The sequence below is a fragment of the Podarcis bocagei genome (genome assembly GCF_964188305.1).
Source record: "Podarcis bocagei genome assembly, chromosome: 4".
NCBI lineage: Eukaryota > Metazoa > Chordata > Lepidosauria > Squamata > Lacertidae > Podarcis > Podarcis bocagei.
Window position 1 is genome coordinate 71,987,393 of NC_138128.1, and position 135,747 is coordinate 72,123,139.

At 44.0% G+C, this 135,747-nt stretch overlaps 2 protein-coding genes and 1 pseudogene across 8 annotated transcripts; 2 read left to right on the forward strand and 1 right to left on the reverse strand.

The window, feature by feature from the left end:
• Positions 1 to 11,260: 11,260 nt before the first annotated feature.
• Positions 11,261 to 34,890, reverse strand: ANAPC16 (anaphase promoting complex subunit 16). Of its 5 annotated transcripts, none has more exons than XM_081189851.1 (4): positions 34,800 to 34,890; positions 25,993 to 26,150; positions 13,206 to 13,280; positions 11,261 to 12,072 (listed from the first exon to the last, which is right to left on the reverse strand). In XM_081189851.1, the coding sequence occupies exons 2-4, from the start codon at positions 26,132 to 26,134 to the stop codon at positions 11,957 to 11,959; spliced, it is 333 nt and encodes a 110-aa protein (XP_081045977.1). In that variant the 5' UTR covers positions 26,135 to 26,150; positions 34,800 to 34,890; the 3' UTR covers positions 11,261 to 11,956. The 5 variants fall into 5 exon arrangements, with proteins under 5 accessions (XP_081045977.1, XP_081045976.1, XP_081045978.1 ...); XM_081189850.1 differs by having other exon boundaries at positions 34,754 to 34,872; XM_081189852.1 differs by having other exon boundaries at positions 34,763 to 34,831.
• Positions 34,559 to 90,515, forward strand: ASCC1 (activating signal cointegrator 1 complex subunit 1). 2 transcript variants are annotated; one of them, XM_081189787.1, is made up of 10 exons: positions 34,559 to 34,710; positions 36,540 to 36,671; positions 39,962 to 40,061; positions 40,376 to 40,473; positions 45,562 to 45,740; positions 57,493 to 57,629; positions 59,848 to 59,967; positions 67,825 to 67,949; positions 69,561 to 69,637; positions 89,001 to 90,515. In XM_081189787.1, exons 2-10 carry the CDS (start codon positions 36,563 to 36,565, stop codon positions 89,115 to 89,117), a joined length of 1,062 nt encoding a protein of 353 aa, XP_081045913.1. In that variant the 5' UTR covers positions 34,559 to 34,710; positions 36,540 to 36,562; the 3' UTR covers positions 89,118 to 90,515. The 2 variants fall into 2 exon arrangements, with proteins under 2 accessions (XP_081045913.1, XP_081045914.1); XM_081189788.1 differs by lacking the exon at positions 34,559 to 34,710 and adding an exon at positions 35,027 to 35,431.
• A 9,678-nt stretch (positions 90,516 to 100,193) lies between these two features.
• Positions 100,194 to 100,852, forward strand: LOC308584655 (testican-2 pseudogene; annotated as a pseudogene). The gene has a single exon. The product of its transcript is annotated as a testican-2 pseudogene (transcript).
• The last annotated feature ends 34,895 nt before the right edge of the window (positions 100,853 to 135,747 follow it).

Below are 135,747 nucleotides of genomic sequence, written 5' to 3' on the forward strand. Positions count from 1 at the left end.
GAGGGAAGGGAGTTTGTTGTTGTCTGCCTTGAGAGACAATGGAGTGAACCACTCAGGGTGAAGTGGAACTGCTGAATGTTAACAGCTCCTGCTGTGGCTGCAGAGACGGGTAGCTCATAACTGCTACCTCCCCTGCATTGCTTTTGCTGTGTTAGCAGCACCAAAGTGACCTCTCTGGGGAACAAGCCTGGACAGTGTGTACGGGGGTCCAGGGCTGCCCAGACGACAATATCCCCCTCTTGGCCTTGCTGAGGTGGTCCACAGGAAAGCAGAGCAAGACGTTTGTCACCAGCTTGGCTGCAGGAGTCGCCGGAAGGAGGCCTACAAGCCACCATCCAACCATCTCAGGGACTCCAGATTTGTGTAGGGTTCACTGATGAGAAAATACACATGGGTTGCAGATGGCTCCCAGGGCTAGGTTTAGGGGCAGACAACCCAGCTAACTGCCTGAAGCATTAGGCCGAGAGGATGCCAGGCTTGGGGTGCCAAGCAGCTGAGCTTGGTAGTGCAGACATGTCACCTATGGCTGGGGGGGGGGGAGGCTTTGCATCCTCAAATATTCTTGCCTGGCTGGAGTATGTTCTTGAACTCTGATTATGTCTTTTGCTGGTCTGGGTGGATGCTAGAGAGGGATGTGCTAGTGTGTGGAGAAACTAGCCTCCTGTACAAATGGTACATTCCAAAGCCTTCACCAGCTTGTTGCTTCCCTTGTAGTTGAACAACTCCTTAGACATGTAAAGAGGATGCTTAACAAGAGCAGTTCCTTCTGTTACAGACTCCAACCTTACAGATACGAAACCTCCCTGCAGGTGACCCAAAGAAATCATCCAAATCAACCCCCACAACCATATATAGTGTAACGATTCTAATAAAGGTAAAGGTAAAGGTACCCCTGCCCGTACGGGCCAGTCGTGACCGACTCTGGGGTTGCGTGCTCATCTCACTTAAGAGGCCGGGAGCCAGCGCTGTCCGAAGACACTTCCGGGTCACATGGCCAGCGTGATGAAGCTGCTCTGGCGAGCCAGCCCCAGTGCAGTGCACGGAAATGCCGTTTACCTTCCCGCTATAAAGCGGTACCTATTTATCTATTCGCACTTAGGGGTGCTTTCGAACTGCTAGGTGGGCAGGAGCTGGGACCGAAAGACGGGAGCTCACCCCACCGCGGGGATTCGAACCTCTGACCATACGATCAGCAAGTCCTAGGCACTGAGGTTTTACCCACAGCGCCACCCGCGTCCCTTTTAACGATTCTAATACAGCATAATAAAAGCATGATAATGAACAAAATCAATACAATAACCATTATACAAACACACCCTAAAGCCCAGGTTGCATTCCTGCATCATTCATAGAATTAAATATGCCTATATGCCTGGGAGAATATGTCTTGTCTGACTGGCACCATCAGTAAAGGACACTGGAGCCGAAGTCTGAGGCCCCACTCAGCAGAATGAATTGGAGAGCTCCCCAATGTGGCAGGGCTGGTCTGCCACACTTTGAAGGAATGCAAAATAATGCACATTGCCATCTATAAAGAGGATGCTGTGCATAAGACCAGTAAGCCCCGAATTGAGCCTGTATCTCAGGTCAGAGTCCATGCATAGCAGGGCCACAAGGGAGGCAGAAATTGTTTCACCACTTCTTTGGGCACCCAAGGGCCACAACCAGTTTTTAGGGGACATAGAGATGGCTGTACCTTCTGTGCATGCCAAAATAAGGAGGTCCCAGGGAGATTCTTCTGGTGTTTGGATTTTGCTTCCTGACTCCAGAGCAATCCTCAATAGCTCAAGGGATTGAGAGGAAATCTAAAGCTGGGCTTCTTGCCAGAAGTAGCTGGTCTAGACAGAGATGGTCTCCATTTCCCCGCCCCCCTTCGCCTCCCCTCCTAGCTGCCAAACCGGTCTCCATGAATGCTAATTCTTCATGCACCCGGTCGGCTAGCTTCATAAAACAGCATCCAGACAGCCAAGCACGAAGGGCAAAGGGCATTTCTCTGCTGGATTCATTTCTACGCTATTCCCGGTGTTGTCTAAATTGGGGGCCTTTTTTGTTGTTGGTGGTGCATAGCTGCACTTATGCGTGCCATCTCATCGTCTGGGCGGTCACATTGCTGGAGCGTGAGGGTGCTGGATCATGTATCGCCTCCCAGAGAACGGAGGACAAACTGGGAAATGGAGATTAGAGACGGGGAAGGAGTTCTAAACATCCTCTGCAGCAGCCGCCTTTCCCAACCGGCAGGGCTGGGCTGGGAATTGTGGGCCGGCACATCTTGAGGTCACCGGGTTGGGAAAGAGCTGCTCTGCACTGTCAGCTCCCTCTGTGCACTTGCAAAGCCGGGATGAGAGATGCCATCAGATTAGCTCAGGCCTGCACAACCTGCAATCCATCACACCCAACACAGCCCACAACTCTGCAAGGCAGGCACACCAGGAGGGGGCTTGATAAATCTCCTGCCTGGAACTGTACAAACAAAGGGGTCGTGCAGCCTCTGGCAGACCGCATGACCGATGGGCTGCCTCTGGCTCTGTGGGGCACATTTTGTGCAGGATTGTGCTCCGATTAGGTTGGACAGGGATTGGCTGTCTCCTCCTCTTGCTTCAGAGTGGATCCGTGATTCTGATCCTGGCTGGGGACCCCAAGTGAAAATAATAAAGAGGATCCCGAAAAGCCAGAGGAGTTAAAAATAAGAGGGAGGAAAGACTGCTGCAGATGCAACTTGCTTTTAAAACCGAAAAGCGTCTTGCCTTTTCAGCAGAGCAGTGGATGGATACTTTGAAGAACGCCTCCTCTGTGCTTCAGGATGGGCACAGAGGATGCATTGCAATTTGGAAATGTTTCAATGACACCTCCCACAGTGTGGCTGTAATATTTTACTTTCAGTGCTGTGATCACCTATGAAGAACAAGAAAACCAGATTAGCGATCCTCACCTTGGCATAACAAGAGTTTAAGAGCTGAATGCTACAGTATGTACACAATAGTGTCTACTCTGTCTCCATCAGACTCCCACTGCTGGTTTTTGAAGCCGGGCACATGTGATGTTAGCCACAATCCATCTGAATCCTGTTGTAACTGAAGTGCAAAGTAGGCTCTCAAGAGATACTGCTAATGCACCCTCAAACCAGCTTCCATCCAATATGAAAACGCAAGCCAGTTAAGCTGAAGTGTGGACAGTTCTGACAGCCTTTTTTGCACATGCCCAGATGACAGCATGTGCTTAGATGACATCATCTTTGAACAGAAGTTGGAGGGGGTTGCAGGCATGGGGAAATAAATCAGGTAATGAGGGAAGACATTCCTACCCCACCCCCCTCTGGTTTGTACAGTAACATTAAAATGTGACTTGAAGCGTGATGGGGTGGGGTGGGGGACGATCTTGCAGCATTTTAAGTTGCTAATTATGTACATAGCCTTACTATTTTACCAGGTACTAAAATAGGCTGTTGGCCGGGACACGGGTGGCACTGTGGGTTAAACCACAGAGCCTAGGACTTGCTGATCAGAAGGTTGGTGGTTCGAATCCCCGCCACGGGGTGAGCTCCCGTTGCTCAGTCCCTGCTCCTGCCAACCTAGCAGTTCGAAAGCACGGCAAAGTGCAAGTAGATAAATAGGTACTGCTCCGGCGGGAAGATAAACGATGTTTCCGTGCGCTGCTCTGGTTCGCCAGAAATGGCTTAGTCATGCTGGCCACATGACCCAGAAGTTGTCTGCAGACAAACGCCAGCTCCCTCAGCCTATAGAGCGAGATGAGCGCTGCAGCCCCAGAGTCGGTCACGACTGGACCTAATGGTCAGGGGTCCCTTTACCTTTAAAATAGGCTGTTGCAGGATTTTGTCATGGGGCTATTTGCCAGATGATCGGTGGGATAGTGAGCAGGTAGGCTCAAACACCTGCTCATCCACGATGCTCATTGGGACTATCATTTTTTTACTTGCCCACAAGTGATCTGGAGTTAGAGGGGAGCACTGAAATGGCCAGGTTTGCTGACAAACACCAAGGTAGTAAAAAAAAACAAGCCCCAAACGGATGTTCCAATGGGATGGACAATAAAATGAGAAATGCAGTTCAATGTAAGCAAGTACACGCCCCAATGTGTGTTTTTCATTTATATTGCCCCCTGGTATGAAGTCCATCAAGCTGGTTGGCTGAGTCTCTCCCTCTGCATGTAGCAGAATCTCAGCCAGTCTGCCCAGACGCTCTAGAACCTTGGAAGTTTCCTGCGCTGTGGTGACCAGTGGCAAGCGACAACGTGAAGACCCTGTTAGTTAAGAGCCCGTTTCAGGGAGCTGCTCTTTCAATTCCTTTGCGTCTAGTACAACCAGTTCCAAAGTAGCAGCAACAAACAAGGGGCCTCTGGTTTTGCTCTTGTTCCAAGGCAATCAAAACCCTCCCACTGGTGGCTTATGTGGGAGACTAAGAACTCCTTAAGAACCTTTTTCACAACTTAAGAGAGCAGCTGAAAGGAAACCCACAAAACTGCTAAGGCTGTTTCCCTTTCAGACCTGCTTTTACCAGATAGCAGATTTTAGAGCTACTGTTCCGCACCAGATAAGCAGGGGGTTTTTTTTGGTCTGTTTGTATACCTAAGAGGTTTTTGGTTTATTTAAGGTGCACATTTAAAAATATAAAGAGTGGGCGAGACAAGCACTTAAAAAACACGTGTTCTTTCTTCGGTGTGGTTTATTTCAAGATTACATGTATTACATAATCAACAATATAAAGTGCCTGCTAAGACAGATAAGCACCTTATCTATCTTATCTTTCTATAGACATAAAAATGTAAGGTTGTCATCACACTGTAGTTGGCTTGGCTGCTGATAGTCGGCCATGTCAACTGCAATGTGACGAATGGCAGCCAGGTGAGTGGGGAAGCAGTGCAGGCGGCAGACATCCCAGAACAGCTATTTAATGGAAGGGGACAGTTTAGAAAGCTATTGTGTGTAGTGCCTCCTCCCCTCCATTAAACATAGCTGCACTGAGGTTTAAGGGAGGTGCTTCACACAGTGGTTTAACAAACTGTTCTTTGAAATGCCTGCCTGTCCTTTAAAGGAGAGGGTGCAAGGGGAAGGGAGTGGGGCTTGGGGCAAGCTTTGGGGGGGGTAAATGAGGGGATGGGTGAGGTGTAAAAGGGGGTGGTCAGATGTGGGGGAAGGGCAATTGGCAAGAGTAGGTAGCCCCTAGTATTTGTGTTTGTGTGTATAGACACACACACACACACACACAGAGGTTGGGAGGAAGAAAAGTCTCTCTGTAGCCATCACAGCAATTGAAGAGGAGAAATTGAAGCTGAAAAGGAGGGTCGCACTCAGCTGGGATTCCCTATTTTTGGTTTAATCAGTGTGGAATGCATGCGCTAGAATAAGTCCAAGCATGCTATGCACATGTGGTCCACCTCCCCTCTCCTGCACATCAAAATGCAGACCCTTCAAGTATCCCTATTTTCCAGGGATGTTCCTGATTTTGAGAAGCCATCCTGGTTTCTGTTTTGATCCCAGAATGTCCCGCTTTTCCTTAGGATGTCCCTAGATTCATTTGAAAAACGCTGGAGGGTATGGAGTTAGCCAACCCCCCAGCAGTCTGAAGGCAATCTTGTACAGTGGTACCTTGGGTTAAGTACTTAATTTGTTCCGGAGGTCCGTTAACTTGAAACTGTTCTTAACCTGAAGCACCACTTTCGCTAATGGGGCCTCCCGCTGCTGCTGCCGGAGCACAATTTCTGTTCTCATCCTGAAGCAAAGTTCTTAACCCGAGGTAATATTTCTGGGTTAGCGGAGTCTGTAACCTGAAGTGTATGTAACCTGAAGCGTATGTAACCTGAGGTACCACTGGATAAGGAAATGTTTTTTTTATTTTTTAAAATGTTTTCTTTTGTTTTATATATGTGTTGGAAGCTGCCCAGAGTGTTAGGGCAACCCAATAAGGTGTGTGTGTGTGGGGGGGTATAAATAGCACATTTATCATTATGGAATGGGACGTCCCTATTTTCATCGCAGAAATGTTGGAGGGTATGCAAATGGAAGCATTTAGTTTTGCTTTCCCTGAATCTTGGCTCGCTGTATCATCCGCACCAAGGATCGGCATTTATAAGAAGCTCCAGTCAAACCATGGTTGCTGAAGCTGATTTGTTAAACCAACCAGTGTTTGGTATTTACTTATTATTAATTTTATAACCCACTCTTCCTCCCAAGGAGGCTCAGCGTCATCCTTGGCCCAGAAGTGCAAGATTCAGGGAAAGCTAAATGCTGGTTCAGTTTGATGTTTAAATGCAGCCAGTGAGACTTACACCTGTCCATCTTCCCTCGGAGAAACCAGGGGGCGAAAAGAGGACAAACTCTGGCAAACTCAGTTACTAATAAGGCAAGTAAGGAGAAAATAGGGAAGGACAACCAGCTAAAGGCATAAAAATTCCACAAGCAAGGCAATGCCTACATCACAATGTGTCACAGCACGGACATTCCCCCAGATTTCCTAATGGATGCTAAGACTTCAGGTTACTCCACAATAGATTTAGCTAAATCAGGGCCTTGTGTTTAGAGTATGAGCAATGCCAGCTGCCGGAGAAACTCATGAAGCAACAGGATCAGTTATTTTCCTATGAGTATCATTTCTGTGTTCAGTTCTCTTACTGTGTTGATGCAAAAACAGTAAAAAGAAACATTAGCGTGAGTGTGGAATTCTCTCTCCCTGCCCAACACCCCCGGTGGAAATTTTCTGCTTGGACCAGAGAGCGTTAATGATAGGTTATATTTAATGTCCAGGGCATGTCACTTCCTGGAAATTAACAACTGTGCTGAAGATTCAGAAAGCATTATGGGATTCAGTTATGAAGTTAAGCAAACATCCGATTTCCTTATTCCAGGGCAGTGCAATGGAAATCTCCACAGCCCAGTGAGTGGCATGTTCTGTGCTTACATAACACTCAAGGTTCAACCTCAGGCACCTCCAGATAGAGGGCAGATCTTGAAGAGCCTTTGGCAATCAGAATATGCCATACAATAGCAGACTAAGTGGACCAATGGTACGGCCCACTATAAGAACTAAGAGACAGATGGATGTCAACAACAATGCATTCAAGAGAAGATGATCAGATAGCTTGGGAATGGACTTTGAAATGATATATCCTCACAGACTGATCAGATAGCCTGCGAACAGACTTTGAAATGATGGATCAAAGCCAAGTTATTTCTCCTTATCTTCTCAGAGGATGTCAGATTGCAAGTTGCATTGTTGTCCTATACAGTGGTACCTCGGGTTACATACGCTTCAGGTTACATACGCTTCAGGTTATAGACTCCGCTAACCCAGAAATAGTACCTCGGGTTAAGAACGTTGCTTCAGGATGAGAACAGAAATCGTGCTCTGGCGGTGCGGCGGCAGCAGGAGGCCCCATTAGCTAAAGTGGTGCTTCAGGTTAAGAACAGTTTCAGGTTAAGAACAGACCTCTAGAACGAATTAAGTTCTTAACCCCAGGTACCACATTATTCATTGGGGATGGCCATTCCCAACGAGATGCTACCTATATCCTCAGGCAGTTGCAGAGTCTGATGATGCTTAATACCCGATGAGAATAAAGCATATGCAGAGTGCAACTCTCTGTTGACACTGGCATAGGAAATCGTTTCGCTCTCTGACTGATGTTTGCTGTCATTACAAATGTTCTAACAAGCGCTTTGTTCCATGCTGCCTCCTATAAATGCGTTTTCAAAATAAGAGAATTGTCTTAGTACTCCTTAAACAAACTCCAGGAATCGTTCCAGGACACAGAGTACTGAGAAATTTAAAAAAAAACAAAGACACCTAGGGCTGAAAGGGAATGTGCAATCACCTGGTGTAATCTTCCTTAGGTCTGTTTACTAATTGATAACCTATACAGGCAACACTAACCAACTCCACACACACACCCCACCGGCCCCATTGGTATGCATTTGTGAACATGTGTGACATGCAGAAATTAAGCGGCTGAAGGCTTCCCTATCATCACACCCTTCTTGTTTCATCTCTCCAATTCCTGTACAATGGACAGTTGGTAAAGCCATAGAACATCAAATTGGGGTCTTCTATTGCAGCTTCATGATCGAACCATTTCGTGATGTGGAGGGTGTCCCCACCCTGCCACGTTAATGCAAAGACCTATTGTAGGAGCCAAGGCTGCCTATATAAGAAAAGCCTTCTGGATCAGGCCCATCTAGGCCAGCATCCTGTTCTCAAGAGTGGCCAGCCTATGGGGAAACCGGAAACATGAGCACTCTCCACTCCAGTGGCTTCCACCAACTGCTATTCAGAAGTATTGCTGGAAGCATCTTGTCTATTATTCCCTTTCCATTAATGTTGCTGTTAACTACCACATGGCAAGCACGAATTCAGCAGGTGAAGCTATCCCCATCACTTCATCAGTTGATCTGCTCATGGGTTACCGGTGCCCTTCAAGGAGAAACAAAACAAAGTTGTTCAGAAGGGTGTGCTGCTCCTTTAGCACGGACAATGGAGCAAGTGGCCCCATTCCAGGATGTAGGAGTCCAGCACAAGACATAGATGCGTGACTGAAGCCACATGATGGGGAACATGTCAGAAAATGTGCTAGTTTCAGCTCTGCAAGCATACACAACAGCGCAGCAAGCCAGGTCAGAAGTACTGGTTTGCTGTACGGCTTCCTTTTGGCTCGGATCGGTAATATTTGCTGTGCCGTTTGCTCCAAGTTATTTAAGAAGCCTCCCTTCTGCTGTCTGAATCTGGAGATGTTGGCTGGAGATTTGTTTGTACATAATTAGAGTTCATGTACAGATTGTAGCACTTTGGGAGGGAAGAGCTGCAGAAAAGGCTTGAGTCAGTACAAAATGTTCCTCTGGCATCTCCTGGAAACCCTGAGAACATCACTGCACAAGGCCTTTTGTTGTATTCTCTCTGCTTGTAAACTATTTTTACGGCATGTTTGGCGTTCCACAATCCTCCCACTTCTAAGAAAGGACGATGCACTTGAGATGGTGACCTCCATCGCGAGGATTGGGATGGGTCAAAGATCCAAACGTTAAATGGAAAGCATTGATCAAAATTACTTCGCAATAATCTTCCCCTTCCCTCCGTTTCTCAGAATGAAAACATGTCAAGAACCACCTCTTTTTTCTTTTTTTAAAAGGGTCAAAATGTTAATGTTAATGAAGATGTTGCAGATTTCTTTTTAGAAAACCAACATGGGTAAAAAAATTATTTTATGGCCAAACTGTGCCCCTATTAGGATAAGGACAGCCTAACAACTGTTGTCTATGCTCTGGTAACCTCCATGTTAGTTTGCTACTGCAACACATTATACGTAGGGCTGCCTCTGAAGACAGTTCAGAAACTTCAGCCGATGCAGAATTTGGCAGCCAGATTGCTCACTGGAGCAAGATGGTGTGAGCATATTGCATTCTGGCCTGACTGCACTGGCAGACAATTAGTTTCCAGGCCCAATTCAAAGTGCTGTTTTTGACCTACAAAGCCTTAAACGCATCAGGACCGTATTATCTCAAGAACCACCTCCCTCCATATGAACTGACCTGGACCCCGAGATCAAAGAGTTTTAATGGGATAGATAATTTCACAAAACTTTTCCCCTGCTTAATAACAAGTTTGCTATATAATCTGCTCTACAATAAAAATTGTGGAATGCAGATTGCTAACAAATTTCAGTATGTGCATGCTTAAAAGAATTATGTATTGTGCAGTTTGAGAAGTTCTAGTTGGACTATACCTTGGATTAAGAATGCTTTGCCTCAAATGATCACCCACTTTCTATGAAATAATTTGAGATGTGGCTTTGTGTAAAGGATATGAGACTTTTCCGTATAGCCATTGCATGTGACACATTTCTGGACAGTTGACAATGGAGAGAGAAATGGACAGCTTGATCAGTTATGAGAAGATGGAAATGATTCACTAGTTGTCAACTTGTTAGATATTTCAGCTGTTTGCAATTTAATATCCTTCGTTTACCTTTTATTATGAATGCAGATGTGGAGCAGCAGTAGGCTAGCATGCTACATCAACTCCATAGTATTTGTAATGTAAAATTATGACCCTCAAACTATGACGAATTTGAATAATCTGTAACAAAAATTAAACACACGAACTGGAAGTCCAGTCCTAATGGTCAGCCTGCAGTTGTAGCTAAAGAGATGCTCTTCAGCATTTCAAGTTGGTTAAAGATCATGCCTGTGTGTCCCATTGTCTGTCTGTTGAGCTGAGGTCCTGCTTGCAGGCTTCTATGGACATCTGGTTGGCTATCATGAGAACAAGATTTTGGACTAGATGGGCCTTTGGCCTGTCCCAGTAGCAAGGCTGTTATTCTTTGTCACTGAAGATCTGGAGTTTCTCCTCAACCTGAAAGCAACAGGGCATGCATAAACTTGCATAATGCTGGGATGTTACTATAAAAAAGGAGTGCAGAGACCATAGGGACTTCTTCGCTCCTGCAGCTATCCCAGTATCAGAAGACCTGGATTCCTTGCAACTCCACGTAAGCCCTGGTACATAGCAACTGTCCATACAGAGCACAAAAGGCGAGAAAGCGCAGTTTGCTGAGCCTCAGCATAATTTACTTAAAAGGAAGCTCCACAGAAATCTAGGTAACTTAGGTTAGGCTTAGGCTGAGAGTTGACAAATTTCATGGACTTGAACTTTTATATACGTTTGAAAACATTCCAACTCTTCATGAGAGCTAAAAACAAAGAAGGGAAACTGAAATGTTTTAGTACCCTTTAAGGCTGCACAGAAGTTGTACAGGAGCTGTGTTTTTCTTACCAATCTTAAACTGATTGTATTAAAGCCACAGCAGACTTGTGATAAAATCTGGTGCAAAATTGAAGCAGCAACATTTTGGTTTTGAGCACCCACTGCTTGCAAAGTTGTGGCTGCAGTATTACAGCAGTTCCTGCCTCCCACACTACACTGCCTGTGTAGGTGGAGCACTGCTAAAATACACAACAACATTCCTGAATGTAATATATGACTCTGTCCTTAAAATTTGATAGAAACCAGGATACACAAAACCCATCCGTAAAACGTCTTCTACAAGCAAATAAGTGCTTAAGATGAGATGCTGCTCTTGTGCTTTGGCAGATACAGCAGCAGAACTCATCCACTCGACTCATAATCATCCTTATGGAGTAGATTTTAAAAAAAGATTTAAATATGGACAGCTGCTTTACAGAAGCTTGTGTTGGCACCAGTTGATTCCCTTTTTCCCGACTCCAGAGCCCTTGAAAAGAATACAGGAGCAGACACCATAGCAGTAGAAATAATTTAATTGCCAAACAGACGGTTCAAGTGAATTGGAACAAAGGAGAGGACAGCCAACGCTGCTTTTCAGAGGCTTGCTCTGCATTTAACAGCAGTCATCTTCTGCCAATATTTCCACAGTCAGTTAAGAGAGAAACAGCTGACAAAATGCAGACTCAGCAAAAACCAAGGAATCTAAATACAGGAAACAGTTAATGTTCTTCTGCCCTTCAAGTGATTCTATCCTATTGTTTTATCACATCCATCTTCAAAGGGACAGCTTAAGGCCAAAGCCTGTTGCCTTTTGACTCTGCCCTCCAGGAGTTTAACTTGAACAGTAACAAGGGTCCAATTACCCAGCCAACTTTCAGCACACATGCTCCAAGGTCAGCATAAAGGGTTGTAAGTTTAAATAGCCACCCCTTCCCTTTTGAGCAAACAGGTTCTTCTTCAAAAACTGATTGTATCTCCTTAGTTACAGCAATCACACCCTCCTGAAACATGCTCCTGAGTGAGGCTGCTGGAAAACAGAATATTTTTTTTTCTTTAATAAAACCTTGTGTGTCTGCAGTTTACTGGCTCTGGTAAGAGGCAGCCCAGTTATGGACCGTTCTTTACTACACTGCAGTCCAAGCAATGGAAAACAGCCAAGTGTTTTAAAAGGGAACTGTGCAAGTGATTTATCTTTCCACATCAACAAACTTTCAACCCGATGAAGGAGTGAACCCCAGCAACTGTTCTATGGGTTTATACCGCCATTCGTCTGCCTCCAGCTCTTCAACTAAACCAGCAAGTTTTTCCATCCGAGCAACTTGCTGATCTGCAACAGAAAATTTGACTGTGGTTAGCAATAAACTTTCAATTAAGCTTTTCAAATGAAACACATTAACAGCCATGAATAGTCTCTTGCCGCAGACAATTCTTTCATTGGTTACAGAAAAGTTATCCCTGCCCCGCCCCCCACTTCAGCAAGTTGGTTTCAATCTGCAACAAAATTTAAGTTTTGTTTTTACTTATATATGCATTCTAGATGTACATTCACCTGTGCCTGAAAAAAGCAGGATGAAAGGTGTGAATAAGGCCCCCTTCCTTTAGTTGTGGGAGACTCAACTCCCCAGGGGGTGCAGGAAAACTCTTAATGTCTTCAAAGAGGAAAACCCTTTGCACTACTGAGCTACAGATTACAATTACAATAGCTTTCAATAAATGTAAAGAAAGGTTGTTTATATAACCAGAATCTACTCCCCGGAAAAAGACACCAGTAGAACTGCTTTTGCACATTAAACATGAAGATCTGAAAGGAAATCTGACTTCAGAACAGTCATCTAACTTTTAGTCCACTTGGATTGATTATTGCAACTGAAGGATTCTTGTCCAATCTGCTGGGCCACAGAATATGGCTGGAACAGTACATTATCTAGTTTCGTACACAAAAAGTTAATCTAACCAGATAACACTTTGAACATTTTTCACAGAACTGCAGTACAAAAAAAATATATGTATCCGATAGAGATCTCTTGCATCTTGATGGCACTTCAGAAATACCAACTGATCTCCAATATACCATGTGAGCCAGGAAGGAGGAGAGGAGGTCATATTCAAACCAACTGACCCGTGGGGCAGAGAGTGTTTTATTAACAGCAGAATTGCATCTCACAAGACTACCTAGTATGAATGCAGCATTCATACTACTCCTCTTATGCATACAACGCAGGAGTAAGTAATAGAGGTTTCAAGAAATAGACTGTATTGCTTTTGCAATTCTATTATCTGAGATAACAGTGTGTCATCAGGTTCACAAGAAATCAACTAGATTAAGATATATTTGTTTTAAAAAAAACCACTTGCAAAAAGGGTCCCTTCTAACTCTACAATTCTATGATTCTATGATTATGGAACTTTTACTATCGATATATCCATTGACGATTCTTATATAAGTTGGAGAGTACTTACCATGTTTCACTTGCTTTAATGTGGATGCAACCTGGTAGCTGAAAACGGATTCACATAGGAATCGCTCTGAGCCATCTGTAAATAGAAGGGGAAGATAATTTAGTCTATGCGGGTGGTGCTGTGGTCTAAACCACTGAGCCTCTTCGGCTTGCCAATCAGAAGGTTGGCGGTTCAAATCCCCACAATGGGGGTGAGCTCCTGTTGCTCGGTCCCAGCTCCTGCCAACCTAGCAGTTCAAAAGCATGTCAAAGTGCAAGTAGATGAATAGATACCGCTCCAGCACAAAGGTAAACTCTGTTTCCATGCGCTGCTCTGGTTCACCAGAAGCGGCTTAATCATGCTGGCCACATGACCCAGAAAAACTGTCTGCAGACAAAACACCAGCTCCCTCGGCCTGGAAAGTGAGATGAGCACCGCAACCCCAGAGTCGTCTGCAACTGGACTTAACGGTCAGGGGTCCCGTTACTTTTTTAATGCCTCCCTATGTCCATCTAACGGTGCCACTGGAAACAACAACCATTTCTTTTTGGACCAAGGATTCAAGCCAACCTGGGTTTGGACTCATGGAGTACTGAGATAGAAAATGGTTTTTGGTTTTGTTATCATTAATAGAAAAAAGGGGGCGGGGAGTGACAATTAAACAACCGCCTGCAAGACTTCACAAAAACTCTGCCGGATAGCATCTCCAGGGAACACTGGGGAAATCTCCTGCCTGAAACCGTGGAAAGCCACTGCCAGGCAATTACACCAGAGAGAAGGAATCTATGGCCCTTCAGATGTTGTTGGGCTCTGGATCCCATTAGCGCCAACCACCACAGCTGGGTCAGGGATAGTGGGAGTTGGAGTCCAGCAGCAACTGGATGACCACTTTCCCCAGACAATACTGAGCGAAACTGACCACAGGCCTAATTCTTTATAAGGCACTTTCCTATGCTACTGCACCCACGTTAAACAGAGACACTGGAATGCAAAATTTGAATCGGGGTGTGTTGTACAAACTGAGCAAGCCCCTCGCGAAGTTTTTCTCGCGAACGGCCTTTGCTAGCTGTTAGGGACAAAAGGCCTTCTACAAATATAGCAAATAAATATTGCCTAGAAACTTGGACATTCCATTAACCATCACATAGATTTAGCTCAGTCAGTACAGCATGAAAACCTTAATCTCATGAGTTCATGAGGTCATGAGTTCGAGCCCCACATTGGGCAAGATTCCTGTATTGCAGGGGGTTGGACTAGATGGCCCTCGTGGTCCCTTCCAGCTCTAGGATTCTATGATACACCATGGTTAAATAGCTGCTGATGGATCTACCCTCCACAGATTTGCCTTTCCAAGCCATCACTACATCTCAGGGAAGCAAATCCTGCAAGTTACCGTATTTTTCGCTCTATAAGATGCTCCAGACCACAAGACGCACCTAGTTTTTGGAGGAGGAAAACAAGAAAAAAATATTCTGAATTTCAGAAGCCAGAACAGCAACAGGGATCACTGCGCAGTGAAAGCAGCAATCCCTCTTGCTGTTCTGGCTTCTGAGATAGCTGCGCAGCCTGCATTCGCTCCATAAGACGCACACACATTTCCCCTTACTTTTTTGGAGGGAAAAAGTGAGTCTTATAGTGCAAAAAATACGGTAAGTTTTTGTGTTGTGTGAAGGAGTATGCTTTTGTCTGCCCCAAGTATAATAATGCCAATCATCTCCTTGGGTGACCCAGAGCTATGAGAGGGGAGGCAGGGACTTCTCTCTGTTCATAGGTTTTGTAACCCCTCTTTAGTTCTTTAGGGAGAAAAATGACTAAAGAGTGTTTTGAAGATGCTTCAGCTTTTTTATATCAGAACGATGCTCCCAATACCTTGATCAATTTGGTTGTTGTTTTTCTGCCCTTTTCTCAGCTCTACCATATCCTTTCTGAGATAGGGCACAATCAGGGTTCCTAATGCAGCCACACCAAACTTTATATGAAGGAATTATGACCTTGGCCAGTCTATTTTCAATCCCCTTCCCAATTATCCCTAGCACAAAATTTGCTCCTTTCACTTATCACAGCACCCTGAGGTGATGCTCCCAGTAGCAAGGCTACCCATGTGAAAAAAGAAGAAGAATTAGCGTCTTAAGTGATATCTGGACTGAAAAACAGATCAGAAAAACTGAAGCAGACACCTCCTCCTAACATCTAAGGAATTGAAGTGCAGAAAACCTGTTCTTGACTAGCCGGTGTTACTATTGTTCATTCTTTCTTTCTTTCTTTCAAAAAGGCAAATGAACTCAATTGCCTTAAAATACAAAGAGGAGGACTTTCACCCTTCAAAGAAAACAATTCTTTGGTTTTCTGGAAGTGTCACAAAGATAGTGGGATTTCAGTTAAGATTCAATAGCTCTTCAAAGCAGCTACAAGACAGAGCACCATGTCAGTGCCCAAAAGCAACTGTAGGTGATTCTCAACCCAAGGCTTTAGGGAGGTTGGGGGGGGGGAGCCTATTCTCCCCAGGAATTGCTAATCTCAGGAGACTATAGGTGACTCATCCATAATGGCAACACACACCTTGCCTACCTGAGAGCAATGCAAAAGCATACGACAATACATGTTTGAGCATCTCAAGGTGCAATCTTAGCAGTGAATGGAAACAGTGGCAAAAGCAGCTGTTTTTTAGCTGGCAGCTCATGCTCACATTGCAGAATGTTAATCAATATGAGCACGGGTACTTGTCAAGTACAGGCAATCCAACATCGGAAATAGGCCACTGTGCAAATCCCTGGGACAAAACCTCTAAGATGTACCATGGCCACATCACTCATTGAAGAGAGTGCATTAGCATCTCCCACCTTATGAGAACAATCTTCAGAGAGTAGTTAGCACTGGATTCCTCTAACTTGGAATTGCACAAGACCACCACCTTCCCTGCTCAGAAAGAAAATCCACTCATCCCAGCAAACAGGGTTAGGAATGGGTTGTCAGTCATACAGAAGAGAAAAGAGGAGACACTATTTTGACTCCCCATGACCATCATGTAGACTTCAGAGAGTCTACTATAGAGCTTCAAGGGAGGAAAATGTATTAAACATGCCTTTGATTGTTTGGTGGGGGCAGGAGGGGAAATGACTGCACTCTATATACACTGAAGGCAGTTAGAGTTATGACAGAATGGAGCTAGCGGAGCAAATGGCTATAAAGAAAGGTTTCAGCTACCAGAAGTGTGAAGTTTTGCACACAGTTTCCTCAGGAAGAGACTTCTTCCCTGTGGAAATGGACAGGTGTTTGGGAAGGGGTAGAGCAAGTGAGATTAGGTTTGCCAGACAGAGGAGGTTCCCCAAGCCCATCTTAAACAGCGGTAGCCACAGAGAATCATAGATTAGAGTTGGAAGGCACTGCAAGGGTCGTCTAGTCCAAACCCTGCAATGCCCCACATGAGGCTCAAATTCACAACCCTGAAATTAAGAGTCTCGTGCTATTAGGCAAGGGTTCCAGATGAAGTTGGCGATTTTGAAAACTAAAACTGAAATCAGTTACTGCACACTGTACACTTTTAGTGTACACTTTGAAATTAACATGCATCCGCAATCTGCACTTATAGGGACTTTGGACATAAATAAAACAGTCTTGTGCTTCGGTTGTGCCCAACTACAGTTTGGAATATTTTGCCTCACCATAGACATTTGTGTTTTCTCCCCTCTTCCTTGGAGGCACTCACAACTAGAACAAAGCAGGGATGTGTGGTACTTTGCCCCAAATAATTTACTGATGGGGGTACAGTTACTGGAAGGGTTTTTGCTTCATACTGGTGACCTGCTCAAACAGAGCAGTCAAGGCTTGGAGGAAATTTACACTTAGACAACACTGGTCAGTGACTGTGTGTGTAGACTGCTTCCAAAGGAGCCACCTCTGCACTCTTGGTTCTGTGGGCACTCAGTGGCCTTATACACCTGGCTCACCCCCACCCTGCAATTGCGGGATCTGAGAAATAATTTAGTACAGGGATTAATTACCTTAGTCTAACTCATGCAAGAGCTGGTTGTTTTAACTGGAGGAACTTCAGGTCTGTTTTGAATCCTATACATCTCTTTATTCTGCTGACAATTACCCGAAGAGTTTGCCTTGTAGTTTCATGAATACTTGCAAAGCATGCAAAGGAGTTTCTGAGACTTAATATTTAACATGCTACCAACATAGCCCCATCTGATGTGTCTGAATAGGAGGTGTGAAGGTATCTGCTTTTCTCAAAGAAGACTACAAGCAGAGGGCCTGGGGAAGCAACCAACTGCAGGAGGTGCCTGGAGAGGTCCGGGAGGGCCTTGGAATAAAGGGCCTGGTCACAACATAGCATGCACAACAGTTGTCTGGTGGAGGAGAGGAAAGTTGTACTGGTTCTGTGGGGCAGCCTTCCACGATGCTCTGTACCTTGGAGAGGCAGAGAGCAAAGCTGCACCTCCCACATTTGATTTTGCAGATGTATTTTTGTGGGGTACATCCTTCCCCATAGTGTGAGAATTGTAAGTGAAAGTGAACTATCCAAATGATTGTTCTAAGAGATGACAGCTCTCACATACAGCTGACCTCCAGCACACAGCCCAAAGGAACTCAGCAACACCATATTATGGTCAGTGTCTGAGCTGAGATAGATGATGCACTTAAGGCTGCAAAATGCACAGTCCGGCCAAAAGGACAAAAAGCCCTTTGAAGGACAAACATCTTGCTTCTGCCAGACTGTACTTCTATAACTCATCTGAGTAAAGCTGCACAGGCATTAAAGTTTAGTGATGTATTATTAGCCACCTAGGTCATTGCTGAGCACAGTCCAAGCACAGTTAAGCACCTTTAAGTCTAATTGTTTTTGTGGGACCAGAACGTGCTTAAGTTCTGCTGGATCACACCCACTATCTTTTATTTGTGCTGTCATTTCTAATACAGTGGTACCTCGGTTAACAAACTCAATCCGTTCCGGAAGTCCATTCTTAAACCAAAGTGTTCTTAAGCCAAGGCGTGCTTTTCCTATGCAAGTGTGGCACTCAAAATGGAAGTGCACCCCTGGAGTACGTTCGGATTCCAAAAAAAGTTCGCTAACCAGAACACCTTCTTCCGGTTTTGAAGTGTTTGTGTTCCAAATAGTTCGTGAACTAGGCTGTTCGTAGACTGAGGTACCACTGTATAGAAGTTTAAAGGTGTCAGTTAAGTGCAACTGACAAAGGCAGTACATGTTATCAGGCCAAAAAAAGCATTTTAACTCGTTAAGCCAAGAGAACCACTTGGCTGGAAAAAACAGCCAGTTTTAGTCGATCTTCTAAGATTCCTTTTCTTCTTTGAACATATTGCTTCCTGAACACTACAAACCATTTTGCAATCTATGGCATTTATGTCCGTGCAGAGTGATCTGTAATGAAACTCTCTTAAAAGCTAGATTTCTCCAGATAGGAAACAACGTGGAATTTTCCACATAATGTCTAGCAGCCACAATCTGTAATCCTTCAGCCAGAACTGAACAGAAAATTATACTTTTCAAAGAAGTAAAATTTATTATTTTAAAACTGGACATATATACTAACTTGAAGGAGACATGAGACGTTTGATGCAATATGCAGCCGCCATGGCTCAGAGGTATGTCACTGACAAAGGTGGACAAATGATGTTTATGTGTTGGAGCCTATAAACTTCTGAAGTGGTTTAGAGTCAGGGTCCAAAGAACTGGGTAGCTAGTTCTGCTTTTCTAAAGGAGTGCTCTCAACTTGTGCATCCCAAACAGCAGTTTTCCCAGTGGTTTCCAGAAACGAAGGGGAGTAGGGTGGCCAGGTGAAAAAAGATATTTGGGGCCCTGCATCTTTAATATTTAATATTGCATAGAACTGAGAATTGCAGCTGGTGTAGCCAAGCTGAAAATGTCCTCCTTTGTGCAATTACTAAAGGCGCAGGAGCCTCTTTTCCCCCTGACTACCCTGCTGCAGGTTCTGCCTCCCATAAGCTTACACCACACATAATAATAATAATAATAATAATAATAATAATAATAATAATAATAACAACAATAATCACAATACATTTATTGTCATTGTACAACCGGTGTACAATGAAATTAAATGAGCCCCCCTCCAACACACTGAGGAGCACAGACATGGTCACTGATAAACAGCAAGTACTTCGCTCATTGGTACTGCTAGCCAATACAATGCATTCTTCCTCACAGGCTCAGATCCAGGGCACATCAAGCAGAACACACAGTAACCAGAGAGATAATTCCAATGCAACTTCCTGCATGGGGTGAATATTATCTCCATAAGTGCATGTTCTCCCGAAACTGGTGAACCTCAAAACAGTGCTATCAGCAGCAAGCCTACGAATGGGAAAGATGGTGCCTGCAAAAAATCGAACAGGACCTCTGTGGCCAACACCCTCTTTAAACTACTCACTCAACAACTCCTAATGAGCACCTAGCTGCAGCTTCTACCCATTATTTAAAGCTATTTATGCCCCACCCTTCAAAGAAACTTTCCCAGGGCAGCTATAAAAGTGCAAAACAAAAGAGAGAGAGAGAAATTATATATAACAAAAGCAATGAAAATATATGCAATAAAAGCAACAGCAATAAAATCGAAATGAGCAGATGGCTCATTTGGAAGATCTGAAAGGTGTTTTCCTGGTACCAAAATGACACTGCACTAGAGGCCAGGCAAGCTTCCTTAAGCATTCTACTGGACCACTGATCAAGGAGGTGGAGCCCCCAAAACTCAGTGCTCTCCTGTCTCTCCCACCCCTAGATAACAACGGTGTGATAATAAACCAAGCAGTGTTGTTGCTACGTGGTGGAGCCAAAATGATCAACCTTTTTTAAAAAAGGTGATAGAACAGACTGTGGAAACTATCAAGGCATCTCTTTATTAGCTGCGGCCGGCAAAATTCCTGCAAGGATCTTAGTAAACCGTCTCCTGACTATATCTGAGGCTACCCTTCCTCAGTCTCAAAATGGGTTTCAACCTTATAGGGGGACAGTGGACATAATTTTCACTTGACAGCTTCAAGAAAAATGCAGAGAGCAAAATCAACCGCTGTATATGGCGTTTATTGACCTGACTAAAGCCTTCAACACTAAATTGTAATGGCCTGTGGACTGTCCTTCTGAAAATTGGCTGCCCAGATAAATTTCTGAACATCCTTCAGCTCCTCCATGATAATATGACAGCAACAATCACAGGTAACAGTGGTTCTCAAAGTGAACCATTCACAGTGGGATCAGGTATTAAACAGGATTGTATTATCGCCCCAACTCTATTTATTATTTTCATTGCCATGATCCTATACATTGTCAAAGGGAAACCCTTCACTGGGGTAAAAATCATATCTTGAACAGCAGTTCTCCCAGTGGTTTCCAGAAGCAAAGGGGAGTAGGGTGGCCAGGTGAAAAAAGATAACCAGGGCCCTGCATCTTTAATATTTAATACTGCATAGAAGAGAGAGAATTGCAGCTGGTGTAGCCAAGCTGAAAATGTCCTCCTTTGTGCAATTACTAAAGGTGCAGGAGCCCTGCCCTTTTCCCCCCACAACTACCCTGCTACTGATGGAAAGCTCTTTAACTTGAGTTGGCTGAAAGCAAAGAGTACAGTTACTACAACTTCCGTCATAGAGCTTCAATATGCTGATGACAACGTGGTGTGTGCACACTCAGAGGGTGACCTCCAAACCATCCTAAATAGCTTCACAGAAGCTTACAAAAAGCTTGGCCTATTGCTCAACATCCCAAAAACCAAAGTGCTGCACCAACAAGCACAAAACAACCCCTCTGCAGTGCCACAAATCCAACTCAATGGTGCAACGTCAGAAAATGTTGATCACTTCTCCTACCTGAGCAGTTATCTTTCCACAAGGGCCGACACTGACACTGAAATCCAGCATTGCCTGAGCTCTGCAAGTGCAACTTTCTCCTGATTGAAGTACAGAGTGTTTGAGGACCGGGACATTCACAAGGAAACCAAAATGCTTGTTTACAAAGCTACTGTACTACCAACCTTACTGTATGCTTGTGAAACATGGACCACTTATAAACGTCATCTCCAACTCCTTGAAAGATTCCATCAATGGTGTCTCCGAAAATTTTTACACATCACCTGGGAAGACAGGCAAACTAATGCCAGTGTACTGGAAGAAGCAAAGATCACCAGTGTCGAAGCAATGATTCCTCAACATCAACTTTGTTGGACTGGTCATGTTGTTCGGATGCCTGATTATCAACTTCCAAAGCAACTACTCTATTCCAAACTTAAAAATGGAAAGTGTGATGCTGATGTCCAACAAAAGAGGTTTAAAGACTCTCTCAAGGCAAATCTAAGAAAAATGTAGTATAAACACTGCCAACTGGGAAACACTGGCCTATGAGCGCTCCAGTTGGAGAACAGCCTTCACCAAAGGTGTCAAGGTGTCTAAGTCAGGACAAAAGGGAGAAACGTGCTAAGGGGAAGGCACGTTTGGCAAACCCTCACCATGATCAACTCCCACCCAGAAACCTACGTCCCCACTGTGGAAGGATGTGTGGATCCAGCCACTTCCGGACTCACTATTAAGACTGTGCTCATTGAAGACAATCTTACTCGGCCAAGAGTGATCACCAAAGAAGGAGAAGGAGCAGAGAAAATCAGCCAGGAGGCCTGCTGGAGAAATAACCAGCAGGTGCCGGCAAAGATCCAACTAAACATGGGGATCATTGTCTTGGGGTATGTCTGCATCGGACACCTATCTGCATGATGGACCCTACTGTCTGTGCCCGTCACTCATTAGTGGAACAGTGACTTCAATTCTCCTAAGAATCCATAAGCAGAGATTCCACATGCAATCCTTTGTATGGGCTTGCTGTTGCAATTCAAGCGAGACGTCTTCCTTCTCTGCCCATTTCCCTAACAAAATTGGATCTTTTGTGGGCTGCAGGTGGCTATATCTGGATTCCCAGGGGATTATAACTTCTGTTTGGGTGCTTGGTGGAGCCCTGGAACTTGCACCTGAAGGTGTCAGTTGCTGTCTCCCTAACCTGTGAACCATGGAGTCCTCTGTGTACAAGGAAGGCACTGCAGGCTCTTTCAAGCAGCAGGTTTGTGCAGAGTGGGTGGGGGTGTCTACTATGTTCCATGGTAGAAGCGTGCTAACGCTGCCAGGCTAGATGACTGCAATGCGTTATACATGGGGCTGCCTCTGAAGATGGTTTGGAAACTTCAGCTGGTGCAGAATTCAGTGCCCAGGTTGCTCGCCAGGGCAAGATGCTTTGAGCATATTACACTGATCCTGGCCCAACTGCACTGGCTGCCAATTAAGTTTCCGGGCCCAATTCAAAGTGCTGGTTTTGACCTATAAAGCCTTAAATGGCTCAGGACTGCAATACCTCAAGGACTGCCTCTCCCCATATGAACTGACCCAGACCCTTTGATTGTTTTATTTTATTTTATACCACCCATCTGATCATCATCTAAGGTCCTTCTTCATTTGCCTCTTCCACAAGAGGTCCGGAAGGTGGCAACACAAGAATGGTCCTTTTCTGTGGTGGCTTCCTGTTTGTGCATGTTCTCTCCCAGGGAGGCTCGCCTGGCACCTTTGTTACATATCCTTAGGACCAGGTAAAAGCATTCCTTTCGTCCCAGCCCTTTGGCTAATTAAACAACTAATGGCCTTTTAAACTGGGGGGGGGGTGTAGGTCTGCAAATAGTTGATTATTTCAACCAAATGCCTGATGGAGAGGTAGAAAACACTACCGAGAGACAAAAATTGAATCTTTGATGGGGGGGGGGGATGATAAGATACTCTGATCCATGTGAATGATCAAAAGGCTAGAAATGCATATTAAAATTCATGAAAGATGATGCATAACACTATGGTTCTTTTGGCATTTCACCAACTTGCAGCTAATCTTACTGTATGCTCTTTGAAGAATCAAAATTCAGTTTCTGGTCTATTATCCCCTCAAAAAAGTATATTACAACCTGAGACCCTTGCTTTAGGGCATGATGAGGCAGTGGTAAGAAACCTGTGGCCCTCCAAATGCTGTTGGACTCCAACTCCCATCAGCCTCAGCCGGTATGGTCAATGGTCAGGGATGAGGAGAGTTGTAGTCCATCAACATCTGGAGGGCCAGAAGCTCCACGTCTTTGCTCAACAGGCTGCCAGACTTGACAAATGGCAAGAACTGGCCCACCCGAATAAGGAAGCCCTGTAAGCAATTCTAGGCAAGGCTGATTTATCATTATGCTATCAGAAAAATACTATTAAATTATCAGAAATCTCTCCCCCAGCTACGATAATCTTTACTGTTGTAGTCATGAGACAAGGCAGGGGGTGGTGGAGGCAATTGCTTTGGAGATATTAAGCGTAGCTAACTGTGGTGGAGCCATACATTCCCCCTCCTCATATGAGCAATCCATTTAGTATAAGTCTCACCAACTATCACCCCCCCAACACTTTCCCAGTACTATTTGCAACAAAGTGGGGGAAGGATAATGGGTGATTTTCAGTGTAGGGAGTTTTTTTGGGTTTTTTTAATTTCTCTTAAATATATGTGGCAGCTGAGGAGTCTTATTTCTTCTTTTGGGAACAAAAAGCCTCACCAGACATTCTCTCCTGGGCACATGCCCAGTAACACAAAAATACTTCAATATTTTAATTGGTTCTAGAGGCTCATTAAGTTTGAGGACAAGCATTTAATCTTAATTAATCCAACAGTTTGGCATACAGATGCTAATATGTATACATATTAATTAGGGTTGTGACACAGTATATAATTAGTGCAACATGGCAAGTATTCATGCAAAGTGATGGCATGATCTACAGAGTACAATGCTCTTCCCTCCCCACACCGAACTCTGCATATAAAACTCTAATGAAAAGCAACTACCTCTCAAGAAAGGAAACAGCAACTATACCCACCCATCCTGCCATGTTTTATAAAGGAAGAGTTCCATCCCAACTTTCTGTTTTTTTAAAAAATAAATGCCTACCATTCTTGGATGGAGAAGCTACACTATGTGATGGCAAGTGCTTCCAAAGCTATTTTTTTTGGCGATGGGCAAGTCCCCATGCCCATGCCTTGTGTTGTTTCAATATGTTAGTTTTTAGTCTTGAAATGCCTATGGAGAAGAGATTCATTCTTTCAGCAAAAAGACCTAGGATGAGTGAGTCTGGAAACGCCAATTGCAAACCTTAAGGACACATCAGATCCAAGTCCCACAGCTGAACGGTGCATCCTATTCCTGATATCGGTAAGACTTGTGAGCCACCTGTTATAGGGAAGGCAACTTCTAAAAGCTCACCATGCCATACCCAGATATGGCAATTGGATAAATATAATTTGTTCTTGCTATGCGTGGGACTAATTGTACAATTCAGTTCCATTCCTACTCCTAAAACGTAAATGTAAAGAGGATCCATCCTTTCTTGCTGTCATACTGTTAACTGTCCTGAGCTGTTAGGGGAAATGGCCAACTCTATCCTAATAAATATAATCTATACTGAAACTTTACATATACTAGCAATCGATTGCTTTCAAGGATTAAGAGACATACAGGTCAGTATAAAGCTACCTAGAATTCAATATCTTGCTCCAGCAGTAGAACCCAGGGCAGCTTTATTCTGACTGATATGTATTTTCATTGCTAAGTAGTAGCTACTGCCTCAGATCTTAATGAACAGGCTATCATCCATCAAGCCTGGGCAATTGTACTGACAGCATAGCATACTGGCCAAGAAATCTAAGCCACTGAAATAAAGCCTGAGTTTCAGTCAAAAGGCAAAGTGCCCTTACAAGAGTCTAAAGTCTACTTGGGACTCTGTAAAGGCGGGGGAATGAAATGCTTTTGCTGCTTCCTGCTTGAACTCAAGGTTTAAGCAGGGAGAAGATGGGTAAGTGTAAGCAAGAGGAGGAGAAAAATCCAAGAACTGCCAAGGCAAAATAGGAACATATGGGGAGAGTGCTGATGCACTCCAGTCTAGCTTGTAGGCTTCCTGTAAGGTATCTGGCTGGCCACTGTAAGAATAGGAAGCTGGACTAAATGGGCCTTTGACCAGATTCAGCTGTGCTCTTATGATGTCCTTAAGTGTGCCTGGAGATCTATTACTGATAGGATTGCCAGATGCTAACCTAAAAACTTTGCTTGTCTGTTTAAGTGCTTGGAGATGCTGCAGCCTCTGACTTTACCCCTTTGGCTTACCTTGCCTGCTGCAGAACACAACCAGTCCTGCTTGATGCAGAAGGCAGGACAGAAAGATGGGTCAAGCATTAACTGAGTAGAAGGTGCTGTGGTTGCATGCTCTCCTTTATGAGCCCAGAGGCTCTGAGACAGGCAGTCTCCTGGCTAATACCGGGCAGCTCCTAAGTATCCAAACGGGCTCTATAATTATCTGCAGCGAATCCTGAAACAAGGGTGCAAATCATACATCGCCGACATTCCAAAGCCCAATAAATCAGATCAGCAATGCAACATCAGCCGAGTGGTGCCTGGAATCAATGTAGCTTACTGGGCGAACGACTCCATCCAACTATGCAAGTTGAACAGATGCAAAGGGATAACAAAAGTAGCACAAGCTCCACTAGAGCAGGTTTACTCTGAAGTAAAGTCCCCCCCCCCAGGTTCATTGGGGCTCACTCCCTGGAAAGCAGTGTAAGTTGAGAGCCCATATGCCACACACAAAACTGTTTTACCGCTACTACCACCTGGCTCTTAACCACTCTCGCCTGCACCAAGAGAAAACCACTTTACTGCAAAGACCTACGGATGTTTAGCAGTGTCCTTTTTACTCCCTTGAGCCAAAAGGAGGAGATATGCAGAGCAGTTACCTTCTAACATTTCGCCAGCTCCTTTGGGGTATGTAAAGAGAGCTTTTCTTGGTGTGGCAAGGTCTGAGACGCTGAACCCAGACCCAGTTACGGAACTTCCACTAACTCCACCAGCTGAAGACGATGACGAAGAGGCAGCCATTTTGCTCAATCTGAACCTAAAGGCAAGAGAAAGGAAGACATGAAAACCAAGTGCTTCAAGTGTATGTACCATCTTGATTGCTTTCTTCTTGTGCTGTTGTTTACATTATGTGAGGCTATCAGTGGAGGGAGTGTAGCAGCACACTGCTGAGTTAACTGGGGGAAAACAGCATTTTGGGGAATATATTCAAATTAATGGGGGACTTGGTTTGAGGTAATCTTCTGTTTGTCTTAGCAAGGGAAGAGTGTAACTCAAGTGGCCAGTCTAGTACCAGCTTCTGGTCAAAAGGTTTAGCCCTGCTTCCTAGGCTGGAAGGAAGGTCAACGTATTTATTCCAGACCCATGTCTCAAATTAAATTGCAAACCTGCTTCCAAGCAAACCCACAAAATCTATGTGCCTGTGATTATGAGAACAGTGACAGAAAAACCAATTTCAGAGACTGCCATCCCAACCTAAAACAAATCTTCTTAAACATATCTGAAGTGTGAATGCACATGAAAGCTTATACCCAGATCAAACTTAGTTGGTCTCTATGGTGCTACTAGACTATTTTTTAATTTTTTTTATTTCAACTGCGTCAGACCAACACAGCTATCTACCTGAATCTAGAATCATGGAAGGCACCACACTGAGCTGCAGGAAATGGAAGTCCATCGGTATCTGAAGAAGTGTGCATGCACACGAAAGCTTTTACCCAGAACAAACTTAGCTGGTCTCTAAGGTGCTACTGGACTATTTATTATTATTTTATTTCTTCTTAAACACAGTAATCTCTAACATTATCGATGGGGCCTGCTTCTAAGTCTGTGTATTTAGGATTGCAAGCTGAGAAAACAGATCACACAACCACAATATAGCTGTGTGCCTTTGAGCTAGAATTGGCAACTTTTTAATTCCCCCACCAGACCATACTATTGAAACACATCAAGATTCAAAGGGAGCGCAGTGTAAATCCGCCTCCCACAATTTAGCTAGTTTACATAACTCAATAGATCAAAGCTGGAGGCTGTGCTACACATCTTCTGTGACCCAGCACAAAGTCTGAGCTAAGACAGCAATATGATTTGAAAAGGATTAACTTGCTGAAAGCTTAATTTATACTAATTATACTCAACATAGTTAATGCCGATTGTTAAATATAAATGATAACAGAGAGGCATGGCAGCTTACATATCAGCTGCATGAATTCACGCTATTTCAGACACCACAGAGACCTTTGTACCAGGAAAGGTTTTAACCAAAGTTATGTCCCTGATAGCCAGATTCCATGTAGCTTAGGTAGTGATGCAAATTCCTTCCAATCTGATGGGACACCATGCCGACAGAAATGATTATTCTCTGCAGTGCAGGCTGTGGCCTAACATCCCAAGGATGAGACACTGAGAACAGGTTAAAGCATCATTCATTCAAATAAATAGTAGTTTTATTGAAGTGCTGCAGGGCTTTCAAACCCAGACAGTTCTCATCAAGTCAGGTACTCAGAGCAAAACATGATTGCATGTTCCACACCATCCATCTCCACCCAGCAACTCTGAATGACCCACATACTGTGGCTCCGGGGAGAAGTGCAACTGCTGGATCTCTCGACAGAAGATGTGGGCAAGCCTGCCATCAAAGAAAATGCTGGACATGTTGCAGTGTGCTTGGCACTATGTACACTTAACCAAAGGCTGGCAAGGAGAAAATGGCTCAATTATATGTGTGTGTGTGTGTGTGTGTGTGTGTGTGAGAGAGAGAGAGAGAGAGAGAGAGAGAGAGAGAGAGAAATGGGATTGCTGTAGAATTTTAAAAATCAAAATAGATTTGACTTTCAAACACAGTCAAGTAGAAAAATATGCAGCTGGATATTCTGCTTTTCTTTTTCTAAGAAAAAAAGAGAGTCTACAGAAATCAAACAGTTTAACCTTGGGAGCCAGGTTTCTTTAAACCCATTAGGAATTAAGAGGTAGAAGATGAATATATAAAACTTGAATCTGCATCTGTAGGACAAACAAACAAAAGCTACAGGTGCTCTTGTTCTCAGCAATGCATAAGAATATTTGGACCACAAGCAGCCACAGCACCATCCCCAACTTTCAAGTCTTGACTCTTCTTCACCTTTTGCCACAATATGTATGTGTACCCTACTGCTCCATTTGCTCGCAACATGTTTGCTCTTAGAAACAAAATGCAATAAAAACTTTCACCACTGGGTGGCAGCCAGAATGCAGAAACCCAAACATTGGAGTTCTGTGGCACCTCAAAGGCCAAGGTCAATGTCATACATTTCATTATATTATTTGCATTTATTTATTGAATAAAATGCATACACTGCTCGAATGTAGAAAAAACCTCAAAGCAGTTTACAAAGCCCAGAGAAGTTTCCATGAATCTCCCAGGGGTCCAGGACGCATTAGGTTCACATGCTCTTAACTTCACTGTTAGAAGATTAGGTGCTCCTAGACAGGAACTTGGTATTGTGATCAAGAACAGATTGAAATCATTATAAAAGGTCACAAATAATGAGCTTTAACGTGCAAAACACACCTGAGCCAAGTGCTCACAGCTTTTCCAGCTGCCACTTGGGTGTGTTTTGCAGGCAAAAAGCTGTGCATTATATAGGTGGGTGCGATTTTTAGAGATGCCATGCACATTTATTTTGCATTCCAGATACCAGTTCTCAAGTGCAGAAAGTAACAAAAGAATTGGCCCAAGATGCCACAGGATTCTTTTCACCATCAGAGGCTAACAAAGATGGGTAATGTTCTGAATTGGTTACCAAACACCTTGTGGAATCAGATAGCAGGAAGAGGCACTGGATATGACAAGTTAAATGCCATGCAGTGGACTTATCCCACTGCTTCGTTCCTTTTGGGTCATCCACCTATTCAAGGACAGAAGCAATGATAAGGACACCATCTCACCTCCAGAATGAATATTATTAGAATATGCAAAAGGAAAACCAGAAAAGAGCCATTTTTACTTATAATGGGGAAAGCCCAGTCAACACAAACTCTTCATACAGCTTAGAAATACAGCAAGTGTAAAACCCAATCTAAGCATTGCTCGTGAATAAATGAAACATTTTTTTCAGCCCCCTCCCCCTAACAAAAACACCATTAGATCTACAATGCCACCTCCTCACATTTCCTGTATTAACATGGGCTGGAGAGGCCTTAAAGCTGTTTCAATTACCGTACCTTCCCCAGTTGAAGTCCTTATTGTTATATAAAATCTTTTAAAAGTAAGATACAAAACCTTTAGGTTGTTTTGTGGAGCCGGCTATCTTACAGTATTAACTACTCCCACAACCTAAAGAAAATGCTCTTTTAAGCTGTTAATGTAGATTTTTTTAAAAAAAACAAAACCCTACAACGCACATAACACAGTTAAAGCAATTGCTGTCTGTTTAGTCACTGAATACCTACTGTTTTTATTATCCATTCCAGATCTACCACAATTATGTACAGCATCTTCCTTCCTCTTTTATGAGCCATGCAGCCCATTTCACATTTGTAAATCGCCATACTCCAATGACTACCTGATCAATGGCTCAGCATGGTACCCAAGCATTTGCGGGAGGAAATACATCTTCCAAAAGCTGGCCACAGTGGGAGCAGTAAATTAATCCAATCAAGGATAGCTTTTTGTGAGCTTGTATTTCCTTGTGTTGTCCTAGCTAGTATAAGCCAACAAAGCTATCAATTCTGAGGTACACAGGAGTCACTGGATGGCCTATAAGCCAGACAGGGGTTTTATAGCCTTCTTTTTAAAAGACTTCAGTGTCTTCTCTGCAACAGGATAGAGAATATTGGGAAAACCGGTTCACTGATTTTGAAATAAACAAAGGAAAGAAATCAAGTACAACTAGAATCTCTCTAAGTAGTTAAGCATGAAGATTCAAGTAGCTGTGCTTTGGACTGTAAATGTAGGCTCTCTCTCTCTGAAAGGTCCTGGGCATTTCAAGTACCGTATTTTGCGCCCCATAAGACGCTCCGGCCCATAAGACGCACCTAGTTTTTTGGGGGGGAAATAAAGGGAAAAAATTATTTTCCCCCCCAGGCGCGGGGCTGGGGCAGCCCGAGCTTCCCCTGACCCCAGCCCCCAAACAGGCAGCTCTCTGCAAGCCGTGGGAGCCCAGCGGTGGTTCCCGCTGCTTGAGGAGAGATCCACAAAGCCTGGACGCGCTGGGATCAGCACGCGCAGGCTTCGGGATGCCGGCAACTCTCCCCAAGCAGTGGGAACGTTCCCGCTGCTTGGGGAGAGATCCGCGAAGCCTGCGCGTGCTGGGATCAGCGCTTGCAGGCTTCGGGATGCCTGCAACTCTCCCCAAGCAGTGGGAACGTTCCCGCTGCTTGGGGAGAGATCCGCGAAGCCTGCGCGTGCTGGGATCAGCGCTTGCAGGCTTCGGGATGCCTGCAACTCTCCCCAAGCAGTGGGAACGTTCCCGCTGCTTGGGGAGAGATCCGCGAAGCCTGCACGTGCTGGGATCAGCGCGCGCAGGCTTCGGGATGCCTGCAACTCTCCCCAAGCAGTGGGAACATTCCCGCTGCTTGAGGAGAGGTCCGCGAAGCCTGGAGAGCGAGAGGGGTCGGTGCGCACCTACCGCTCTCGCTCTCCAGGCTTCAGCGAAAGCCTGCATTCGCCCCATAAGACGCACCCACATTTCCCCTTCATTTTTGGAGGGGAAAAAGTGCGTCTTATAGGGCGAAAAATACGGTATTCCTCTGCTGCTATGCAAACCCATCAACATACCCCAAACCTCTTTCTATCCCATATGGTCACAGACATAGGTTAATAACCTGAAATGTGCTTGCATCAATTAAGTTCCGGTTAGAATCACAGCTACTGCAGATTCAAAAAAGGCACTTTTGGGGGTCTTTATGAAAGCAAGTTCAAAAAGAGTAGCAATGTAGTGTTAGTCTGTTGTGACAAAAGAAAAACCACACACCTCAAGGTGTTTTGCAACACCTTAAAGACTAACGAATGTATTGTGACACAAACAATGCAAACCTATGCACATCTGCTAGAAAGCAATTCCAATTTAAATCATCAGGACTTACTTCCAATTAATGATGCACAGAATTGTACTGTTAATCTCCTTACCTCTGTAAGGCAACAAGTGGCTTCATGCAATTTGCAGTCAGAGAAATCCCACAAAATACAAGAGGATATGTAATATAATAATGTAATGAAGGCATGCACAGCAAGTCCTGAACTTGGGGTGGAAACTCAGTTCATGGGCGCCACTGCCACACTCTGAGCAAACAAAGGAACTGCAGGGAAACCAACCAGGAAGCCACAAGTGCACCCAAGTGAATCATGCGGCACTTCACAACCTATAAAAATGCCCCAGTCAGACTTGCTGTCTCACCTAAGCCACTAGAAGACGCTTGCTGTTGCTCTCTGTCCTTCAAGAAATCATGGTCAGAAGGAAATCAAATAATCTACAGCAGACAGATATTAGAACCTGAACAAATGCAAAAGAATCAATAGGTTAAAAATAGATGTGACATTGTACATGCCTTTAGCCTTGTGTGGGGGTGTATGGGGTGTTAGGGGAGGGGTAATACCTCTGGTGGGGGACACAATGTGCTCCTGCTGGGGCAGTATGTCCTCCTTGGTCCCTACCCTGCACTCAGCTCTCGTCTCTGGCTCCTAGAAGCTGTCAGCATGCGACAGCGGCCACACCCCCATCTAGCTCTTCCTCACATTGACTATTTTTTTAAAAACCAACCAGCCATGTCAGGGCTAAAAACATGAAAAATGTCGCATCTAGTTTGGCCCTTTGAGTGATATACCACTGCTTATATGAGATATGAAATAAATGGCTGTAACACGAGGCATTTCCCAGAAACAGAACCAACATCGGAATAGTTGGAGGGGTGTGTCCCCACAAATATCTTGCTAAAGTTCTCAGACTGCCAGCTACCTTCATACTGTACCTCTTCAGTCTTTGAGCAAACCTCCTCATAGCCTCAACGGGGGCTTCAGTGTCCACCAGAGATAGCATAACATGTCTGAAGCTAGTAGGGCTGGCCATCAGTGTTTCCCCATATCACTGAGTCAGGCATAGATATATGGGCCCCTTTGTGGGGTCACAATTGGGAGAGGACCACTCATCATGCTAGGTAGTTGTAGGCCAGTGAGCAAGACCCATTACTAGGTTGGTTCATTCCACTGTGTAGTAACTACTTTGTTAGTAGATGTAGGTAGCAAATAGCCTCACAAATTTTGAGCTAGGTGTCAGCAGGTTTAAAGAAAAGATTTAAAGACACAAACCTAACCAATTTCTGCATCCTATTGTTAAAAAAGAGATTGCTTCTCCCGCCCCAGCCCCACAACACACTTTCCCCTTACTTTGCAGCCAAGGGCTCAAACTCCTGGAAGAGATCAACGATGGCTTGGCTTACATGTTATCAAACTATGGCCTAGTGGGACCGCACAGGGCTCAGGGAGAGGACCCTACAGCCACTCTGCTCATCCTTGGTCTTCGGTTACAGCTTGTGGTTTAAGAGAGCTTAAATATGAGCCCCAGTCTGGATGTGAGCAAAATGGCTTTCCAAGAGCCCATACACCTGTTTCCTCTAAGCCATAGTTTGGCACAAAATGATGTGCAAATCAGGTCAGTTTAATGAAGTAATGAGGCAGGGTACCATCTAAAAGAGGCAAGAAGGGAGTTAGGCAGAACGAAATCTGTATCTTTAAATTGTGTCCTGACATGGAACTGCAGGACATTTTGCAGAGAACTTTTAACTTAACGTTAGTGGCTACTGTGGGGAAAGAAGTTTTCAGATAGTGAAACAAGAATCACTTTAGCTCTGTTTAGGTGTCCAGCTATACAAAATATGTAGAGGTCACTAGGCCACCCCCAACACACCTGCCCCACACTCTCCACTCCCAACCATGCCATATTCAGCACAAAAGTCTGAAGGGAGATCCAAAGCATATTCAACTTAACATACTTAAAAACCTCTCCACAATCAGGAATTCTGATAACACAGGTTATGATCACAAGGAGGCTGCGTTCAACTCAACCTGCATTCAGTGGCAGGGGTGGATGCTCATGCTGACAGGTGGATGGGTTGAGTTTGCACCCCCATGCATTCAGCTGAATAGAACTTTTCTGAACACACTTTCCTTGTCACTTGATTACACGCATGGGTGTTGCTAAGGGGGGGGGGAGAGAGGCTGCCCCCCTGAAATCAAGTAAATCAATAAAAATACTTAACTAACTGAGGTTCTGTCCTCTAATATGAAGCCTGCCCCTCAACATAAATCCTGGGCTGGCTATGCCCATGATGTCACGTGCGATACTGAGACCACAAGGTCAGCAAATGGGAGAGGTGCTGTACTATCGGAGTAACCCAACCAACTGAATTCTTGTGCCTTCAAGAATGACTTCCAATGAAACTCATTGGGGAATTCATCATCTTATTAAACGCTCTCTACATTTTTGAGTACCATCTTGAGGGTTTTCTTTTCAACCATGCACTGACACGCTTGCACTGAAACAGTTTCCAGGTGCCCACGTAGACATGATAAGCTACCAAAAGACAGTCATGCGACTACCTTTAGGCTGCAGTGGTATCTCTGCTGGTTTGCAATAAAAAAGCCACCCACTTGCACAAGCACTTATTACATATGGACAATCAGGGGTTCACTTCTTGACATGACAGATACAAGCACAGACATTCTGTTTAGCTAGTTCGTTAACTGAACTATCTGTTCTGTATAGAATGTGACCTTCACAGAACTATTGCAAGAATAAATCAATATCTATGTACATCCTTTGGTTTGCCTAGCAGACTGATCCCAGCCCCAGCGAATTCTTTTTACTCTCAGTTGGGCTAGCTTCCCAGTTGCCTCGTCGCTGTTGTTTGCGATGATAATTACCTCATATCATGAGGGCAATAAAGCAGGATAGACATTTTATTTACTATATTCTGGGTCACTGCAAGTGTCAACTGTAAGTCATTAATATATTTTCTATTTGAATACAAAATGCTGGAAGGTGAGGAGAGGGAGGTGATGGAACCATGGCCAGCTATGTAGCAAGTGTTTCTGCTATGCTTTAAGCAGCCTTTCCCCCTTTATTTTCCAAAGACCTACAAACTTGGTCCTGTGCATTGACTTCAAGAACGTAAAATTTGCCCAACTTTTTATACACGCCTGTAAAACGTCTGCCTACCCTGCAGATTTGGCAACCAAACTTTTCCCCTCTTAATTCGAGCAGCAGGATCCTATGCGTGCCTACTCAGAAGGGAACCCTCGCTGTGTTCAATGGGGCGTGCTCTTAAGTGCGACGCGACTAAGGCCCACTGAGCTCGCAGGACGGTTTCCGCAAGTAAACATGCACGGAAAACAGGGGTGGGAACGGCGGAACTCACCGCGACGTTACACCCCGCCGACTTGACTTTCAAATGCCCAGTGCGCTTGCGCCGTGGCGGGCAACCGAATCGAAAGGCGCATGCGCGCAGCCACCCCGCCAATGTGAGGTAGATACCAGGCCGAACAACCGCGGCCTTTTGTTACTCGCCCGTTGGCCTCCCGGTGACCAGCCACGGCCGCTTTAGTGCGCCCCACGGCACCCCCGGTAAGTAACGCGGCAGAATCCCCCCTCCTCATCTCGTCCTTACCTCGCTTACCCTCAGCCGCCCTCAACTTCACTTACGAGAGCCTTGCCGGAATGACGTCGGCGAGGAAGACGTGCGCGCGCCTGGGAGGCTGGCGGCCACGAGCACGCCCTGAATACGTACAGCGTCGCTTGAGGAGGCGGGGGGCCTCCTCCTCCTCCCTCCTCCCTCCTCTGGCCGTTGGGTGCCATGGCAACAGGAGAAGGACTAGGGAGAGCGCTGAAGCCTCGAAGGCAGGCCGCAGTCCTCCCCGAAGTTTATGAAATTAAAGGGGAGGGAAATACGGAGATATTATTTGGTGACAACTTTTTTTAAAAAAAAAAGTTTGGTGTTTAGCATTGAGATGCAGGTTTTTTTTTTTTTTTTAAAAAATAGTATTCGAGACCTTAACCCATTTCAGCATCTGCCACTTACGCCCAAGAGGCTGAAACTCAACCAGCAAAGCCTCCCGCTTTGTCAGGATTCCTTGATGGGGGAAAAGCTCGACCAGTTGCATTTGGGTCTGTCACGTCACAGCAAGAGCTCTGCAAGGAAAAAAAAAAAGGCAACACTGCCTAGCAAAACTGATAACGTTTTCCGACCTGCTAATATATATATAGAGAGAGAGAGAGAGAGAGAGAGTGTACTACAATGCCTCACTAAATACGGGGGATGGATCATCTGGCCAGATTTTTATTCTTGGTACTTCTGCCCTTCTGAATTTATGTATATATGGGTTTATAATTGTATTTGATTTATATCAATGTTCCCTGCACCGATATCACGTGGTGGTGGGTGCCTTAAAATATTTTAAGCAAATCTCCCCAAGACATTTGCACATAGTATGACAGCATGGTGGCAAATTGCACCGTCACTTGGCACAGAAGTGAGGAATGCAAGATCAGGAAACACTGTCCAGTTGATTCGTTTAGAATCGTTTAGAACAGTGCTCCTTTCCCTCTGTGTAGACAGGACGTCCTGAGAGCAGTGCAAGTTTTTGCATCTCAGCCATGAAAAGGACCACCAAAGATCTGTGCAGGGTTATGTATAAGTGCCCGATCTTTGTATGAACATACCTGAAATCCACATCCACAAGTAAATGGAGCACCCAGAATGGATGTACTCTAACGAAAAAGGAATGTGGAACCTGTGGTCCTCCAAATGTTGTTGGAGTTCTAAATCCCATCAACCCCAGCCAGCGTGGCCAGTGGTCAGGCATAATGGGAGTTGTAGTCTAACAACATCTGGAGGTTTTTCCCCTGTCAAAATGGATGGGACAGAGAACATATTTGCATAAGCCTTTGTGTAACTTGCCCTTTTCCCTGTGTGAAGAACCAGCTCATATATATAGTGTAAGACTTCTTTCTCTCCATAAATTTACTATTTACTATTCCAACATTCTATTCCAACATTCTGTTTCCAGCACAGTTGCCAATCAAATGTTTGTGGAATCTTAAAAATAGAGTATGGCCCTGTTTTTTCCTTTCCAGCACATAATATTTGCAAGTTTGCCTTGCCTTGTTTAATGGGAGGTTCTGTTTAGATATCATAGTAAAGGCTGCAGTCCTAACCATGTTAACACGGGAGTAAGTCCCATTGGACACAGTTGGATTTACTCTCAAGTAAACATGTATAGAATTGTGCTGTTGTGCTGTGTACATGCGGGAGGACAGGAGTGCCAGGTGTGCTCTGGTCCATGGGGTCACGAAGAGTCGGACACAACTAAACGACTAAACAACAACAAAACAACAACTAGTGTACAGTTCTAACAACATCTACTCAGAAGTAAGTCCTGTTGAATTCCACTTAGTCTTTCAGCAAAGGGAAAACACAATGGAAGTTCTGCGGCCACCGCTGATAAGAATTGGAGGACGTGTTTACAGGAAAAGACATATTCGAGAACAGCCACACCAGCATGAAGAGGAAGAGGATTTCTATGCAGGTATGCTAAGAATCCACAGAGTTCCATTTCATGAGACTATGATATGAAACTGATCTTGGCATTAGGACTTGGACAGAATTACTGAATATGGACCATGATTCTCAAGAAAATGCCAACACCCATGCTGTCTGTATGGACTCAGTATAATAAAGAAACAGACACTCAAGATGATAGAGAGTGGGTCTCAAAATTCTTAACCTGTTTGTTTAATACCGGTGAGAGAATGTCTGAAATATATGGATTAGAGGACAATATTATACTTGGAGTAATGTAGAGATGTGAGGGTAAGCATCAGGAATACAATTATATGGGGGCTGTAGCTCCGGAATAATATATGGGCTTTGCATATATATTTATGGTTATATTTTCAGATCATGGTCTCTCCAGTTAACAGAGCTGGATAGCAGGGCTGCCCGTGACTTGCTGCACAAGTCAATGCAGACTAGGGATGGGGAATCTATGGGGCTCCAGATGTTGTTGGACTCCCATCAGCTCCAGCCACCATGGAATGATTGGAGTTGTAATCCAACAGTTTTGAGGGCCACAGATTCCCCATTTGTGGAGCTGGCCATACTAGGCCCGGGGGACTATTGATATGTCATGTTTTATGGTTATTGTTGCTTTTTTTTTAAAAAAAAATAATATTTATTACTTTCCCAACAATTTAAACACAACACTACAAAAAAACAAAAACAACAACAATACAATACAATTATATTGTTGCTTTTTTTTTTGTTCCCTTTGTGAATGATGCCATGGCCTTTGGCTAGTGCAACAAAGTTTATGGTGATGATATGTCTTCCTACAAGGGGACTTCATCTCTTGCTACTCTGTTATATTCATAGGAAACACAGAGCTCTCTATGCCTGTGATTATTTGTTCCTTTAACTTTGAAAGCAACAGCTTGCCTCTGCTTTTCTGGAAGTGTATGCAATTAGTCAGACTTTTACCAAAAGTCAATTGTCACCATTGATATCACAGTCTTAACTCACAGTTTGGAGTGGAATTCAGCACACTGCCGAAAAATGCCAGCATTAGTAAGTTGTGTTGAATTGCTAAATATTTCACATTCTGTTATGGAGTGGGAGTTAAAGCTCTATTGTCAAGAGGCAACACTTGTTTTTGTGCCGAAGTTTGCTTGCATTTGAAACTACTGTTGTAGTCACTTTAACGGAAGCACCAGATGGGCTTCTGAGGAGCCATCCTGCCCTGAAGGGTGGGTGGGCAGAACAAGAAGCTTAGGCATGAATTCATGAGCAGAAAACATAAGGAGAAGAGAAACAGCAGGAAAGGAAAAAGAAAAGGGGAACAGGGTGGTAAATATCATGCTAGGTCAGAAGAATTGATGCAGTGCACACCTGATCCTTATAATGTGTACACTTGGATCCAGAATGGATATATTCCCATTCACCTAGTCCTAGGCAACTGAACCAGCTGCTATCATACTTTTTGCATCTTGCTTCCCAATCCCTTTTCCTTGTGTTTCATGTTGTGCTCTTTAGAGGATAATCCTTAGGACAAGGAGTGTCTGAGGCAGGTAGTGGTTACGAGATTAAATTCCAGGCTTAATAGAAAAAATAAAAATGACAAATTGCTGGGTCTGGATGGCATTCACCTGAGAGTTCTCAAGGAACTCAAATGTGAAGTTGTAGATCTTGTAACACTGTGAAACATAGATGTCAACTTTTCCCTTTTTTAAGGGAAATTCCCTTATTCTGAATAGGATTCCTCACAAGAAAAGGGGAAAGTTAACAGCTATGCTGTGAAGTTGTAGATCTTCTATCCCTTAGACTAGCCTCCACATCTGGAAAGCTGCCAATGTAGCACCAATTTTTTTAAAAGGAATCTGGTGGGGGAGGGAGATCCTAAAAATTACAAGCCACTGGTGGCAAGTATTGTCAAAGAAAAAATAACTTGGCATATAGAATAATAAGACTTGCTGAACAGAGACAGCAATCTCACCTTTTAGAGTTCTTTGAGAGTGTCAACAAGCATATAGATTGGTGAGATCCATTTGACATAGTGTTGTTGGACTTTCAAAAAGCTTCCAACAAGGTACTTCACTGAAGATTCCTAAGTTTATCAGTTATGGAGTAAGAGGAAAGGTCCTCTTATAGATAAGGAATTGGTTAAGCAGCAGGAAGCAGAGTGTACATGTGCATTCACAACTATCTGAAATGTCTATGTGTGTATTGCACAATGAGTATGCAAATGTCACTGTGCAACACTGCACATGTACAGACACACATTTCAGGCTGTATATTTTGGTTTGCTATAAACAATCAGTTTATAATATATTTGCCTCATTTTTTCCAGTGGCCTGCATCTTGAACACCCTTTCAGCAAATTACTCGCAGTTATTAGCCGTAGCTATAGTTCTTTATTTGACAAACCACAGTGTTTATCAAATCAGTAACATACTGTAAATTAAATTTAAGGCGCTTTAAAATTCTGCTTCATACAATGAATTTTTTCCCCCCACCTTAACAAATCCGATGATGGTGAGAGTGGGATAACACAGAGGTTTGTGACATCTTTTGAAATTATATTTCTGGTTAGCTGAAAAATAGTTGCAGTGTTTTCTTACTGAGCTAAAAATATCCCATTTTCCAACATATTACAGTCACTGCTGTTGAGAATAGAAGTCAATATCACTTTGCCTCAATTTTCAGCTTTTGGGTCCTGCATCTGTATCCACTGCTGTTCAGTGTTTTCTTAAATAAGCATTTGTATGAGGCCAAAAATTCAACATCTAGGAGAAAATTTTCTCCTACATCTCGGAGAAAAATAGATTTCCACAGGGCTATTCTGTAGATTATTTTCAATGAGAATATAAAAGAAGAAAGAAAGAAAGCCCTCCAGTTGACAGCAACAGCTGCTTCCTGACGATGTCAGGAAGACTTAAAAGTTAGCATAATGGGTAGAAGCCATTGTAGTGTGAGTGGGCTTCTGCTTATGTAATTGGATTTAACTTCCTTTCCTCCTCCTGCCAGCCCCCTCATAGGCCCCCAGATCTAGAGGATCCCAAAACCTTTGGTTTGTGAGGTGCTACAGGGTGGTGGTCAAGTCACATTTTGCAAACAGAAGTCTGTTTGTTATTTACCCTTTAGATCAGGCACCCCCAAACTCGGCCCTCCATATGTTTTTTTGGGACTACAACTCCCATCATCCCTAGCTAACATGATCAGTGGTCAGGGATGATGGGAATTGTAGTCCCAAAACATCTGGAGGGCTGAGTTTGGGGATGCCTGCTTTAGATGAATAGTTTCTAATCTCTCCATACCTTGCAGGTCCTGAGGATTGTGCAGATGAACCCTGTGATGCCTTTGTGGTGGAAGAGACAGAAAGAGGCTACCAATGTGCTGTGGACATTCCTAGCCCACTATACAAGTAAGTCTGTGTGTGTATATTCAGAATTGCTAATCATGCAGCTAGAACAACAGAGGGGAAAGTCAGGTGTTCTCGGTCTTTATTATTGATTTTACAATTAGCTTTTGACAACTACTACTGGGAAATTTGGGATAAATTAGTTGCCGTAGCCTCACATTGTGGGGACTGTCCTATGCCTTGATCACCAGGAAACTGGTGCTTGTATTAGCATTTAGGATTCCAAAATGGGTAGGATGTTTAAGCTGTTAAAGTTTGGAACTACTTAATCATTTCTTTTTTAAAAAAAACTATCACCGATTCCCTTTTCTGTTTAGATATATAATAGGCAAAAAAGGAGAAACAAAGAAGAAAATAGAAACAGAAACCCGAACCTCGATCATTATTCCTAAGCCTGGAGTTGAAGGAGAAATTGGTGAGTTCTGGGTTTTGTAAAAATTTAAATGCCTTTAATTTTTATGCATGGGTCTGACATGGTGTGAAACCTAGAGATGATAAAGGCATCCTGGTAGTACTTGGAAAGTAAATGTAAAAACTGTCATGAAGAATGAAATTAGCTGCCTCCATAATACTGAATTCAGTGTAGGAAAGGTAATATGATGTCTTCATTGCAGAATGTCAAAGTAATTTGTGTGACTATGACTGAAGGTTGGCAGTTATTACAATCCCAAGATGCCCATGGGATCTTGGCTTGGATCCCAAGATCCCATGCGCAGGTCCATGCTCAGTGGATTCTGCCCTGATGGAAGAGGAACAGAGGCGATTTTGGCTGATTCTACCTGCAACCCTTGAAAATTTGTTCTGTGGTGTTGACGAATCCACTAGAAGAGTGTAGGAAGTAGCATGGGAGCTGAAGTGGATATAGACAAAAATTGACTCCCTCTCTTCTGCCATCAGAAACCCCTGCCTAATTAAAGACCCTCCTGCACATAGGAAATGCTAGGTCCAAGCCACTGAAAGTATCTAGTAGTGAGCACGTCCTTCCGTGCTGTGAAATTCCCTAATAAATGCCCTCCATATTACACCAATTATTGCCTATCGCAGCTCATTTTTGCTCTCCCCCAGCTGCTTTTGTCCACTTAAGTCTTGGTTGAGGCCACTCATGTATTCTTTTTTGTGTCCAAATAGCTGCTTATCCCCTCACTATCTCCTACACCTTTCTGGGTATAGGAAAAATTAAGCCACCTTTTTGAACTATGGGCTCTTTACTCTTTTATTCTAGTCCTTGTTTCACTTACTGCCTTCCTGGCATTTGCTGCCTCCTCCATATATTATCTGTCTGCTTATCTGTCTCCTGAGGCTTCTGGGAATAGTCTTTCTGTACTTGCCTTCTCCTTTGCTACAACTCCAGTCAATTGCTTTCTTTCCGCATTCCAAGCTCTTCCATGCACACCCAGAACAGGATGGACAAAAACGGGTTTTGAGCATGTTTGTATTAGGTTTCTTTGTATTACTGTTTTGGTGTTGATTTGAAGACTTTCAGTAACTGAATCTTCACTGCAGTTGGCCCACCTACTGTCATTTTGGCTGAAAATAAGGAATGTAGAAGCACAGTGTGAACACATTTTAAACAGACTGAAGAAGGTCAAATTCTTTAATTCCACTTATGGTATTGCCAAAAAGTAATCTTGTGGATCTAATGTTAAGGCTATCATTGTTGGTTGCATCCTGTTATTCTAAAAGAGGGAACTACATTTTTCTCTTCATATTTATGCTTTGCATAATTGTGCAGAGTCAGGTACCATGGTTAGCATGACATTTTTTTTTAAGAACCAGACATGATTGAATGCTTGCTATCCATTTATTTATTTCCCTCCCCTTAATTATCGGTGTACTTTCTGCATGTAACATTAGACATTTATTTTCCACACAATACACTTTATTCATAAGGTGTATGAACTGCTTTTACACAAATCATTGCACAGTAATAACAGTAACACACACAAAAATCTCTTTGGCGAAAACGAGTGACAAAACTCTGCAGTGCACCCATAATGTGAACTGAAAACCTCAAATGTTTCCAGAGGAAGTAGAATCAGTTATTATAACAAAGAGACTCAAAAATAGTCTACTTTGATAAGAGAGAAAGTCCTGGCAATATCAATAGGTATACATAAATAAATACAAACCTGTATCAGGAGAAATAAAAATTGTATGAACTAAAGGACAGAAACATTTTAATGGTTAGATTCTAGTAATACATAAATATTAATATATTAAAACCAGGGAGCTTCATCTCACACTTTAAAAACACTAGTTTGATAGTAACACTGACCTGTGTATGTGCTGTTTTATTAGCCGTGACCCCCGCTAATTGATTTACAAACCTCGATTAGCGGTTTATTGCTGCCCGGCACACTTCCACTCCAGCTCTTCTTCGTCACGGTCAGCAGAGCTTCGCACAGCGTTGTAAACTGTCACCTGCTGGATTCAGCTCCCAGACAAACACACAGAGTCCCGTTTGTCTCTATACAGCATTTATTTCCAACATTTCTCAGGTATTTCCAGGGCTAGTTGCAGCCATCACTGCCCTGCGTCTGTTCCCCACAGCTCACATAGTGGGACTGACAAACTTTTCCTAAGCTCCGCCCGAGCTTCTAAAAATGACGTCAGAATGGTGTAGCATCATGGGAAAAGCTTAACTCGTTAAGTTCCAGCTCCCACACCCCCCCTTGCTGCACCTTCTGACAAGACCCTTTTGAGTTCAACACCTTCCCCTTTGCCTTGTGCTCTTTCCCAGCATCTTTCCCAGGCACCCGTTGAACCCCTTCAACACTCCCAGAATCACACTGTGCGACACTTTTCCACGCACCTGTGACCTGATACCCCCCTGACCCACTTGGGCCAGCAGTTGTGTCTTCTCCGTCAGACGTTCTCCCCTCTGACTGGACAACCCGTCCGTGAGCTTTCTCCATTACGCTTACCGGAGATGAAGCCTCACACCTGGACATTCCCTCCACAACCCTTGGAGATGCCCAAACCTTCCCTGACCCCTGACCCTGGACCTGGTCCTCATCACCGGGATCTGAACCCTGATTTTGGACCTTGTCCCCGTCACCGGGATCAGTCTCTGCCTCCCTCTCCTCCCCTTGAGGAGACTTTGCACCCGTCACCTGGTGACGTATTTCCTTTTCCTTGAAAAACTTCTCCAGAGCAGACCCAGTGAACTGTGACCCTTGGTCGCTCTTGAACCCTTGCACCCTGGTGGAGAACCTTCGTTCCACCCCCGCAACCCATTCCTGGATCAGTTGCGTCACCTCCCCCTCTGATTTGAGAGAGAAACACCAGCCAACCTGGCTGTGGTCACCTGTCAGCGACAGCACATACCTGGCCTCACCCAGACTCTCAGACCTCTTGGGTCCTGACGGATCTGTGAGAACCAGCTCAAAGGGCTCTTTGGTTACCCTCCCAAACCCGGGAAAACCAAGCACCTTTGCACCCTTGCATGCCCTGTACCCTTGGGACCTCCCACATTGTGTGATTTTACACCCTTTTGTGCACCTGTGCAACTTTTGCACATGACTGGGAACCTTAGCACACTGCACCTGTGCTTTACCAGCATTCCCACCACCCTCCAGAGGTGTCTCCAGAACAAAGACGTTGTTCTCCCTCTGCATGTTGACCCGTTGTCTCCCTCCTCTGAAAATGGAACAGGTGTCATTTTCAAAACGAGCATTGTATCCCTGCTTCTTTAGAGCTGATACATATAAAAGACAACACTTCAGTCCCGGCACAACGTAGAACTTTTGCTCCTCCTGGAAAGAAAAGAACACGTTAGCCATCACACCACAGACTGATTTTTGTGTTCCGTCTGTGAACCTAACAGTCATCCCTGTCAAAACAGCCCTGCATTTCCGCAGCTTCCCAGCAGATGTCTCTGGAATCAAGTTGCAATTTGCAGCAGAGCCAATAACAACACTCTGCTCTGGCCTTGTCCCACGAGTCTCTTGCTGGCACCTGGCAAGTCCACCAGCCTCAGTCTCACGCCTGGTTGTTTTTCCAAACCAGTTGCCATGGAAACCCGACTGGTTCCCATGAGAATTCAACAGTTTGACCTTGGCAACATCCTGTCTTGTCTCTCTGCTCCGGTGGGGGCAATCTCGACGCAGACGTTGAACTCCAGTGGAAAAACACTGCCTGGGACTTCTCCCAGCTGGCCTGGCCCTCCTTCTTCCGGAACGGCGCCTCCCACCAGCCTCGCCCCCCCTGAACTGCCGCTTCATCCCAGCAGGTTCAGTGGAAAACTTTTCAAACTTGCCTTTGGAACTTTCTGCCCCCCCCTTCTTGCTCACTAGCACTCCTTGAGGCTAAAACATCAGGAACAGGGGCTCCAGCCATCTTTAGGCTTTTGTATTCCTTCTCCAGGGCTCTGGCCTCCTGCTGAATCTTCACAGCAAACACAGCAGCACACTTCCAAGTGCCAATAGTCCCTTTGCCCCCCCTCTGGGGCCCACAGCCTTTCCCAGCTGTGCACCGGCTCTCACGTAGGTGATCAGCGCCATCTTGTCTTTCTGTTCTGTAGCAGCCATCTCCCGGCCCTTGCTTTCCGCCTCCAGCCTCACAAACACCCTGGAGCGCTGAACGGCCTCTGGCTTCCTGGCACCCAGAACAGTAGACTTCAGATCAGCAGTCAGGTTGCCCAACTTCTTAAAGTGAGCCTCCCACAGTCCTCCAAGACTTGGCAGCCTGCCATCCTCTTCCGTTCTCCCAAGGGGCCCCAAGCTGTACTTACAAACGCACCAGCTCCTCCGGCTCCTCAGCTCCGTGGAGAAACGACACCCTTGCTGCTCTCAGCTCTTGGCAGTTCTCAGCAACACAGGCACTTCTCTGCGTCTTGCAGCCTGCTGCTTTCAAACTCCGCAGCTGCTCCTTTGCCTCTTAACACCAGGCACAAAGTCCTTCCGCCTCCTGCCAGCCCCCTGCTCGACATCGCAGATCAAAGCTCCCGACAGTTTTACAAGCGGTGATGACCCATAACCTGTGCTGTTTTATTAGCCGTGACCCCCGCTAATTGATTTACAAACCTCGATTAGCGGTTTATTGCTGCCCGGCACACTTCCACTCCAGCTCTTCTTCGTCACGGTCAGCAGAGCTTCGCACAGCGTTGTAAACTGTCACCTGCTGGATTCAGCTCCCAGACAAACACACAGAGTCCCGTTTGTCTCTATACAGCATTTATTTCCAACATTTCTCAGGTATTTCCAGGGCTAGTTGCAGCCATCACTGCCCTGCGTCTGTTCCCCACAGCTCACATAGTGGGACTGACAAACTTTTCCTAAGCTCCGCCCGAGCTTCTAAAAATGACGTCAGAATGGTGTAGCATCATGGGAAAAGCTTAACTCGTTAAGTTCCAGCTCCCACAGTGTATTCATCTGAGATAGCTCTCACCTTGTTAGGAAGTGGCTTTCTGGTACAGTGGAAAATCTTGTTATTAATTCTAAACTTTTGTGAGCACATGTAGCAAGCTGTCATAAATCCTGTCTTCTGTTTTGCTTGTTTCCAGTGATCACAGGACAACACCGGAATGGTATTATTTCAGCTCGAACGCGAATTGATGTTATTGTGGAGAGCTTCCGCAAGAAGCAACCCTTCACACACTTTCTGTCATTTGCACTCAACCAACTTGCAATCCAGGAAAAGTTTCTACAGTTCAAAGAGGAGGTGTTGGAGAAGTGCTCAAATGTAAGTTGCCATGATAATACTCATAAATAATCTGAGTTTAAAAAATAAGTAGAGAATATTGCAAAATGCTACATGAGCTTGTCTAGATCGGGAGACACATTAAAAATATGTAACAACACTATTACCTGAGATGATATACTCAACGTTAGCAATATGGTGGGATAATAAGTATGATGATAAGCCATGAGAGATCATAGAAATACAATTTGTATTTTGTCCCTGGAATTCGCACATTATAAAGATAAAATCCAGGATTTCCCCATTGAAGCTGCCCACATCCTTTAGTGATGAAGAAGTGAAAGATGTTTCCCTTACTAAAGCAAGTATTTCCCCAGCACTGGCACCTTGCTACTTCCAGGACCTCTAAGCTAAGTTCTGTGGCCTGTCTGTGCAGAAGGGGTCAGAAGTGCATCCAGTTTACACGGAGTCACATTCAGAAACTGTGTAGTGTTCCTCAAATGTTGGTATTCCTGGAAAAACAGACTTATACTCTATATATAACTAAATTTTAAGAAAATCCCTAAAAGTTACAGACAAACCAGTCCTTTTATTATCTATTATCTATTATTTATCTATATATCTGGAGATCAGTAAGTCTCACAATATATTTATGGCACACTATTTTCATTTCATGTTGAATGGTATAGGCACCTTTCTGGTGAAATTCTGTGTGCAGCCAGATAAAAAACAACTTCAAACTACTGATACTCTATTCTGAGAAAATAATTTGATAGTGCATCAGAATGTGTGACTCCAGTATTTTATGAGGGTTTAATTGGATTCCTTGAAATCTGACAACATAATCCCCTTTGTCAAAATTCATAGTCTTCACATTTTTAAAACCTAGAATTAAGTCACTGCAAGAGAGACTGAAGTCTGTGAGGTACATTATTTTTTCCACACTTTTCTCTAAACTCTGTTGTATAAAATACACAGCTGCTAGTTAGTAGGAAAAAAACATACTGCTTTCGCATATGTCTCTCATTCATTTCATGGTCAGTTATCCCACCCTTATGTCACTTTATCTCACAGTGGGATGTGCCAGAAAGCAATATTTGCAAACCTATGCTTTGTAGCACGATATGAAAGTATATACAGCTGTGCAAAGCAGCGGGTGAGCTTTTAGGATGCTTAGAACCTGAATATGGTGCTAGTTATGGAAGCTGTATGTGTTTGTTCTTGCTGCTTTTTTCAGCTTCAAAATAGAGCAGTCAGTTAATGATGTCTCTATTCAAATGAGGCTGATTAACAGCCATGTTATTTAAAAAATGGAATAATATCAGGTGTTGAGATTAGCATTTCTGCTGGTTGTTGAGCAATGGTACGGAATCTTTCCCTCTCACTATAATAGTTACCATGGCAACCGAACATCCATCATTTATATTGCTGTAGTCTCATGCGTCTGTATATGCTGCAGATAACTCTTCCTCTTTTTTGCTTCATTAGAAAATTAAGGGTGTATTAAAATGTGAAAATTAATAAGCATTGTCCATCTAAGCTTTTACACTGAGCAGACAACTTGTACTGAAGATCAAGGAATATTTATATTTATTATAAGTTATTTTTATACAAACCACAGATTTCTTTCTCAGAGGAAAGCTATGGTTTGCCTTAACAACATCAGAATAACAGCAATTATAATCAAAATTCATAAAAATATCATCCCAGATAACATGGAAAATAAATCTAACACAAATAAGTTGAAATCAAGATGCCTGCTTGAACAGAAAATATATAGCTTGCCTTCTGAAAGAATAAAAGTTTGAATACAAGTGTACAAGTTTAATTTGCCCTGGCAGATGTCTCAGGGGACTAAGTTTTCTCATCAAAGCATCACAGCAAAAAAGGACCCTGCCCTTACTGATTTTATTTCTCAAGTAGCTTCTGCTACTTGCAGCTTGTGGGTTTGTCCCTTTGTTAGTGTCAGTATTTTTATATAGCACAATCAGAGTGCCTAACATTTTACAGAACAGATGAGGCAGGTTCCTTCTCTGATGAGCTTACAATATAAAGTTCAGTGGAAGACAGGGCAGGAGAAATAGGGGTGAGCAAGGAGGCAATGTGCGATTGTGTTGGTTTCACATATTTAGGTTAAGTTGCAGGCTGATTTCCATTAGGGCCCTCAAACTGTTAAAGCAGGAAGGATGAAGCATGTTTAAGACAACTAAAAACTAACAGAAGTTGTTGTGAACAAGGGAGCATATAATTCTAGTAGCATATAAATCAAAAGCAGTGAATGTAATGATATATGCCCAAATAAAGTCAGAAAGATGGAAAGCGCAATTTGATCAAGGCTTTAATTATTGAGTAAATCAAGTACAGTACAGTGGTACCTCAGGTTACAGATGCTTCAGGTTACAGACGCTTCAGGTTACAGACTCTGCTAACCCAGAAATAGTACCTCGGTTTAAGAACTTTGCTTCAGGATGAGAACAGAAATCACACGGCGCCGGCAGCAGGAGGCCCCATTAGCTAAACTGGTATCTCAGGTTAAGAACAGTTTCAGGTTAAGAACAGACCTCCAGAGTGAATGAAGTTCTTAACCCGAGGTACCACTGTACTTGTATTACATCCTCAAATTAAATTTCCAAATTAGAACAAACAAAGCCATGACCAGCTTTAGTCCCTTGAAAAAGACTATTCCATTGATCATATTGCAACAATTGATTATTGCCTTCTGAAATGTTTCTGAGTAATGACCACCAGGTGGACATACCATAACAAATTGTCATATGTAAACTTCTGTGAAAAGACTGCTTAAAGGTTGGGGAATGAATATTGAAGTTCTGGTGCTCAAAGAAGGCAATAAATCTGTTTGGAACAATTGCTGTCCAATTAGCCTGTTAGACAGACAACAGCTCAAGACTCCACCAGTTTCTTTACCAGTAAGTTGCAAGATTGGGCCAATTTAAACAACATAATTTCAAAAGAGCCGGTGGTGTTCAGGAAAGAAAATGATCAGTGTTTTGTACTAAATCACCCAATTAGCAGATATACTAAATACAGTGGTGCCTTGCAAGACGAAAAGAATCCGTTCTGTGATTCTCTTCGTCTAGCGGTTTTTTCGTCTTGCCAAGCAAGCCCATTGACGGATTAGCGGATTAGCGCTATTAGCAGCTTTTAGCGGCTTATCAGTTTATTGGATCAGCTGATAAGCAGCTTAGCGGCTTAGAAAAAGGGGGAGGGGAGGAAAAAACCCCGCATGAACTCGCAAGACATTTTCGTCTTGCGAAGCAAGCCCATAGGAGATTCGTTTTGCGAAGCACCTCCAAAACGGAAAACTCTTTCGTCTAGTGAGTTTTCCGTCTTGCGAGGCATTCGTCTTGCGGGGCACCACTGTATACAAAAAAACCCATAATTTGTAGCTTTTCATGATGTGCTTCCGCCGCTTGTCAGGATCAACTGAAATAAACTGTTGTTGAAATTATGGAGCAGAAACACAGAGGTTGTTGTTGGCCTTCATTACAAAAATCATACAGATACTGCAAATGCCATATAATCAGATTTGGGGATACATATCACAAATGGTTATTTGATGGGTGTCATCAAATCAGGTCACAGCTTTAATTATTTGGAGGTTGAATTTTCAGAAAGAGGTACCTACAATTAAGTATGGGGTGGGTATGCAGTAGGGAGTGCCTTCTAAATAAGGCACTCTCAGTTCCTCAGTGAAATCTCCCTCGTCTCATATTAGAACTCACATTGTGCCTCCGTTATTTGCAGCCAAGATCTCCATCCTCCCCTTCCTGCTTTTAGGCAAGGGTAACAGGTAAAGAGGAGCAGAGGCAGTTTATGGTAGTGTGACCTATGTAGTTGCACTGGGAACCACAATGCAAGGAGCTCCAAAACAATGCTGTAGAAGCCAGAGGCAGGGGGCACCAAATTTTAGTGTCACACAGGGCACTGCTGAAATCTGAGAACCCAAAGTCTGCTACTGAAGGGGAGTGGTGGAATTGCTTGCCTGTTTAAGTCTTCTATCAAGTACTCACCTTTAAGAGTGTTAAAAATGCCTTAATATCTTCACACGTTATCCTTTCTTTTGTTAAAAGTAAAAGAAAATCTCATCTGTTGAAGTATATATGAGGAAGCGAAGATCTGGGGTTTGATGGTGATAGAAGAACTGGAAATTATCTTGGCCACAATTTTCAAAAGTTCTGTACTTAGTACTCTCCTGATACATTGACAGTATGCATTGGATAGAGACAGGATTTATGCCTGAAGTTTTTGTAATGCCATTTTTTTATGTATTGCTGTAAATTTCGAAATGGATAAAAACACATTACCAAGAAAATATTTCCTGGGGGGGGGGGGGATAATAAATCTGGAAATAGCTGTAGATCCAAGTACAAACCTAAAATGCAGATGATTTAATATTGGTTCCCAGAATCTAAGCAAATGGAGCCCAGACCAGGGCAAATAAAATAAAAAAAATAAATAGGCAGAAGGCTCATTTATCTAATCAAGCCATAGATTCTATGTAACACTGCCCCATGGTTTATTTAGCATTATGTGAATGGTCAGAAGTGAGTGTTGGGCTTGTGACCTACTCCACCCCTCTTTTGTCAGTGCAGTTGTGAGGAAGAGCTTAGTGGTATCCACTTACTGGTTTAAACTAATAAGAGTCTTTCATTTTACAGTATCTGAAATGGGAACTCTAGTTAGTTTTAACTGTGGTTCGATGAAATGAGCCATCATCACAAACTGGTTTGAAAGTGTCTTGCTGCAATTAATAAACCATAGTTTAAACTCACAGCAGTTAGCAATTTTGGGCCATAACAACAAACTGTAGTTACTTTAAATTAGGAATCAGATGTTTCCAATCTTCTTGCTGCCTTTGGAGAAATCACCTTTAAAATGAGTTTACTGAGACAGGGTTTCCTTTATATACAATAGATGAGCTTACTGTGCGCATGGGGCTAGGTTTGAAATACAGTGGTACCTCTAGTTAAGAACTTAATTTGTTCTGGAGGTCCGTTCTTAACCTGAAACTGTTCTTAACCTGAGGTACCACTTTAGCTAATGGGACCTCCCGCTGCCGCCGCACGATTTCTGTTCTCATCCTGAGGTAAAGTTCTTAACCCGAGGTACTACTTCCGGGTTAGCGGAGTCTGTAACCTGAAGCATATGTAACCCGAGGTACCACTGTACTAAGTACAGTTTCTGGTAGATGGCATCTGACAGTTACTAAATTGCATGAGACTGCCATAAGTGAAAGTAGGCCCTGTTATAGATTGTTAACAGATTGTAAAAATGTTCTTGGTCGCTTGTTGGATGGAAAATGTGGTCTTCCTGGCCTCTCTCCCTAAACCTCTTTCAAGGGCTTATGGGCCTTGCTCAGTGGAGGAGGATGTGGAATGGAGGGCTGAGAGTGGAAGGGGGAACCCCAAAATCAGCAAAGGTACCTTCCATGCCATAGATTACCGTATTTTTTGCTCTATAAGACTCACTTTTTCCCTCCTAAAAAGTAAGGGGAAATGTGTGTGCGTCTTATGGAGCGAATGCAGGCTGCACAGCTATCACAGAAGCCAGAACAGCAAGAGGGATTGCTGCTTTCACTGCGCAGCGATCCCTCTTGCTATTCTGGCTTCTGAGATTCAGAATATTTTTTTTCTTGTTTTCATCCTCCAAAAACTAGGTGCGTCTTGTGGTCTGGTGCGTCTTATAGAGCGAAAAATACGGTATATAAGCTACTATGATGATAAAGTTACTATGGTCTTCCGAGTTCTTTTAAATCATGAGTGAGGAATTGGTGGTTCTCCAGATTTGGTTGGACTACAACTATCACCATCCCTGACCATGAGCTATTTTGGCTGTTTTAAATGTAACTTCCATGTTGAAATAAGAATGTTCATGAAACTAACATTTTTATTTGTAGTTATTTTTTCCTGTAATGTAAGTATGAAGAAAACATTGTCGGGGAAAGCCTCAGCAGCCTTATTCTCAATTTTCTGTTTCCTTCAAATTTTAATTTCCTTCATCTGTTTCTAAGCCTTCAACCTTTAGTATTTCCCACTATATGGAACAATGATGGTTATTTATAGGGTTATAAAGGCTTGCCATTACTTTGTGTCCAGCAGAGGGCAGTGCTAGGAAGGCAGCAGTAGTGGATATCTGAAACTCAGTATTTTAAGAGGCTGATGCGCGACTCCTAAACATGAATGTGAAACAAATGATATTGGTTTAAATGGAATGTGCTTCCATTAAAAAAAAAAAAAAGTTTCTTAGATGTTGGATAGTATATTCAGTTTTGAATATACTGCCCTTACCAGCCTATCCAGGGAGTTCCTCAACAGCTTTGGAGAGGGAAAATGTGAGACTTAAGTGGCTCAACAAGAATTGGCTACCCAGACTTGCATGAGCAAAAATGCTTTCTGCCATTGTTGGATGCAACCCATCAGCACACACTGTCTCTTTTCAGTGCATTTACTTAGCTCCATAGTTCTGATGAACTTTTAGGCTGACTTTGATTCTGGGACATTTCTCATGATTCTGGGCAAATTATTCCTTGGCTAACATGAGTAGTTATCCCACATCAAAAATAAATAATTGAATTTAAAACTGAATTGGAAATGGCTTGTGGGCGGGAAGGAAATAAACAACTATAGTCATACCTCGGGATAAATACACTTCAGGTTGAGCACTTTCGGGTTGTGCTCCATGGCCACCCGGAAGTAATGGAGCGCGTTACTTCCTGGTTTCGCCGCTTGCACATGCTCAGATGGTCAAAATGACATCACACACATGCGCGGAAGTGGCGAAACGCGACACACAGATGCGCTGTCACATCTTACGCTCTGTTCACATCCCGAGGTACCACTGTATCTGATTTTAAGAAGACATCTGAAGGCAGCCCTGTTTAGGGAAGTTTTTAATGTTTGATGTTTTATCACATTATTATTATTATTATTATTATTATTATTATTATTATTATTATTTGTTGGCAGCTGCCCAGAGTGGCTGGGGAACCCCAGCCAGATGAGCAGGGTATAATTATTATTATTATTATTATTATTATTATTATTATTATTATTATTATTATTATAGTTAAGAGGTTTCTTTTTCAGAGCAGGCAAGTATCTAAGCCAAATTATAAGGGCTGTGAAAGCTAGAGCATCTTTTTAGCTTCTAGTGGAGTTCTAAATTCAATTTAGCATTTCAAGAGTGAGCCCCAAAGTACAACTCATCCTACAACAATATAAAAACTGTGACCCTAAGTACACACATTGAGAAGAGGCAGAATGCACTGGACTACTGGGTACTTCATACTTTAGTAATTTGATTGTGCTTATGGATACATTGTGTTCTGCTTCTACCATATGTGCAGACCTATTACAGACAATTGCTTTTTAAATGAAATCTAACCACTATTTGCATAGATAATAATATCTAATTACATTGTCCTTCTGTTACATGAAGCAAGCTGAGTTTGCACCAATGTGTCCAGCTGAATTGAATGTTCGTCTTCTCTGAGGCATTAATAATAACAGTGATAGTATGGTACCAACATTATACATTGCATTTTATGGTATACAAGAGGACTGCTTTAACTGTTTGGTGGCCATCAAAGATTTCATTGGGTTTATGCACACACAAGGCACAATCCCATAGATATTAATAGAAAGTCATTGTACACATGTGGCTCTGAACCATTCCAATCACTTTATATCCCTTTGTTGCTTTATCACAATATAACTGATGCATTTACTGCTTATATCTAACTTATATGTAAGAAAGCTTAGAAAAAAATTGTGACAAGTATCTGAGAAGTAATCTAGTGTTAATGGTAGCTTTCCATTATTATAATGTGGAGGCTCCAAATTAGTTTGTGTCAAGTTAAATGCTGAAAGAAAATAGAATTTAGATACAGTGGTACCTCGGGTTACATACGCTTCAGGTTACACACTCCACTAACCCAGAAATAGCGCTTCAGGTTAAGAACTTTGCTTCAGGATAAGAACAGAAATCGGGCTCTGGCGGCACGGTGGCAGTGGGAAGCCCCATTAGCTAAAGTGGTGATTCAGGTTAAGAACAGTTTCAGGTTAAGAACGGACCCCCGGAATGAATTACCGTAAGCACTTAACCCGAGGTACCACTGTATACAGTTTGTAAATCTGGTTTAATCCAGATTTTTGTGAGTGAACTTTCTTCCCTAACTTTGCTTTACTTAAGAGTTGTTCTTGTTATGTACTGAAGTTCTCACCCTGGGATACTGTAGATAGTGACGTTCAGTGATTGGATAGTTTTAGAAAGTTGTTACAGTAACAAGGTACTGGAGCTCTATATAAGCAGGCTGACTGAGCCCTTCAGTTCAGTTCTGTTCCAGCTTACAAATAAAGAGCTGCTTTGGAGAAATCGCTGTGTCGTCTGCTATGTCTACCCACAACTTAACAGTTCTAGATATGCTTCTGACTCGCTTTTTTATTATTGTTGTTGTTTCTGCTGCTGTTAGGATGCTCAAGTACAACAGGGGTTGTTTGAAGATATTGCTGGGTGCAGATGTAAAGGAAAAATCAATGCAATTCAATGGCACTGCATTGATTACTAAATAGTAAATTATGAACTGGGAGTTTGAACAAGTAATTTAAAGGCTCTTTGTCTTAAAGCAGGCAAGCATCTAAGCAAAACGGCAAGGGCTCAGCAAGCTAGAGCAGCCTGTTGCAACTTTGCTGCAGGCTTTTATTGGGAAAAGTCCACTCAGAAGCGTCATGGGGTTAAATTGTTAATATTAAAACACATTTGCAGAACAATCCTAACCCCCAACCTCCACTGCTGGGATGCATTTAGGGTATGGGGAGGATTTTCCTTCTGTCTGTCTCTAACCATCAACAATGTGAGTTGTTGACATGCTATGGCTACCCGTTGGTGGTAGTCAGTTTAAGGGCTCAATATGGGGTGGAATGGCAGTGGAGTGAAGTTGGACAAGCCATGAATTTGCTGGACCCTGAATTGGTCCAGCAGCTAGGGAGGGACTTGCTCCAGGTCTCTCTGCTGTTGTCACATGAAGCTGGCACAGCATAAATTAGGTGAAATACTCCTTCCCTTTCCTCCATGGCCAGCAGAGCTTCAGATGTGGTGGCAGCTCTCCTCCTCTGTTCAGCCTGCTGTTCCCTTGCCAGGAATTAAGATTGTGCCTTCAGGTAAGGAGTAAGATCCATTGAACTCAGTAGGTCTTACTTCTGGGTAAACCTACTTAGGATTGTTTTGTTTAGACCAGGCATCCCCAAACTTGGCCCTCTAGGTGTTTTGTGACTACAACTCCCATCATCCCTAGCTAACAGGATCAGTGGTCAGGGATGATGGGAGTTGTAGTCCCAAAAATATCTGGAGGGCCAAGTTTGCCTATGCCCGATTTAGACCACAATCACTAGAGCTCTGAAAATGTAGTAAAAGATGAGAAGCAGTTGGTTTGATATTTGCAGATAATTTATAGGAAGGAGTTATGGATCTTCTCTGCTATTAATGGGGCTTCCTCCTGCAAAGCTAGTTCAGGTGTTTCCTAGTGATGTGCAGCATCAGAATAGGAAGCTGTCAGAGCATGTAAGATACCACTGATTCCTGGAAAGCTGTAGAGAAGAAATTCAGCTGATTAGGTTGCTGGTAATTATAACATGAAATCTCCTTTCCCCTCCCCCAGGGGATTAGATTGAATATGCCTCTTTTCCTAAAAGCTGCTTATTTATTGTGTTAATATATTTTGTGCACATCATATCTGTGAGCATTACAGAAATTAAAATGAACTGCTGTCAACAGTTGGAACATAACAAACCTGCCCCCTGCTGCCTCCCCAGCTTCTGAGGCTCCCTGTGTTCATTATGGACTAAATGGCTTCTGGGGCTTGTCCCATATTTGAAGAGAAAGCTCATAAGTACAACCACTTTGTCTTTGCAGTATATCCTAAATAAGCTTTCATGCAGAAGAGAATGAGGACCTTTTTCAGCTTTGTTTTTGTACCAGTTGGCAGAATGGAAAGAATGGGAGAGAGAGAGCTTTTGTTCTCAGCTGCTTTGAGCATTCCCGTTGAAAGGTGGAATTGACATTAACTGAATTGAATTGAATATTATCAATTTGGCCTCCTTTGTCTGTGAGGGCCTGGAAGGTAGCAGTGACGGTAGTAACGCTTTCCCAATAACATGGGCAGCATTGATAACGGATTCCTAGCTCTGTCTGCAGATTATTGCCCATGTTCAGTGAGTCTTGGAGTCTGCAGGATCATAACTGGAGTTATAAGATATGGAACAATACAATGGCTTGTTTAAAGCAGTCTTTGCCAACCTGGTTCTGTTCAGATGTTTTGGACTGTAACTCCCATCAGGCCTGTCCATCATCGCCTTCCTGTCTGAGGTTGATGGGAATTATAGTCCAAAACATCTTGGGGACACCAGGTTGGCATAGACTGCTGTGGAACTTTCTGTTTCTGGAAGATTTCAGCGAATGATTTAAAAGTTTCTGTGTATAAAGGTGGCTGACAAAATCTCAAATTGGAGCAGTCTTTCTAAAAGCTTAGAAACAAGAAAAAGCCGTTGTCAAACTTCTGCTATTCAGGGATCAAGACCTCTGCGTTCCTCATACTTGGATCTATTTTTACACTGAATAGATATGCTATAGTGATTCCTGACTCTTGGAGGGTGTAGGGCCCTAAATCAATGTTCTTGGTCTTTCTTCCAGTTGGTATATTTTTTATTCATGACACAGTTCATTCACTGTTGAAAATTCATTTCCCTGTGTAGATAGTGTTTAAAGCCCTAAACGACTTAGGCCCCAAATAGCTGAAAGACTGCCTCCTTCTCTACAGACCTTCTCAGGTGTTAAAATCGGGGGGGGGGGGCTGGTAGTTCTGCCACTCTCAGGAATTCAGGGGGCAGAGGCCCGGGGAAAGGGCATTCTCTCTGTGGCAACCCCTAAGGTGTGTTGATTCTACAGCCTGCATCACTGTATATGTGGCCGGGGAGTAGCAAATGATTTGCCACTTTGCTCCTTCAAATAAGACTTGCATAAGAAAGGGAGTCATTAGCTGGCCCCCTGCTGTGCAGCATCACTTGGGTTTCTGAAATGTAAAAATTAACAATGTGGTTGAATGGAGACAAGACAATTACCTGTAGGGAAATTACCTTTTCTAAAACAGCTATGAAGATAAGAGCTAGCTGATTTTAAAATGCAGCAGCCAGCAAAATGTAGGAAATTATGTTATGTAATTTGAATACGTTTATCTGGGCATTTTTTAGTTTGCTTTTTTTTAAAAAAATGATTCCTATTTGTTGCTATTGCCATGTTATTATATGACTTTAATTTTGCATGTCACCCATTTTGAATTCTGATCACCAGACTTCAAAAATCCAGAGCTGGTTAATACCTTTCTCAGAAGCAAGCAAAACATCACAAAAAGTTATTGAGTTCTCGAGAATTCTTCAATTAGGCAAGATGTTACACAAAATAGGGGATTGGGAGAGAAGGAAAAAGAAATAAAGTAAAATTGGGCTGGATGTTTAGCTATGAGGTTACCTTAAAGACTCAGTTACAAGATGGAGATAGCAGTTGAATAAGTCTCCCTAAGATGCTACAGGTAGCTGGTTACACATCTGTGAGATTGGAATAAAGAACCAATGGCTGCTCCACATTTTTTAGAACATAAAGCCTCGCTTGTAATAGAGATCTGCTCTATACCTTAAAAGCGACACAGATTCCTAGATATGCAAAAGTAAAGAGAAACATGAATTTCTGATGTCACTCAATGAATTTCTCAATGTTTCTACAGGACTATGGTGTCAGTAGTAGCCTGTTCCAGAACCCTGCCAAGCTCCATCTGACTATTGGGACGCTGGTACTCCTGAATGAACAGGAAATCCAGAAAGCCCAAGAAGTCCTACAGAGGTGTAAAGAAGACTTCATTGAGTGAGTAAATTGAAAGCACTTGGGATGCCATAATCCAGCTGCAGCACTCAAAAAGAAGTACTGGTTCTAGGGCCAGGGTAACTTAGAGGGGTGTGGGGTGTCCCAGCTTGCAGCAATCCAGCAAACCATTATTAGGAGTAAATGAAAAGCCTACACAAAACAATACAAGGACCTAATTGCACTTTGTTCTTGATATAAACCATTTAGGAGCATCTCTCTGCTTGCAATCTTATTATAACCTAGCATTTTTCTCTCTCTTACAGTAGCTGGTTTTATTTGTACATGAACAAAGATTGATTCTCCCCTCCTGGAAGTGCATGAAAAATGTGATTGCCTTGGCACTTTTTCACTAGCGGAGCCTTTGGCAAATAGCTCCCCCCGCCCAATGGTCGTATATCCCTGAGATTAATTTCCGAAACAAGTCGAAGGTAGAGAGTATTGAACCGTATTTAAAAATAAGCTCTAATACAGTAGATCAGTGATTCTACAGTGCAGGAGTTGTCATAATCTACTACACAAAACCGTAGTCTTTGAGCTGTAGAATTAGCAAGCTATGAAACTATGAACCCCCCCCCCCCGATATTTTTTCCACTTCCAATCTTTTTGCAAGGACTTTTTAGCAGAATGATTCCTAGCTTGCAGGGTGAGACCCGCAGATGAGCTTGCAAATGGTGAGCATATTTTTTTTTAGCAGGTAAGCACATTGGTGGCAAATGCAAAGTGAGTTATGGCCAGGGGCTTGTCTCTGACCTTGCTTTGGGCTTCAGAGGCACTTGAAATCAGGGAGGTGCTCAGAAGTCGCAAGAAGCCTACTGTGCCCCTGAAGCCCAAAGCAAGGTCAGAGATGAGCCCCTGCCCATCTCTTCCTTTACATTCCTTTTGTGACTGCAGGCTTGAGCCTCCCACCACTCTCTCCTAAGGAAAAGGGGGGTGGATGGAGAGGTCTTGGCCCTGCTTTGCTGAGCTTCGGAGTCACTCTAATGCAGCCAAATTTCTCACTGCTCAGTGCCTCCAAAGTGCAATGGCATAGATTTTATCCATAGCAGGAGGATTGGTGGCAGTCACAAAACTGAACTGGCTTATTGAGGCCACTAAAAATTGAGGACTTCTGGACCCAGTTTTGCATCACAGGACGCTTGTGTGTGTGGCACCAAGTTGACATTAGTGTGTGATGAGGACTTGGCAGCACAATGAGCAACATGCTTTTCTAGATTGTTTAAATTGTCAGAGAAAAGGCCTTTGTCTGCGTTATTCAGGGAGCAGCTAGCTGCATGGATTCTGATACTATCCACAGAAATAGATAAAATTCTCATCCTTTGCTTTAATATTTGACAGTATTTGGCAGTTTATTATGTATGGAAAAGATTCTACAGTTGTTTGTACTCTTTAACAGTTAAATATTACTAGCACTGTGCTGTATAGTATCTAGAAGTTGCTGCATGTAAAGCTTGCAATCTACATTAATAATGACAGGATTCAATTTTCCTCTATCTCAGTGAATCCCTGTGATGACCTCATATGAACTGACCCTCATATGATCTTACAACATTCCATTTGATGGGACCATTAATACAGCCTGTGACACTCTATGTGGCAAAATAATCTGAATGTCTTCATTGTAAGTTTCACAATGAGACATAAATCTGTTGGGGCTTAGGAGGCCTGGAGGCATTGATCTGTATGATTCAATGTTCTATAGTGTAAGATTGTTGTGAGTTGAATCCATTGGGTTGTAGATGGCTAAAGTGCTCAGAGCAGATGCATTGAAATTAATTGAACTAAGTTAGGTTTATATGATTCTAGAAACAGCAGAAACAAGGGCAAAAGTCAGTAGTGATGAACAATCCATTCTGTCTTCTAGGGAAGAAAGGGTAGGTATTCTGAGGAATTTGCTGGGGACAGGATATAGTTGTGAATTCTGCCGATGATCATTTTATTTTGTATGATTTTCTGTTCAAAAAAGTATTCTCAAGCAGCATACAAAGGCTTAAAGCAAAATAATGAAAATTAAAAATTAAATATGCATCAAACTATTGAAATAACAGTCGCACTAAAATATATAAATGTAATTGAAGTAATCCATAAACCTCCATTAAAAAGTGGGGAAGAAACTGTGTTGGTGAATTGGTGTAGCCTAGTGCAGCTGACCAAGTGAATTATGCAGTTGCCAAATCTTAAATATGAACTGTGTTTGGTGTTTCCCCCCTCTTTCAAACAGCTCAATTGCTGGAGGCAAACCACTAACTGTAGAAGTAGCAGGTGTAGAGTACATGAATGATGATCCAGCCATGATGGATGTTCTCTATGCAAAAGTTCATATGAAGGATGGCTCTAACAAGTAAGTTTCCCCTGCTTTTTTAATTTAAAAAAATCATTTTCATTCCACAAAGTGATTATATATGAATTTGCAAAAGTAATATAATGACTCTTGAGAAGGCTCTCAACCTCTGAGTTTGATTGTTTCTGCCAGAAAATATACCGCAAGATATCCAGGAGATAAGGTTATTGCAACCTCTTTGTAGGTAAAGAAGGGTCTGTAATGAGTTTGCCCTTGGGCTGATAACAAGTAGTATTACTGAGAGAGATAATTATGGAGTATCCACCTGTGCAGTTTCTGCTTAATGTTGATACTTCTGAAAACTAGAAACTGTTTCCGCTCTCATTAGTTCTAATTTAAATATGTGATTGAAATTCTTACCACTTCTAGCTGGTGGCTGCGTTCACACGTATGTTGGTGACCCTGAAAGTGCCCAAACACAGCATCAGGCTTGTGCACTCCCCCCTTCCATCTTCTCTTTCCATGTAGTCAGGAGCAAGACGACTTCAGCAGAGTTTTGTTTCACTTTTAAAGCATTAGGTTTGAACCACAGATTCTGATTTAAAACAAACCTTGGTTCGTTTTAAAACCCACTTTCATAACCCATGGTTTGGAGTTTGTCTGCTATGTGGCTAGCCATAGGCTTTTTAAAACCAGGATCTCTGATGCACATGCTGGTGCTGAGCCAGAATTCTTTAAAAATGAAACTAAATGCTGCTGAAGTCCTGGCCCCATGGAAGGCAGAGGGGGGAAGGGGGAGCATGCAAGCTGAAGACTTTGCTTGAACCCATTCAGACTTGTCTAGATGGCTAAACTGCGAGAATGTGGCCCCTGTCTTTGCTACTGACTGCTAATTTTGTAATGCTCTTTACTTTGCCTAGTTGCAAAGTATGAATGTTAATTTATTTTTGTATTCAGTGTTGTCACTACCTTCCCTAAGAAACCAAAGTTTAAATATAGACCAGGCCATTCCTTTTGTTTTCTTTTCAAATGTATATTGAATGTTTCAATTTCTTTCTTTCTTCCCTTTGAAATGTATCTGTGGTTTCCTGAAAAGAAGCATCAGAGTAAATAGTTGCAGCAAAATTAAATAAACAAGATTTTAATGTATCATTTCAAATTAATCTTCAGCTTTTGTTAAAATAAGGACTACCATGTTTTTATTTGCTTTAGCTTTCTGCCTTACAATGAATCTGATCAGTAGGATCAGTGGTAGAGACAGATCCTAATTACTTTGGGATTTTACAGTTTCAAAGACCAAGTGTCCATTGCTTCATAGCTCTCACTACCCATTAACTGGATTCTGTGCTACCAGGACATACATACTTGGGATGATATGAAAGCTAAGGCGCTTGGATTTAATAGATACACTCAGTAGATTCCATGAGTTTAGTAACTAATAGTAACATATTAGTTACTATGATACCTTAAGAAAAGTAACCAACTCTTTCAACACCTAGGATTATAAAATAAGTTCTTGATCCATCCTTTATATGGCAATGTGAGAAGCAAATATACTTTGTGATTTTTGTTTGCTTCTGAATAGTTGATTTTCCAAAGCATAAGAGTTTCCATTTCCCTCCTTTGCCTTGGTGATGCTGGAGACTGTGTTTAGACTTTGGGGGGGGGGGGAGACAGTGAAATAAGGTTATGCTCTGATGGTTCCCATGTAGCAAAGACTTTGTAATTCATTTTAATTTGTCTCATTTCTTTGATTAATTTTATAACATAATAAAGCACCATTTTCACTTGAGCTATTTTGTTAATTTGTTTTAGTATCATCTGTGATGATACTTCTTTCATTTGTCATCGCTAATTTTAAAAGTCACTGATGTATCACCAGAAATAAAATGATGAGGGGCAAAACATAAGATTCAATCAGTAAGACTAGAAATTGGCCAGTAACTGCTTCAAAGGGACAGCTCAAAGCTAGCAGGCTGTAGCGTTAGCTCATCAAGGATTGTCGAGCAAATGGTGACCAGAGAGGGAGAGGGAATAACCTTATTACTGTTCCATCTCTGAGTAAGACCTAAAGGGCCAAGGTGGCAACTTATAGCTGGAAAGGGATGAGCTATCTGGCAAATTATGTTGCTAATGGACTTAGTGACAAGATTGTATAAGACTTCCCATTTGTGTGATGATCTCCCATTTTAATGAGCAGGAATGTTTGGTTTTAATGAATGTTCTCTGTCCATGGTGCTATGAATCTTGCTCAGTCCTTTCAAGGAAGAAAACACACTGAAGAGCTACAGGGCTTTAGAAATGTGTTCATCCCCTAGTGCACACATTTAGCTTGCAGTTAGCACAAATATGAATCATCACACTTTTGTGTGGGGAAATTACTTGTATGTTCTAGCAGGGACAAGTTCCTGTACACTTATCGAACTTCCTGATTCCCGTATTTGACCTTTCAGAAATGTGCAGTTGTAATCAGAACTGGAATTAAACTGATGCCTTTAGAACCAGTGCTTTTCTTTTGGGGGGAAAAGTGGGGGAACTCGCCACGAAGTTTGTTTGTTTGTTGCGGGCCCAGTCATAGTGCCACCGCCCCCACAGGCAGTGGCTAAATGTAAGATGTAATTAATAAATTCAAGCAGAAAATGATCTGAATTAGAAATGGCCACAACTTTATTGCGTACAGATATAGGTGCATTTTTGGCTCAGGCATTGGGTATATATTGTTGGCTATTTGCAGTGTAGTAGCGCTGCAGAGAGCTTGCTGGGGAGACCATGCATTAAAAAGGGACTCAAAAATAACTTAAACAAGGTTTTAATTACAAAAACAAAAACTCCTTATACACTAAATACATCAACAACAAACCAGACCCAACCACCAACCCATCCCCCAGGGTAATGGGAGAGCTAGGTGCTGCTCCTTATATACTACACCCAATTGCTGACACAGCTTAATCAATACAACTCAGCAGCACTTGCTATGTTTCACAGCTGTAAAGCTGGGTCTCGTTAATTTGCTCTGGCCTTTGCTCTGGTCCCTTAAAGACATAAACATCGGGTGGAACAATGATGAACCTTTACATTTAAAGAAACAATTCAACATATATCTGTTCCAGTCCCCCTGCCATATATATGCATATATATATATATATATATATATATATATATATATATATATATGCTTTCGTAGATTTTCACGGGTACAGGAATGTAGGTTTTGGTGTCTTCGGGTGTCTTCCCGTGTAAGAGTTGGGGTGTCTAGGCGACGTTTCGACGAGGTCTCACTCGTCATCTTCAGGCTGGTGCTTTCGGCTTCTTGTTACTAGAACAGAGCAGGATCTCAGTGTTTGAGTTCCTATAAATACTGTTGAGGGGGTGTGGTGTATAGCCTCCAACGTTCTGGGCAGAGAGGAAGTTCCTAGGTTAATGTGCCTTTTCTTCTTTTGTTCATTAATTACTTGAGGGATATCTTGAGTGATTACTTGAGTGATATTCTGAGTACCACTTAGGAGGGTCATTAGGTGTGGATTAGTTGCTAAAGCTTTCGTGTCTTGACCTCTTGACCTTGTAAAGAGTTTTTCTGAGAAGATGGCTGTACTGCACTTAGTTGTGCTCTGGCTTGGCTTCGTGTATAGGGGCGAGCTGTGGTTTTGTGCCCTGTGCCAGCCAGATCTGTGTAGGGATTGCAGGGGGGTGCAGCATCCGGAGGTGCCACTATGGTTTGGCTACTGGATGGTGTCTGTAATTTATCTGTGGAGAGGGTCTGGGTTTGGGTCTGGTGTGGTTGATTGGAGATGGCGTTCTGTGTGCCTCTGGTTCTGGTGTCGGTTTTCGACCTCGTCGAAACGTCGCCTAGACACCCCAACTCTTACACGGGAAGACACCCGAAGACACCAAAACCTACATATATATATATATATATATATATATGCTTTCGTAGATTTTCACGGGTACAGGAATGCAGGTTTTGGTGTCTTCGGGTGTCTTCCCGTGTAAGAGTTGGGGTGTCTAGGCGACGTTTCGACGAGGTCTCACTCGTCATCTTCAGGCTGGTGCTTTCGGCTTCTTGTTACTGGAACAGAGCAGGATCTCAGTGTTTGAGTTCCTATAAATACTGTTGAGGGGTGTGGTGTATAGCATCCAACGTTCTGGGCAGAGAGGAAGTTCCCAGGTTAGTGTGCCTTTTCTTCTTTTGTTCATTAATTACTTGAGGGATATCTTGAGTGATTTCTTGAGTGATATTCTGAGTACCACTTAGGAGGGTCATTAGGTGTGGATTAGTTGCTAAAGCTTTCGTGTCTTGACCTCTTGAGCTTGTGAAGAGTTTTTCTGAGAAGATGGCTGTACTGCAAATAGTTGTGCTCTGGCTTGGCTTCGTGTATAGGGGCGAGCTGTGGTTTTGTGCCCTGTGCCAGCCAGATCTGTGTAGGGATTGCAGGGGGGTGCAGCATCCGGAGGTGCCACTATGGTTTGGCTACTGGATGGTGTCTGTAATTTATCTGTGGAGAGGGTCTGGGTTTGGGTCTGGTGTGGTTGATTGGAGATGGCGTTCTGTGTGCCTCTGGTTCTGGTGTCGGTTTTTGTGGGGAGGGCTAATTTCCAGATGTCTGGCAGGCGGGACGTGTCGTCACGCTTGTTCATGTTGTGAGGGTGTTTCTCTATCTCGATGGCTTCCATGATTATTCTCTTGTGGTGATGTTCCATGTTAAAGAGCAATTTGGAATCTGCAAAATTAATTTCGTGTCCTGTTTCTTTCATGTGTTGGTAAAGAGAGGAAGTTTTTTCTTCTTTTTTGACGGCATTCTTGTGTTCTGCGATACGTGCATTTATTCGTCTGTTTGTTTGTCCAATGTACGTGGCTGGGCAGACTTTGCAGGGTATTTCATAGACCCCTTGGTTTTCTAACTGGATTTTATCTTTGGGGTTTCTGAGGATATTGGCTATTTTTTGGTTGGTGCAAAAGGCTGTTTTGATATTGTGTTTATGGAGGATTTTGCTAATTTTATCTGTAGTGCCCTTGATATAAGGAAGGAGGGCCATGCCATTGTTTTCTTCTGTGTCTTGGTTTTTGGGGGGTGTTTCTTTTTGGATTAGCTTCGTAACCCTGTTTTGCTGGTATCCGTTGGCGATTAACACATTTGAGAGATTCTGTAACTCAGTTGTCAAGTGGTCTTTGTCAGCCAGGCGTTTGGTTCTGGAGATGAGAGTCTTGGCTACGGAGTTTATTTGTGCAGGGTGGTGGTGTGATTGTGCATGTAAGTAGCGGTTGGTGTGTGTTTTTTTCCGATAGACACACTATCTACCGGAAAAAAACACACACCAACCGCTACTTACATGCACAATCACACCACCACCCTGCACAAATAAACTCCGTAGCCAAGACTCTCATCTCCAGAACCAAACGCCTGGCTGACAAAGACCACTTGACAACTGAGTTACAGAATCTCTCAAATGTGTTAATCGCCAACGGATACCAGCAAAACAGGGTTACGAAGCTAATCCAAAAAGAAACACCCCCCAAAAACCAAGACACAGAAGAAAACAATGGCATGGCCCTCCTTCCTTATATCAAGGGCACTACAGATAAAATTAGCAAAATCCTCCATAAACACAATATCAAAACAGCCTTTTGCACCAACCAAAAAATAGCCAATATCCTCAGAAACCCCAAAGATAAAATCCAGTTAGAAAACCAAGGGGTCTATGAAATACCCTGCAAAGTCTGCCCAGCCACGTACATTGGACAAACAAACAGACGAATAAATGCACGTATCGCAGAACACAAGAATGCCGTCAAAAAAGAAGAAAAAACTTCCTCTCTTTACCAACACATGAAAGAAACAGGACACGAAATTAATTTTGCAGATTCCAAATTGCTCTTTAACATGGAACATCACCACAAGAGAATAATCATGGAAGCCATCGAGATAGAGAAACACCCTCACAACATGAACAAGCGTGACGACACGTCCCGCCTGCCAGACATCTGGAAATTAGCCCTCCCCACAAAAACCGACACCAGAACCAGAGGCACACAGAACGCCATCTCCAATCAACCACACCAGACCCAAACCCAGACCCTCTCCACAGATAAATTACAGACACCATCCAGTAGCCAAACCATAGTGGCACCTCCGGATGCTGCACCCCCCTGCAATCCCTACACAGATCTGGCTGGCACAGGGCACAAAACCACAGCTCGCCCCTATACACGAAGCCAAGCCAGAGCACAACTATTTGCAGTACAGCCATCTTCTCAGAAAAACTCTTCACAAGCTCAAGAGGTCAAGACACGAAAGCTTTAGCAACTAATCCACACCTAATGACCCTCCTAAGTGGTACTCAGAATATCACTCAAGAAATCACTCAAGATATCCCTCAAGTAATTAATGAACAAAAGAAGAAAAGGCACACTAACCTGGGAACTTCCTCTCTGCCCAGAACGTTGGATGCTATACACCACACCCCTCAACAGTATTTATAGGAACTCAAACACTGAGATCCTGCTCTGTTCCAGTAACAAGAAGCCGAAAGCACCAGCCTGAAGATGACGAGTGAGACCTCGTCGAAACGTCGCCTAGACACCCCAACTCTTACACGGGAAGACACCCGAAGACACCAAAACCTGCATATATATATATATATATATATATATATATATATATATATATATATATATATATATATATATATATATATATTTCCACTTATAGAAGCAACACAGTTCATTATGACTGATGTCATCAAAGACAGCTAAAATCTCACAGCAACTCTATACAGTTCTAGCTGCTTTGGTCAACTGCTCATTTTTGGGAAGGCGCTCTCAGCTGGGAGCATTGCTTTGCCTCTTTTCTATCACTTTCTGTCCTTCCACTTTTCCTGTGGAGAACCATTATCTCAAGCCGGAGCTGAAATGGAGAGGAGAGCTGCTGTATATGGTGACCTCATGTTTTCCTTCTGTCTGAATTCCATCACTCTGTGCTTTAAATGGCGTAAGGCAGAATAATTCATAAGCACCAGCCTTGGAAAGCATCCCCAGATAAACCATGCAGCTGAGCTGTACCGCAGCAGATTTAACCAAATGGGTTCAATTATGCTTGGCAGTGAATAAACAAAAAACGATGCATCTGACTTGTCTCTAAATACATCTTAACACTTGACTGTAAATGTTTCGGGTTATTCTGGCAACGTTCAGAAAACAAACATGTCCAAATAAAGCTCCATCCTGTGGCTGTGTGCTGCAGGTTAATTCCAAAATGAATGTGATGTGCACACCCAAATAAAACGATCCTGTATGATGACCTGCCTGTGCACTACATTGTCCTAGAAATGTCTGCATTGTAGGGTAGGGGAAGGTGTTGTATTGCTAGGGTTAAGCAAGGTATTGTCAGTTCCCAGCTACATTGTTTTATCACCTCTGTCACTAGAGACAATTAGTGACAGGTACCAGCATGACTTGAAGAAGTGCTTGTGATTCAGAGGTGATTTCTTTATCTCAGACAAGCATCCTTGGCCAAGTTTCTGATTTCCACACTACAAAGTTGGACATGGAACAAGATAAATTGTTTTTTAGCATGATATCAAGCCATCTTCAGGTGGGGTCAGTATATTTTTGGTCTTAAGAACATAGTTTTGTCATCTCATCCAATGACTGATCCCTTATCTAGGCTTGCCTTGTATTCTAAGCCCAGTGACAAATGTGACTGAAACATTTTGTTCTGTACTCCAGACCCGCCAATTCCAACTTTCACCACTGATATCTCCCTACCTTGAAGAAATGGCAGGCTGCAAATGCAACATCTGTTGTTTTAGTAACAACAATTTTATGTATTTTTCCTTGCAGGGTTATGAACATACAGTTATGTATCCCATTACAGTAATGAAAAAAATGTGGCTTTCCTTACTTCCTTTCCTTTCCCATAGGCTCCAGCACATAGCAGATAGACTGACAGATCGGTTTGTGACCTCTGGACTAATGATGAAAGAGTGGGATCGGGTGAAACTCCATGCCACAGTCATGAACACAATCTTCCGGAAAGATCCTAGTGGTGAGCATTTGTTAAGGTCTCCTTGAGGAAATATAGCTACGACTTTGATCTCTGAAATTGTTATATGGTTCCTGTGTTTGGTGTTGCTCATTTGTTATTGTTTTGTGACCTTTAGGCAGAAGATAATTGGTTCATGACCCTCAAAAGGAGTTGGGTTCCTTCATTAAAGTTACACAGTACAGAGCAGAGAAGAAATCTTTTGTTAAAACATTAAACACACTGTTTATATCTGGCAGAAATTGGCTCTTTCTTCCCCTTATGTCTGATGAAAGTTAGGGTATTGTATTGCTTTTTTTGACAAGACTGTTACTGTCTGCATTCGTATTTCCTGTATCTAAAAAATGGATTTGGTTAATGCTATGTACTTCCAGGCTCCTGTATTGTATTGTTTTGTTTTAGTGAGAATGACTATATCAGTAAATAGAATAGTAACGGAGTAATTGAACTGAACCCTGAACATGCCTTGCACTAATTTTAACATACTGCTTACAGCAAACTATGACAAGGACATTTCCTTAAGTCACTCTGTGCATTGCATATTTTAAGGCCATAAGAACTACCATGCTAAGTTCATCCAACTAACTGTATATCAAGATTTTGTCTTTGATTTTAGCTGATAGGACACTTAATAGATGTGTTTGTGTGATGTCTGCATCTGAAAATTCAGACTTTCTATCAGAGTCCACACAATCTCAAATCCTGTGCCTGGACTGCAAATTAAAAAATATAAAAATTCTTAGTCCACCAAGGTTTTTACTATCCTTCCTGGAAGCAGTTCTCACAGGTGAACAGGTAGCTTGCTGCTTACAAGCCTGAATTACGAACTACTGCTCATGTTTATTTTTAACAAATAGACACCTTCCAAAAGTTGTATTTTCAGATAGCTGGTTTGCACAACATAGTAAGCCAAACTATGGCTTAGTGAGATAGCACTGAAGTTTTTTCTTGATTGTAGCTTGTGATTGGTGAGGAGAGAACTACTGTTTCCGGTTCTTATGACATGCTAAGCTAAACCTTGGCTTAGCTCAGTGCAATGCAACAGTTTGTTCCTTGCTATCATAAGGGCTAGAATTTTGAGGGGTTTTTAATGAAACATGAACATCTCAGAAATCATATTGGTGGTTATATGCTTGTGAGGAGAATATGTAGATTGCAGAGTAACAGAACCTTAGCTAAGGGGTAATTCATCTTCTTGAGTTTGTTCTCAGATACTGGCATTGAGAGATTAGAGACACCTTGTGAACAAGGATGCATTGCCCAAGTGCTTACTTTTCCTCATTGGTTTTAAATATATACTATGCAGAGTGATCAGATATTTGATGCTGGTCTTGGTAATTCAAGAGATGAGAGAATGCTTTATTGCTGAAATGTGCTTTGACAGAGCACTGAGTATTACACTCTCGTTTCCCCTTGGATGATTCTATTACACCGAGCTGTCAGCCCTGCATAATCCTTGCAACAATATTGATGACTGTAGGAATTTTGACATGATACTTTGGGAAATAATTTGCAGGTTTTCTTTCTTGTATAAAAGGTGAGTGCAGAGTTGTATTCCATGTGTGAAAAAAACCTTTTAAGGATGAGCTGTAATTTGATATATTTATTTTGCAGCTGAAGAGCAAAGTAATAGATCTGCAGGCAAATTTTTCAAGGAAAGGGAGTCATTTGATGGACGAAATATATTGAAGGTCAGTGTGAAGTAGGCTTGTTTAGCTTATGTTAAATGACGTTCCAGGTGAAATTAAAAACAAATTTCAAACTTGCCCCTGTATATTGTATCTATGATTTCCTAATTGGTGGGAGAGAGGATGGACTATTGCAGTGTTTCCCAACCGGTGTTCCGCGGCACACGAGTGTGCCGTGAGACATCGGCTGGTGTGCCGCGAGATGCCTGGAGGGAGGCGGGCGAGTCGGGCGGCGAGAGGCGGGGCGGCGGCGGCGAGGAGAGGCCGCGCCTCCTGCTGCTGCCTGGCGCTCCTCCTCGCAGCCGGCAGCACTGCCTGGGCGCCTCCGCGTGACTCTGTCTTGCTGGGTTTGGTCTCCCAGCAGAGACGGGTCACACGCGCCCCTCCCTCCCTCCCTCAGCCTGCGCGGAGGCGGATTGAGCGCAGCTGAGAGGAGCTGCCGAGGGAAAAAACTTTCACTTTTGTGCGTCCCTCCCGGCGTGACGCTGCGCGCTGACGTCACGGGGCGGGGCTTGCTTTAATGGTGGTGTGCCGCGAGATTTTTTTTCAGTACACAGGTGTGCCGTTGCCCAAAAACGTTTGGGAAACACTGGACTATTGTATGTACTATGTATGTATGTACTTAAAAAGAATGTATGTACTAAAAAGAAAGGAATTCAATCTGAAATGCTGTTGGCATGTCTAACATGTGCAAAATGTATAAATGACACAGACATATGGAGGCACATTGACTGGACTAAGTGAGATCCTAATATAGCTATTAGACATGTGATTGCTGATGCATGGGTCCTTTTGGACCCAGAAGAAGTTGGGATGGGGGCAGAATGGGGTGGGACACACGTATACAGATATTGAAACTGTAGTCCAAAGCAGGTAGCCATAGTTTACCAGTGGGAACAAAATGGGAAACTCTGTTTAGTTAGAAATGCCTGCATTTCATTCAAGCATGTGTGTGTGTGTGTGTGTGTGTGTGTGTGTGTGTGTGTGTGTGTGTAAGACAGACAAAGACATACAATAATAAATACTTAATTGCAACACAGCAGAAAAGAATATAAGCTGTCATTAGGTCTACCTTAAGCTACTTTTGAGTCCTTCATTCCTTGAACATTTCCCAAATACTTAGATTTTTAAAAGAAGCATACATTCAAGTAGTTTATTCATCTCCCACCTGTCCCATCTTGCTTGGCAACAAGTTAAAGATTGTGTCATTTGCACCTCTGTGTCTTGACTTGGCATGCTGATGTATGGAATTTCTAAGTGGAAAAATACATTAAATTTGATCACCCATGTCTATTATTCATACCACAGCTCTGTGAAATGTGAGACAGACCAGTTGTTTTTTAGAAGCATTAATTGTGGGGTTGTTATTTTTTTTTACTGTTCCAGCCAATAGAACCATTGGCTGTTTGATGCATGAGAAAATGCTGCTAATTTTCCCCAAGCACGCCTTCTTTTAAGAAACACCATCTTTCTCCAGCACCCCCACATTCTTTCGCCACTCATTTGGCATTTCCCTCCTCGTTGCCAACTGCCCAGAGGAACACCCACTGGCACTAATTAAGTATGACTCATAACTGGCAGTAGAGCCCTGACAGCCCGGCCATTGATCAGTGATGCATTCTTTTGAATTTTGCTCTGATAGGCACTCTTGCCCCTGCCATTTTATATTAGTTACATTCTTCTGCTAATTCTCTTTGCAAAGTAGTTTCCTTAGGTTTAGAGACAGAAACCCAAATGTCAGATTGGTTACGAATGCAGCTGCAGCAACTGTCACAGCATACCAGCTGCATCCTGCCATCCAAATGCAATGTGCTATACAAACTCGCCCATTCTCCCTTACTCCTTAAATTGTAGTCTTTCATTTCTTTTACTTCCAGTCCAGATTATGTATTGTTGACTTGTTATTTGCTTTGTGGATGCTTATGCAACCAGCTCAGTGATTGGGGTTAATTCTCCCAGTCAGATAACTTTCAGATTGGTTTGATAAATGAGAGCATGCCAGGTAAGAGCAAGCCCCTTTTTATAGAGCATAACCAAAAGACGTCAAGCAGTTGTATAAAGAAATCTCATTTGGAAGTAGTAATTAAAGTATATTTGCAAACTCCAAGTGGGAACAGCCCAAAAAAAGTGCACAGCTCAGGCACAAGCTGATGAACTTCCTGCAGCAAGTTAGACACAGGTCTGTTTTAAAACACTTATTCATTTTTGTTCTGCTATGATACTGGACTGGCACTGTATAAGCCACCGATGATAATATGGAGAATCAGTACACCTCCAGTGGCATTTTCTTCCATAATATGCCACTGCAGATAGCCTTTCCAATAACCTTTTCTGTTATAAATGTAGAATTTTAAAAAATTTTGCAGTCATTGCATACCAGTGTAGATCTTTGAGATCTATTAACTCACCTTGAATTAATTTCATCCACATCAGCACATCTGCCAGTGTCTTCCAACAATTATTTAATGCTTCACAATAAGCAATATGCATATTAAAAACAAACCTTAAGCTTCTGTGCAGCCAGACGTTTTCCAGCAACAGCCCTGTTAGACAAACAGAAGATCCGTTACAGCACAATCCCGTGCATATTTACTCAGAATTAAACCCACTTGAATCACAGAGCAATCATGACACTGGCTGGGCAGCAGAGGGGCATGAATGAATGGGGTGGCCACTGCTGCATCCAGAGCCTTGCTACTCAACATTGCCTGGGGCAGATAAAACCCTGTTCCATGCTGATGTGGAACTGATGTGGTGACTGTTCCTGGATCAGGCCCAATACCATCAAGTGGGGTTAGTTTGGGATTTATCGAATCTAGGGCCAGTGCAAACCCACCCCCCAACATGCCCCATTTAGGGGCTTTCTGCGAGTTCCTGCTAGCGATACTTCCACCCCAACCTACACTTTCAGTGGGCAGAACAAGGAGCTCCAGGCTGGAGGAGTGATGCTAGCAGAGCTCTGAGGAGAGGCTGTGACAGATTGGGGAGTTGGATTGCAGCTTTAAGTGTGTTATGCCAAGTATGTTTAGGATTACTGCCACACTTTGATCAGTCATTTTGCTCTTGTGAAGATACTAGGACAGGGTTTCTCAAACTGTTTTTGGACTACAGTTCCTATCATCCCTGACCATTGGTCCTGCTAGCTAGGAATGATGTGAGTTGTAGTCCAACAACAGCTGGAGACTCAAGTTTGGGAAACCCTGTACTAGGGGCTTCCACCCCTGCTGCCTTAACTCACCAACTTCATTTACCCCCACCCTGCCAAAACCAGCCTCTCCCCTTCCTTGCCAAAGCCACCTCCCCCCTTACAGCTTGCCAAACTCCTCCCCATTAGATCAGGCTCAATCTTTATCTCCCCTACCCCTAGTGGGCCAAAGTGATTTTTTTGAAGCTGTGCTGGGACATCAAAATGAACTGAGGTTTGAAGGGGGAAGTTTATGGGGGGTGGGTGCTGGAGAAGCTGATAGGCAGGTGGGTGCATGCCTTCCAGTGTAACCCCCCTGTGGAGGTTTGAATGAGAAACGTGGGGTGGGGGCATTTGAAAACCTTCAGTAGCCAAACCTCCCACCTCCTCCTCTTAGATTTTGTCAAATCTCCCCCTCACTCTATTTACAATATTCATTCCGGTTTGTTTGGGACTTGAGTACTGGCCATTGCCTTTAAATTCCTAAACACCTTAGGATCAGTACATCAAATGCACTGGCGCCTCCTACCTTATGAGCCTGCCTGTTCTGTGAGGTCATTTGGAGAAGCCTGTTTGTGTATCCCACTATATCTGAGAGTGGGCTGGTGGGAATGTTCAATACAGCCTTCTCCCCTATTGTGTCTAGGCTTTGGATTACTCTGCCTGGCAGATTTAATTATTATTTTGTTCCAGCAGGCCAATATTCAGTTTGTTTCTCCTTTTTTGGCCTTCTCTTTTGCATGTATTTGTTTTGTATTTTCTGCTATCCCCCCTTTTTAGGTGAGTTTTTAAATAGTGATTTGTGGTGTATGTGTGTATTTACCATGCTGTGAGTTACACTGAGTGCTTCATGTTAAGGCAGGAAGGCAGAATATAAATGTGTTGAGAATAATTACTCCTACTACTATTGAAGAAGCCAGAAGTTAGGCATTAGGATGCAACAGTAGGGGCTCAAGAGGTAATAAGTCTGTAAGAAGCCAGAATACATGAGGCTGGGAGAATTTTGAGATTAAAGTCTGCGGGTACCTTCCTATAGACAACACCATACTGACTGTAATAAATATATAGTAGAAAGTAATCTGATAGAAAGGGCTCAGCAGGTGTCGCATGTTTTCAAATGGATGAGAACATAAAATAACTTTTTGCCTGCTTTTAACTCTGCTACCATATGCCAACGTAAACAGAAATGTTTTCTTGCTTCCAACAGTGTTTAAACTTTGGAAAATTTGGGGCAGGCTTGTGGATTCTATGTTTGGACAGCTGCTGATAGTGCTTTTCTGTGTGCCATTGTCACCAGAACAACCCAGGAGTGTGATCCTGAAGAGGACACTCCTAGCTGATCTTCGAAATCATGGAGAAACATGTGAGAGGAAGGCTTTAAGGAAGGGTTTCCCAAACTTGGGTCTCCAGCTGTTTTTGAACTACAATTCCCGTCATCCCTCACCCTGCTATCTAGGAATGATGGGAGTTGTAGTCCAAAAACAACTGGAGACCCCACTTCAGGAAACTCTGCTCTAATGAGTCTAAGCCATTATTGACTGTATGTTCTGAAAGAAGATGTCATCTCTTCCTCCATATGCAAAGTCCAGTATAATGGGATCCCAGTGACATAGAGTCCCCTTTTGTTTAAAGCAGGAGTAGTCTACATATTACGGATGTTGGACTCCCAATTTCCATAATCTCTTGCGCAGGCTAAAGCTTGATGGGAGTTGTAGACTGATAAAATATGGGGGCTATTGCAGTGTATATCCCCAGGTTTGCAGATTTCCAGAGGCTTTAACTGACAGTGCTCGGCAATAATCTATCCCTTCATAAGATTCCTGCATACACTTAACTCTTGTTTATTTTAAGGATAAAACCTCTAAGTGGTGAACAAGAGTGCATAAAAATGCATAAGATAAAATCCACCATAAAACAAAACTACAAAGCGTAGTTGGAATGTATATTGAGTTAGATCATTGATCCATCTAACACAGTACAGTGGTACCTCGGTTTTCCAACGTAATCCATTCCGGAAGACCGTTTGACTTCCCAAATGTTCAAAAACTGAAGCATTTACTTCCAGAAGCATTTACTTACAGAAAACTCAATACGGAAGCCGCGTGGAATGTTCGACTTCCAAAAAGTGTTCGAAAACCGAAGCAGTTACTTCTGGGTTTTTGGCGTTCGAAAACCAAAACGTTCAACTTCCGAGACGTTTGAATAACGAGGTACCACTGTATTGTCTATACTGATAGGGTTTCAGGGTTTCAGATGTTCCCAGCCCTACCTGACAGAGAATGAGGTGGGACGTTCTGCAGGCAAAGCAGATGCTCTGCCACTGAGCTATAAGCCCCTTTTCCATAATAAAAAAAGCCTTCATCATCGATCATATCAACTGAAAAGCAATGCTGGAGAAGGCCTGAGTAAAAAGGACAGAGTAGTAGGCTTGTCGAATCATCAAGGAGACAGAGTTCCTTAAAACTGGTACAATCATGCTGAAAGCTCTGTTACCAGTTGAATGCATGACACAGCAAGCAAGGTCTCATCATACATTTCCTTAACAATTCTTTGCACTGCACTGGCCCACTAAGGTTTCCCTTTCATCCTATGGCTAAACCTCACACTTACTTCACTTCCAATCCATTAGAATGTCCAGGCCTTGAGGTACTCTGCTCCTGTAATGAAGCGAAGATCATTTGGTGTCTTTGCATCTCTCTGTGTTTGGGAAAAGTAAGGGAGATTTAGCAAAAGATAATAAAGTGATAATGGGGTATGATCTGTGAGTACGCTTGTAATCCTAATGTCGGTAAATAGATATAACCTAGATGCAGGACACAGATTTTTAGTATGACCCTTAACTTTGTAATGTCATATATTTAAAGTGAAATAGAGGGGAACTGCCTGGATTTTTTTTTAAAAATAGCCTAGAGTAACAGCTGCCTACATAATGCTGAGCAGAGTTAATTACATCCTGATAGGGAAGGGTTTTATGGCATTCCACAACAGCCATTATTGAGAAACTGACAGAGCTTAACTTTCTTAATAATGACCCTCCCAGGCTACAGCCCCATCTCCACTAGTGCTGAACACTGAAAATCAGTTTGGTTATTTTATTTAATTACAATACGAGAAAGAAGTGCTAAGGCATTGTTGAGTTTGTACAGGCCATACTGAGGGGGTCTGGTTGCAATCTGCGTGACTTGGATGAACCCACAATCATATTCTTATAAAAGCTAGCTCCTGGATTCTCTTGTTTTGTCACACAAAATGAGAGACTAGTCTATAAAGCCAAGGGTGGGGATATGCATATAGGAATGGACTTAGTTCTTAAAGGCTTCCATAGAGTCCTATTGGGTAAAGTAAGCTAAGATGCAAACTGGGACTGGATTGCAGGGGACTAGGAAAATCTACCTGTGCTATGGACATGGGGCTCATGAGTGTATCCTGGTGCAGCTCATTGGCTATGAGTCAGTTGCTTCCTGTGACAAATAAATGAATTGAAAGATGGTGTGTCAGTAGGGATGGGAGTGGAACATATCTTGTATTGCAACTACTTGGGTCACTTGGTGCAGGAGTGGGTTCAGCTCTCATCCCAGCAGTGTTCCCACATGCATCTTTTTATTTTAAAATGAGTAGCTGCTGTCTGGTCTTATAGGTAAAAGTACTGTACTTGGGTACACTGTTCTGAAGCCTGCTTCTTTCTTCTGAAATTAGGAGATCCAGTCTCCACTGACAATGTTGCATGCTAAATGTACACCAGTTGGAGATACTTTTTTAGTCAAGCTGTTTATAAAGTTTCCAAATAAATAATATTATACTCACACTTGTGAGTCCCTGTAATATATGTGCTCTCCTTCCACCCTTCATAATGACAGGCGTTTCACAAGTAAATTAATAAAAGCAAGATGACTAGAACACACTACTGGCATGCTTGGTAAACACCAGAAGATAAAACTAAGAAGTTGATGGAAAAAAAACAAATATATGTTTTGTAGCATTTTTGGATAGAATATTCGGTTAAGAGTGGTTTTTTAATATTGGAGTGGCTAGGTAGAAAAATTGAAAGGAGAATTGGAAACACATAATGCCACTTTGCACACTGCAGAACATTGCATCTATTTCTGATCCCTGCATTATTAAAGGATTCTGATATACTAGAGAAAATTCAAGAACACACCATTAGAATGATGCTGTGGTAGGGAGACCGCAGGGCTAAAGAGAGATTCAAAATCAACTTTTGCATTGTCTGGAGAAAGGAAGATTAAAGGGGCTGGATGACTGTATAAATACATTAATAGAAATCTAATATCTGAGGGGGAAAAGCTTTTTTACATCCTCTGAATATGGGCAATCCTTAAGCTAGTGATCTAAGAGAGAATATGAGAACATTCAGAAGAGAGACTGGGAAGAAAAATTATTTTGTTGGAGTAACTCAAATACAGCAAAAAAAGAAAAAGAAAGAAAGAAAGAAAGAAAGAAAAGGCAGCCCACTAGAGAAACAATTCTAGGAAGAAGTGAATAAGAAATGTAATATAGGGAATTTGTGATATTTTTGTATCTTTTCCTTTCCCTCCCACTCCTTTCCATGGGCATTCCTTTCAATCTTAGGTTCTCTTCGATCAGTATAGCAGCAATTAGCTCTGCCTCTTTTCTAGTAGGTGAGTTGAAAGTCCTACACTTGATTTACAGTGGCCAGTAGACCACACTGACCCAATGCATTATGTATCTTACAAGACAGAAACTTTATGGGAGAAAGTATGTGATTGATTTTGGACATTCTGTATCCCCTTTATGTTAGACTTTCCAGAGTATGTGTGCAATTCCAAACACAGCTACAAGGTGATAAGTATCATTGAGCACACTCTCACTCCTATACTTAAAAGTACATCCTTCCGTTGGGAGAGCTATCCATTTATTACAGCTCCTGCTTCCTGTTCTTTAACCAGTGCCTGATCCATAAGAGGACCTGTCCTCTTATCCCATGACTGCCCACTAAATCTAGTCTCTCCTTTTAAACAAAGCACTCCAGTTTGCACTCCACAATATACTGGGAGTCGGGTATTGTTGTCATCTGTAAGTGCTAACTTACTTGATTATTCTCTGCTACTGACCTTGAGTAACCTTTCCAAAAAGCATGGGAAGAATGCCCAGAGGCAAGCATATGTATAGAAAGAGATGTTCCAGTCTCAATCTTTAAGTTTATTGTAAGAGTAATTCAGATGTTTTTGCCTGAGAACAGACTCTTGGGGGACCTACTTGTGGCATATTAGCATATATGAATCTTTGGTATCACCCTAAGGAGGAAATAGCTCTTGATCTGAAGACGAATGTCTAGATTCCTTAAACTCTTGTGAACACCTCAGTGTTCTATCCTTCCCTCAGCAAAACACAAACGGAGGAATGGGGCACACAAATTGGTTGCCAAAGAATCCGATAGTTCCGCTTAAGGTAGTAGAAAGAGGTCACATAACAGCAAGATACTGCTTCACAGGAAGTAGCACTGGTACCAAGACAACAGGGTCTGCTGAAGGTGTGAATGGAATATTGTGACATGCCCAAGTTTTGCAATATGGAGAGACATAGCGGAATGCTTGCTTCTGTTTCAAGTAGTCTTTGTTTAGCTGCGAGGCTACTTGGGAAACAACCAATAAGGCCCATTTTGCAGCCTAACTACTTCTAAAGCCATCAATACCTCATTAACACATTAGACTCTCAGAGGCCTACATGGCTTCATTCAAAGTGCATTAAAGTTAATGGAGCATCACTAAAATCTGCCGGAGAGCTCTGTGCAGATGTATCTTTAATTCATTATTTTTCAGCAGGTGCCATTACTGCTTGCTTAACTCTCTTGTAACACCGATTAAAGGAGAGGGAACTCTGTATGTGCTTGTCTCTGTGTGCAGCTAGTTACCCAAGAGTATGATCTGTTACTAATTTGAGTGCGGTCCTGTGGGTGAGCTAGTAGTTTGTTAGCAGTGGGTATTGAAAATAATGGAGCATAAAATGCAGCAAATGGGGATATTTCCAGGTATTGTAATTAGGTCTTGTACCAAGAGTGACTCTGTTGCATGATCATTTAAGTATAACAGGCCTTTGGCTAATTAAACAATCTATGGCCTTTTAAACTGTTTTAGGGGGGTATTGTTTTTGTTTGTTACTGTGGTATGTATTTTTGTGTTTTTATACTGTAAACCGCTCTGTGGTGCTCGGGTGAAGGGAAGAACAGCGGTCTCCCTTGGGAGGTGAGGGACTCTCTTTCCTTGGAGATTTTCAAGCAGAGGTTGGATGACCACCTGTCGTGGATGCTTTAGTTGAAACTCCTGCATTTCAGGGGGTTGGACTAGATGACCCTTGGGGTCCCTTCCAACTCTACAATTCTATGATTCTATGAATTGCCTTCATAATTCAAACACTATCTAATTTTGTTCTCAAATCTTGGGGTTTTTTTAACCCTAGCATGAGACTTTTTAATAAGCTTCATTATATTAAAGTTCTTGGGGAAACAGTTAATCAAAATGAGAACTGAACAAAAAGAATATTGCGCTTGCTGATAAAACAGAGGCTTCTGTAAATTGCTTGACATGTTAGTTTTGCAGAATAAGCCACAACGTTTGGGGAACTTTGAAGGTGTTTTTATGGAATACTAAGGAGACCCCATTAATCCTTTATAATCCTACATCTCCAGATCATAGCTCTTTAAAAGATTAATACAATACAGAATACATTTTTTTAAAAAAAAGAATGGGAAGGGAAGTGGACTGGATAGACCACTTCATTCTTGAAGGCAAAGTCCTTCGTGAAACCTTATCCAGATCAATAGTCTCCTCCAATGTTCATGGAACACTTTTCAGGCACACTCACTAATGGAAGAACCACTGTCTTATTATTTAGTGGAACAATCTGTCTGAGCCAAGCCAAATGCTGCAGTAGGAGGGAAAAAATGTCGCTGGATAGCTAGCCTGTTGGATCAGGAGGAAAAAACCTGGTAGCCTCTTGAGGATGAAGCACAAGCTATTCAAATAAAAGGCATTCTTATCACAGCATCATCCCAGTCAACATTCTCAGTGTGACAATCTGTCTTGCTCCAGAAGTGCAGGAAAAAGCTAGGATTTCCCAGCCTGGCCCTGAGAAGGCTTCTGTACCTTTTGTTTCATATAAGGGAGAATTTTGGCATGTGGTGTCTTCCAAAGTTTTGTAGTGCCTGGAGATGCAATTGGACCCAGAAAAAAAACATACAAGATTGAGGGGTGGGGGGGAGAGAAAAGCTGAACACAACAGATTCTGAGTAATACACCAGATTTTAAAGAAAAAGAATGAAATACTCTTACAAATTATTCCTTTGGGACTTGATGACATTATTTGCTCCCTTTTGCTATTCTAGGGAGACTGTTCCAGAAATCTGTCAAGCTGTATTTTCAAGGTGGAAGGCCTTGATAACCTGTGGGTTGTTTTGGAAGCCCTGCTGTGGGAAGTAAGGAAAGAATGCCAGGCCTTCATTTTCTTCTTTTCATTTTGTCCCCCATGCTTTTTGTGAAACTCTGCAGCACATCTTAATCACAAAGCATCTGTGCCATAGCAGAAGTTTTTGTTCTTCATCTGGCTAGCATGCCTTTAAAAAGCCATTAGAAAGGAGCAGCAGGCTCATTTTAACAGAAGGTAGCATTCATTTCACTCTGGAGCAGAAGGTAGGGTCTTTCGCTCTGGAACAGCACCAGCCTACCTGCTCTTTTAATGGTTGTAGTGCTGGAAGGCTTCTAGGTGCCATTAAATGGTGTAAGGTAATTACTAGGCTTGCAGAGTCTGGAGTCGCACACAGCTGGATATATGCTTTTTGTGTGTGACCAAAATGTTATTGAAAACATATTTCGAATGTGGAATGTAATGATCTGAATCAACTAATTAACCCTCCATATTTGTTCCTTCGTTGTGATGGCTAGTTGTATGCAAACTTCTGTCTCCTGAGCCAGTAAAAGATCTGACTCAAGAAACATATCTATGAATTCCACTGAACCTGAAGCATGGGCATAGCCAAGATTCATTTTTTTTTGGGGGGGGGGTCAGGCTTTATGTTGGGGGAGGGCAGAACCTCAATTAGTTAAGCATTTTTATTGATTTTATTGACGCCCGTGACCTGAAGTAGGCTTTGCTTCGGAAATGTAGCAAAGAGGCCCTTTTGTTAAAAATAGTTGAACGATCTTGGAACATAAATCACTGAAGTGCTGTAAGTTTGTGGTTCTTGTTACGTAATAGAGACTGAAATACATTTTTCATGTTATTTTTCATCTATGTAATGTGAAAATGGTCAGGCTCTTTTCTGAAGTGTGTATGGAATGCTATTCATTAGATTCATATCTGATCATTTCAGAACTATAACAACATGCACTTTTAGACATTTTCTGGCCAGAAACCTTTTTTATCATTAGTATTTTTATAATACAGTGGTACCTCAGGTTACGAACTTAATTCATTCCGGAGGTCCGTTCTTAACCTGAAACGGTTCTTAACTAGAGGTGTGCTTTCGCTAATGGGGCCTCCCGCTGCCACCACGCCGCTGGCACGCGATTTCTATTCTCACCCTGGGGCAAAGTTTGCAACCCAAGGTACTACTTCTGGGTTAGCAGAGTTTGTAACCCGAAGTGTTTGTAACCCAAGGTACCACTGTACTAATGTGCCGGGGGCTGGGGACAGACAGGCTCTTAACTCAACTGTTTTACTAAATGTTCATTGACTGCATGTTCTTGTTCCTTCCTGTTTGGTGCGGCATTGCAATCTGGATCACCTGTGTAAATCAGTGTGTGAGAGAGAAAGAGAAAGCATGATGATGTGTAGAGGCTGGATTTAGGTGATTTTTAGATTCCTTCCAGCTTCATGCCTTCTAGGAACTAAAATATCAGATTTGTTCCATGTTGCAATGGAGGTTCATTAACGAGAGTTGTGTGGGACAGATGGCCAAAGCATACTGCGTCCATAGTTCCCATCTGCCTGCTAGCCAACTGAGATCCATTCCACATATTCATGAACTGTGAAATTCACCCCATTTGTATCAATCAGTCTCCTTTGTCCTATCAATCACTTTGATTTATTTCTTATCCCTACAAGCATTCCTCCTCCCCCTTTCTCTCTCCCACAGTATCAATATCTGCCATCTCAGGATAGCATGTGTTTCTAAATCCATGTGGTTCCCAGAGGACTGCAGTAGAGGTTCTTTCTTTATACTTGCAGACCCCTCTTTGGTTTTAAACCAATCTTCTCCTTGTCAGAGACCTTGTAGTAGATACTCATTTCTGCCAAAAAAGACTGAACAAGAGCTGCAGGCCAATACAACAAACATTGTCTTCTTTGATAAATTATTGTATGCTTGATGGGTGAGCTACTTACAGCTTATTTCCCTCTAGCTTGTGCTGGTATTAAGGTTCTGATTTAGTCAAAGTCTGAAAGATTATAATAATTTGCACTTTAAGTAATATTTTCCACAAAGACAGGCTATAAAGAGCATGGGTTTAACTAGCTAGTTCTTCTAAGCCACGGGACCAATATATTTTCAATTTAGGTCATTTTATACTTGTTTAGGGTAGGATTATTAAATTTTTTCATGGATAATTTCAAGAGAAGCTGTCTGAGGGCTTGGTACTCTCCTGTATTTTGCAATATAGGCTAGGCACTTGAGTAGATGAAAGTTTGTGAAGCCAAGGGCTCTGGAATGCCTGTTTTAAAGTGTATATTTAGTTGTAGTCACTGAAAATTTCAAAGTCTCCAGGTAGAAAACTAGGGAGAGCTATGATATGTAAGTCAAGAACTGAGCAAATTTACTTTCTATTATCTTCATGATAGATGCAGAGCATGTATTGCTCTTTAAGACTGTAGTCAAATAATGTAATCTTGAGTGTTATCCCAAACTCTCTACCAGTCTGTACCTATTTAAATGTAGCTGAAGTCAAGTCCTCCCACTTCTTCATCAGTGTGGCTGAGAGCTAATTAATATGTGTATGGTGAATTTGCCCCCATATTTTAAGTGTACACTTTGGTGCTTTTCATTTGTGGGAGAGTGAGATGGTAGGCGACCATTTTCCCTGCTAAAAATGATGTAGTGAACCTTGCTGCTTCGAAATAACTGTGAATTTTGCCTTCAGAAAAGAGTGGACATGAAAACAATCCCAATGGAATCTTTTGGTGGGGATTTTTTTTATCTCCTCTGGGGAAAACTGGGTGCTGCAGATGTGATAAAGGAAAGGGCAGTCACCACAAACATTTTCTGTTGATGGAGTGCCCTTAGAAACATCCATCCTTAGAGTTAAGCTGAGGTAATCATATTTTTAGTTCCTTTTCTGTGGGCGGGTCATGATGGGACCAGTTTAGGCAGCTTGGCTTGCCTGAGGAGGAAACTGAGGGGTGGGTATGGGTGTGTTGTCTCTCTCTGCTCCACCAGTACCAGAAGTCTGACTATGTCCCTGGTTGCTCTTACTGTATATCCTATCTGACCTTGTATCCAAGTCTAAGAACTATCACCCTTAGGGGTATATTTAGATTTGGGGCTGATACCACACAGCATAGCTGCTTTGTATCAATAACAAGGCATCTGATTCCTTTAACACAGTGTTTCTCAACCTTGGGTCCCCAGATGTTGTTGGACTACAACTCCCATCATCCCTGATCTCTGGCCTTGCTAGCGAGGGATGATGGGAGTTGTAGTTCAACAATATCTGGGGACCCAAGGTTGAGAAAGGCCCCCCTCCATCTTCTGATGCTTAAAACATTCTTACCTTCAGGCTGAGTCCTTAGCCTCCCACACCGGTGGCTGGGAGTATCTGGTTTTGTGAATAAACTGTACGGGCGGCTAAGGACATGTTATTTCTCTTGCCAGCCTTCTTGTGCTGATTCACAAAGGACAGTTTTGCACCATTAATCTCCTTAGCCGGTGCTTTATATGGTTGATACTTTTCAGCAAATGGATTCCCTACAGACTGACTGCATGTGTGTATTCATTTCCGGGTGAATGGGTGCATCTCGTCCTCTGATACTGCTTCTCTTTGTTGGTAGATTTTTAACTGCAGAGCATTGCAGTGAGTTGTTCCCATGGTATTGAAGTATTGAAATTCTCTGCAGAACCAGGTTTTCTTTTTCTTTTCTTTTTTTTAATTAATTCCAAATGGTCCTTTTGGCCTTGCCACTTTAGGCAAGATCAATACCTGTGACAGTAACAGTGAAATCCAGGACAGGCTGCCCAAAGCGCAGAGCAGAGAGATTACGTGAAGGAAGTTTTAAATACCTCTGCTTCCCCTTCCTCTCTTCTGGTTATATTTGTCGTCCTGCTGCCCAGCACCTTTTCAGCCAAATCTATTAATGTTTCTCATGCTTGCTGTGTTCATGACAGGTGATTTAAAAGCAGTAGTTTGTGCTGGCATGTCCAGGTTTTCATAAATGGAGCTGCAGTGCTGCTCTGCTGGTAGCCTGGTGTATATTAGCCCTGTGATTGATTGTAGCTATTCCCAGGTTTGAAAACAGAAGCGGTGCATCACATTTTGGGGGAAGGTAGCCGAAAGGAAACGGCAGGAACCGAGCAGACGAGAAAGGGGGTGTTTCATTCATTCTGCCCAAAGCAAAATATATTCAGCACATTTATGGAAGCCTCACTTTAAAGTATTCTTAATACTATAGTTAAAATATTTTTGAAAATTTTAATTTTATTAATCCTTTTTATAACCCATTCAAGACCATGGGTTCAGGGTGGCCTACAGCAGTTTCATCTCTGTCTTCAAAAGACCTACAATCATAAATAAAGTTTGGGTGGCTTGAGAAAACAAAGGAGGGCAAACGAAAGATCATCCAACTTGCTAACGTTTTTTTACTTGCTGTTAACTCCCCTTAATCTGAAATAATGTAAGCAAAATCAGGACAGGTGTGGTACCTTTTGAAAACTAATTGATTATGCCATAGGTTTCCGTGGCCCACAGTCAACTTCATCAGATGTGAAGTAGAAGGCAACTCTATTAAACCTAAGCTCAGGAGGCAGGGTCACAGGACCCCTTTTTCAAAGCAAGAAATTAACATTGCAATATCAGAGACCTTTTGCTACCATCTGTGCTCCCAAGAGCCTCTTTCCAACTGTGCTTTGAGAGGGAGCTTATGCCCTTTGGACTACGCTATTGCCCTCATCTGCCTACTCTTGGTATCCAGCGGCTTCAGTCACCTGAGGCCTGAGGGAATAAAGTGAGGTAATAAAAGTAGGAGGCTTGATGTGAAAGCGGGAAGAGAAAAGGCTGCGGCTGTTCCTTAAATCTTGCGCTATGCTCATGATTAATGTACGGCTGGTACCTTTCCAGAAAAATCAATTGTTCTAGTAAATTTCACTGTGGGAAAGTGCTATTTTCTGTCTTCTTTTTTTTACATGTTGAGGTCACACCCCACTCTGGGAACAGGTGGCTATTTTAAATAAGTATATCCTTTTTTCTTCTTCCTTTTTATCTTAAAAAAAGGTAAAGGTACCCCTGACCGTTAGGTCTATTTGTGAACGACTCTGAGGTTGTGGCACACATCTTGCTCCATAAGCCGAGGGAGCCAGCATTTGTCCACAGACAGCTTCTGGGTCATGTGGCCAATGACTAAGCCGCTTCATGTTTCCCGTTTCCCTTTCTTGAGCGATAGGGCTGCTGTGGGGCTTTTTAGTTTAGACAAAATGTGACATGATAGAAGTTTATAAAATCATAACATGGCATGGAGAAAGTGGATCATAACATTAGAACTTGCAGACACCCAGTGAAGCTTAGTGAAACCATGGAATTCAGTCCCACATGAGGCAGTGATGGCTACCAACTTGAATGGCTTTGAAAGAGGGTTTGACAAATTCATGGACAATAGGACTTTCAGTGGTTACTAGCCATAATGGCTATTTCCTGTCTCCATTGTCAAAGGCAATATGCTTCTGAATACCAGATGCTAGAAACCACAGAAGGGGAGAATGCTCTTGCACTTTGTTACTATGTCTGTGTCTGTGTATGCAAAGTGTGTTTGTGTGTGTATGTGTGTATACATATATATATAATCCTTTTTTTCTAAAAAAAAATAGGTGCTGGTACTCACCATGAAGTTGTTACAGTAAGTGCTACACTTTTTAACAACAACAAAAAGAGGTGCCAGTACTGCGTATTCTTGAGTACCCCCTGAAAAGTGGGGGGGGGGTTGTGTGTGTGTGTGTGTGCATGAGCTTATTTTCAAATAAGAACTGCCTATATGGTAAGAGAGTGCTTGCTTTTGTTATCTCAAATAGATATTTGCAATATCCTGTATATGCATTTTGCTTCCTGTGCTAGCTTGTCTTGAGGCAAATAATCCCCTTAGAAGTTAAAACTTCAACATTCCGCCCCCGCCACTGCAAATAAATACTTCAATATTCCTCACTTTAAAAACATCTTCAGGCTCACAAACAATCTGACAGTAACAATTTCCTGTTGTGTAGGCAGTGCAGGGAGCATCCTGTTTGCTGAGTAAGCAAAAAGGTAGGATTATGAGGACCTGTGAGAGCTACTTATTCAAAATATATGGAAAATAAAAAACAGGTGTAGTCTTAAAATCCCACTTCTGGCCACTGAGCTCAAAGCCTATGCCCTGTCAAAATTGCTGTAGTCTTCAAAAAATATTCTCTAAATACTGTGCTCAGTCAAACTGGATTTTAATTTAAAAACAACCCCCTACACACACCATTATTAGTTCTTATATATGAGAAATGTATATCTTGATTGCAGGAACATAAGATTTTGGATCCTCATTATGGATTCGTGTTTATAATTGCATAGGGCTTTTTAATTCTCCTTTTTTACCCTGTGCTTTAAATATGAAATCAAAACTTATTTTTAAAAGTTTTCGATAAACTGTATTCACGCTAGGCTTAACAAGAAGCAATAAAAGGATAAGTTTTATTATCCAAATATTGATTTTCCTAGAATCTTGATTATTTCAAAGTAATTTTTGGCCTCCTCCTGTGTAGTTTCATGTCCTTTTCAAAATGTAACTGCACTTCCAGCAGTTGTTGGGGCAATCTTTTAGCAAGTCAGGTTTTCAGGACCAGCTCCTAGACCAAGGGTGGAGGACAGTGAGGGCCATATTCCCTTCTTGGCATGCTTCAAGGGGCCACATGCCAATGGTGGGCGGGACCAGAACCAAAAGAGGGTGGAGCAACAAATGTAAATTCTACTCTTTACGCAGTAGGTGACTTTCTACACTGACAATCCACTCTGTCCTCCATCCAGGCAACCAGAAAAATAGTCAAGGAGGGGCCAAAGTAGGGACAGTGAGGTTTATTGCAATTCTCATTTGCTACTTTGTTCTCTGAAGCTCTTGGGTAGAAGAAGGATCTGAAAATAAAAGCTAGATTTATAGTTTAAGAACCTTTTGTTTGTTTCCAAGACTCCATACTTAGAGACTCAAGATTTTGAAATTCCTTTTGCCTACCTATTAGATCCCGTAATGTATTCTGCCCAGCCAACCAGATCGTTTTAAGTCCCTCTCTTTGCTTCTGCCCATCCCCATCCATATATCTGCAGCGAGATTGACAGTACAGCCCAGTCAGCTGCAACTTGCCTTGAAGTGCAATCATCTTTGGGCAGTACAGTATATGTCTCTCCCTCAGGCTCCCCTAGCATACTCTTATGGTGTCAGATGCCCCACCCACTTGGGCAAATCCTGATTTACATAAGAGGGTCATGGAACATAAAATAAATGGCCAACATCAGTGAAGAAGTGGTTTAAGATAAACCGTACCAGGGAGAGTTCAGTACATTTCTGGAAAGAAGTGAAATATATTACATTATGCCTGCCAAGTAAATTTTTGAATTTCATTGGTTTCACACAGAAGAATCAATGCATTGTCAGCTCTGGATGAGCAGGGCTTAATGAAGCTGTAGATTTTTTCAAAGCCGCTGGGAGTCTTTAATGGCCAGAAGAGTTGTATGTGCCCATGTTGAGCTGAGGTCTGTAGGGACAGATATAAAATGCAGAAGAAGTCAGATGGAGTGTGGGTTTTTAAGGCCTCCATGATGGGGAAGCTAAGCTACTCAGCCCTTGTTGACCCTTGGCACAGCAGCATTAAACCGAGTTTGAAATTAGTGTATTTGTTGAAAGGTTTTCCAAAGGCATTTTAAAGGCAGAGCAATTTCCTGCTTCTTAATGGAATGGAGAAAAGCACTTGAATGTGATGTTTCTTCAAAGCAATATTACTGGCTTCCCTTTGTAATATATTCTGATGTAATCGTTTCATCTGTCTCCTGTACAGTGTTAATCACTGGAGCAGTTTTCTCCTGAACTAGGTTTCAGGAGTGGTGTGTGTGTGGTTTAAGTGCCCTTGAAAGACTTCATTGAAGGAATTGGGTCAAAGAGCCTTTTGTTCCGGTTCACTCTTCTTATCTTGAACAAAAGCACCCGAGGGTGTCTCCTTTCAGTATGCAGTTTGATAACCTGCATTAATTAAATGAACTCAGTTTATTTATCATGAACGTTACAAACTAGCTCTCACCAAAGAAAGCCTCGTTTAACCTAGTTCATGAACTACTGGCAATGACCATTTTATGTGGCGCTGTTATTTCTGGTCCCCCTACCCCACATTTTCCGCTCCATTACACCCCAGCCCACCTCTGTTCTGCCATTCTTCCAGGTCCAAAAGGACCTGTGGCACTGGCGATTACATGTCAGTCAGACCTAAAATGGTCGTCGCCTATATTATATTCAGGCCTAACTGAAGAATGAAGACTCAGGGTGAAACTATAATTTTACCTCTTCCTTGAGCCACAATCCATATCTTCTGTGATACCACTACATACCAACAAAGAGAGGCAGTAACATCTTTTATGAAATCTACTGGGAACTTGGTCACTGAGCTCATTTTGGCTGATGAAGGAGCAGCACTCACATTCCAATCTGTGGGGAGCCCAGGGAAGCAAGCAAAAGTTTGTCTGAAGGGCTGATTCCACTTTTATGTTTCCCTTTGTGTTTTACTGAGGCAAGTGTAAACAAGGATTGTGAAATGTCAGGACCAGAGATGGCCAACGGTTGGGCCAGAGGCCAGATATAATCTGTGATGCTATTATATCTGGCTTCTTACTGTCCTACAGAATCAAAGTGTTTCAAAAATATTGTTTGTAGTTTCACTCATAAGAAATATGAGCACACGCTTTTAGAGATCTTTCATTATTTCCATCTCGTTTCTTTCAGCTCTTTGAGAACTTCTGGTTCGGAGAAGTGCAGCTGAATTCAGTCTACCTCTCTCAGAGATTCTCCTCAGATAGCTCTGGTTACTATGCAACATCTGGGCAGTTAAATTTCTCCTGAAGTAGAGACCAATGATCCAACAGAATGACATCAGAACTGCACAATGAAGAAGAAGAAGAAGAAGAAGAAGAAGAAGAAGAAGAAGAAGAAGAAGATTTAAATGGATCCTGTTGATGGGCCAGTGTCATTCTGTCCTCCTTCTAAATTTGCAAATTCACCTTCATCTGAACACAGTGGAAAAAATTACTTGTTCAAATAAGATATTTTAGTTGATTGGTTCTTTTATTGAAGAATAGGTGCTGGTTACAGATGAAATAATACATTCTGCTTGTAACAGGTTTTCAGTTAGTTGTAAATAAATTAATCAAGGTTACCAATCCATTTTTTTTACTAGCTTACCTTTGAACACATAGCTAATGCTAGTTATTACTCATGGATTGCACTAAGAATCGATTCTTTCAGTTTACAAAAGCTCCCATCTTCAGTTGCCTAGAAGGGGTTCTTACTGCATGTCCAGGTGGGCTGCAAGTAACTCTTTTCATCTCTGAAATGGTCACTGTAATTCAGAGAGCACAATCCATGCAAAGCGACATTTTTCTGTACGAGGGCCAGGTTTTGCCACGTGGACAACACCCTGGATGATTCTGCTTACATGATGGTGAAAAATCACACCCAGCAGTGTGATAATGCTTGCCTATTTCCTTGTGTTAGCCCCCAAAGGCAGTAGGCATGATGTGTTCGCTTGTGTGCAGCTCTGAGCATTTACTATGGCTCACAGTGTTATGACCTGTATCTTAAAAACATCTACAAGCTGTTGTGTATGAGTTCTAGAGTTATTTCATCTCAGAACAAAAAGAAGGGAACAAGGGTATATAAGGAGCAACAGTGAGAAGTGAAACGGTAGATGGAAGGGAAGGCAAAAGCAAATACAAATACAAGCATCATAGTAATATCTGAAATATTATTCCCCATATTACTGAATGCTTGGAGTAAATTCTGGAAGATCTAACCCAGTCTTTCTTAATGACTGATAGCCATACACTGGGCAAAGGATGCCTGGACTGAAGCGGGTTGGACTAGATGCCCCTCGTGGCCCCTTCCAACTCTACAATTGTATTGTTTATTTGGTTGAGAGTAATTGATTTGGGACTGAATCATGCTGCTTATTTTAGTACTGGCAAGAAATGTCCAATTCACATCCATATCCCTGCCCCCTGAATGTTACAAAACAGTTTTCTAGAAATTCTGCTAAAGAGAATAAATGTACACCTGGCAATTTTTAGAATGCAGGAGCTATTTTCCTGTTTGTCACTTGGGGGATCATCTTCACTGTCCACATCCAGTTATACTAGCAGCACAATTGTTTTCTGAGGGTGGGCTGGGCTTTGTCGTTTACCAGCCCAACCAACACCTGTTTCCTTGTATTAGCATCTCAGGATGTCCTGTCGTGGCTTTTTTTTTTATAAAAAAAAACACCCAGTGGCATATGGGAACACAGTAGCCTGCCTTATACTATGTCAGTCTATCTAAGTATTATATTCTCTCACTGCCAGTGGCTCTTCAGTATATAGCAACGTAGGAAGCTGCCTTAGAGTCCTACCATTGGTCCATCGACACCAGCTGGCGGTGGCTTTCCATGATTTCAGACAGGATTCTCTTCCAGCCCTGCCTGGAGCTGGGACCTTCCACAGGTAAAGCAGACCTACAGGACTATTTGCAACGATTCCTTACCATCCCTACCTGGAGATGGGGATTGAAGCTAGGATCTTTGAATGCATTATGGCCCTTCTCCCAAAGGCAGGCAGAGTGAAACTCTTTTTGTGGCATATGAATAACTACGAACCATTTTAATGATTACTCTTAAAATATGCAACCCCTGTGTTCCCTATTCACTCCTTAGCTGGCTGATGTCATCACTTTCGTTCTTCAGCTATCAAAAGTCTCTTCTGAGGCTCTTAAGGCTTGACTTTGCCAGTCACCTCGAAGAGCACAGTTAGTTCATTGGAGGTCTGATCCTGAGTGCTCTTCTTCTGCACACAGCAATTTTTAGCACCTTTTGAGAGGTACCGTACTCTGCTTGCCCAAATACAGGCCCCTTTGGTTCTTCCTTTACCCAGAGCAAAGGCAGAGGGAGGTGGAGTTTTTTTGTTGTTCCGCTTGCTCACAAAAGTCAGGCATCTCTTCTGCAGCAGAAAGAAAAGAAGTACATCAGAAAGCTTCTTGACATATTTTTATTTTTAACAACAGTAACCAAGAAGCTGTTTATGCACTTAGCAATGCACTTCATGCTGAATATTAGAGCCCGAAAAGGAGACGAGGACTATTTTTATTCTTCTTTGTCTGCAGTTCCCTCATAGAAGCTTTTCCAATAAATTTTCTTTCCTGACCAGTTTTGTCCTTTATCGTCTAGCATTGATTTTCCCCCAGCTGCTTGTTGGTTATTGAGGTTGACATTAATATGGCTGGGTTTGATTATGCAGGGCCAGATTCTGCCATTCTCATTGTTCATGAGAGTAGTTCTTTCTGGGTACTACCACCAATACCAAATGGGCCAACCTGAAGCTTGACAAATCTTTTTCAGTGCTACAGATTAAGTAGTATAGCACTGAATTTCGGTGCAAACCCACTATAATATAGTTAATTACTTAGTAGGTCAAGGCCTAAACTCGGAGAACACAATTTATTTTAAATGAGATTGGAAAGGGTTTCTTTTAATTGTATGTACTTTCTTTTTCTTTTTTGAATATATATATATTTAATAAGTTTGTTCCTTTATAATGTATGAAGTATAATTAATTCAGCAACACTGGATTAAGTTGGTACATAAAATTCACAGCAGAGAGAAGCAGATCTGGAATTAATTTCTATGAAGCTGAGTAGTAGTCCAATACCTCATATGGACATGTTTAAGGGCAAGCTGATTAATAAATATATTTTTGTTTTATAGCAAGTTATTTTAGATACATCTGTTTTGAAAGCTGTCCTCAGCAGAACCTTGGCAGTTAGCTAATACAATACACACAGCTCATAAATGCTTAGCACTGGGGATACCTCAGGTGCTGCATCACAAGTCCTATCAAAATTCTTACATTGCAGGTAGGTGTTCTAATACAAACGTTTGGACTCAGCACATCACAAAGATAATGACTACGTACCAGCATCGCGGGATACCTCTTTCTGAAGACAACTGGGAAGTCTGTCCAAATAGCCATCTAACTCTAACCCACCTCAAATAAATGGACATTCAATCTATTCCAGCCCTCCAGCTGTGTTAGCTGGGGATAATTGGTGCAGTACTGTGGCAGCCCAACACATCTGGGGCACCAAGTTGAGCAAGCCTGGCGTATGCTGTTGGTGAAGGCAAATTGTGACCACAAGAGCTGGTGGCATAGCATTGTCAGAAGTTCAGTGACTACAGAAACTTGTGTTTCTTGATGCTGGCTTAAGTCTTAAGATTTGGGAAAGGTCCCACCCCCCCCCCAAATCTGCTGGTTAGTACAGTATGCAAACCTACACATTGTTGTTTAGTCGTTTAGTCCGACTCTTCGTGACCCCATGGACCAGAGCATGCCAGGCACTCCTGTCTTCTACTGCCTCCCGCAGTTTGGTCAAACTCATGCTGGTAACTTCGAGAACACTGTCCAACCATCTCGTCCTCTGTCTTCCGCTTCTCCTTGTGCCCTCCATCTTTCCCAACATCAGGGTCTTTTCCAGGGAGTCTTCTCATGAGGTGGCCAAAGTATTGGAGCCTCAGCTTCAGGATCTGTCCTTCCAGTGAGCACTCAGGGCTGATTTCCTTAAGAATGGATAGGCTTGATCTTCTTGCAGTCCATGGGACTCTCAAGAGTCTCCTCCAGCACCATAATTCAAAAGCATCAATTCTTCGGTGATCAGCCTTCTTTATGGTCCAGCTCTCACTTCCATATATCACTACTGGGAAAACCATAGCTTTAACTATACAGACCTTTGTCGGCAAGGTGATGTCTCTGCTTTTTAAGATGCATATTATTGCAGTGAGAGAGAAGTGGCTTACATTTTGCAACGAACACAAATCCTTGCATTTCTACTGGATTGACTATGCTTTTTTAAATGTTTGGAGGACATTCACATATTTCAAAGCAAGGAGTGAATATACCCCTGGAAACTTTGGCCAATTGTGGTAGCTGGGAAATCGTCGGTCATATGTTTACAGACGTAAGCATCCTTTAAAAATTGTGAGGTGCAAAAATGAGGATCTGTCTTGACTGTTGTAACATGTAACAGCACTGAAATAAACACCAGCACAAAGTCCAGTCTTATTTGAGCTTAATGGAGCTGTTGCACAATGGACACTTTAAGGGCCTTTAAAAATTAAAATTATCTAAAAATGTGAGGTTCTGGACATTAGCACACCTCAAATAGGTGCTGACAAGGGGTGGAGAGAGAAGAGAACCCTGTGTCAAAGATGTCTAAGCAAGGTGACCTCACAAGGTATACCACCAGAGGCCCTGAATAACAGGATCAAGACAGACAGTGACATGGAACATGCACCTCCATTTGCCTCTGTTTCCTCTGTCATCTCTCCTGTCTCCAGTTGGGCAGGGGCATGTCCTCTTATGCAAAGTGCAGTATACATTGAAGATGCTACGTTAATATATATTTTAGTCGGAGCACGCCATACAGATGTATCAGGGTACAGAAGTATACAAGCCTTAATTACGAAACCTTTCTGGCAGCCACAGGGTTTTGTGAGACACTGCACAAAAATCTACAAGGAGCAAGCAAATCAAAACATTGCTCTGCAACCACTGGATCTGCTGCCCAAGGCAGTTTCAAAATCACTGCATTGTGTTCTAAGCAGTCCTTATTTCTGAGTCATTGTGTTGAGCACTGTAGCATTAGCTGACTGTAGCAATTGATTTGTGCCCTGCACAAAAGACAAGCCCAGCTGACAGGGTCAACACTTTAGAAACATTAAGAACTGGGCTCATCAGGTTGTAGTCGCACAGCCACTTGACATCTGACAAGTGTGTTAGATGCAGGCAATCTAAGCACACCTCTGTCTCTCTGCTTGCAACTGGCTCCGGCTGAAATTTCTGAGCACAGCATTTTGACTTGGGAATTTTCTTCCCCCCCTGACAGACAGCTTGGCACTGCGCTTTGACAAAGCACCATCTTTTGCAGAGCAATACAGCTGAATTGATTCTGCTGCTCATGTTGCCCTGCTTTATCCATCCCTTGTGATTCTAGCTGGAAATTACAGGGTTATTCTTACCGTAAAGCCTTTCATCTTGATAGCCACTTTGAAATTGCATCCCTGACTTGAAAATGATACTGTGTGTGTCCAAGATTACATATTTTTTGCATCTCAGACCCCAAACATTCAGGACCAGCTTGTGAATAATGCCTGCTGCATACTTTTTCTATCTCTTTCTCCATATCTGGAATAGAAGGAAGCTTGGCCAACAATGGTGTCTGAGCTGGAGATAAACACTGCTTGAATTTTCTGGTTTTATTTTATCTTTGCTTTTGCTAAATCTCAAAACACACACAAAAGCTCTGTGCATGAACTGTGTCTAGATGGCTCTTCCTATGATTTGTTACTGGAGACAGGGTTGGGAGGGGGATAGAAACCCTTTCTGCATAGACCTGGACCCTTCTGAATCCTGTTGCCATCTGAGTTCCTGTCTGTAATACACGTTGCTTAAAAGAAGGTTACATGATGTGCCATCTGCATGCAGACAATAAATAAGAGCAGTTTAGGATGGGCTGCGTTTGATCAGATTATGTGTGGCTTTTAGTAGATCAAGCCTCTGTATGCCTCACAGAACAAATATGACTGGCAAGTGGAAAAAAAACATGTGACCAGCGATGGCTGAGTTTCCTAATACAAAGGCAGCTCTCAGGAGTTTAGGAGCGCCTTTTTGCATTCATCAACAAAATGCTTTCTGACTGTAATTGTGGCACAAATACCTAGGATTGCAAGAAACCAGGATTTCTTTATTACGTTTATGTTCTGCCTTTCCTCACAGGAGCTGAAGGCAGCATACACACACCTCCCATGCCATTCTACCTTTACAACAACCCTGTGAGGGAGGCTAGGTTGAGCGAGAGTGATTGGCCCAAGGTCACCCAGTGAGCTTCTTGGCTAAATGGCGATTTGAACTTAGTTCTCCAGTCTAACACTCATGGTCACTATACGGTGCTGAATCTTTTGTATGTTTAAAGGCACCCTGGCCCTTTATACGTGTAGCCTGATCTTATGTATGGTTCCTTATTTTTGGTGAGTTACCGGTATATGGGTCTTCCTTCCAAGTTAGTCTGCATAGGGTTTTAGCTCTATTTCCCCCAGAAAGCACCCTCCTCTCTGTCTGTCTGTCTGTCTGTCTGTCTGTCTGTCTGTCTGTCTCTCTCTCTCTCTCTCTCTCTCTCTCTCTCTCTCACACACACACACACACACACACACACAGACATTTTTTGCCTCCTCCCCTGCATAATTAAAGTTTTGTATGCAAATAACTGCAAGCTATGGCTATAATGAACGGGTGGTGTAAATAGTTCAGATCACATCACTGCATTTGTTGGCTTCGACAGAAAACCGTTCTTTTCTAGTTCATAATCCCGCATATTTGCAAAACCACATCAGAGAGTGGTGCCCGGTTTATAGATTATGACTTTGGAGCCAACAAGCTTTGGCTCCATTTAAGACCCTCAGCAGTCCACTCTCTGTGTAAATAGCAGCATCTTAAACCAAGTTAAGTTGCACAGCTAGCAATGTGTCACATGATACTTAATCGTGCCTCTCTTGCCAGCGGAACAGATGGCTGATGCATTTCTGTAATGAACGTAGTGCCGCAAAGGCATTGTCTGCAAACTTATAGCCACATGTGGCTTATTCATAAATCAGGCAACCAAGGTTGAATCCACTAAGGTACTAATTCTGCACTTCATTTGCTAATTGCTTGGGTCTAGTACTCAGTGAGGTGCTAAACCTCTGTCTGGGCTGCACTACTCCAGACAGGGACTCTTAGGATGGAGTGCTTTCCATTTAAATATCTTTCTCGATTTTTATTTTTTTTAAATAGGGATGGAGACTGTGGGGTGGGGAATAAGACTGGTCCACTTAAAAGCTACTTTACATTTGGCATATGATACTGAAAAGGCTAGTCAACTGGGTTCAAGAAATAAGGATCTTTTACTCATGTATGATAGATTAGCTATGATGTAGACATCTTTGGGGAATGAGCATCTCTGACTTAGCACAACTGGTGCAAATAGAACCATCATTTTCTCTGTTATCTTGAAGGCTCCCCTCTAACCTGCAATGACAGTTTCTTCTTAAATATGTTATACTAGTGACAGGCAGGAAGGAAATAGCTGAGACCTCCAGGTTTGGGTGGTATATAAATTCAATCAAAATAATAATGATGATGATGATGATGATGATAGACATTTGGAAACTTTGTCCTGCTATATATTTACAGTATTGGGCTGGGATTTTTTCTTTATTTTTTTAAATTATCTGAGTAACAGGGACAACATGGACACAACAACATCCCATGCTATTTGTCATGTTGCCTGGGCCTCATAGGAATACTCCCCCCACCCCCACTAGGAGACAGCCAAACAAGAACTTTTTAATGGTCTCTGATAATTTCCATATATCAATAACGGGATTTCTAAATTTCAGCTTCCCCCATCACATTTTGGAATGACTCTTCATCTGATCCACGGAAATAATCACATATCTTATTATGTTCTGGCTTCTTCTTCTTTGGTTAACTCACGTGATGTTAAAAACTCACCCTCTAGTTTTTGTTTAATGTCTGTTCAATATACCCATCTGTACTCTTCATATGCAATGTTCACTGATGATACATAGATAGATAGATAGGGTGGCCCACTGTGGCTTATAGTTTCCAGCAGTTGGTTATCAGCAGGTCAAGACAGTGAGAAGCATGTGTGTCAACTCTTGAAACGGGTTTCAACATCCCTGCATAGTCCAATGATTAAATGCCCTACTGGTATTCCTTGACGCTTTCTATCAAAAATGATTGGCCAGGAAAAGGTACGGGAGAGCTCATTTGTCTCCTGTTCTTGGAGGATTTTCTGAGAAGAGAAACCATCGCTCTTTGTCTGCTTCCCTAATTTAGAGTGGATGAATCCTTGACCATGGACTTGGAGGTTCTTGAGGGGGGTGGGTTTGGGTTGAAGAGCTGGAAAGATACTGTCTTAAGCATGCACAACATTAGAAGATCAAAGTGTTGGCTTTCCCCCCCTTACTCCTATGCATGTTCAATGGTGTTTATTTCCAGATAGGTGTGCACAGGGTTGCAGCGTGAGTCTGGCAAGACTGTAAAATCCCAGCACAGGAAGAACCAGGACTGATTGGCTTTGTTGCTGCAAAAGTAAGGAAGTCTCACTGTAGACTTGCAACATCAAATTCTGCTAGGTGGTTGAATCCGTAAGTGATATGCTAGACAGTGCACTTAATTGCCCAGTATAGTAGCAGCATAGAACAGGGAGGGTGGACATCTGGTGAGGTAGAGGTTAGTTTTTATCGCTGTTGTTTCAATTGACAGGTTCTACAACTACAGTATTCAGGTCAGCAAGAGTAGCTGCATTTAATAATCTGAGTACAGTATGCATTTGGGGAGTGAGGGGAGTCAGTGTTGTGGACGTGATCCTGCCACAGCTAAGCACTTTCAGTTCCCACTTATTATTTCAGAAGGAAAGTCCAGGACATGCATAACTCTCTCCTGTGGAGAACAATGGCCTCACAATTATTAATACTGGCAGGTCGTGCCCTACCATATGGGTGCCCCCTTCCCCACTTTTAAGATGTGTCCAGATATTCTGATAAGGTGTTTGTGTTTGGTACAGGCCTGGTCCTTTGTATGATCTCGCTATTGCCGCATTGGTGCTTGGGTGAGAATAGGTTAGGAACCCTCAAGACACCAGATTGTACGGAATCCAGCAGTTTTCAGTTGGGGAGCGGGGGTTTGAGTAAAAGCAGTTGGGCTTGAAATGTTTAGTTATCACATTTGGCAAAGTCGTTACAAACAGCTGTAATCCCCCAGAGAGTTCCTGCGGTATCATATAGCTAGGAAGTGGGGGGAAACATGGGTGTGGGAGAAACAGTATCTGATGTGACCTGAGGGGTTTAAAGCCACTCTAGCTCCAGGGGGCCATTTTTGGGGAGTAAAATTAAGATGTAAAGTGTGAATGCAACAAACAGCTATATCGAGTGATGCCATCTGGGCAGCGCCCCCAAACACAGTGGGGTTGGCTTAGTACATATTGCAAGTCCCATATGACCATGAAGTCCAGAAGCTAATATTACCTAAGGGCATCACTGTGTGTCTCCTTTGGGTACACTTGGGCTCGCTACAGCTCCCTGTTGAGTGCCAAGCCTATGGCAGGCCCATTCATCTTGTGTGACACAACCCTTTAAGGGATGGAGAGACTCCTCTATGAAGAAAGGCTGCAGCACTGGGAACTTTTTAGGCAAGTAAGAGGCGACACGACGCAAGTTTATAAAACTATGCATGGCAGGAAGAAAGTGGACACGGGGGGTGGGAAGCACCCCCCCTCTCTCAATGCCAGCACTGGTGGTGGGCATTCAGTGAAGCTGAATGATGGAAGATGCAGGGCAGATACAGGAAAGTGATTCCTAATGCAGCGCATAGTTAATCTATGGAACTCAGTTCCGCAGGAAGTAGTGGTAACCAACAACCTAGATTACGGTTACCAGATGCCCCTGGATTTGCAAATCTGTCCCCGGACAAATTCCATCCCCGGAATGTCCCCAGATTTGCAAATCTGTCCCCAGGAAACGTGGCAGCGGCAGCCTCAGCTCTGGCTGGTTTCAGGAGCTGCTTGCTGCCCGCTGCTGTGGCGCCAGCCATTTTTCATCGCTGGAACTTCCGGCAAGGACAAATGGTGGGCGCCATGGCAGTGGGCAGCAGGCAGCTCCTGAAACCAGCCAGAGCCAACTGCGCTACCAGGCTGGCTCTGTGTTGCTGATTGCCGCTGCTGTCGCCACTGCTGAAGGGGAACTGGGGACATCCGGCGGTACAGATATCCTTCCCCCTTTGTTTTGACTGATCAAAGGAGGCTCGAGAGTTGCGGGCAGGCGGCCATTGCCCAGTTTTTTAAAAACTCTGCGCATTTATGTTTCACAGGGTGCGAAAGGAGGGATTTGCACCTTTATACAACATGCATATGTGCTTGGGCCCAGGGTCTTTTGCCTCACTATCCCCACTACTGACTCCTTGTTGCCACTCAGCTTAAAAAAAAAGTGTCCTTGGATTAATTGAAAAAAATCTGGTAACCATAACCTAGATGGCTTTCAAAGAAGATTGGGCAAACTCATGGAAGAGAGAGCAATCGATGGCTGCTAGCTGTGATGCGAAGCTCTCTCTCCACAGCTGGAAGCAGTATGATGATTTAGAATACCAGTTGCTGGAAACCGCAGGAGGGAAGTGTTTTGTGCCTGGGTTCTGGTGGGCCGCTGTGAGAACAGGATGTGGGCCTAGAGGGGCCATGGGCCTGATCCAGCAGCATCTTCTGATGTTCTTACCTGTCCTATAGCTTTAAAAGAAACTGCTGTCTGCCCAACCTGCTCAGAGTTCTGTATAACCCTGAATGCTTGGATGCCTTTGATCACAATAAGCTCCTCTTTCGTGTATATTTCTTCTGGGACATGGGCGTAGCTTGGGGGGGGGAGGGCAGTCTCCCCCCAATCAAGTAAATAAATAAAAATGCTTAACTAAAAGTAGAATTTGTGAAAATATTTTTCTGAGCACTTGGTGTCAAAAGAAAGCAATTTAAAACAACAGTTGTGGAGACATTTCATTCCCCATGACAAAACAAGACAGAGGATGATGACGGGTGCCCACCCAGTCAGCATAAATCCTGGCTACGCCCAAATTGTCCACAGCTACTGAACTAAAAAGCTGTAGAGTTCTGCTCATAAAAATAATCTAGGACCCCGCTCCCAAGGTCTTTCTTGGGCTATGCACTGTCATTATGAGTCAATAGCCACAATGAGTTGCTCTTTACAAATTAGGCAGAAGTCGAAGAGACCGGTGCATTCCGAGTCCTTACTGCCCCCCCCTCGCCCCTCTCCCGGTCCCCTCCAACCCCCTTCCGTCGGGGGTGGGCTTCTTTTAACAGGTATGATGATGTCAAATGTGATGCTGATGCTCCAGTGACTTAAGCCTGCCTCTTTTGGCGCAGACTCCGTAATCCTCCCGGTGGCTCCCAGGCAGCGCCGGGCTTCGCAGAAGTAGTGCATCTCCTAATCAGGTCACATTTCAGCGGGGATCCAGCCGCCCTTCTCTCCCTCCGAGCCGGGAGAGAGATCAGAGGAGGAGGAAGAAGAAGAAGTCTCAACAATCGCTTTGCGGCCAGCGAGGGAGCCACCGCCTCGCAGGCAAGATGAGAGCCCCAGGCTGTTGTCTGGTGCCGCTGCTGCCGCTGCTGCTGGCCCTCGCCTTGGCGGAAGGGGACGGCAAGGCGGCCAAGGAAGGCGACAATCCCGGCAATTTCATGGAGGACGAGCAATGGCTGTCTTCCATCTCCCAGTACAGCGGCAAGATCAAGCACTGGAACCGCTTCCGAGACGTGAGTCCGGATGGAGTAGCCCATGCATGATTTTTTATTTTATTTTTTACCTCGTAGCATGCAAATTCCTCCGCCTCGCTAGCATCCAGGGCAACCCGGGAGTTGGGGAAGGGAGGGAACGGTGGATAGAGGCTGTTGCAACGCGTTGCACCCGCGGGGGTGCATGGGCAACGGAGCGATTGGCAGCCTGCAACAATTGCTGCTGCTGCTGTCGAGGATGTAGGTGCAGGCGTGGCGTGGAGGAGGCGGTGGCGGGTTGAGGCGGCTCCTCTTGCAGCGCCAACCCGCGTGCAGGTGGCGCGCCGGGAGCCGCCAAGAGCAATCGCCGGTTGCAGCAGCAGCAGTGCGCGGAGCAACCGTTGCAAAGGCTCGGGGGGGGGGGGCTCCCAGTGGCTGGTGCATTTGGAGCGAGAAAGCTGGGTGGGTAGGTGGGAACCTGCACCCGATTCTTTGCACGGCGGCTGTCGAGCAAAAAGCGGGGCTGGGAGAGCTGAGGTTGCACTGTGGGTCCCGATTCTTTATTTTAAAACGAGAGCAAGTGGGATTTGGATCCCCGGCTATAGCTTTTGCAGCCTCGCGGTTTAATTCCTGTTACGCGCACAGACACACTCGAGTTTGCAAAGATTTCCCCTGGCCGCCGCGCAAGCTCGCGTTGCAACCTCTTTGCTTGGCTGCGCAGAGCCCCGTCGGAACTCCCGTTTCCTTCCGACGCGGCCAGGCGGAGACCCGCCCTTGCGAACTTCGACGAGTCCTTTGGCGGCGGAGCCGTTTGCTGCAAGGCAAGCCACGCAGCGCCGGGGGGGGGGGGGCTGTGCGTGTGTTTGTTCCAGGCTGGCATCTCGCTTCCTACTCAGTTTGCCACCTTGTGCAAAAATTCTTTGCTATATCGTTAAGGTCCTGGAACAGTAAACGCGGGGTGGAGTTGGGACGGGGCGGGTGGATCGGTTTCCACGTTAGTGTGCTTTGGTTGGTCTTTCTTGTTACTGCAGTGTTGGAGCGGGCACACTTCACTCGCCGCTCCCCCCCCTTTTTTTACGGCTGACGCCGGCGAAATCGGACATCAACGAAAGGACAGAGAAAATTGAGGGGGGGGGAATAGTAGATGCAAGGGGAAACGGAGCCACGTTATACAGGTGTGCAAACTAAGCAGGAGAGGGAAATCTGCCTGGCTGTGCAATCCTGACTAGTCTACTCGGAAGCAAGCCGCCTTGAGCTCAATAGGACTCATTCCTAGGTCATTTGGGTGTGTAGGATTGCAACCCCAGCCTCCCTTGTTCTACGACAACTACCCACACCTACAAGATTTCTGAGAAATAAATGTGCCTAGTGATTGTTTAGGATGGTCACTAGGGAACAGAGAAGCTTCATTTTACACCCAGATGGCAGATGCAGGTCCTCCTTTTTCGGGGGGGGGGGGTCTGGGGGGTGCTGCTGTTGCTGAGGTTGCTCATCTGGCATCAGCTATCAGTAAGAGAGTACAAGGAATGAGTTGGCTTACCTTTCAAGGCCAAAACTGAGTGATTCATTTTCTACAGATTCTTGGGACCCAACCCAATAGAGGTCAAGGCTCATGTGCTTTTTAAAGAAAATAGGCATGTAGAAAGAGAGAATTTTGGCAGTTGCAGCTTTTCCTTTCTCCAAGCAGCACCGTAGCGGTGAGCCACACCTGCCGAAACTGCTGCATCCTGCCTGGAAATAAGGGGGAGATTTTGGAGCCTGGACTTACATTGGCAAAGGAAAGTGTATTTCTGCCCATGTCTTCTTACTAGCTCACTTACTTCCATGGCAGGTTGTTGTGAACCCAGACTGAGTTCGGATCAAGCTGCCTTGCACTGGAGATAATTAAATTAAATTCCCCTGGGTGCATCTGGATAAATGGACTCAGGCTCACGAATCCTGAGTTTGGTGAGCTTTGCTCCCAACTAAGCCTATGTAGCATTCGGACTGACGGCTGCTTTTGCTGAGCAGACTCATGCAGCAAGCTCTCTGGAGTATGTGGCTGTAGATTTCCTTTTGAAAGCCCCTTCGTCTGTTCCCTGCTGTTGGGACAATGGGTGGATAAAGCTCCAGTTTGCTCATCATGCAACCAGATGGGCAGTTCTCCCTGCTCCCCGCCCTGCTCTTTTAAGATTTATTCTGTGAGGTCCACACTAAATAAAAGTCGGAAGAGAGGCGATCCCCAGGGAGACAAATATTTGTGGGGTGGGAGGAAAAGGGGTTCATTTGTATAGTTCTCCTTTTTAAAATTAATTGACCAGAAGATCACACCACAGCCACCCCTCCCTGTTTGAATAAATCTGCTTTTCGGTCCTCCCTGTGCCTCCTCATCAGTAAAACGGTGCCAGTTTTCATGGGGACTAGGCAACCGTACAAACGAAACAAAGGATAAATGAAATAGGCTGATGTCTAGGCTTGCCATTGTTGTTAACTGCTGTGCCTTTTAAGGGCAGCCCCCACCTGCAGAATTTTACCAGGTGACACTTTACCTGCCATTTGCTTGCTTGCCAGGTAAAGTGTCTTCTGCTCGCTTTGTGCGTGCCCAGGCAGGTGATAAAGAGGAAGAAGCAGGTCCAGTCAAAAAAAGAAAGAATGCTCTGTCTCACTGCTGGCTCCCCTATTTATGCAGTGTAAAGTGTAAATCCTGCATTTGGAAAGGGGGAGAAAAAACATTTCCGTGGGCAAGAGCACTTAGATGAGTTTGCCCTCGAAACATCTGTTAAAAACCTTAGTTTTATTCACCATCGGGTGGTCAAATGATGGGTTCCCCCTCGCCCAAGAGCCCCACATACAACCTCTAGTAGCAGAGGTTGTGAGCACTTGTGGATTACAAGGGGGTGGGAAAAGAGCTCTTTGCACCCTGCTTGTGGTCTTGGTTGAACATGGTGGAAACAAGAACTAACTAACTTAACACCACACTGCGGTATGCAGGCCTTTCGCCTGGTTCCCTGGGGTTTTTAGGTACTTGCACATGCACAATTCGTGCTTGTGGGTGGGGGTCTCTGAGGGGAACCTGCAAAACGATTTCTTACACTTCCACAAACCTCTGCTCCCCCTCTCCTCCCACAGACATTCTGATTCCCCCCACTTCTTTCTCAGCAGCCCCCATTATGGCTAAAATTATTTCGGCACTCGCTAGCTGAGTTTGGCATCGGAGGGATGCTAGTGATTTTAGGGAGTGCTAGTTAATTCCGGGTTAATTGCTCCCAGGGAAAAGTCTTGTGAGCTTGCCAGCGTGGGCACATGTTTTTCCGACATAGCCCCTCCGACATCTGGTTTGGTCTATTTCAAAAACCCACCGAGGAGGCTGGGAAGATGTCTGGTCAGCTGATGGGAAGGGAGGTTTGGAAGCAGCTACGGTTTCATCTAATGGCTGTTCCATCAGAAGGAAAAGCAATTTGATTAAGCAATAAAACTCAGAAAGCTTGGCTTTTGCCCTCTTGACATCGTCTGAAGAGCCACTTAGTTCTTCCCACTACCCCTCTGGAAGATTTACTAGCAAAGGCATTAAATAAAGGATAGGATGGACGGACACACACACTCACCACCCCCACAAAGACAATCTGAGCAGATTGGCTTTGGCCAGGAACAATGCATTTGCAAAGGATTATGAATGCACCTCCCCTCCGCCCCCTGCCAGATTGTCTTTTGAGTCAGTAATGCACAGCCAGCTTTCCATTCTGCGGGTCTGTGCCCATATAAAACATAGAACACTAGAAAGTTGGGGGTCACTCAATGACATTGATTGGCAGCTGATTCTGGACGGGCAAAAGAAAGTGCTTCTTCGTATGAACTGTGCTTAATTGATGGGCTTGTGATGACGGAGGCTGGCTCGGATGCTTTTAAAAGAAATAAGACAAATTTATGGAGCAGGGTGGGGTCTATCAAGGGCTATTAGCCACTGTGCGCAAATCGACTCCCTTGTGTTCAGAGGCCGTATGGCTCTTGAACACTGCTTGCTAGGCATGGGGGCAACAGCATGAAAAATATATTGTCTTCCAGCCTTCCTGGTGGGCTTCTTAAGCATCTGCCTATCGATTATTGGTAACGAGATGCTGGGCTAGTTCGACCTTTGCTTGGTCTGATCCAACGAGGCTTTTCTTACGTGCTTTTACGTTGCACAGCAAACATACTTTGGCATAGTAAGGAATTGCACAAGGGCACTTGTGTCCTGGCTATTTTTGTATTCTTTCTTTGAAGGGCAAGAGAGAGAGAGAGAAAAACTATAACTATATGTGGAGACCTACTGTAATGTAGCAGCTAACAGTGGGATCCTTTACATGTCTACTACTCAGAAGTGAGTGTCACTGAGTTCATTGGAGCTTACTCCCAGGTAAGTGGGTCTAGGTTTGCAGATGTGAACTGGGTCCAATCAAAGCTCGCTGCTGCCAATAACTCAGTAGGTCGATTCAGGCAGGTTTCTGCCAGCCCAGTCTCCCTGTTGCATCTGCAGTAGAAGGATAATCATTCTGACCCACCTTACAGGACTGTTGTTTGCAAAAATTTATGAAAACAGTACATGCAAAATGCCTTGAAAACCTGTAATGCTACATATTGTGATTTTATTGCAAAGCACAACAATGTGTAAGGTGCATAAATGAAAATACAAGGAGCTCGTTTGAAGTCTTGGTCGGCTTAACTTTGCAGTATATCAACTTGTTACATATCGCTCTTGGTTTGAATATCTTGTCCTTGTCTCCCTTTTGCAAACATAATTTTTTTACTGTTCATTAACTTGGACATGTTCCCCCCCCCCGACACCTTCACTTTAATGTGGGCCCACTCTGAGTCCCGTGTCATTTTAGCAAAACCTCCTGGTAATCATATTTAAAACTTTTGGAAGCTAGAGAAGGAAAACATGTTGTGCCTCTCCTAAAAAAAAACAAGCATAAGAAAATTAAGCTGATTCAGTTATTACTGAAGCCCGTGGTTTGATGCATATCAGTTTGGGGGTGATTTTCAGTGATGCCAGGGAACGTCAACGCATACACACACACACACACACACACACACACATATATATATATATATATACATACACACACACACACACACACACACACACACACACACGCATTCCTGATAACGGGATGTTACAGATGCTTTGCAAGTCCATTGGCTCTCAGCTTAGAAAATACTGTAATATTTGGTGCCTTGGCAACCCCACCCGACGTTTCCTCTAAGGAATGCGAAAGGAAATTACTCCCTCTTCCCCATCCTTTAAAAAAAAAACAAACCTCTCTAATGTGGCTGCATGTAGGATTGCAACAACAGTGTATGCTGGATTCCGAAATAAAATCACTCTTCTCTTCCCACCTGACTCACGCAGACACTTTTAATAGAGCACCTGCCTTTCAGCCAGTCCTGTGTGCAGGATTGCAGCCACGGTGCATGCTGGTCTTTTTGAAGCAGTGTCTCGTTCCTCCATCCCTCCGGGTTTCCATTTCTCACGCAGTTGTGAAATAGACACACGCAGCTGCTCCTCCGCATAGGACAGGCTATACTCTTGACCGATGCCATGCGTGGCAGCTCCAGAGGTATGCTAGGTTCCCAGGGATCCTTTTAAAATAGAAACAGGGCGGGAAATGTTTCCATGTTTGCGTGCCAACAAGGTGGGCCGAAGAAATAGTTTGGGGGTACTCTGCCTTGTTGTGGAATTTGGTGGGTTTGGCAGGAACGAATGCAAAACAGGAGAACCGCGGGTGAGGTTTTGTTGGCTCGTGGCAGTGAGACAAGTAATGCCTGTGCTACGTTCCACAAGAGAGCTCTCTCTCTCTCTCTCTCTCTCTGTGTGTGTGTGTGTGTGATGAATTAATTCATTAAAAGCACAGTTCCCAGCAGCCTTTGAAGGATCTGCCCATCAAGGGCTTTGAGTCTTGGAACATGATTTATTGCTCTGCCTGAGCACGATAGGGCGGGTATTAATTAGGCCATATCCAACAATTCAGTCACTCTTCTTCGATGCGGAGGCTGTGCAGCCTTCTCCACTCTCAGAAGGGGTTGCATCTCTGTGTGAGTTCCTCTGCAGCAGAAGAAGCCATCTTCCACCGAGTCAGACCGGTGGTCTGCCTTGCTCAGTGTTGTCTTCTGGTAGCAGCTCATCTGTGTTTCTGGCATCTACAACTAAGGCTGGGAGAGACACGTGTCAGAAACACAGATGAGCTGCTCCCAGAAGACAATATTGAGCAAGTGGGGCTTTCTAGTTGCAATGCCATGTGCTCTCCCTGTCAGGAGACATGCTCAGAACAGTGACTCCAGCAGAGGTGAACAGGTTGCTTTTTACTGTTCTGTTCTGCACTGTACATGTGTACATCTTTCTGGAGTGAACGGTGCCTCCAGTTTTAATTCAAGGGGGGGGGATGTGCCTCAGCTCTCAGACATTGGGGGAACAATGGTCTAGAATTAATAGGACGGTTCTATCTATCTCTAGATAAAGAAGAAAGCCATAATGGGTCCAACAAGCTTGTCCTCACCCTTTTAATTCCACAATGGCTGCCCATTAGGGTTGGGCCAATATATATCGTCCAAAACTATTTTAAAGTCCACATCGTGATATCAGTTTCATAATCTTTGACCTGGCAATATCTCATGAATCATGATGTGTGTTAGGGCTGGGCGATAGATCGTCCAAAACCAGATTGAAGTCCTCAATGTGATAGTGGTTTCATAATTTTTGATCTGGCAATATATCACAAATGTGTGTGTGTGCTATGCAAAAATCATGATGTTGGAAAAACTGTGAAGCCAGCCAGTGCCTCTACATAGCTCCATCTTTATTTCAGACATTGTGATATATCGGTATAGCGCAATGTTTAGCTGATGATAGATATATCACGATGTTGGAAGCCAGATATCGCCCAGCCCCCATTGCCCATCACGTTCAAGCGTTGTTGAAGGGACTGTCACTTGCATGCTGGTCTTCACAGCCGTAGTTGCATTCATGCGATGTGATTCACTTTCAGCATCTTCTTCAGTCATACTGAAAATAGGCAGTTGACCTTTGGTTAAAAGGAGTAGCCTTGCCAAACTTGCTTGCACTCCCATCTGACAACATCCATGATCCTGATGCTGACAAGGAATGCGGCTTGATCTGATTTCTAACCCTCCCCTGATCCTATGCATAGCTGGGTTGGAACACAGAGTGGCTGGTGCTACAATAATCTTCTTAGGCAACGTCAGTGGCTCAACTAGCAAGCATAGGGCTAGTTAGTATATGAAAGGGTTAAGATAATAGGGCTGTGTTTCCTAGGCTCCTCTTCCTTCTGCCCCCAAGAGGGAGGAAGTGAAGATTTCTCTCTATCCCCTCCCCCCCACGCCATGGAACTGACCAAGGAAGACGTGCCTAAGCAAGTGCCAAGCTTAGAGCACATGTTTGGAACTATCTTTCTGTATTTTCTACCCAAGAGTATTCTGCCTTGCTGCTGCTTGGATAAATGCATGAATCTGACCTTTGGAACATTTTGTAAGTAAATTGTTTTAAATTTACTTAACTGTGTGGTCTGTACATTGCAAGATGGGGAGAAAGAGAGGAGCGCTGTTTGCAAGCGGACTAAATGGGATAAAAGGATCTAACAACCTATATTCCTAATGCTATGCAGGTGGCTACCATTTTCCATGTATCCAACTGACGTGCAACCTCCGACGCACGGGTCCTTTTGGATCCAGGAGAGGGCAGGGCAGGGGTGCATGATGGATCTTTGGTAATACCCTTTGTCCTTCATCCAGTATAACTGAGTTTCATCATACACTAATGGCCATTGTCTAAACCAGTTAATAAAATATGACAGACTGTACAGTGTATTGTAAGGATAAGGAACCTTTGGTCTTCCCAGTGTTGGACTCCAATCATCCCTGACCATTGGCTATGCTTGCTGGAGCTGATGGGAGTTAGAGTTCACCAACATCAGAGGGCTGGATCTTTCCCACCCCTGGTATATTTGAAGCAGATAAGGAAATAAGGGCACAACTAGCCTAGTGCTCTTGCTGTATGCAAGCTTTACCCCTTGCTATCCTATCTCAGCTCTTTGCACACTTCTTCTCATGCACATTTGTAGGTGGGGTGGAGGAATTCGAGATGGGGGTCATGATATATATGGGTTTCCAGGATCATGAAGCAGCTGGATTTTATTATGCTTTACTTTGTTAATTTTGGGGGAGAAATAGATGGTGTTTCTAGACCCTTGGCTGTACTGAGGATGTCCCCTCCTCCCCCGATAGTTAGTCACTTGATCTTGGGGATCCAGATTGTTTTCCTTCAAACCCTTCTGTTGCAAGGATATCACATTTTCCCAGCACTCAAAACTGCAATATTTTGTTAGGTGGGAGAAGATATTCTTTATTGAGCCAATGCATAATTTGTAAAAATGGAATATGATTGCATGAGTATCCCAGGCACCTATAGATACTGAGTGTGTCTTATGAACAAGGAGTAAAGCTGGCATTCCATGGTGAGATAAAGGCTATGACCCTATGCATGCAATCTCAAGCAAGTAAGCCCCTCCCAAGGTTTCTTCTGAGAAAGCATGCTTTGAATTGAGCTGCCCCTTGCATTGCAGCCCATCCGTTGACCTAGGTTTTAGCCTTACCTCCCTAAATATTGTCATTTGATTGGTTGATTCATAAATAGAAAAACCTTTCTGCTGAAAAGGTTGCCAAAGCTGTAGACCAAGGGTAGCGTCTTTGTCTAGACCTCAGCATTCTCCCCAGGCCATATCCCTTCATCAGCTCTACTGTGGTTGCTCCTTGAATATTCCTTTGAATTCCGATAGTGCCTCTAGTTTGTCCAGGTGGAGGATAAAGAGTAAAACCAGCCTACTATACAAAAGGAAGATTTGCATTCGTTGCTCTGCCAGTTTTGCCTCTGGCCCCATGTACTACTGGCATGTGGCCCTTGAAAGGTTGCCTAGAAGGAAGTGTGGCCCTCAGTCTGGAAAAGGTTCCCCACCCCCTGCTTTAGATGATTAATAATAGCTTAAAAAGTAAAAGTGAAAAACACAATAAAATGACCATTCCTATAAGAAATACAGACAGTAGGAGAATTAATTACCAGTAAGATCTCTAGGGATGCGGGTGGCGCTGTGGGTTAAACCACAGAGCCTAGGACTTGCCGACCAGAAGGTCAGCGGTTCGAATCCCCATGACTGAGTTAGCTACCGTTGCTCGGTCCCTGCTCCTGCCAACCTAGCAGTTCGAAAGCATGCCAGTGCAAGTAGATAAATAGGTACCGCTCCGGCGGGAAGGTAAACGGCGTTTCCGTGTGCTGCTCTGGTTCGCCAGAAGCGGCTTAGTCATGCTGGCCACATGACCTGGAAGCTGTACGCCAGCTTGGCCAATAAAACGAGATGAGCGCCGCAACTCCAGAGTTGGCCACGACTGGACCTAATGGTCAGGGGTCCCTTTACCTAGATCTCTTTAGCTTTAATTTGCCTAGAAAAACCAATGGGGTTTCCCCTCTGCACCTGTATTCTGATGGATGAAAGTTCATTGTTTAACATCACACCAGACATTTAAAGCAGGTTGAATGCACATGGCTTCCCCCAAAGCCTTTTGGGAACTGTAGTTCGTTAAGGGAGCTAGGTGTTGAAGCTCTATGAGTGGTAGATTACAGTTCTCAGGTTTCTTTAGGGGACGTTGCGTGCTTTAAATGTGCAGACAACAACTACAGCTCCCAGAATTGACATTCCTGGGGTGTTGGAATGAAATCACGATTTCATTCCAACATTTCATTTCATTTCATTCGTGATTTCATTCCAACACTGGGGTATACAGAAATTTCCGACAGAAGAAGCTGCTAGTGCGTTTCTGATATTTGCACCAGCAAATATCTGAATTTTATCTGCAGGTCATTTTTTTGGACTCAGAATTAACTTAAATTAGATCTGTTCAGTGTGCTCCTCCAACTTAATTTATTCCCCTGCAGCTTTAATTTTGAAAGCTTTAAAAGAATGTACTAGCCTCCCGCCTCACATTAGTTTGGTTCAAAATTTAAGTCCAAGGGCGCAAACACTTGGATGCACAAATAAAGCATATCTGTGATTAACATTCCGCTCTCATATCTGCTTCACTCCAGACATCATAATGATCGGTCCAAGCTCAGCCGCTCCTAACCCTTATATGGCAGATCTAGAATTTGAACACTGGTCTCCCAAGTTCCATATTTAGCACTGTGTCATCTGCAGCACACCAGTTCACATTACGAACCGTGCTGCTTACATGGACCCCCCCCCCCGAAAATGGGCTAAAATATATAAATCAAAATCACATGTATGCTGGAGGTGTAATCAAGGGGAAGGAACAATGTACCACATGTGGTGGGGTTGTGATAAAATTAAAAAATTCTAGAACACTATGATGAATTAAGAAAAATGTTTAGACAAACATTTGAGAGGAAACCTGAAGCCTTTATGGCATTATGACAATTGATATACCCAGTGACAAAAAAGGGTGTTTCTATATGCCACAATTGCAGCAAGAATGTTAATAGCTAGGAATTGGAAGGGGGACAAAGGAAGAATGGCAAATCAAATTGTGTGAATATTTGGGATTAGCAAAAATGACAGAGGCAATTAGGAACCAACCAAACCAAAAATTTAAGAAAGAGTGGGAATGTGTGAAAGAGTATTTGGGAGAACATTGTTCTCAGATAAAGCCCTTGATATGTTTTGAATAAAGTTAAAGTTAAGAACAAATAGATAAGTTATATTATGTAATAGAAGAAAGGCTATAGAGACAACACAGTCGAAAAGAGAAAGAAGATAGAAGCTGCTGCAATGAGATGTTGGGAAGTCACTTGTGAAGAAATATTGATATTGCCTGGTGTGTGTATGCACACACACAGAGAGAGACAGAGAGAGAGAGAGAGAGAGAGAGAGAGAGAGAGAGAGTATGTGGGGAAAAGGATTGGAATATGTATATGAATAACCAGTTAATTTTTTTAAAAAAAAGCATTAAAAACCCCCCACGAACCATGCTGTTCTACCTGTTAATCTGCATAAATGCTACAAAGCAGATTAAGTTTCATGCAGCAGCATATCTTCAGAATATGTGATCTAGCTTGTGTGTGTTAGTGCTTTTCCTCATTGCCCTATGGGGATGTGATGAACCATGCAGAGAGACACCCATAGGAGGTTGCATTAAGAACCGCCCTGTGGCTGGCTTGTTTTTTTGCTGGATTTCTTGCTTTAAAAAAATAAATAAAAAATCTCACATCTCCCTATGGAGAGACCCTTGGCTTACCAATTAAAACTCTACTGTTGCATTTGTCCTCTGTGACCTGCAAGCACAGGAAAGGATCAGGTCTGTAGCAGGAGGCCTTCTTTGAAGTTCCCACTGTAGCTACTTTGCAGGGGCAGCCCACCCATGAGGCAAGATGAGGCAACTGCCTTGGGCGGCAGGATCCGCAGGGGCAGCAGATTTGGCCTCCAAGGAATGCATTGCCTGCTGCCGCCGCTGCCACAGTGGTGCCATTGGAGGCTGGATCTGCTACCTCTTAGGCAGCCCCCCGCTATGGCACCTCTACAGGGGCTTTTTGGTGAACAGGAGATGCTGCTGATCTCCCACCCCTAGGGGGCTTCCCTCTCGAGTCTCCTGGGCTCTGTAACCAACCACCCAGCATTTTTCAGAGCGGGCCCCTTTCCTTGTCATGGCAGTCTTTGATCCCCACTTCACCCCTTCTTCCTTGGCAGAGGGGAGGGTGCCATTTTGTGGTTCGCCTCAGGTGCCAAAATGCCTTGGTCCTGCCCTGCTGTTTTGCATTACTTGAAGAGGCAAGCTGCTCAAAACTTGGAACTGAGAAATGTATTGCCTCTTCAGCATGTGATGAAAACTTCAGAAATACACTTGGCTTTCCTCTTTTCCTCCCTTTGTTGTTCTTTTGTTTGGTATCGAGGACCTCCTGAAAGTGGACTACTGGTGGCCTTTGGGCTACAGTTTAAGACTGTGGCCCTCCAGATGGTGTTGGGACTACAACTCCCATCATCCTTGACTACTGGCTATGCTGGCTGGGGCCTTTGGGGACTCTTAACAACATCCGGAGAACTATAGGTTCCTCAAGCCTACCTTAAGAGATGCTCAGAGCCCAGAGCTGTTGGAACACTATCACAGGGCAAGTGTCCATGGATGCGTATCTTCTTTCCAAGAATACATTTAGCATTTAGAACTGTTAGCAGCCTTACTATTCTGCTCGAGGGACCTACACTAGTCCAGAGTTTTTCCAGAAGAAGAAGAGGGAAAGGCCACGAAGCCGTAACAAAGCCCCTCAATGGCACCCCTTCTTGAAATATCTGTCCTGACAGCCAGCAAAGCTAGAGCTGAACTGTGCATTCATGAATATAGATCAGAGCTTTCACTGTGCTGGTGAGGGTGGGCTGTAATTCTCTGTGTTAAATAAACCAATTAGTTTAATAGATAAAGGGCAAGGATAAAAGAGGGATGGGAGGTTCCCCTGTTAAATGCTTCCCACTGGGGGCCCGTTATGACAACCGCATAATGTGGAATTAGCAAATCCTGTTTGCGATAGAACTGGATCCTCTGTAGGGTTTCAGATGTTTACTGGCATCTTCGTTGGTTGGGGCTGTACCAAGGAGGACAGGGCCCGGTTCCTGCAATAACTCTGCAGAAGGAGGAGTTTTGGAAGCTGCAGCTTAAGAAGAGGCCTCAAACTGCAGTTGCCCAAACTCCTTTTTACACACCTTTTTGAGGGCATAAGGACCATCCTGCACATCCCATCACCCTGCTGTGTCCCCAGGGCCTTGGACAATGTCTTCCTCCCCTATCACTCATCTGGGCTTTACATACTCCTGGCTTTTCCTCTACCCAGGAAGATTGTGTACAAGTCCATTCAGAGTTCTCTCCTACTCTGAAGAGGAAGTTGTCACTCTCTCTGTGGTAGAACATGAAAAACAGAGGATCGGTCCTTACTCTGGTTACACATTTCAGGAGTAAAAGTGGGATCTAGGCTCGCTGTCCTTTTTACCAAGGATAGAAGGAGTCATGCAGAAGTTTCCCCCCAACACCTTATCTCAATGCCATTAAAATCTTTTTGTGGCCAACTGCTATTAAAGTCCTAAGAAGAGGACTATTTTAAAAACCAATCACCCCAATTCCTTGTACTCCTGCCCCTCTCACAGCAATGGTTTGCCTTTCAAGATTCCCCCCCCCCCACCTAAAGTTTCCTTGTTGAATGAAATTGACTAGTCCAGCAAGAGCTGGGCTATTTGGTCCAATCATTTTCACCACTAGCTTGGATCATGTGAGCAGCAGCTGTAATCGAGAATAAGGAAAATGGAGCAAGCAGGCTTTGTTTTCCTGAAGCAAGGTGGCTTTTGCATCAGTTCTGCTGATGGTGCTGGGCGAGGGCTGGTGTCACAGTGGTGGGAAGCAGGAAATAAGCATCCATCAGAATAAGCATTTGCGCACACCCAGAAGCTGCTGCAGAGGTGGAGAGCCTGTGGCCCTTTAGCTGGTGTTGCACTCCTCCTCCCATCAGCCCCAGCCATCATCGCCAACCACCGGGAATGATGGGAGTTGTAGTCCAAGAGCCACAGGTTCCCCATCCCTGGCACGCATCCTGTGACCCTGGTTGCAATTGGCCCTTCTGCTTTTTGTTCCTCCTCTGGCAACATTTACAGTGCTCTGTAAATGTACTTGACAAGCCGACAGGGGGAAGTTAAATGCTGCACAAGTTTGTATGTGTGTACGTTGTAGGTGTGATGTTGATTTCTTTTCTTCCCATTTTTTTCTGTAAACGGCCATCTGCGCTGTTTGCTGTTCTGACACTCCAAACAGCCTCTAAAGGGGGGGGGGGGGAGAGAAACGCGCCTGGTTTTGCATCTCTCTTACAGGCACACATGCTTGAAAGCCCGTGTCTGTGCACCCAAGGGGAACACGAGCAGTTCATGTATCCCTTCTGCGTTCAACGCAGCAGCGGCAGCCCCCCGGAGTCCTGCTGCAACGCAAGGGCCTAAGCGCAGCCCCAGAAGCTCTCCCAGTAATGCGGGATTAATAAAACAAGTCTCTCGGAACAGGCTCCCTCCGCTGAGATGTATGCTGTGCTCGGTGAGTCACGATTAGCTTGTGTCACTGTGTGTCACCGAGAGCCACTTATGTGCCATAAAATAAAATAAAACCTCAGCTTAAGCTGGCTGGTGCCCTGTACTCTTGTCCTCTGCAGGGCAGGATGCATGCGAAAGAGGCAAGGAGGTGGGGATGGAGCCCAAGGAAGAGATTCAGCGGTGCCAAATCTTTCTCCCTCCTCTCTTCCCTCCCCCTTCGGCATGCTGCTTCAACACACACTCTATTGTTCCTGCAATTGCTTGGGAGAAACATTTGTGCCGGTTTTCTCAGGCTCTCTTTGATAGCCTGCCGTTTGTTTTCCTCTCTGAAAGCTCCCCCCTCCCTTGATTTCCAGTGCAAACCTGTTAGGATTGTGTTCAGTGGGATTGACTCCCGGGTCAATTTCGCATGAGTTTGTTTGATTCAGGTTTTTGCATCTATCTGTGATTATTATTATATAAATATATATTTTTTAAAAGACTGTGTGAAAATGCATAAGCACATACTTTAAAACGTATTGAAATAACACTTCATCTGAATCTGGATTTAAATGCCTGCCTTATCTCAACAAACACATTCCTAAACCCATTTTATCCCCAAATTCATAATTTTGATGTCTTTTGGTGCATCTTAGGGGGCCAAGGATCATAACTGTAAAATTCAAAAGTGTGTGAAATCTGAAGGACTATTATGTTTCAGCCCGTGTATCAGTCTGGGAGATGCAGATTATATCAGTTTGCTTAAAAATGCAGACAGGACAAAATCCTCCTTCATCCTTAGGTAAGGATAAGATTGCAGCCCCCCCCTTCCTTCAAAAATTGCCTGTGCATCTGCAGAAAGGCACACACCACCATGATGTTGCCAAATGCAGCGCTATTAATAATTGGGCATCTGAGGATGGGCAGTATTATTTGCAGCGGAAATGGCGTTCTGCCTTGTTAACCACAACCAGGCAGATCTGGCTATTACAGAGTTCCAGTCTCTCAACTGACTTAGGCCATGATACTGAAAGGCTTGACAGCTGGCTTCCTGGCGCTGTGGTTACCCTGTGGGCCTCCTGGACTTCAGTGGGGCTGAATATGCAGAAGCATGTGGGTTTCACATCCTGGAGATGTATACGGTGGAGGCCAAGGGTCTTGCACATGTAACAGGTGCGTACGAAGGGGTTTCAGTAGGTCTAACTCTACTTCCTACTCTTCTTCCCACTGCACCTGCCAGAAGGCTACCTTTTGAACAGCCGGGAAATGTGGAAGTCTTCTGACCTCCTTTGCAAAGGGCCACCATTGTCGTGAGCTGAGCTGTTTCCCAGCGTGGCACCTGGGAACTCAGACATCATCTTTGGTGCCCTTTGCTCTCCCAGTTTAAAAAAATATTTCCCCCCTTCTCTTTTGCTTGTTTGATTGGGGCCGGGGTCCCCCCTCCCCTGGTTTTGGAGAAGGGGGTTGTTGCTTGCCTTTCCCCTTTTTGGAGTTTGTGCTCTATTTGTTTTGGGATGGGTGCAGACATTGGGAAGAGGGATTTCTGAACATCACCAATTTTTCTTATGTTGAAATGGGCCCATGGCACCCCCTGGGCCCGAATAGGCCAGGGGACCCCTGAATCTAGCCATGGCTGTCCCAGGTATAGGTGTGTTGCTAGGGGTCCACTGGCCCAAGATCACCCAGTGAGTTTCATGACTGAGCAGGGATTCAAACCCTGATCTCCCAGGTCCTAGCCCAACACATTAACCACTACACCACAGTGGCTTTCAAAATCTTGAACCAAATGGTGTGATGGCGAGCCCTTGCTTAGCTGAGAAGTCCTCCTTTTAGCTGCATTCTTCATAGAAGACCTGTACACACAAAGAGACACATAACAAACATCATTACAGCTGTGAGAACAAACAACACTCCGCCTGTAGCTTTTATTGCCCTCCCTGCAGCCTCCCTTCTGTTTTTCCAGTATCAACCTCAGATGCACAAATGTGCTGAGCTCAGGTCAGTCAGGACATTGCTGTCACTTCTGGTGACACATGCCTCAAAATAATAATGCCGATGGACACTTCAAGGATAGGGTCTGAATCAAACCATTTGGATTTCTGAAATACCGGCAAATCCTCGTTGATGGGGCTTGTAGCAGAAGCTGTGTAGCTCTTGATGCAATCTCCAGAGATCTGGAGTCTAAATCCAGTAATCTAAGGCTGTCTTCATCAACTTGTCGCTCTCCAAGTGTTGCTGGACTACAAATCACATCAGTCTGGGGGCTAATGGGCGTCATCTAACAACTGAAGTGATAGCTAGAGCATGAGACTCTTAATCACAGGGTCATGGGTTTGAGCCCCACAGTGGGCAAAAGATTCTTGTATTGTGGGGGGTTGAAGGAAATGACCCTTAGGGTCCCTTCCAACTCCACAATTCTATGATTCTATGCCATTTGTTCAAATATTGTAGGAACAGAGATTCTTTGGGGGGTGGGGGTGGGGGCATGTTTCTCTGGTAACAACCGGTGCACGAATTAGCCAAGCTTGACTGTGGTTTTTAAAAAGACTAATTCCATTGTATTAACAACAAGAACATCATTCGAAAACCCAGAAGGCTGAACTCCACTTAGCACAGCATGACCTCATTTGGAGAACTGCGTTTAGCACTGGGCACTACAGTTTCAGAAGGATGCTGGCGAGCTGAAAGGTTTTAGAGTGGAGCTTTGAGTATGATCGATGCTCTAGCAGGGGAGTGTGTGTGCGTTGTGGGTAGAATAATATTGCTGGATTTGCAGTACCCTGCCTGTCTCCATCTTGCCTCTTAGATTTGCAGTGCCTGCCCAGTTTGGCTTAAGAACGAGAGATTGTGAAATGCCAATCTGGGCCTTTGTGCTGTCTTGCCTTCTATCTATATTATCAAGGGATCTGGGGGTGGTGGATTGGTTGAGTTGCCCTGATGTCAGAGAGGATAGTGGGATTTTTGAGTGCTGTTGGCTGAGCTTCTTGGGCCAGGAGGGAGAGCAGAGCAGGGGCCTAGGGAAAGAGGAGACCAGGGTGGAGGTTCCTGAGAAAGCAGAAGCCCAAGGAAAGTGATGGAGGGGAGATGAGAAAGAGTTGGAAAGGACAACTCCCATCATTCCTAGCAATTGGCCATGCTGCCTTGGGTTGGTGGGAGTTAGGGTCCAGCACTTGGAGGGCACAAGTTCTTCATCTCCAAGAAAAGAGGTCCTATGGTCTCCCTGCCCAATTTGTACCCACTGCTCTTCAAAAAATAGGAGGTGCTTTCCGAACTCCTCAGTGAATATATTCAAAGTAGCCACTGAGCCACTGAGCATTTGGGGTTTCTTTCCGAAAGGGGCTTAAGTACCAAATCATTTTGAGTAGGAAGAAGTGTTGTACATTTTGCACTTTGTGGGCTTTCTGGTCTAACGACACAAGATCCTGGGTGTGGAATCTACACAAACGCAGAAGAAGCTTTGCAAGCCACTTCAAAATATGCATGTCAATGTCTGCCTCTCCTCCACAATCCTGATCACGTGTATCTTTGATCTCTCCCTGTTAACTCTCCCAGCTTTCCTTCCCACCCCACTTCTTTTCCTTTCGTTCCTACGGGGTGCTCCCTTTCAATACCTGGAGGGCCACAAATTCCTCACCCTTGATTTATTTCTAAAGGAGTCAGTTGGAAAGCCCACTCTCAAGAACGCTGTAGGTACTAGAAATCCAGTCTTGGAGCAGGCTGCTACCCTTCGAAAACACACCATTGAAAACACCTGTCTTCTGTTTGTATAGATGTGTGGCTGTTTAGATTTTTATTGCTTGGTTTTAGCACTCCTATTTGTGTCTAAGCCTCTTGGAGCCATTTCCATGAGCGAAGTGACAGTAGTAATAATGACAACAACATCTAGAGACATCTGACAAATTTAGACGTCCACATTCTGAACTAACGAGCACCAGTGAGTTGGATGCACTTTATGGGCAGTAGACAATGTGGGGAAATCACCCAGGTAGAAGAAGAAGGGGTCTCCTTATGAAGAAGGGATAAGGGGAGGTGGCAGGTTATTGTTTTTGTTTAGATGAAGTGGAGACATGATAGAGGTCTTCAAGTTTCTGAGCCGTGTTGAGACTGGATGGACACCCTAACTCTCCGTTATACTAGAACAGGCATAGGCAAACTTGGCCCTCCAGATGTTTTGGGACTACAACTCCCATCATCCCTGGCTAACAGGACCAGTGGTCAAGGATGATGGGAATTGTAGTCCCAAAACATCTGGAGGGCCAAGTTTGCCTATGTCGGTACTAGAACTTTGACAACATGGCCCTGGTGTTCCACTTCTGCTCATTGGGAGCTTTGCCAGCTGCTTAGGAGGACGAGCCATTATTAAAGGCGCTCGTCCGTGCAGATGTTGATGCTGAAGTTAGGGGGCTGCCAGGATGGTATTGGGACATCAACAAGCTCTCTGCTTGTTGGGCAGGGTCGTTGATTTGATTTGGATGTATGTTCAGCACAGCTAAAACAAGTGCTTCAAACCATTCAGAATTAACTTAGCACAACATTTGCAACCACAATATGGGGCAATGGCCACTGGCTGGGAGTGGAGCGGCCTTGAAAGGTAAATTGGGTGGATTCATAAAAGAGAGGGAAGCACCATGCTGTGGGTGGTTTAAACCACTGATTCTACCTGTTCCCTGTCTTCCCTTTCCCCCCACCCCCGAACAAAAGAGCCAAAATGGAACTGAACTGTAGCAGAAGATGCCTTTCCCTTTGATGCAGTTCTGGCGACCTGAAGTTAGGTTTCAGCTGGTGGCTGAAAGGAGAAATGTCAGCAGGAATGAGCGTCTGTTTCTCTTTGCCGAGGAATACAGGCTCTTAATATGTTTTCCCTTTCCAATGTAATTTAACCAGCCAGACATGAAAGAGCTGGGTCCCTCTGCCAGTCTCTTATCAGCACATTCCTGCCGTAAATTGAGATTCTTCAAAGGGAAGGGGGGAAATGCCCCTTGCATCTTTTCGGGTCTTTTCTAATTATCCCCATCCTCCTTGTGCATGTCAGTAACTTAAGGGGGTGTCCAAAGCTTTGGGAGAAAGCTCAGTGGGCTCAAAGCAGGCCAGCAATGAGCTGCCTAAAACCTCCCAATGGAGCAACATGGGAAGTTTGGTCTACCCATTGTTGCTCCAGGCTGAAGTATTATTTATTAAATTTAGATCACGGGGCAGTGGACTCTATAGACTGATGAATGAATCTGATGAAGTACACTGTAGTCCACAAAATCTCATGCCCTAATAGGTTTGATTATTTTTAAGGAACCACAAGACTTGGTTGTTGTTGTTTTTTTTGCAATTTACACTCACTTCAGAGTGTCGAAAAGTTACTTATATAAAAAAAGTACTTACATGCAAATTGCTTTCAATTTAGCCACTTGCTAAAAACAACAACCAACCAACACAGGTGATGGAACAGCTAAAAATAGATAGCCGCACTATCTGGGCTTTTAAAAACCGATTTCGTCATTTTAGGTTGGATTTTTGTAAGCCAACTGAAGATTTGGAGGAAGCAGATAATCAATAAATATTGCAGTTTTTATCATTTTCCTAGTCATTAGGCATAGATCACTTCTGGAATATGCCATGAAATAAGCAATTTTAAGGTGCTGAAATACCTGTTGGGTGTCTCTTTGCTAATTCTCCACCTGTGGCCTGTGTTGTTGTTGTTTTTAGAGACACTTGTCATTCTCTCAAACAAACTACAAGGCAACAGCCCCCTCTTGTCCTTACTCTTGTTCCTAGCCCCTCCCAGCCTACAAATCTAATTAGTACATACTGGCTCACTCCCTCTCGCTCAGCCATTAACTATGATGCAAAGAACAGGCATACACCTAACTTCCCTGCCCATCTTTTCCACGCTTCCATAATTCAGAACATCCTCCTGTTTGTTGTTGCCATTAACCTTTGTTCATAACCTCTTCGGTCTGTGCAAGTTTCCAAGCTTGTATTTTATTTTATTTTGAGATGAACTTTACAGTCAGGAGGGAGGCTCTTCAGAGACTGGAGGGCACGAGGAAATTGTCTTATGGGGTAGTTTTGGGACATGGAAGAATGTTTAGAGCAAGATGGTGATTTCAACTTGGGCTGAAGATGGACACACACAAACACACACACACGAGTTCAAGGTGGCCTGAAAGAGGGATTGGGTGTGAGTGTTCATCGTTCTTTCCCCTGTGGCCCGGCAAGTTTGACAGGGTTTTTTTGTATGGTTTCAAAAACCTTATAAACCGTTTTGACCGGAAGTGACAGTGGGATGAAAAAATTGTGCGTTTTAATCCAATGTAAGGAAACAAGAAGAGCACTTTGCAGGAGTATGCTCAGAATAGCAGCCACACACACACACACCTGCCATTTGTAAAACTAGGCTAGAAATCACTCAATTTTTGGGTGTTTGTGGCTTCCCAGATGTCATGTCCTGGTTGAGAGCTTTGCTGAAAGATTCTGCTTGGTTTTGCAGGAGCTAACATGTGGCAGGTGGCTGCAACAAATCTTCGATTCAGAGAAGCTCATAAAAGCTCGGAAGACGCGCTGATGTGCCGAGATTTATAATCAGCATCTTTCTGTGTGTCTGTTGCTTGCCCCTTGGCACTGCCCTCAATATGAGGGAATCTCTTAATGTTTGCTTTTGCTTCCCAACTACACCACCCTGCAAATAAACCCTCAAGGAATGGTGCTCTCCCGTCAGATATCAAGGAAATAAACAACTACCTGGTTTTTAGAAGACATCTGAAGGCAGTCCTGTTTAGGGAAGTTTTTAATGTTTGAAGTTTTATTCTGTTTTAGTGTTCTGTTGGGAACTGCCCAGAGTGGCTGGGGAAAACCCCACCAGATATGCGGGGTATAAATACAGTGGAACCTCAGGTTACATACGCTTCATGTTACAGACTCCACTAACCCAGAAATAGTGCTTCAGGTTAAAAACTTTGCTTCAGGATGAGAACAGAAATCGTGCTCCGGCAGCGCGGTGGCAGCAGGAGGCCCCATTAGCTAAAGTGGTGCTTCAGGTTAAGAACAGTTTCAGGTTAAATACGGACCTCCGGAACGAATTAAGTACTTAACCTGAGGTACCACTGTAAAACAACAACAACAACACTGCTGTTGCTCCTCCTGATACTTTTTCTGATACCTGGCAGTGAGGCTAAACAGACCTGGCAGTGAGGCTAAACAGCCGCCATAGTTCTGCTGTGTCTTCGCTACCACAGAGTAATGTGTTGGGAGGTTGGTTATTCCCCCCCCCCATTACTCCCGTCCTTGGTGCTCCTGGGTCACGAGAGCACTATTTGTGCAGCTTCCATAGTATTAAAGTATTAAACACGGGGCAGTGCTGTGGCAGCTGCGCATGGGACATAGGAGCCAAAGGGTCTGAACAAGGTGATGCACTGGAGACTCTCTTTGTCTCCCTTCTAGATTTCCAGCCTCAAGCTGGGAGAGAGAACAAGAGAGAGCCAAAGGGTAGAGCTGTCCTAGCACAGCCCTTCGTCAACGTTCTGGTGGCTGCACATGCCGCCGAGTCCCTTTTAACAGGAGGGAATGCGCCTCTTTGCCCATTGTTTCTCGCCGTAGACATGAAAGATGAATGCAACAGCGCAGGCTTGCTTTATTTACTCTGACTTGGAGCCGCAGGCAATGCCATGCCTTACCTTGCTTGATGCTCGACTCTAATGGCAGCATCTGCTCTGACAGTCTTTCCAGGCAAGCTAACGAGAGAGTGAGCAATGGAAAGAATGGGCTGTGCTTCTTTTCAGAGACAAGCCAGAGTTCGGTGCATAGATCCAGCTGGCCTTCCCCAGCTGGAGGCTCTGCCCAAACTTGAGCCAGAGTCTTTTTTCTATCAAGCCTGTAACATCAAAAGGCTCCTAAAGAAAAGATGGCATGTTTAAATGACTGCTCAGAAAGAATCACAGTGGTACCTCGGGTTACAGACGCTTCAGGTTACAGATGCTTCAGGTTACAGACTTCGCTAACCCAGAAATAGTACCTTGGGTTAAAAACTTTGCTTCAGGATAAGAACAGAAATCGTGCTCCGGTGGCGCGGCAGCAGCAGGAGGCCCCATTAGCTAAAGTGGTGCTTCAGGTTAAGAAAGGACCTCCGGAACAAATTAAGTTCTGTGTCCAAAATAGCTATTATTACAAAGTCCATCTTTGATAGCATTGGAAAGTTTGGGTCATAATAATGTCATATTTCAGGTATCAGTTTGAGAATAGAAATTTTGTGGAATAGACACACCGTGTCCACAAATTTTTCACCACCTAGAGTTATGGCTTTATTTTAGCAGCATGTAATTTAATCACAAATTTTCTTGTAGTCCTTCTGCCAGTAGCCATCTGCCCCTTCAACTCAACCCAACTCATGATGGTTCCTCAGACTTCTGGGCCACGTTACCAAGATCCGGATTAGAACCGGGTGAGGATGGAAAGATTTTAATGAGGCAGAAAATGAACAGCAAATTCATCATCTGAAAGCAGAGAATGTTGCTGTGTGCGCATGCAGTTATAGGAACAAAAGTGAAATTAGAAGAAAAAAGATGAGGAGAAGAAATGGCTCTATAAATAAATGCCCATTGTGGTTTGTGCCAGAGTCCTTATCTTGGTATTGTTTGCTAGGATTCAGACAATAACAACACATTACACCATTTCAATTATGCATATGTCTGTGGATCTCCAGACCTGTCATCTGATAAAAGCATTTTTTAGAATAGGTCACATTTGAAAGGTTTGCCAGATTTTAACGGCTTGATGTCTATAAACCCATTCATTGTCTGTTAGCTAAGAGGTGAGTATTGCCAATTAAAGTAAGCAAGAATCATCACGGTGATAACGGCAGCGAAAGAATGCAGACGGAGTTTGACTTTTATTGGGCTCCATGTATGCACAGGTCACCTCCCTGCACCTGCCTGATCTGACCCTGCGAAGGATGCAAGCTGACACGGATCCTGTTATCTTGTCCATTTCAATCTCTTTCTTGCTCAGAGGAACAGACCAAATACACGGAGCGTCCGAGGGTTGGTTCCATCATACCCTAGCAAGCAGCTCCTTCCCCAATCTGCATCCTAAAATGGTGGAGCCTAGAGAGTGCCGTACTGAAATATACTTGGAGTCGAGTGTGGATTTCATGCTCTTTATTCAGCTCATAGTAGTGAGGAATGAACATTCCCCCCAAAATACCTGCTTTATATACATTACTTACACAATGGGTTGCACGTGATTGGTTAATTCTGGGATTCTCCTGTAGGCCAATCAGGTTGCAGATTCACTTCCACCTGGAGCTGGATTGGGTGGCTCCTGCGGACCAATCATACTGCATTGTTCTAGGACCAACAATACTTCTGCATTCTGAATCCTATTGTTCTAGGACCAGTCAGACTGTTGCATTTTGGATCCTATTGTTCTAGGACCAATCAGACTGCTGCCTTTTGTATCCTATTCAACTCAGTACATAACACGTACCATAAGCAATTTCCTATATGTGAGCGCCCAGTCCTTGCCCACTGCTGTAGCTGGAGTGACCCATTGGGATAATATCTGCTCTCTCTTTCTGAAAGGCAGGTCCACAGCCAGCAATTTTAAGGCTTCCTCCAAGGGAACTTGGGTGCTGCGACTCGTCTTCATGCCCCATTGCTCAAGACACACACACAGAGAAAAAGAGATTCTCGTTTTTAAAAGCCACCACTGTCATTCCTCCTTCATTTGGGAGCTGGCTCCTGTGCTCAGGAAGCGCACTGTGATATTTAATGTAGGTTGCTGGCCTTATCAGCATCCCCACCCTGCTCCGGTTGCCATTTCAGCTTCTCTTCCCTTCATTAACGGGAGCGCTGGGGAGGGGGAAGTTCCTCTGGAGATGTGTGTCTGGGGACCAGTGAGTAATGAGGCTGTGCTGTGCACCTTGCCTGTCTCTTCCCCCTCTCCCTCTCTCTCTCAAAGTCAATGTATTCATGTTTCCTCTAATGTGCCTGGCAGAGCGTGGCTGTAATGGATATGCAGAGTGGAATGACCTCACTCCAAGCAGAGCACACAGGCTGGGATAGATGCAGCTCCTGCAACAGGGTTAATTGCTTTCCCTGAACTGCGAATGTCTGCTGCAAGCTAATGCAAGGAGCTTTGGGTGCCCTTGCTTTTGGTCTCTCTGCCTTTCTCTCCTTCCACTCTGAATCCCCAAGATTTTGAGTGTTACCCACCTGCCGTTAGGAGTTTGGGGGGGGATCAAGGACTGTGCTGTCAGGCTCCAAAGAGTCCATTCGCCCCACCTTTGGGCAAGGCCTCGGGTTTAACAACAATATGTGTTGTCAGTATACGGGGGCAATGCGGTCCAGTCCCCTGTTTAATCAGAAAAAGGTTATTGGGTGTTAGTTTCCCCATGCCATACATTCTCATCCCAGGTTTCCTCTCCCACAATCCAGGATTTGATGAGAGTCCTGTGTCGCTCAGCTAATGGCGCGATTCCTTCCCCTGGTGTAAACAGCAACCCATTTTACAACATTTGTAATTACAGGCTTATACAGAACTTGCCGCTTCGCTCTGCGTGTTTCGCTCTCATTTTGTTCCCAGAGCACCCTGTTGCCTAAGAGAAATGAGTTTAAGCCCTTGCTCCGTTGCGATTTCTACAGCCCCTTCAAGCAACTGGGCATTGTGTAGTAAACAAGCCAAACACAGGTCTCTGCCCTCGGATTGAATAGCAAATCAGTAGGCTTGGCACCTGCTTTGCAGACGGTTGGCCTTCCCATGCAGATTTGGTGGCCCAGTGGTTTTCTGCTTTTGTGGAATCAGGGAGCACTGGAGAGGATTCTGTGCCAGCTGGGACTGGCAAGAGGTGTGATCTAAAAGTTCTGGAGGGCACCAGGTTGGGAAAGACTGGTTCAGGACACACAGTTTGCGCAGTGCTCTGGCCAGGCCACTTGCTCCTCGCTGCTCCCCTTGTGAACTGAGCCTGGACACTAGAACACACCAGATGTTGTATCCTGTACTAATACATTCTCGGGAGCAATTGTGCCTAACCTCCTTCAACCACTCTCCGAACTGATGGCTCCTCTCCAATATAAACTTTAGATTGCTTTAAAATGCTTGTCCTTTCATGTGTCGCTTTTTCAACATTCCTGTAATTCTTTACTTTTTTATTTTCATTTTTACAGCTCGGACGTTCCCATTATTCATTTTTTACATTCTTTTTTAGATCGTTGTCATTCCGTGTTACACACGCGCGCACACTCATTCCCCAATCATTTCTCTGCTCTCCCCCCTACCCCTGGCTCTCCGTATAATACCCCTTGTCACTCTGCTGGAATCTGCTCCTTTAAGAAAGAGCGCCCTGTCAGAATTAATAAGCCATCAGCTTCCTCCTGCACTGGAGTTGATGCTATTTGTGGAAGGCATTTTCCTCCCTGAAAATGCCAGCGGGATGTTGTCCCACCAAGATTTTCTGATGCTGTGCTTGGCGATGCAATCTAGCGGTGGTCCTGTGTCTGCGGGATGTTTGATTCCCGAAGGAACTGTAGAAGTGTGCAGCTCCTAAGGAGATGCAAGCATAGAGGCTTGCTGGGTTATACTGGCTTCCATCTAGCCCAGTGTTCTGTCTCCAGTGGTGACCCAGAAGGTGCCTCTCATGCCAAAACAGGGCTTGTGGGTCTGAGATGAGACAGAAGCCAGAGCTAAGCCGGAAGTTAGAACTGAAGGCCAAACTAGGATGGCACGGTTCCGAAGGAAGCCAGAAGCCAGGACCAAGGATGCAAGAACACATTTGAGAGTAAGAAGACTGTGTCGCTCAAGTAAGGCTCCTCCAGGACCTGCCCTAGTCCTATCTGCCCAGGAGAATGCAATGGCAAACCTGGTTGGGCATAGCCAATCCAAAGCCTGAATATACTTCACTAAGAGTGGCCAACACTTGCACTTGTCTTGTGCCTAGAAAGTATGGATCCAAGTTGTTTCCTGCTTGTCCCACAGCTTCTAGGCATGGATCCAAGCGGTTTTGCCTTTGCCCTGCTATTTCCTCCCAGTTTAGCATTCAATTGGAACCAACAGCAATCCATGGAAAGCCTGATTGCCGCTGGCTCAGACCAGCTTCTTGAATTCACTAGGTGCATTTTGCACCTGGCTATTGGCCACTTGCGACCAAGTGAAGATGCCTGGGTGTCAGATTGGCACCTGATGTCTCCAACATTGGGTGGTGTGTGCCTGGGGATCCTTGGATCTGGACTGTTTTTACGAACCAGCAACACATCTTGTAGAAGTCTATCCAGTTATATTTTATCTGCACAATCCAAATGAATTTCAGGATCCCAACAGTTGTATTGAAAAATACGACTTTTGAGCCATCTGGCCCCCAAAATGGCAACTAGGCATTCTGTTTTGGCAACTGTAACCTTGGTTTAAGGAGCCATTTCTAACGCTGGTTCTGATTCGGTGCTAAACTGCGGGTTTTCCTGGGAGAAAGCAGCAAGGTAAACAGTAGCATGGATGAACCCTAAGAAGGTATCACCTACAGTTCAGTTTTCACTCTCGATCAGGCTTCCTCAACCTCGGCCCTCCAGATGTTTTTGGCCTACAACTCCCATGATCCCTAGCTAGCAGGACCAGTGGTCAGGGATGATGGGAATTGTAGTCTCAAAAACATTTGGAGGGCCGAGGTTGAGGAAGCCTGCTCTAGATGTTTGGAAGCATAGAGCTGTCCTCTAGTTCATGTTAATCAGAGGAATATGGGCTTGGAAGATAGTTTCATTCACCTATTGTGGCTCATATCAGTTGATGAGCCCATTCCCCATGAATTTGTCTCTTCCTTTGCTTTAGTGCAACATAAGCATCCTGTGGCCATAATCACATGCTATGGTAGCAAATGCTTCAGTTACTGACAATATGCCGAGAGCGGTAGCAGCCAGGCTATGACACCAGCCAAGTACAAACTTAATTTAGATTTACTAGCAGTAAAAGGGTAACTGCTGCAAGCTAAAAGTGATCTGAGCAGAAAAGCCTCCCTCTGTGTTTTTTAAGATAGCTGGCCACAAATGAGAGAGCATGTTTGGAGAATCTGGCTGCTTTCAGATTATGGTATTTTGGCTTAATAAGCTGAAATATGGACCAGGCTTTTGCCTGCATAGGCAGCTGCTTTTCAAGAGCCATGATTAATTCAGGAAGGCTCTAATTAACCATAGTTTCATCCAAACCAGTAAACTATACCAGCTTCAGGGGGGAAACCAAGATTGTAGGCTACAGGTGGAAGTTGGTGTAAGATCCTAACTTGTTCCAAAGCTGGTAACCCTAGTTTCTTGGTTTGGGCAAAACAGGAGCAGTGAAAGAGGGGAGATTTCCCCCACCCACTGGCGAGCCAGATATTTCTGACGGAGACAAGTTGCTCATTTCCTTGTACCTTTTAACATTATATGGCATCTTCGGAAAGAAAGATAATAAGCCTGACTTTTCAAAGAGCAGAACTCATCAGTGCTTTGCCGAGACTGCACAAAACGTCAACATTATGGCTAAATGCATCGAAGAGCCGGTTTTCTTTTTTTCTTCTGGCTTCTTTCAAAATCAATCGCACTAATGGGAGGTAAAAGTCTCTCTCTCTCTCTCTCTCTTTGCTGTCATTAGAACGTATGGGCGGAAGAACACCTATTCCCACTGGCACTTTTTAGGGCCATCCTTTTAGTAGCACATATAATGGAATTGACTTCTTATTCCAAGGCCCCCAATGTTTTGGCAAGTGTTCTGTGTGTCTGGTCCAAGGTGTGGCTCCGCAGCAGGACACCACAGTTAAGGAGTTTGCTGTGCCTTTGAATAGTGTTTCCTCCATGCTACTGAGTCAGAGAGCATGGCAGCTGGAAGAATAAGGACAGGCAATGTGGGAAATCTCGGGACTGGTTAAATAAAGAGCTTCTTTGCACACACTATGGAATCCGCTATTTGGAGATGGCCATCAGAATGGATGGCTTTCAGAGAGGATTAGACAAATTCATGCAAGACATCAATGGCTGTTAGCTGCAGTGGTTGTGTTCTACCTCTGCTGAATACAAATGGAATCATTTCTAGGCACTTCTGCATACAGGGCCTTCTTGTGGTCTTCCTATGGGCATCCGGCTGGCCACTGTGAGACAAGGAGGCTGGACTAGATGGGCACTGGCCTGATCTAGCCGGGCTTGTCTTATGCAGGAGTGCAGCACTGGGGAAGTAGAGCAGGCCTGGCTTTGTTGCAAAAAAAAAAAAAAAGCCCTTGTGGTGCTGGCAGAGGGAGGGAGGGCCCAAATTTAAGATGCCAGCACTATGTCTTGCACCGATTGGCCACCCATGTGCTGCTCGCTGGTTGGGTCTGTTGATTTAATGGGCAGTTGGTGCCCACCAATGGTGTTATGGAGCCCTTCCTTGCTGTGCCAAACCAACTTGGAGAGGCAGCCGTGCCACTGCAGGCAGGTGTGCATTGAGTCTTTCCCCAGAGCTTGCATGCTTGCAATTGTCAGTTGCCACTGGTAGGTAGGTACATTATTAATTTGAGGAAGAATGGAGCTTTCTGCCCCAGTGGCCCTCCCTTTAAAAGCACACTGATAACATGTCAGTTTGGGGCTGATTAAGTCTATATGGTTAATGTTGGGATCAGTTTCCTGCATGGAAGCCGCCCCTCTCTTTTTGTGAATGTGCTGTATGCGTGAACACAGCAGCGGCAGGATGTAGCAGCTGGTCCCTCTGCAGTCTTATTCAGCATTGCAAGAAATGAACCTTTTGATTTCGACTCGGAATGCAAATGTTGCCTCCCAGATCTAGACTGTTTATCCTGGCGGGGATTGGGACTAGCTCCTTGCTGTTCTACACAATATCAGGATGAAAAATAATAGCAATGAGATATATGCATGGGTATATGAAGGGCAGCGTCGCTAAGGAAGTAACTGAAAACACTCCCGCGTTCTCTTGTCACTTATCTATTCATAAGATGCCCAACTGTGCGGCTTCTGCCGAATGGAATGTTGCAGCTGGGAGCAGCAACATAGCATTGCAGCGTGGAGTGCTGCTCTTCCGGATTCTAGACACTCCATTCCACCCGCAACCCTGTTTTCTGGCTCCCCTGCTCCCCCAAACAATCTTTCAGCATTCTGTGTCTTCTCAGTATGCCTAGTCAACATTAGGCTGTTTTTGAAATTGCCCAACCCCCTGCTTAGGGTATTTGATTTTTTAAATTGCACTTCTGCAAACCCTGGGGTTTCCCCCAGCTTTCTGATATCCTCTTATGTCTGCATGGAGGGTGCCGTAAGGGAGCTGGGACTAAGTGACCAGCCAAGGCCTCTCCCTGCTCTATAGTCAGTGGGTCTTGGAAAAACACACGGCTAAATCGTGGGGGGGGGGGGGATGGGACACTTCCAGATTCAGGAACTGTACTCTTGATGGGAGGCCATTTTCATATTTTGCTTAATGTGCCAGTATGACCCGAGACTGTCTTTAAGATCCCCCACACTTTCATCTTTATAACTCCTTTCACATATTGTTTTTCCTGCAGCAGACATACGTTTCAGCCAGGTGCAAATAGATGTTCCGTGAAATATTTTATGGCCCTTTTGTTCTTCAAGAGCAATGGAAGTTCCAGGTTGTTTTGTGTGAAAATATGGGCAGTGGCGTTTTTGCCGTGATTTATGCCTGTGTGGTTTTGGCTTCTGGTGCAGCAAAGCGAGGGAACGGACAGGGCAGGAGTCCTTGAAAAACAACAACAGACCTTTAGCTTGGGAGTGTGGGTAGCCAGCTGCACAGGAAGAACAAGAACAACTCGAGGCTGGATTGAGGAGAGAATCATGGCTGCAGTGAGCTGACCTGGAAGTAAAGTGTGACCTCTGGGGATAAAATAATAATAATAATAATAATAATAATAATAATAATAATAATAATAATAATCTATTATTTGTACCCCGCCCATCTGGCTGGGTTTCCCCAGCCACTCTGGGCGGCTTCCACAGAAACCAAAAAACACTAAGATATCATACATTAAAAGCTTCCCTGATGTCTTCTGAATGTCAGGTAGTTGTCCATCACCTTGACATCCAATGGGAGGGCATTCCACAGGGCGGGCGCCACCACCGAAAAGGCCCTCTGCCTGGTTCCCTGTAGCTTCGCTTCTCGCAATGAGGGAACCGCCAGAAGGCCCTCGGCGCTGGACCTCAGTGTCCGGGCAGAACGATGGGGGTGGAGACTCTCCTTCAGGTATACTGGGCCGAAGCCGTTTAGGGCTTTAAAGGTCATCACCAGCACTTTGAATTGTGCTCGGAAACGTACTGGGAGCCAGTGTAGGTCTTTCAAGACCGGTGTTATGTGGTCTCGGCGGCCACTCCCAGTCACCAGTCTAGCTGCCGCATTCTGGATTAGCTGTAGTTTCCGAGTCACCTTCAAAGGTAGCCCCACGTGGAGCGCATTGCAGTAGTCCAAGCGGGAGATAACCAGAGCAGGCACCACTCTGGTGAGACAGTCCGTGGGCAGGTAGGGTCTCAGCCTGCATACCAGGTGGAGTTGGTAGACAGCTGCCCTGGATACAGAATTGACCTGTGCCTCCATGGACAGCTGTGAGTCCAAAATGACTCCCAGGCTACGCACCTGGTCCTTCAGGGGCACAGTTACCCCATTCAGGACCAGGGAGTCCTCCACACCTGCCCGCCCCCTGTCCCCCAAAAACAGTACTTCTGTCTTGTCAGGATTCAACTTCAAAAGTGGTCACAGAATTGTAGAGTTGGAAGGGACTCCATGGATCCTTTAGTCCAACCCCCTGCAATGCAGGTGGCACTCTGTGCCTCCTCAGAGGTCAGCACCAACACTTAGAGCTGTGCTCAGAAATATACTGGGAGCCCATGTAGATCTTTTAGGACCGGTGTTATGTGCTTCCAGCAGAGTTCCTTTGTATGGAGTTTGCCCATCTAGGGCAATATTGCCTTCTCTGACCAGGAGTGGCACCCCAGGTCTCAGGCAGAGGTCTACTCCGATTGCAAAACATCCACCTTGCCAATGAGCTATGATCCCTCCCCTACTTGATGCTGGACCGGGGTCTTTACCTTAGCTCCCTCTGCCCCACATGGTTCATAAAGAACCCATGTTCTATCTGAAAAGTAGCTAATGGCCTGTGATAAAAGTATAAGATTTTATTCTCTGCTGCTTTCCCCCACCTCCTGCTGCATATATCTGAAATACGCAGTAGCTGCCTGCTTGAAGAGTGGTAGGAACCATCATTTTGCCATCTTCTTGTCATTAAAATTTTATACACTTTTTAGTTGTTGTTGCGTGTAAAATGGAAGCTATGGCTGGACCGCCCCAGGGAGCTGCTGTGCCGTGCGCCTGAGTCTTTGTACGATGTAAATGTGTTCTGGAAAAGGCGTTTTTGGCCACCACTGATCTGCTGTGGGTTTGAATTGGCGGCAGAGAGATGAAAGGTTCCTTGGCAGCATGATACTGTCTCTTCTCTCTTCCTCTCCCCCCCCCTTGCCCAACATCGCCTCATTAAAAGGGTTGTTAATAGGTTTTTAAGCTAATAGAACATTGAGCTATTTGAGAGGCAGGTGGCTCAGGAAAGGACAATCAGGCAGCTTGGACGCTGTTCCTGGGGAAAGTGGCAGATCGCGTCAATGGGTCACGCTGGGAACACTCTCTGGTTTGGCTGGGGTGTTGAGATTTGAAACCGATGGAAGCAGGGAGGCAGATATTGGGATCAGTAGCCACCGCAATGAAAAAGTGTGCAAGCAAATAGCCTACTCTTCCTGCTGAGTTACATCACCTGAAATACAAGGTTCCCTTAGCACATGGCATTTTTTTGTTGTTACACCCTACTCCCAAAGCAACATCTAAATCTGCAGATTGTCTACATGAGGCAGATGGGGTTGTCAACGTGTGCGTTGCACAGAGACGTCCTTTGGCGAGCCACCCGGGATGGGCGATAGCTCCCTACTGAGGAAGCTCACGGGGTCCTCTACATTTTCTCTCAGCCTCGTGGGAGTCGCTTAACCGAGTTGGTCCCCTGCAGCTGGGAGAACATTTCAGTGACTCAATCCCTGTGGGGGGCGGAAAGAGAAAGAGATTGCGTAAAAGGCAAATATGGTTTGTAGTCACCAGGAGCAGGTCGTCTAGTCACTCAGGATATTGAGAAGGCCTAATTTTGAGACTTCTATGGAGGCCCCAGGAGCATCACCTGACCAGCTCTAGCTTATTGTTGAGGCTTCCTTTAGTTTTGTGGCTGACCTCCTTGTAGTTTCCTCCTTTGGCTAGAACAGAGTGGTGGTACACAAGCAGATTCCTTTCTGGTGTGTATTTTTTATGTTCGGCTTAGCTGCTTCTCATTTAGAGGCTCAATCTTTGGCCCCTCCAGTGACAGAGGACCAGTTAACAAAATGGGGAAACATCTGTGCCCAAGAATCTGGAGAGCTGGTGCCACAGAGTAGACAAGATGGGACAAATAGTCCAAACTGATATAGGGCAGCTTCATATTTTCTTACACAGATCACCAATCCGGAATCCTGAGGAGAATGAGAGGCCTTGCCGGTTCATGACTAAGGCAGTATTTGAACTGTTGACTCACAGCTCAATATATAATGTTTAGCTTTCTGAGCACGACTGGATTTGGATTGATTCCTCACCTTGCCCCTCCACCCCAGTCCTCTGTGCTCATGATAAAGTGATGGTTGTTTGACTGACAGCAGCAGTCTATCTCTCCATTGCTAAACCGGCTTTCCAAACACATTGAACTGGGGTATATAAGAGAGTGGGCCAAAATGCTCACTTTGACACTCCGTTAACTGGGTGACTGCTGACTCTTTAACCCGGAAGTGATTTTTAAGGGAAGAGAGTTTTCCGTGAAACCAGAGTGGGTGGAGAGTTTTGTCTTCATCCCTCCCCACCCCCCCAACATCGAAATACTGCTGGCTTGAGTACAATGGCTGCTTCCCAACAGAGCTGCCTCCCTCCCTCTCAAAGGAAGATTCCAGCAGCAGCCAGAACTCCACACAGCTGTAATGGACAGATTTTGAAAGTGTTTTAAAAGAGAAAAGGTTAAGGAGCAGCTCCCCCTTGCCAACTTTTAGGGTTTTGTGTAAGTAAAACTTTTAATCTCAGGGTTGTGGGTTCGAGCCCTACGTTGGGCAAAAGATTCTTGCACTGCAGGGCTTAGACTGGATGACCCTTGTGTTCCCTTCCAACTCTACAATTCTATGAATTGTGTGAGAGTACTGACGAGCCTTAGTCGTGCCATTCAGGAGCTATTCTGCTGGACAGCTCCATGACTCTGCTGGGCTGAACTATAGGATTTAGAGGGCTACTTCACACAAAAGGAGAAATACTGTGTATGATGGAATAGGAAGAGCGTGCATCCTGTCTCTCACTCTCACACACACAGCACATGTTATATAATGTGTGGCATATGTGTGCGCATGTGAGCTGTGGAGAGAACGAAGGGGAAGATGGGGCTTGTCCACTTGGGAAGGTAGCCCATCTAGGAAGAGGAAAACTCTCTACTCATTGGTGAGAAACGTTTTGGGAAAAGTAAACCCCATGGGAAAATCCGTAGCCACTTTCTTGTAGGACACCTTCGGGAGAAGAAAAGGCTAAGGTGTAAAACCTTAGACCAATCTAGAGTAGAGTGCCTATGACACTTGAATGGCGCCTTGTATGCCTCCTTCCGGCAACTCATGGAGCTAAGCTGGTGGGAAACACATTGTTCTGCTTTCCTTTGGACACGTCAGCAAGGCCAAGAGGCGGATCTTGTCATCTGGGTATCCCAGGACCTCCATACACACCACCCAGGCTTGTGCCCCGGGGGAGGTCACTTCAGAGCTGCGTGGTTTGAGGCGTACTCTGTTGTCTCTTGAGACAGACGGATGCCAACAAAGGTGAGAGAAACTCTCAGTGAATCGTACGGAGATGCGAGGAAGGACCAGACGCACAGGTGCCGTTTTTATTTTATGCTGTAGCATAAAATGCTCTGGGCACTGCTGGACTGCCCCACCTTTCCGATAAGCCTTGCGTGGGGCTTTGAAGATGAGCCCTCAGATGTAGACCTGCTCTCAAAGCGGATTATTTTGATGTTGTTACACCATAGAAGCCGGCACAGAATATAAAGGCCGAAGAGCATTTTGAGCTCCCAGCATGCCCTTGGTAACTCCCTCCTCTCGCTGAGCAAACACGCTTCCCTTCAGTAGCGCCAAGGTCAGGCGCAGTCTCCTTCAGTAGTTTGACCTCCTGAGGGAGCCGCCGTCTCGAGTGACCTACCCTGTCAACAGTCCTCACTCCCCCTCCGGAAAGTGCATGACAGAAACAGAAAGCGCTGGCTAGAAAGGATTGTTTAAATATATTAGGGGCGGAGGGGGGGGGGGAGAATCAGAAGGGCTTGCCTTTGACAGAACTGCTTTGCAGCTGTGGCTGGGGGTCTGTTCTGCACACATGCCAGCGGATTGCTTAATTGCTTATCACCAAGCGTTTGGGGCCGAATGATCTTTCTTCATGAAGCATGAGTGTTGGGTTTGTGCGCTCGCCCCAGTACATTTTTATCCCGCCTTTCCTCCATGGAGCTGAAGGCAGGTTCTCCTGCGCCTGTCACCTTGCCACCATTTCACCCTCACAACAACCCTGTGAGGTAGGTTAGACCGAGAGATAGTGACTTAACTCAAGGCCAGCCAGTGAATTTTGTGGCCTGGTGGGTATTTGAAATTAGGTCTCCTTGGCTTTCACCCAGCCTCTGTAGCCACTACACAGCATAGCATGGCTCCTGAGTTTAAAAGGGGAGGGAGGAGGGACTTTAAAATGACCACCTTGCAAGAGACATACATGGAGGGTGGCTTTGCTAACAGTACTTTACTATCCTCTTAGGGTTTCTGCAGCTTCCTGGTGTTTTGTGTCTGCCCTGGGAAATCTGAGGTTATCTAATTTTGTTATTTCCTAAAGCACTTGAGGAGCATGCATGGGGTTTACTTATTTATTACATTTATTACATTTTCCTCCCCCAAAGGAGTTGAAGCTGGCATGCATCATTCACCTCAGTGCTCTTTTTCTAGAAAAAGAGGTGCCAGAACTCACCATGAACGCCTCTCTTGTTCTCTTAGAAT

Coding starts and splice junctions, on each gene's coding strand:
- ANAPC16 (XM_081189849.1), bottom strand. CDS start 32,127: ATGCTATCTCTGGTGGACACTGAAGCCCCCGTTGAGGCTATGAGGAGG. Junction 13,281..25,992: donor AGCTGGCGAAATGTTAGAAG/GTAACTGCTCTG, acceptor TTCTATTTACAG/ATGGCTCAGAGCGATTCCTA. Junction 12,073..13,205: donor ATTAAAGCAAGTGAAACATG/GTAAGTACTCTC, acceptor TTTCTGTTGCAG/ATCAGCAAGTTGCTCGGATG.
- ASCC1 (XM_081189787.1), top strand. CDS start 36,563: ATGGAAGTTCTGCGGCCACCGCTGATAAGAATTGGAGGACGTGTTTAC. Junction 57,630..59,847: donor TGTAAAGAAGACTTCATTGA/GTGAGTAAATTG, acceptor TCTTTCAAACAG/CTCAATTGCTGGAGGCAAAC. Junction 59,968..67,824: donor ATGAAGGATGGCTCTAACAA/GTAAGTTTCCCC, acceptor CCTTTCCCATAG/GCTCCAGCACATAGCAGATA.